Genomic DNA, 101,503 nt, shown 5'->3' with positions numbered 1-101,503 from the left:
CTCTTAGAAACTCTTAAACAACTTCCCAAAACCCCTCTAAAAGCTCATAAAACAATCACATAAAGCATGCAAAGGAAAAACTAGGCAGGACACCTTCGGCGGCACCTTCGGCGGCCGAATGTGCATGACAGATCCGAAAGTCCATTCTTTCGGAGGCAACCTTAGGCAGCCGAAACTACCTTCACAAGGGGTTCGGCGGCCGAATCCTCCCTTCGGCGGCCGAACCTGAGTTCATCCAGAACTCAGCTTCGTGCACAACCATCTCCTGCCAAGCACCAACACCACGCCAACATGCATAACTCCTTTGACCTTGCATATACTCTGGTATATGCTCCAAGGGGTCCAAAACTACCTAGTAACCCCAACAAAACAGCAACTATAACACATAATCCTGCTTACACCATGAAAGCATCAAAACTAAGCTTTAAAACCTAAACATGCAACTCTACCCTTAACCATTTGAAAAGCTGTTAAAACTCAGTAAAACAAACTTAAAGACTTCCCTTACCTTTTGAAAAACAGAAGAGGAACAGCCAACACAGCAACTCCTCCTCCAAAGCTTCAAACCTTCACAACTTTGCTTTTCTCTCAAAAACGTTCAAAACCAACTAAACACAACCAAGCTCCTGCATAAGCTAATAAAAACTTGCAGATGAGTCAAGGGAGACGTGGCTAACTTCTGGACATGATCTGGTGATCACACCTGTCCAAAATGCTGACTAAGGGATGCTCAATAGCTGGCCGAGCAACTCAGCTTCGGCTGCCGAATCGCATGCAAAACCATGCAACGTTCGGGGGCCGAACATAACCTTCGGGGGCCGAACATTGAGCACTTTCGGCGGCCGAACTTAACATTCGGGGGCCGAACATTGACAGCAACTCCTTTGGCCAATTCTCCACAAAACTCAACTCTTTTCTAAACCAACACTTACCCACTTAAAAGCATTTTAGAAAACCTTCACTCTTACCCTTCTAGAACCTCTGACATCCCTGAATTCCACCGGACGGTAGGAATTCCGATGTTGGATTTAGCCGGGTATTACATTCTTCCCCCCTTATAAAACATTCGTCCTCGAATGTTAAAAACAAACAACAAGAACAAACAACATCTAAACTCCACAGCTTTCGCTGCGCTATTCTGCTCCTTATTCCTCTTTTCTCTTTATCTTTTCCTAACTCGCAAAAAGGATACTCCAAACTCTGATTACACTAAAACCAGCATCACTCTTATCAGAACAGCTAAAAGATCATCAATTCTAACTAAGGATAACTTGGTACTTGCTTACCAGCTTCAACTCACTGGTTTACTGTTCTATCAGATTAAAACCTTAAGGATTCATCTTTCGTTTCCCACATCAACAGGGCATAAACCAGGGTGAAGTACTAAGTCAGATAAAACCTTTACCTACCAAGCCTCTTTTCACTATTCTGATAACTCTTAGCTCGCTTTCTGCAGGTGCCATTCTGTAGAGGAAAGAAAGGAAACAATGGTTCTGCGTCCAGATACCATTCTCATTCCAACTCTACCTCCCTGACAAATGGTAAACCTGACAGCCTATCTGGGAAACATCGAGAACTTACTAGAAAAGGCACTGAGGCTGATTCCCTGTCCTGACAAACTCGCTCACAAGAGCTAAAACAACCCTCTGATAACCTTTCCTGAAAAACTATGAGCCTGCAGGGCTGACATCAACTTCTAGGCAGCTATACTCTGTCCCCCTAAAAGGACTACTCTGATCCATCTTCTACTATAAACTCTCCTACCTTGTCTCTGCGGACACAGGTAGTACCAGGAGTAATGCATCAATCCGCCCTAGAATGACATCACACAGTCAAATCTAGAACCATAAGGTCAGCTGGATCGCATCTACTCACCACTAACTCTGTACTGAACTAACTGACTCTGCATCAGATGGATCACACTCTCAGGTCCACTGACCCAAGGAAAACACTCTAAGCCCAGAAGTCATCAAACCCAATCCTATCAACAGCTCACAACAACAAGGAAAGCGAAACACTGGGTTTCAAAACAACTAACTTACACATCTGAGCACTTCTAGTGAACGTATCTGACGTCACTGTGCTTAATGTGTGAGGCTATACTCTGTCAGGGTGAAGATCCAAGCTAAAGCAAATGGAACTTCCTTCGGGAATCTACGGAAAAAGCTAACTTTTTTTTCTCTGCCTCAACTACCATCCATTCCCCAGACAACTCTAACCTTTTCTTTTTGACTTTACTTTTCTTACTCTGACCTATTCCTTGCCCTTAGTTTTCTATCTCTTATTCTGTTTTCTGCTTTCCCTTACTCTTTTTACTCTTTCGTAAGAAAACCATTCTCACTATACCTGGGTTTAGAGAAACCTGAAACATTATGCTCTCAGAACAATTCTCTCTTTTTAACTCTTTTCTGAAATTCTATCTCTTTAACTTTGTATTCTGAACATGTAACTCTATTACATTCTGTTACGTTCAATCCTACTAGGATCCACAAAACAAGACAGATATCAAAACTCTCAAAAAGAGCATACCTGGCATCACTGGATCTAATGGGGCTATTCCCTGCTGAGCCTTTCTACCTGAAAAAGACCGCTGGGACCGAACCATCCAAGGCATCATACGACACTCACGAATCACATGCCCCTCCTGTCCACACCTATAACAAACTGTGGTTCCTGCCAGACAAACTCCCTTATGCAATCTACCACACCGCAAACACTGTGGCTTGCCTATACCAGAACTTGGACCAGCACCACTAGTTCCTACCTCTCGCTTTGTTGACCCTTTTACGCCCCTAACCTTTTTCTTTGTAGCTTTCCCCCACTTTGCTCCTTTCCAGGTAGCTGTACTCCAGGTGGAGGGTTCATTCTCTCCTATCCTAGAATCCTTGGTCTGATCACCTGTTACAGACTCATCCATATTTACTTGTACACCTACCTCCTTTCTTTGCACATCTACTTCTATCTCTCTCTTGTTTTCTGATTCTAGCTGTATTCCTACTCTATTATCAGCAAAAGATCCCTCAGATGGATCTGATTCCACAGGTTGACCACCACTCATCATCTTAACACTCAGCTAGCTCTCCTGAGAAACAGCACAGAAGAACAAACATTAGCAAACATAGAGTTCATATGAAACACATGAACTTACAATATATACATGCATACATACATAACATCAATACACATGTTTATATACATGGGCATTTCACATCAGCATGCAAAACAACTTAACATTGTAACCTAGTGGACATGATTTAACTTATTGTGCTTTGCCTGACTATGACTCTAAACCAACCTCTTTCCGATGTGGGATCTCTAATCCGTGAACAAACATGCTCAGCACACCGTACTCAGGAGGCCCTATGCTCTGATACCATCTGTAACGACCCGGAAACCGGTACCCTCTTTGTAACGGTCCGAACCGCTCGGCACTAGGATCCAGATCGGCTTAAGGCCGCCTAGACCCGTAGTAAGCCTGCTCTGAACTCTGTGTACCTGTTAAAATCCCATACATGATCCGACTGGACTATTACCTGTTAAAACTTTACTATAAAACTACCAGACTTAACCTTTAAAACACTCTCTGTAGGTCCAATCATATGAACCAAAATGCTCAGATATACAAATCTGAACTAGCCCTCGGGCTATCTGTAATACACCAGTGATGCTCTACCAAGTAACCTCTATGCCCTATGCGCTGTGTCATAGAACCCACTCTGTAAGGGTCAGCACATCATAAGTTAACTTGGCTACCATAGAGTCACAGGAATCAAACCTGGTCTTCTCTATTGGCCTCTCTATGGATCACAGGAATCAAACCTGGTCTTTCCTATGCACTGGTCTTGGGTCAAAGGAATTAATCCCTGTCTTCCCTCACAGTTATAATTCACTGGGTTTTCGAAACACAACATATATTAAGCCTGGTCTGACTCATTTCTCATCAAGAAACTGTAAAACAGGATACATGCATACACTAGGGATTCACATACACTAGACAATAGGCAAAAGCACATTCTAACTCATTTATACATTAACTGACTAACTATTACATCACTTTTACATATATCTCGTTAGATACATCATGTCCACACTGTACTATTACACATGCAATCCTTTAGCATAACTCTGTTGCTTCTGCCCTTCCCAGCTACTCTGAACCTGCAAAACTGGGGATAAAGGGAAAGGGATGAGCTTCTAAAGCCCAGTGAGTAGAAACACTGAAAACAGTTCATTCATACGCACTATATATGAAAATGCATCACCAAACAACATCTCAATATATCTTGGATTAGACATGACCCCAAAACTCCCTCGACGGGCTATTGAAGTCGCCTTGGTCCAATCTCCACTAAGGTAGACATGACCCCAAAAATACCCTCTGTCAATACTGGCCCCCCAAAGGAGCTACACAGGGCATACCAACATGTACTTGCCCAACTGACCTGACACAATGACAGGAGCCGAAGCTTAGGCTATTGGAGTCGCCTGGGTCCACCTAACCTCTGATCACATAATCAACAATCATATGCAATGCTTCACATTCGTGATTCTAATGCAATCACCCTAATACATATCATAGCATTCATGATGCATGAACTATGCTCATTCCATTCCATTTTCTCAATATCAAAGATTAAGTTTAGTTCTACTCACCTCTGCTCCTCAAGCAGAAACCTGACTGACTCTGCAACTGCTAAACCTGACGACCTCCCTGACCTGTCGGGTCCGATCCTACACAAAAGGACTCGATTGAGGTGTCAAACATACTCTTAGAAACTCTTAAACAACTTCCCAAAACCCCTCTAAAAGCTCATAAAACAATCACATAAAGCATGCAAAGGAAAAACTAGGCAGGACACCTTCGGCGGCACCTTCGGCGGCCGAATGTGCATGACAGATCCGAAAGTCCATTCTTTCGGAGGCAACCTTAGGCAGCCGAAACTACCTTCACAAGGGGTTCGGCGGCCGAATCCTCCCTTCGGCGGCCGAACCTGAGTTCATCCAGAACTCAGCTTCGTGCACAACCATCTCCTGCCAAGCACCAACACCACGCCAACATGCATAACTCCTTTGACCTTGCATATACTCTGGTATATGCTCCAAGGGGTCCAAAACTACCTAGTAACCCCAACAAAACAGCAACTATAACACATAATCCTGCTTACACCATGAAAGCATCAAAACTAAGCTTTAAAACCTAAACATGCAACTCTACCCTTAACCATTTGAAAAGCTGTTAAAACTCAGTAAAACAAACTTAAAGACTTCCCTTACCTTTTGAAAAACAGAAGAGGAACAGCCAACACAGCAACTCCTCCTCCAAAGCTTCAAACCTTCACAACTTTGCTTTTCTCTCAAAAACGTTCAAAACCAACTAAACACAACCAAGCTCCTGCATAAGCTAATAAAAACTTGCAGATGAGTCAAGGGAGACGTGGCTAACTTCTGGACATGATCTGGTGATCACACCTGTCCAAAATGCTGACTAAGGGATGCTCAATAGCTGGCCGAGCAACTCAGCTTCGGCTGCCGAATCGCATGCAAAACCATGCAACGTTCGGGGGCCGAACATAACCTTCGGGGGCCGAACATTGAGCACTTTCGGCGGCCGAACTTAACATTCGGGGGCCGAACATTGACAGCAACTCCTTTGGCCAATTCTCCACAAAACTCAACTCTTTTCTAAACCAACACTTACCCACTTAAAAGCATTTTAGAAAACCTTCACTCTTACCCTTCTAGAACCTCTGACATCCCTGAATTCCACCGGACGGTAGGAATTCCGATGTTGGATTTAGCCGGGTATTACAGAGGTGGTGGGCCGAATGGAGTCCAAGAGAGAAGGGAGAAGAGGCGTGCGGCGTGCGGCACTTGAAGCTTTTATAGGCTGAAAGTGTTGCCCTAAGTTTCCTTGTGAGGTGGAGCCTTCTTTTGAATTTCAAATTTTGAATGTCCTCTTTTGAATTTTGAATGCTTGAGAGGTAAGTGCATCTTCTTGAGATTTGGCTTCTTGAATAAGCTGAATTTTGAATTTTGAATTTTGAATGCTCTTGAAGATTTGAAATTTGAATTTCAAATTACTTGGCTGAATGTGCTTTCCTTATTTATCTCCTCTTCAGTTGCAACTTGGCATGCTTGTTCTCCTTTGTTCCATTTTAGACAGTTTTAAGAGCATTTTTACGAAATTACCTCTTTACACCATTTTCTGCAAAATAAGATCAAAACCACAAAATTAGGCAGAAAAAGTGTAAATTAACATTAATAATATCATAATAAAATGGTCTAAATTTGGACTGATCAGTAATGTACCCACAGTGGTTAGCTAACCATGTGTTAGTGAAAAAAGCCAATGAGAAGTATAGAATGTGTATAGACTTCACTGATCTAAACTGGGCCTGTCCAAAAGATTATTATCCCCTCCCAGGTATTAACAAAATGGTCAATTCCACGGCCGACTTTGATTACTTTTCATCTTTAGATGCTATGTCAGGGTACCATCAAATCCCTATGGACAGGTCGGATGAAGAAAAAACCTTCTTTGTAACTGAAGATGGAACATATTATTATAAGGCTATGCCTTTTGGGTTGAAAAACATCGGGGCAACGTACCAGCGGTTGATGAATAAAATCTTCAAATATCAGATAGGGAGAAATATGGAGGTGTACGTCAATGACATGGTAGTTAAAAGCCAGACTTTCCAGCAACATCTGACTGACTTGGTAGAAGTCTTTTAGATATTGCAGGGATATAGAATGAGGTTAAATCCCATGAAATGCGCTTTCTTCATCAGAGGAGAAAGATTTTTGGGCTACATGGTCAGCGAAAAATGCATAGAGCCGAACCCAAAAAAAGTAGAAGCCATATTGAGTATGCCTGAGCCCACTTGTATAAGGGATGTACAAGGGCCCGCAGGAAGGGTAGTAGCGCTTAACAGATTCATGTCTAAGTCAGCAAAGAGATGCCTACCTTTCTTCAAGAAGCTAAGGAAAGTCCCGAACTTTAAATGGATGGAAGATTGCCAAGAGGCCTTCAAAAGCCTCAAAGAATATCTCATCTCCCCGCAAGTGCTCAGTAGTTCCCTGGCCGAAGAAGAGCTGTTGATCTACTTGGCTACGTCAGAACAGGAGGTGGGCACAGTGCTAGTAAGAGAAGAGGCGGAGATCCAAAAACCCGTCTTCTACATCAGTAAGGTACTTAAAGACATCGAGGTCAGGTATATGAATATAGAAAAATTGGCATTTGCTTTGTTGTTGACAGTGAGGAAGTTCAGGATGTATTTGGAAGACCACCAGGGATTAGTAATGACGGATCAACCTTTGAAAAAGATCTTACATAGGCCTGAAACTTCAGGATAGATGCTAGCATGGTCGGTAAAAATCAATCCGTATTGCCTAATTTATCGACCTTAGACAGAAATTGTAATACCCGGCTAGACTCCGGTATCGGAATTCCTACCGTCCGGTGGAATCTCGGACGTCGGAAGCCTCTAGTAGGGTAAAACCATGTTTTTATGAAATGTTTTAATGTGTTTTATGTTTTAAGCATGAAAGAAAATGAGTTTTTGCATGAAAATAGCATTGGAGGAAAACTCAGGTTCGGCCGCCGAACCTCAAGTTCGGCCGCCGAACCTCAAGTTCGGCCGCCGAACATGCATGCGTTGCGGGTGTGCTTTAGGCCCCCGAAAGCATAAGTGAGGGAAGTCCAGGTTCGGCCGCCGAACATGGCATGCATGCGGAGGCACATTCGGCCCCCGAACGTGGTCTGGCCAGCTACTATAAAAGGGTCCCTTAGCCGAAAACGGGCGAGCTTTTTCCCCATTTTCGGCCAAGGTGAGCTCTTCGCCGTCCCTAACCCATCTTTGATGTTTTTCCTCTAAATCTTTCAAGATTTTCATTTGTTTTAACTTTTTTTTGAAGATTAAAGTTTTTGAGCAAAGTTTTGGAGCTTGGAGGTTCAAGAATCCAATCTCTCCCAACTTCGAGTTTAGGTCGTCTCTCTCTCGATCTTCAAGAGGTAAGAGCCGATCTTAAGCTCATTGCATGTTTTAAGTAAGTTTTAAGTGGATCTATGGGATAGAATGCATGTTTAGGTTATGGTTATATTTTTGGAGTTTATGGGTATAAATGTATGTTCATGAACAATGTGAGTTTCTTGATGTGTTGTAGATGGGGTTTATGTTGGTTTGAGGCCCCTAGGAACATGTATGCTTGTGTTTGTGTGTTGTAGAATAGGTTTGATGCATGTTTGATAAGTTTGGAGGCGAAATGTGCAAAGGGAGCCAAGTTTCTGCCCTTTGGCAGAAACTAGGTTCGGCAGCCGAAGGATTTTCGGCCGCCGAACATGGCTGGGGAGGCAGCCTTTCGGCTGCTGAAGCTTGCCCCCGAAAGGGAGACTTTTGTCTCTGTCTGGCAGTTTCGGCCGCCGAAAGTGCCGCCGAACATGCATGAGTTTCGTCTCTGTCTGGGAGTTTCGGCCGCCGAAGGTGCCGCCGAACCTGCCTGACTTTCGGCTCTGGAGGGACTTTCGGCCGCCGAACCTGCCGCCGAAAGTGCCCTGTCCAGGCCTCCCTTGCATGATTTTGTATGGTTGTTTCATGATGTTTTAGGGGGTTTTTAGGGAGTAGTTTATAGTTATGTTCAGGTATGTTTGGTCCCTCATTTGAGTCCACCTGTGTAGGTTCGGACCCGAGGAACCGAGGACCCCAGCAGTGAGTTCAGCTGCTTCGGTGTTGTCAGAGTCAGCCAGAGGTGAGTGGAACTAAACTTAATCTTTTAAATTAAATGTTTTATCATGTTTCATGCATCATGATTATGCAATAGGATGATTGCATTAGTTTCACGAATATGCCGCATTGCATCGAATTGTTGTTGATGTGGGTGAATGTTGGATGACCCAATTAGTCCATGACAGGAAGACCAGGACCCCATTCTATGGCCTGGCACAGAGTAAGGAAAGACTAGGACCCCATTCTACAGCCTGGCACGGTAATGGGACTCGAAGACCAGGAGCCCAGAGGAGGCCCTGGGATAATGGTAAGTAATGTATGTATGACAGGAAGACCAGGACCCCATGCTACGGCCTGGCACAGAGTTAGCTTGGACTAATTGGTGACAAGTTCACCCAACCCTTATGTGAATTGTCTGTGTTATGATGCATCTCATTGGAGCATAGTGTTATTATGTTTTATAGTTCAACTCACTGGGCTTTTAGCTCACCCCTCTCCCTTTTACCCCCAGGCTTGCAGGTACAGGATAGAAGAGGAGGTCGGTTAGAGTAAAGCTTGTTGTGTAATAGATAGAATGTGGACATGACAAATCGTCGTACGATGTAATGTAAAAGTACAGTATAGTTATGTAATAATGTTTATGGATATTAGAGGTGTGCTTGACCATAGAATGTTGTTATCCCTTTTAATACATGATCTTAGAGATTTTATGATGTTTATGTAAACCAACTCGACATATGTTATGTCACCCATTTGGGGGCACTGATGAGATCCCACAGAGGGATCAATGTTTATGAGTTATGTTATATACAGTGCATGCACAGGTTGAGTATGGTTGATGTATATGGAAAGAAAAGTTTTAATTTTTATGTATGTTGTTGATCATGTATGGGATTATACAGGTTTACAGGTTAGATGTCAGGCTTGCTACGGGTCCCGGCGGCCTTAAGTCGATCTGGATCCTAGCGCCGGTAGCGGTCCGATTTTCGGGTCGTTACAGAAATCAAAGCTCAGGCCTTAGCTGACTTCATAGTTAAATGCTCTTTTAGCTCGGGTAAGAAAGAGCATAAGGATGCATTCTCGAGTTCAGTGGAAGAAGGGGTGGGGAGTCAATACGAACATGAATTCATATGGAATCTGTTTGTAGACGGGGCATCGAGCTCCATAAGCAGTGGGGTAGGAATTCTTCTGAAAGGGCCTGATGAGTTCAAATTATGTTATGTCCTGCGCTTTGAGTTTTCGGCATCTAAGAACATGGCAGAATACAAAGCTCTTTTGAACGAAATGTAGATAGCCTTAGGAGCGGAGGCAACCAACATCAGAATAATAAACAACGACTCACAACTAGTAGTAAACCAAATAACTGGAGTATACTAAGCAAAGGATCCTATCATACAAAGGTACTTTGCTAAAATACAAGCTTTAGAAGCTGAGCTCAGTGAGCAAGGAATCATTGTCAAGTACCAAAAAATACCTCGAGAAGAGAATGAAGAGGCAGGCTTGCTCAACAAATTATCTGTGGAAGAGCTAGAGCAGCTCCCGGATGAAGTGTATGTGCAACAAATTGACTTCCCTACCTTCGAAAAGTCAGCCTCCATCATGCAAGTTGATGAATAACGAAATTGGATGACCCCATACTTAGAATATCTTAAGACCGAAAAATTGCCCGAAGACAAAGTAAAAGCTTGAAAAATTGCAGCTAAGGCTGCCAATTATCAACCGGTAAGAGGAACCCTATATCGGAGAGGGAAGTCCAGCCCATGGTTGAGATGTGTAGGACCGGAAGAGGCATCCAAGGTAATCCAGGAGATACACCAGGGGGTCTTTGGAGTTCATGAGGGAGCAACTATATTGGTGAATAAGATTTTTCGACAGGGATATTACTAGACTATAGTGAAGAAAGAAGCCGAGGAATTTGTGAAGTGATGTGACGTTTGCCAAAGGTTCATTAATGCCATCAACAGTCCGGCTACACTATAGTCAAGTATATCAACCCCGTGGCCATTCTCATAGTGGGGGATAGACATTCTGGAGCCATTGCCTAAAACAGTGGGGCAAAAGATATTTGTAATCGTAGCTGTAGAGTACTTCTCTAAGTGGCCCGAGGTAGAGGCTGTACCCACCATCACAGCCCAGAAGGTGATAGATTTTGTATGGGGCAACATCATTTGCCGGTTCTGGATACTCAGGACGCTCATATCAGATAACTAAAAGCAATTCGACTGCAACTCTTTTCGAGATTTCATAAGGAATATGGGTATATGGCACAAGTTTTTCTCAGTAGCTCATCCACAGACAAATCGCCAACATGAGGTGATAAATCGTGCTATCCTCTAAGGGCTGAAAAAATGGTTAGATGGTGCTAAAAAGAATTGGGTAGCCAAATTGCATAGCATCTTATAGGCATTCCGAACCACACCTCAAACACCAACAGAGGAGACACCGTTTGCGCTAGTGTTTGGGATAGAAGCTATAGTCCCCATAGAGCTACAGATTCTTACTCACCGTGTAATACCCGGCTAGACTCCGGTATCGGAATTCCTACCGTCCGGTGGAATCTCGGATGTCGGAAACCTCTAGAAGGGTAAAAGTATGTTTTTATGATATGTTTTCATGTTTTTAATAATTTTAAGAATGTTTTTACATGAGTTTTGTATGAAAAGTCTTTGGAGGAAAACCCAGGTTCGACCGCCGAAACTCAAGTTCGGCCGCCGAACATGCATGCGTTTTGGAGGCACGTTAGGCCCCCGAAAGCATGAGTGAGGGAAGTCCAGGTTCGGCCGCCGAAACTCAAGTTCGGCCGCCGAACATGGCATGCATGCGGAAGCACTTTCGGCCCCCGAACGTGGCCTGGCCAGCCACCTATAAATGGGTCACTTAGCCGAAATGGGGGAACTTTCTCCCATTTTCGGCCACAGCTAGCTTCCGACCTCCCTCTCCCCAAATCTTGTGTTCTTTCTTCAAATCTCCTCCATTTTTCTTGAGTTTTAACCTCACATTGCAAGTTTTGAGCATTTTAAACAAGTTTGGAGCTTTGGAAACTCAGGAGCTCATTTGCTTGGATCTCCGAGTTTTGGTCGTCTATTTCTCGATCTTCAAGAGGTAAGAGCCGATCTTAAGCTCAATGTATATTTTAAACAAGTTTCATGAAGTTTTATGGGGTAGAAAAGCATGTTTAAGTTAGTTGAGCTATGTTAGGTTTTATGTGATTTATGGACAATGTATGTTGTTGATGTGTGTTTGAAGTGTTGTAGTTGGGGTATATGCTAGTTTGAGACCCCTAAGTGTAATGTATGATATATATGCATGTTTTAGAACAAGTTTATGCATGATTTGAGGCTTGGGGAGGCAAGAGGCTCGTTTGAGCCAAGTTTCTGTCCATTTGGGAGAAACTAGGTTCGGCAGCCGAAGGAACTTTCGGCCGCCGAACCCCCCTTTGTGGAGGCAGCATTCGGCTGCCGAAGCTTGCCCCCGAAAGAGGACTTTCGGATCTGTCTGGGACTTTCGGCCGCCGAAGGTGCCGCCGAAAGTGCCCTGTCCAGCCTTTCTTTGCATGTTTTGTATGGATGTTTTGAGATGTTTAAGGGGTTTTTGGGGGATGTTTTTAGAGTTATGTTCTAGTATGGTTGGTCCCTCATTTGAGTCCACCTGTGTAGGTTCGGACCCGAGGAACCGAGGACCCCAGCAGTGAGTCTGCTGCCCCAGTGTTTGGTCAGAGCTACCCAGAGGTGAGTGGAATAACTCTTATGCTTTTAAATAAATAAATCAGTTTTAGCATGATTCACGCATCATGAATGCCATGAGATATAATAGGGTGCTTGCATTAGAATTCACGAATATGTTGCATTGCATATTATGTTGATGATGCGGATGAATGTTGAATGATCCTTTAGTCCTCCTATGTTATGATATGATGATGATACGGTACGGAAGACCAGTGAGGCCCATTCTACGCCCCTGGCACTATGTAAGAGAAAGACCAGTGAGGCCCATTCTACGCCCCTGGCACTATGGAATGTTATGTTATGTTATGTATGTAAGAGAAAGACCAGTGAGGCCCATTCTACGCCCCTGGCACTATTGGAATGTGTAGAGGACTATTGGTGACAAGTTCATCCTTGATGTGATTAGCTGTGATGTGATGCATTTCATGTTATCATATGTTTTAAATGATTTACTATTCTGCTCACTGGGCTTTGTAGCTCACCCCTCTCCCCTAACCCCAGATGTGCAGGTACAGGGTAGACCAGAAGGTTAGCCAAAGCTTGAAGTACATGTTTATGTAATAGTTAGAATGTGGACATAATAGATTGTATAATGATGTATAGATATGTAATGTAAGAGATTATAGTATGTTATGTAATGAGGTATATTGAGGTTATAGTTGTGCTTGACCCTATGAGTATTGTAATCCCTTGTCGATACATGATCTTAATGTCTATTGATGTTTATGTTTAACCAACTCAACTTATGATGTATCGCCCACTTAGGCAAGGATGAGATCCCACTGAGGGATTAATGTTTAAGTTATGTTATGTTTAGTGCATGCACAGGTTGAGTATGGTGTATGATGTATAGGAAAGTTTTAATTTTTATGTATGGTTGTTGATCATGTATGGGATTAAACAGGTTCACAGGTTTCATGTTAGGCTTGCTACGGGTCCCGGCGGCCTTAAGTCGACCCGGATCCTAGCGCCGGTAGCGGTCCGATTTTCGGGTCGTTACACACCGGATCTAATTCAATGATGAAAGCACCAATAGTGAGAAATTGAGAAGCAACTCGGATGCCCTAGAAGAGATCAGAGATGAAGCACAGATACAAACAACCGCTTGTCAGCAGAAGGCAACTCAGTATTACAATCAGAAAGTCTGTGAGAGGAACTTAAAGGTTAGGGATCTAGCCTTGAGAAGATTAGAAGCCATGGGAAAGAGAGCTACTGATAGGCGGTTGTCGAAGCCGTAAAAAATAAACCTATTAAACAATCAACAATAAACTTGTAGATAGTGGCAATAGGGTCGAACCACAGGGAATTGACACCAATGATTTTCCTAATAATGACTAGGTCAAGTAAATAACAAGTAATTAAAAGAGGGGGGTTTTGATTTGATGATTAAAATTAAATAGCAAAAGAAAGCAATAATTTAAATAGATGAGAATTTCAATGAGAAAGAGATTCTAGCTGAAGTGTGAGTCTAATTCAGTTTGTTCAGAATTGATCATTGATTATTAAAGACTCCTATTTGATTTCAATAAATCAGTTTTGGTTGTGGAAGACGCTTCTCACAATCCAAATTCTTCCTTAGTTCTAGTTTGATTAGGAAACGTTCGCTAATCAAACACTAATCAACAAGTTGCCAAGGAACGTCCTTGGGGCATTGTAGCATCGAACAACTGTTGACTGCATTAAGACTTAGAAAAACCCAATTCTATCCTTGCCAACCGCGTGGTCAAGTTTAGATTATGCAACTTGATTAAATGTGTATTTGAACAACCTAAGCAATTACGGATCTAAATCATTCAAACAATATTACTTAAGCAATTTAAAAGCAATGGGCCCTTATTGATTCTAAAAGCAAAGTAATAATTATGGAAAAGATCAGTTTGCATAAATATTGAAACAAACAAGAGTTCAACAATGGAGTATTAAACCTCCCAATTCATCACAAATCTGAATATTCTCAACTTTAACTAGAAAAGGAGGAGTTTAGCCACTCATGGTGGACTAAATACACAAAAAGATGAAAAGAAAAGAAAAAGCAAGATGCTGGAGAGTTTCTGGCAAGTTGAGTTGCTGATCAGAAGATGATTTTGCTGGTTTGGAGGCTCTCCTTTTATAGCTGCAGAATTTCTCTCCATCTAGGGTTTTGAAATCCCTCTTTGATTTGGTGTTTGACTCCTCTTTTGATGTTGATTTTAATTGCAATTGGAATTCCTTGGATGAGAGACTCTTTCGTGGCTCTTGGTTTTGTGTTGGAAGTGATTGGATTGGATTTGGACTTCTGAAAATTCGGATTTCTGTTTTCTGCCCATTTTCCCGCTCTGCTGTAAGTTTCTGCTGTCAAAGTGATTTGCCCGGTGATTTGAGTATTTTGGGCAAATCACTGCCCCAATCACTTCTCTGTGAGTCAGTCCTCCATGTCTCTGCGAGTGATTTGGCCAGTGATCTTCGAGTGTCTTGGACAAATCACTTGCCATATCACTACTGCCTGTTGCCTCCGGGTTTCTGCTTCAGCTTGATCTGGGCAGTGATTGGAGCAGATTATCTGGTGATCTTGGGCAAATCACTGGGCAAATCATCCTTTTGTAAATTTTCTGCACTTTTTCTCCCATTTTCCAATTTCTTCCTTTTCTGTAAAAACAAGATAAAAACCATAAATTAAACTGAAAAATGTGTAAATAAGCAATAATAATTATGATAAAAATGTGGCTAAATTATGCTTGATCAGCTACTATTGGAAAATTAGCACCAACTTGGGAAGGACCAACGGGAGTATACAGAATCGAAGACCTGTAGAGAAACCCAGAACCTCACACTTGGAACATCCAGTACTTAAAAAGGTATTTTCCATAAAGATGTACAATGTAACTGCTATATCGAAAATATAAATAAAATTATTTATTCTACTCCCAGAACACTTTTGAGCAAACGATGAAGACCTCAATGAGGTAGGAAACCATTCTCATAAATAAGATTACTGGCACTACAAAATCAGTTGAGAAGACGAAGCCCTCAATGAGGAAGGTGATTGGTCTCGAAAATAAGACTGTTGATACCACAAAACTGGTTGAAAAGACGAAGCTCTCGGTGAGGTAGGTGACTGCTCTCAGATATAAGACCATCGACACCACAAAACCGGTTGAGAAGAGGAAGCTCTCAATGAGGTGGGTGACCGATCTCAAAAATAAGACCGTCGGCACTATAAAACTGGTTAAGAAGATGAAGTCTTCTGTAATACCCGGCTAGACTCCGGCATCGAAATTTCCACTTTCCGGCGGAATCTCGGATGTCAGAACCCTCTAGAAGGGTAAATTATGGTTTTCTAAAGTGTTTTCATGTGTTTTTATGGTTTTAATAAAGAAAGAAAATGAGTTTTGAAAGAAAAGACCAAGGAAGAAAACCCAGGTTCGGCCGCCGAATATGGGGAGTTTGCGGAAGCACCTTTGGCCCCCGAAGGTGGTCTGGCCAGCCACCTATAAAAGGCTCCTTGTCCGAAAATGGGCGAGTTTTCTCTCTCTATTTTCGAGCATAGGTGAGATTTCGCCCTTCCATGGTCGATTTGTTGTTTTTCTTCAATCCCTTCATATTTTTTATGAGTTTTTACGTTGTTTTGAAGATTTTTGAGCTAAGATTAAAGTTTTGAGACTTGGAGACCCCCGGAGCTCTATTTCTCCCAATCTCTAAGTTTGGATCACCTCTCTTCTCGATCTTCAAGAGGTAAGTGTAGATCCTATCTTCTTTTATGTTTTTAAGTAAATTTTATGAAGGGTTAAGGGGTTTTAATGCATGTTTAGGCTAGTTGTTTAATGTTAGGGTTTATGTACCCTTTATGTTAAATGTATGCTTAATGTGATGTTTGTTGGGGTTTAGGCTAGTTTTATACCCCTATATGCTTGAATAAGTGGTTATGCATGTTTTAGAATGGTTAAATGCATGTTGTGAAGTTTTGGGTGGCTGAATGCATGAGGCGGAATCGGGTTCTGCCATTTTGGAGAACCCAGGTTCGGCTGCCGAAGCCATGTCGGCCACCAAACCTGCCTATGGAGGCAGTTTGGCCGCCTAAACTCGCCCCCGAAAGTTTGGACTTTCGGCTCTGGAGGGGAGTTTTGGCCGCCAAACCCTGCCCCCGAAAGTGCTTGACTTTCGGCTTTGGAGGGACTTTCGGCCGCCGAACCTGCCGCCAAAAGTGCCCTGTTCAGCCTTCCTTTGCATGTTTTCTTTGAATGTTTTATGATGTTTTAGGGGGTTTTTGGGGAGATGTTTAGAGTTTGTTTGGTCTCTCATTTGAGTCCACCTGTGTAGGATCGGGCCCGAGGAACCAAGGAGGCCAGCAGTGTTAGCTGCTTTAGAGTTAGTCCAGAGTCAGCCAGAGGTGAGTAGAACAGAACTTCTTTTATTTTCAACGCAATGAAATCTTTTTAGCATGATCCATGCATCGCGAATGCCATGATATGTATTAGGTTGTTTTGCATTAGAATTTACGAATATGATGCATTGCATAATATGATGTTGATGTGGATGGATATTGGATGACCCACTAGCCCTCGATATGGCATGTTATGATACGGTATGGAAGTCCAGTGAGGCCTATTCTACGCCCCTGGCACATTGGATATGTTATGTTATGTGATGTTAAGAGAAAAACCAGTGAGGCCCATTCTACGCCCCTGGCACAATTGGACTATGTCGAGGGTTATTGGTGACAAATCCATCCGTGATGTGAATTGTTTGTGATGTGATGCATTTCATGATGGCATATGTTTATAAACTGTTTTTATTGTTCTGCTCACTGGGCTCTTGTAGCTCACCCCTTTTCCCTAACCCCTAAGTTTGCAGGTTCAGGATAGACCGAGAAGTCGTCAAGGGTAAAAGTTATGGTTATGTAATAGATTAGTAGTGGACATGATATGTAAATTAATGTAATGTAATGTAAGGTATTGTTCAGTGTTGTATTGAGGATTAGTATTGTGCTTGGCCCTAATGTATGACTGATCCCTTTTGTACATGATCTTATGAAATGTTTTAATGATGAGTTATGTTGAACCAGGCTTAACATATATTATGTTGACCCAACTAGAGCATTTAATGAGGGCTCTAGTGTGGGGTTTTATGTTTTCAGTCATAGTGCATGCGCAGGTCAAGCTTGGTGTATGAAAAAGTTTAAGTTTTTATGAAAATGTTGATCATGTATGGGATTTATCAGTTGTACAGGATGTATGTAGGCTTGCTACGGGTCCCGGCGACCTTAAGTCAATCTGGATCCTAGCGCCGGTAGCGGTCCGGTTTCTGGGTCGTTACATCTTCAATGAGGTAGGTGACTGATCTCGGAAATAAAACCGTCGGCACCATAAAACCTATTGAGGAAACAAAATTCTCAATGAGGTGGGTGACTGGTCTCGAAAATAAGATTGCCGGCACCACAAAACCGATTGAGGAAACGAAGACCTCAATGAGGTAGGTGATCGATCTCGAAAATAAGGCCACTAGCACCACAAAATCGGTTGAGTAGACGAAGACCATGTTAAAGGCCCATGTTGGCAAAACTACAAGCTAAAAGAAATGAGTTAGGGGGCGCGATGTTGACCTCGAAAAAGGACCTCGACATCCGCAAAGTCTAAAGAAAAAGGAAAATGAAACTAAGGTTTGATACCGACGTCACCAAAAAGCTCGGCTCACAGAAAAATAAAGCCAAGGTCTGATGCCGACTTCACCAAAGAACTCGGCTCATAGAAAAATAAAGCCAAAGTTCGATGCCGACCTCACCAAAGAGCTCTACTCACAGAAAGATAAAGCCAAAGTTTGGTGCTGACTTCACCAAAGAACTCAACCCACATAAAAATAAAGCTAAGGCTTGATGCCGACCTCAAAAAAGAGCTTAATACTCCTAAAATCTAAAGGGAAATAAATTTAAGGCATAGTCCCATCCTCGAAAAAAGGGGGCTTGGCACCCCTAAAGTTGGAAGAAAGTCAGAACCACAGCAAAGAATTGTATAAAAACCAGAGATAATAACAAACAAAAGTCTAGCCAGCTAAAGGCTCCAGGGAAACACTAAGGCATTTGATATACAAAGTACAAAATATAATAAGTTATACGCTTTACAAGTAAAACATCAAACGATTAACCAACCCAGCATAGCTCACGGGCAACATACATAAAAACAGTCTAAGTATGAGAATACAAATAAAATTTAAATATACTAGAAAAATGAAAGCGAGCAGATAGAAAATAATAGAAAAACTTAAAATTTTATTAATGCAATTAGCCATTAGAATGGGTTACAAAAGCAACAAGGAAAGGGGAGCAGAACTGATTAGGTCGTTTACAGGATTATTATTTATAGAATTTCTCTGTGCAGTCAGAGGGAAAAGGAGGAGGGTTCTTGGATAAGGGGTTGTTGTTCGCTCTGTACTAGACCTCATCACCATCAGAATCGAGTTTAGGGGCTCACAGATCAACCAACGGAGCGAATGGTGCATCCCAAGTTGCTTTAAGGCTCTGATTGAAGTCTGAAGCAAACATGCAGAAGGCCTCTTTGTATATCCTTTCCTTTAGCTCTGCCAAGGCTTTATATTCCTCCAGTCGCGCTTCACAGGCCTGCTGGATTTTCTCCTTCAACTCTGCAGAGTCCCGATACTTCTGAAATCGCTCCTCACAGGCCTGCTAGACCCTATCCTCTGTAGCCTGGGCATCTCTTAGCAACAAAGTATACCTCTCTTCCAGGGTAGAGACTTATTAGCGGAGTTGTTGCTACTGAATTTGGGACTACTCCACCGCCAAAGTTATGCCCCTAAGCTCCTCAATACATTTGTTGAGCTTTTGCTAGAGGACAGCAGCACGAGCCAAAGCCTCGTCGCACTTAGCCCCAGCCTCATCGCGCTAACGATGGGTCTCCTCCAAATGGACAGTTGTGCAAAAGCTTCATCTTGCTGAGACTCCACCACAGAAGCTCGTTGGGAAGCCCTGGTGACCTCCTCCCTCATCTCCCCCAACTGTTTGGTGAGGTCCTTGATTTGGCCATGGAACTCAATAATGTGCCCAGGGGCCTCACCAGTGGCAACTATATTCTCATCCTAGCGTTCTTTACAAATTCTAGAAGGAACGATTTCGGGCGTCAATTTCCATGAACACGCTAAAAGCATGCCAGAGAAAAGCAAAAGCGAGGCTAAGAAAGCTAAAAGATTAAAAATATTCTAAAGGGGCAGATAACTTACCATGAGGAACATCTCCCTCAAACTGCCCCCAAGGTCCTCCAGAGAGCGTGAGTTGAAGACTGCCTATTGCTTGGTGGAGCAGACCAGTTGGCTGACGAGGGCCAGGAAGCGGGGATCAGAAGCATCCAGGACCCCTCCGAACATCCTCTCGTATAGCATCTTGGCCACAGAGGCTGGCGTGGACTCAGCAGTCACCTCGGCGACATTCAATAACTCATTGTCTGGGGTAGATGATAGGTGCTCCACTGCCTTTTTTCCTTTATCAATAGGGGGAGAAAGGGTTGCCCCGACAGGTTTTGAGATCGGGGCACTCTTAGTATCCCTGCCCTCGGTCGCAGGTTCTAAAGTCCGGGCACTCTTGGCAGCCCTGCCTCCAATCTGTTGCTTGGTGGAGCAGGCCAGATGGCTGATGAGGGCTAGGAAGCTGGAATCAGAAGCATCCAGGACCCCCTCGAACATCCTCTCACATAGCATCTTAGCCGCAGAGGCTGGCGTGGACTTAGCAGTCACCTCGGCGGCATTCAATAACTCATTGTCTAGGGTAGATGACAAGTGCTCTACTACCTTTTTCCTTTTAACAATAGGGGGTGAAGGGGTTGCCTTTGCAAGTTTTGAGGTCCGAGCGCGTTTAGCAACCCTGCCCTCAGTCGTAGGTTCTAATGCCCGGGCACGCTTGGCAGCCTCGCCTCCAATCACGACAGCTCCCACAGCCTGGACAGGCCAAACATCTAAAAGGAGCAATCCCAGTGCCCTCTTCTGAGCTGCTCTCAGTCGACTCACTGAGCATGATGGGCTTCTTAGGAGTTTCCTTAGGAGCAGGAGGAGTCTTGGCAGGAGCCGGCGCTTTAGCGAGAACCGACGTCCTAAATGCTATGGAGCAAGAGCCCCCTGTCGCAAGCACCAAAGCCAAGGAAGGCACAAGTGCAGTGGCAGAGCGACGAGCTGCAGATATAGGATCCACAGCCTGGAAAAGCTTCTGGATCACATCAACTACGGATTTGTTGGCCTTGAAAGCGGCTAGAGTCGCTTTCATACTCTCCCGGGATAAGATAAAATTCTTGGGAAGCTTGATGGTGCCCATTGATGCAACAAATGCTGAAAAGAAAATACCAATCTAGTTAGAGCTCGAAACAATGAAAGGAAAACGTAAAAAGAAAGAAAACCAAAAAAGAATACCATCTTTCCGGAAGTCCCGCAGGTCAAACATAAACATGCACTTCTCTATGTCATATTTCTTCTTTACAGAAGTCAGTCGGAGAAGGCAAATTTGGTCCACTAGGCTTAATCTAAGGAGGTCGTTACAGCCCTGAGGGACCTCTCCCTAGGAGAGTTTGATATCCCAATTAATCTCTAAGCTCTCTTTTAGCTCGACAACTACAAAATTCTTTGCCCAACCTTTTATTGAATCCTTATGCCCAACAAATATGGATAGCCCAGTCGAGGGACCAAAATAATAGAACTCGTGGGTAGACCTAACAAGGTGAAAGAAGGTGCAAAACAACTCAATAGAAGGGGCAAAACCCCATCAGAGGCAAATGGACTCAAAACAGCACATGAACAAGATAGAATTGGAGGACAACATTCGAAGAGACACCCTAAAATGACAAAAGACCTCAATAAAGAAAGTGGTAAAAGGGAAAGTCAATCCGAAATTGCGCTGCTTGACGAAAAAGACCAAGTTACACCCTTATTAGGCGTCTATCAGACCCGCTGTGGTGGGCAGGGGAGAACGATCCACTCGTTAGGTAAAAGAGCCCTATTTCTGTAGATGGTAGTGTCAGAATAGTCACTAGAAAAGTAGTGAGAAAAGGAGGGAGAGATGATAGAGGACACCATACCCACTATATCGGGAATCCTAATAGAAGCCATAAAAAGAGTAAGACGTACCTCGGATTGGAAAGGTAGGAATTACAAAGAAGAGAAAGGGAAAGATAACAGAAGCAACACAAGAGGCAGAGTAGCAAGTGAAAGTAAGAGTGTAAGTTTGAAATGGATAAAGACGAAGATGAGATGTTTTGATAAGAACTCTCATGGAGCCGCGCAGTAATAATTGGAGTTTTGGGATTTACCCCTCATTAATCATGAAATAATTAATGAGCAGGTAAAGGAGCATTTAATGATAACTGGGTCCTGGACACCCCAGTCCTGGTTGAGTCCGTACTAGAAAGGTCAGGCTTCAATTCTACTAAGGCCCAATACATAAGTGTGCTTCACATGCAAGCCCGAGCTTTACTTTGATGAGCCAAACCGGGCTCGAACGATGTGCATGTTTATCCCTCTGGTCCTCTGAGATAACAAATCTCATGATGCTCAGGATCATATTCACATGGTGCTAAATGGAATTAAATGGCCGCTTAACGATGGGAAACGATACAGTACGTACGGCCAGTATGACTATGACATGAGAGTATAAATGCAGGACGACGATTGCACGTCACTAAAAAATTAAAAGGAAAAGAAAATAAAAAGTAGGGGAGACAAACTAGACGACACTTACTAAAATACACCTTAAATCTACCTTTTACTGAATCTCATAACATCATCAACTATAAAAAATTGGCGGATAGGAGATAATCACCCTCCGAGAGCAAATTTGAGCAAGAGATAATCAATAATGATACAAAACAGAGGAGGAAGATTTCTTAAAGGAAAATTTCTTAAATAAAAAGACAAAAAAAAAAAAAAAGAAGTTTCTCACTGATTATCTAGAGGGAAACCCTTTATTAAATTAACAGTGATTTTTTATCTTTAAAAAGAAAATTTACGGTGATTTAGACTGGAGGTTTAAGTTGCTCACTCTCCAATCAACTCTATTTAGTAATTTGGTAATTATATAATATTAGTCAGACTTAAATTAGAAAAATAATAAGTTAATTTCCTTCTTATATGATTGGGTTTTAATTATTTTGACTAAATATTGTTAATATTTATATACTCATTTTAGTTTTTTTTTTTCGAAAAAGTAAAGTTCATTATTACCATTATAAAAATATATAGTTTTAATTAAGTGTATTATAAAATGTGATTAAAAATAAAAAATAGTTTATATCTAGAGCATATTTAGAAAATAATATGTATATAATTGAGGACAGAAAGGGTAATTCACAGAGGCCGGATGGGGGGCTTGTAATTGTGATGGAAAGAGGAAATCAAAAGCAAGGGAAAGCAGCAAGGGATCGCGGCTTCCTCCACTCCTTACTCCTTAGCTCAGCGTATCGGAAAAGGAACGCAGCGGAAACAATCGGCGGAGAAAGATCCGGACTCCCTATATATGTATTTATGTCCGCCTCTGCTTAGGGCGATTCCAACACCACAAGGAAGAGATGGAGAAAGAAAATCACAGACCAAGCCCTTAAGTTCTTTGCGATTTGCCATTGATTTTGAAGGTTTTTTTTTTCTCTTTTTTGGACTGCGACTCTTCTATTTCAGTTTTCTTCTCTGATTTTGGACTGCAACTTTTGGAGGATTGAGAGAGAAGGAGATCTGGGTATCGGCAAATTGATTTAGTTTATTTTCTTGTTAATAGATCGGTTCGGTTTTCAACAAACAGGTGATCGAAAGCCCTAGTTCTTGATTCTTTTGATTTTTTTGCTTTTAAACTTTAGACCGTAGCCATCTGGGTTTTGAATACTCTGCGCATCTTCGCTTCGTCAATGGCAATGATCTGTTGCGTTGTGACTTTAGGAGGAACGGAAGTGTTTTGTTGAGTTAGTTATGGTTGAAGATTTCAAGTGATTATGATTTTCCTTCTCTGCTGATGGACGATACCGGCTGTTTTGGTGAAACTGGTGGAGTTATTGCTTGTTATGGACTGCATTTTAATTTGTAGCCATATAGATCGTTCTTTTTCAAGCCATATTTGATAAGATTTATATGATTCATGTCCTATTATCCCCTGTTTGTCTTCAGCCTTCTGGCAATTCGTGATCTAAATTCATGAAGGTGCTCATACCTTGTTTCTGAAGTAGCTATCATCCCCCTTATGGCTTTAAATGCTAGGCTTGGCCATTTATGATGTCAAATATCGATTCATTGCTTGTGCGTTGGGGGTTACATTCTACTATTTCTGTTCCAAAGGCAATTACACCTATTTCCAGTGGCATTAGTGTTGATCTGATGTTAAATGTCTCACAGTTTAGGTAGTGTGAGCACCTACTGTTTTATGGAGCTTCTGGAATTTTTTAAAACTCCACATATAACTTGCCACAAATATATCTCTCAATTATTGGTGGGCAAAGGTGGAAGTAGGCTTAAATTGAAAGGATATTAAGTTTTCTGTTTGTATACATGTATGATACTGCTACTATAGTACATTTTCATAAATTGCATTGAGATACTGATGAAAAATGCTTGTTATAACCATGTCAGGGATGCTGGGTTTTGCAATTACTTTTAGGATTTTGTTCACTAGTAATTCGCTTCTTCTCTTGCATTGCAGGGTGAGCCTCTACCATTGGAATAATTGGAAATCTAGAGCAATGGCTTCCTGCAAAACTTATGGTCAGAAGCCTTTGGTTAATGATAGAGGATTATCATTGGGTAGTATGCATGGTGTTGTAGGTTTGAAATTCTCTAGCCTTATCAACTCTGATTTGACTTGGAAGAAGGCTGCAAAAGGCAACAGGACTTCGTCAAGGCGAGCTAGGAACTCGGTTTCTAGAAGCTGGAATTCTGGTGAGGATCTGATAAAAATGGATTCCAACACTGTGGACATGTCATTTTCAGAATCTGAGAAGGTTATTATACATGCTTGTTTCTCAATCTTTTGCTTTATTATATGGTAATTTTATCTGCAAACAAGTGATATCAAAGGAAAATTGTGCAATATGTGACATGATACTATCTTCCCCTGTTTTATCTGGCAGCTTGGAGTAAGTGTTCTTGGGTGCCGCTTCAGTGAGAATGCAGACCATGTGCCTATAAAGAAAAGGAAATTAAAGTTCAAATCACCTTCTCTGTCATTTATAGCCCCATCTCAGCATCTGGAGGAAAATGAAAGGCTTCTAAGAAGTCAACCTGGAGTAGTTGATTATGCTGCTTCTGCAAGTGATTTGGGCCAAACTGTTGATATTGAGCTTGATGACAAGGAGAAGAACTTAGAGAAGGAAAATAAGCAACTGAATGAAATGGAAGACTTCTCAGGCATCTTCATACTTGCAGCTGCTGCTTGCCGTGATAGTTTTGGAGAAGTTAATGAGGAGGGTTCTGAAGTTGAAGTATCTTATGTGCGTGAAGGTTCCTTGATGAAAAATCAACTGCATCCTCTGCCAGAGAGGAATTTTAAAGATGACCTTAGTTCTGCCAAAGTTTCAAGTCAAGAAACTGGTTTCTCTATTTCTATGGTACATTCAGAAAAGTTACCTTCCTCATTAAGAATGTACGAAGCTTCTACAGATGATATCTTGCAGGCAAATAATGTTCAAAATAAGTCTATGGGGGACTGTTCTATGGCAGTAGTAAAGGATCACTTAACCAAGAACTTTGAGGAGACAGATGGTGTGTGTGGGTTTTCTTCACAAGATGATCGTTCATTTTGGGATTTGAATACTTCAATGGATGCATGGTCATGCCCTGTTGATGATCAATGTGCAGAATCTAATAGTTTAGATGGCATCATTGAAGATGTGAAGGGTGATAACTGTAGTAACATCATCGGGAGCTCAGAAAGTGGGAGCATGACAAGGGGAATTGGAGGTATTAGATGTCATACTGAGATGGAATTGCCACCAGCTGATCCTGGAGGGATGGTTCATGAGGAAAAGTTTGTTGATGGGATTAGTTGCTGTGGAGAGAAATTGTCCTCTTCTGTTTCAGTTGATAGTGTTACTGTATCTGTTGACAGGAATAAAAGTGCTTCAGCCCAATGTTTAACGTTCAGCCCTACTAGTAACAGCAAATGCTTATCTGCACATCAAATTGCAGAGTTGAATTCAAGTGAACATAACCCCCAACCCTCTAAGACCATCCCATCTCTGAGCACTTCTATTTCCAAGGCAATTTGTGATGCAGGTTCCTCTGATGGTACTTCTGTAAAGAATGAAGGTGGTTGTGGGTCTATTGCATGTGAAACTGTTTCCTCTGGTTTGCAGGTTGAGGAGGTGGACCTTGCTCCTTCTGTTACTTCTTCTGTTAATACCATCTGCAAGACTGATGTTTTAAATGAAGATTCTAAGTGTGCCAAAGAGAATTCTCTTTCTCAATTCAATGATGTTGAATTTCTCCCATCTTCTTGTATAGATGTTGAGATCCAGACCTTAAATGGCAATGTTTTTGAACATGATGAAACTGATAAGATAGAGTATAAGGAAGTTGAGGAACTTGTTACAAAGTCTTCAGAAATGTCTACAGCATTGTCACACATTCCCTCTGATGCATATCAAAAAAGCTCAAAGGATATTGTAAATAGTTTTGATAATATGGCTGTAGAAGAACCTTCCGACAATGGTTATAATTCTGAGTCTTCTCATGACGCTCATGCTTGCATGAAAGCAAGTAGGTGTGAGGTGGACTATGATTCTCAGTATGAAGATGGAGAAGTGAGGGAATCTATGGAGCATACTTGGCAAGAACATAATGGTGAGCATATAGAAGCCACACAACCAGATTATAGTTCTGACAATGAGAATTCGGGTTCTGCTGCTGAAAAAATCATGACAAATACACATCGAATGGATTTCAAATCTTGTTTGAGTAAGTTGAGAGGAAAAGATGTGATCAATGTGGTTAAAACGGGTTGTAACAATTACAGCAAATTTAGTATTGGTGACAAGGAGATTACAGATGACAGGACTTATACCAGGAAGGAGGATAGCAGGATTCGGGCTAGAAATGATAATGTCTGGAAAAATGATCACACTGATGGTGCAGTTGGACCAGATGCTGTTGATCAGACTAGGGTGGCAGAGTCAAGAAAATTCAGAAGGGAGTTTTGTTCTCACATAGAGGAGCGAGCATTCAGTGACATACACTTTAGAAGGGACAGGTACTGCCTTTGTTTATTTATGTATATATATATATATATATTTTATTCTTCTGTCTCACTCTGCGCTTGCTCCTCTTTCTACTTTTTGGTGGAGCTGGAGCTTTGGTTGGTGAATAGGTAGGAGAGCAACTATCCTAAGTTCATTTTATCGACTTTATTTCTCTTCCCTTCACTTTTGAGTTAGGTTTAGTGCTCTGTAGGTGGACAATCGGTCATCCAGTTCTCTGTAACTTTAAGTAAATTCCTTGTTATGTTCTTGGATACAGTGATGCTGTTGATCCAAATACAGATCTGAATGGGAGTCTCGATGTGTTGAATCCTTTTGTAGGGGTAGATATGGTCAGGATCCTCATGCGAGAAGTCGAGGAGATGATCGTTCGACTGATCCTCGAGCCAGCAGTAGGGGCTTAAAGCACCACCGTTCAACTGAGTACCGCGTTCCTGCCTCTTTCCATCACCGTGGGCGAACAAAAGGCTTGCATCATCGTGTCACAAGAAGCAGGTCACCAGATGCTAGAGATGAGGTTCTTGGTAGGCATCAGCATATTAGATCGTCTAGGAACCTTAGTCCTGGTTGGCATGTAACTCTTGGAAAGGGCACGTCTATGAGATATGGTCTGCAAGTTGAAGCCAGAGGCCCCAGGCGTAGGTACCATCGTTCTGAAGTTGATGAGTGCTGCCATTCTTCCATTGCACATAGACATCCTTTTGCCAAGAGAGAGAGAAGTTTTTCTCCAGTTAAAAGAAGGGATCCTCAAGTACCTCAATCTCACTCAAAATCTTCTTCAAGATCTAGAAGTCAATCTTCGAGCTCCATGAATCCATGCATTAGATCCAGAAGTAAATCCCCCAATTTTGGATCTGCTGTCAGAATGCAAAGGGTGAGATCATCTGATCGGAGGCCTGGTCTGTCAGTTGATCATATGAGAGGATTTAGAACAGCAAGAAGAGATCATTGTTCCCCACATCGGAATACCAGATGGGCTGTTGATGGGAAGGATAGTGTTTTTCATTTTAGGGAGCAGAGTTATAATACACATTCTTCATTAGGCCGGAGATCAATGGGAAAATTTGCCCAACAGGATGACAGGTTTGTTTTTGCTGACTCGTCACGAAGCTTCAGGTCTGTGCACCCAAGAAGATTCATGGAGATGAGTGGACCTGGTGGAAGAAGTTTAAGGTATGAAGAGAGTGATGATGATAGGGGCAAGCGTCGTTATAGATCTGGGCTAGCTCATTCTGCAAAGCAAAATGACATGGAGGGACCAGTGAAGCGCTTCCGTTATAATGTCGCAGACAGTTATGTCTCTCGTTATAGGAACGCTCCAGATTTCTTTGGCAAAGATACTCCCAAGTGCCATGGCAGGATCATCGATAGCCAAATTGGTGATATACCAGGGAAGTTCAAGGAAGATAGAGTGCCATTTACATATCAAAGAGAAGCGAAGTATGATGTTGATTCCAAGTCATCTGGGGTGCAAGAAGGTGAGGATGAGATGGCTTGAAGGTGATGATCTTCGTGACCTGTGCCTCCACTTCTTTCGTAGTGAGCTTGGTCTACTGTGGGCAAACCAGTAGGTAGATGGGGTATACATTAAATGAAGTAACCTTTTGCATTTTCAGTGAAAAATTATTTAGATCCTTACATCTCTCATCGCGAGCTTTCTTTTTTCTATACAAGTTCTAAATTATTTTCCTTTTACGAATTTTTCTAAGGGCTTATTATTTTTCCCTTTTTATTTATTAATTCTCTTGTAGCCGATTTTGGGTGACAGGCCAATGAGTTTTGTCAAATCAATGAAATGTCAATATATTTTTACCACTGCTTTGTTCAAGGTGAATTTCATGCTATTTATGTGGGGCAATTCCTTCAGTACAATGCAGCAAAGTCCATTAAGTGATGACCTTATTTATTTACAATTGTGGAAGCCCTTAACAGATATGTTCGGTATGTGCCGGTATACAATGGAGCAGCAAAGAACAAAATCAAATGTTTGATTTGGGGGTGGGGGGGTGGGGGTAAGAAACTAACAAGCTAGGCACACTGAATTTGCTATGCCTTTTGTGTTGCAGGTGATATTTATAGAACATTTTCTGAATTCCGACCAGTGGTCCAGCCGGTTTTGCCTTTAGATTACTGCATACAACATCTTCAGACCATTGGCTTTCTTTCAACAAACTGCATTCCTCGGCCAGTTAGACTAGTCCGCATTTGGTTAATTGATGAGTAATCCATCTTTTCCTTCAAGTTTTGCAGCCCTCATCATCAAAGTGGGTGAAGAAAGAACTCATAGTAGGACAATCATAGTTTAGTTCACCTGGTCTTGCAATTTTTTGCCTTGATAAAAAAAACCCAACCACCACCCATGTTAGTAAAAGAATGGTGAAGGAACTCAGTATCTGCATTTTATTTGGAAATCCAAAATGTAAAGATGATGATTTTAGCTTTTTACCATTCTTGATCATTCAACATATCATCTGTCAATCCAAACCCTCTTAGCTCTTCTTCTGTGTGATGCATTAATAAGCTGTACCTGTGAAATATTAGGTGGTGTATAGAACAGACTCGGAGAATATTCCGTAGGATTAAATTTTTTTTCCTGGATAATTGCCGTTGACATGAACAAGGAGACTACATCACACAGACTGTTTAAGTAGCTGATTATTTGAGTCCGAAATGCTTACCTTCCACCATAACCTTTTTCCATGACAATCATTCCTCCATTTTCAAAGTTGTGGAGTGCCTCGTATTGTTTGACAGTCCATTTGTACCACCTCATTAGGAACACACGCAATGCGAGGCCATGAGAAACTATCACTATGTTGATATTTGGGCTTCGTTCGCCAGGTGGCTGAAAACGTCCGATATCGATGTCTGCTTTGAGTGTTTCTCTGAATCCTGTTTCATTAATGTTCCACAGCATAAAAAAACTATCAAAGAATCACAAATTTTCTGTTTATAATGATTACATGGGAGAGATACCTGTGATTCTATCATATACGTCAGCTGCAGACTCTCCGTTGGGAAACCGGTAAAAGAAACGCCCGTAGAGCTTTCGAAGAGCTTTCTCAACTCGCATCTTCTCTCTGTCCTGAAAATTCCCTTTTCGCAAAGGGGAGAAAGAAGAAATGCCTCAATAAATCAATTTAGAAAGAACTTATTGATCTGCAGAGGAAAGGATAGATTACCAAAATCTTGCTCTCGTAGACGAGGCTCCTCTCTCATGCCAGCAATCCTTGTGCGCTCAAAGGATTGAGCTAAATTCTGTAACGTTTCGAGGGTCCTTCTATATGGTGACACATAGAAGTAGACCTTCCAATCAGTTGCACCATCTTTCCCAATCATCTGTCGAATTCTTTTCCCACATTCTTGAGCTTGTACCTTGCCTTTCTCTGTGAGTCGAATCTTTGGATCAGCAATTCTTGTGTATGTACTCTCATCAACATTTCCTTCGCTTTCTCCATGTCGAACCAGTATTATCCTGCGAGGCCTTGGAGGTGGGATTTTAGTTGGTTGCAATATTAGGGGATTCTTTTCAGGAAAAGGGAGCTGCCCATTTGAAGAAAGTTTAGCTGTTTCCTCTGGGTTCTTACGGCATTGGATGGAATTGAAACTAAACAGTTGCGGGGAGCAGGTTAGAGAAAGTGAGGCCATTGCTTGAGAAGAAGTAAGGATAAAACCAAGAGAACAAGGAGATGGAAAAAAATATAGAGTTGAGTAGTCATGTTTGAAGTGTTGATCTAACCACAGAATGCGAACGTACGAAGCATAATCTTGGTTGCTCATGTGGGGTTTTGGCAACTTGGCACATTTTAATTCATTTTGCAGAAACGACAACTAAAACGATAGGGTTAATCCAAAAAACTGGTGGCCATAATCACCATGGACTTCCTTTGCTTGGTAGAGTTGTTAATGTTCTGCTTTGCCCATCATTTTCAATAGTATGCTATTGACATGTGGTAGTGTTCTACTTCTATTTGATGGCTATTGATTTGTGGACCCTTGGTCTTATTTTGTTATGTGGTAGATTCATGACCCAATTCTAAGCCCACTACTTAGATGCCTAAAGCAATACATCAAACATGTTTGATGTAAGTGGTGGGCTTTTAGAAAATAAATCCTGGGCTGCCCTGCCAATGGACCATTTTCATTAATTTAAGTTTGAACTTGCGTTTGATGTTAAAAACATTTTCAAAGTCTCGTAGAATTTCCCATTAATAGACATAACACTATTGTTTCTATCTAGACCAAGGAAACTAAAAATTGAATAATAACCTGTCAGGAAGGTTGTGCAGAAAGTCTCAAGTCTTATATGAAAATTGCATTAATACCATCAATCATATAAATAAATGAATTGAAAAGAAATGTGGTGAGCACTTAACCATACCATTAATGATCCATGCAAGAATGTTAAAATAGAGACTAACAGAGGCCTCGCCTAGGATATTGTCTGACAAAAATAAGTACCCCTACTCACAGGAAATTGTATACTTTTGGCAATAACTCCATTTGCCTACCCTTCTTGCTCTTGTTTTTTTCACTTATGATATACCCATTTCCAAGATTATGTAATGTATTAAGGAGTTAACAAATTAGTTAAGGCTTATGTCCCTGGAATAATGACTCATTAGATTTCTTATAAAATGAAATATCATAATAATAATGTGTAAAGTTATAAAATTTTGAGTTCAAATCACAATTAGATTATTCATGCATGGATATTATTTAAATTAATTAATAATGAAATCAACTTTAATTTATTTAACTCAATACTTCTTATTGGATCGAGAGATTTTACATATGGATATTATTTAAATTAATTATATGCACTACCTTTTCCATTCAATTTACAATTTGGTAGAAATTTAAGACACAAAAGGGTTGCTTTCAATAATTTTGTCTCTTACAGAAAATAGGTTTTCTTAATGATCCAATGGAAATGCTGGCAAGACCCTTAAGAAACTTATTATTATTATTTAAACCCACAAAACATAAGTAATTAATTAAAGGTTTATTATATTACACATACGTGCAAGATTAATTAACTTTATTATTATTTTTCAAGAAATCAGCCCCCAGAGTGTTTACACTATATTAGAGAAAAATGAAGAAAGAAACCCATCATTACCAAACAAATTTCCATGCAACACACAGATCCTATTTCATGCAAGAAGCCAAAATAATTCTTTATTTTTTATTTTAGGGTTTTTTTTTTTTCTATCATTTGCATTGACTTTAGTTCTGTCGGTGACTTCTTTTACGTGCGAGGTAAGGCGATCAACACTCATATTTAAAATTAAAATATGAGATATCATCTAAGTCTCAATTCATAACTTAAATTACTCAGCAAAGCACTGATAAATTCTTATAAGTTTGTATTTATGGATAAGAATGAAAAAAATGTAAAAAAATTGGGGGGAAAATGTAAAAAATGAAAAGGAATTAAATAAATAAAAGGAGAATCCTTTTGTACCATGTAGATAGATGTGGGCTTGATTTCGACAAGTGAGGGTTTGCACTAAACAATATAAGAGAAAATAAGAAGAAATTGATAGAGAAATACAAATAGAAAATGAGTGAAAAGCATGAAATGCAAGTCTAGACTTTTTTTTTTTTGTTCCTTTTAATTAAAAATGCTTATTATTATTTGTGGTGGTGAGCTTAATGTGATTCTGGTCCATCAGCATTTATATTGAGTTGAGTGTAATATTGGACCCAGCTCACTGCTGCTTGCTTTGATCATTGAAGGAAACCATGCATGATCAAGAACACCTCTTTTGCAAGTCCCCACACGCAGACAATGTTAGAAATATTGGAGTTGAAAATTATTCAAAGAGAAAACTTAATCATCTAAATTAATAATCCTGTGTACAACATGAGACTGTGAGTGGTTCATAACAGGTTGAGATAGAGTGGACCACATTGGCTCTTTAATTGCCTGTGAAGTGTGGAATGGAAGGGTGAGAGGTCTGTGTCTTATTTTAGGTTTATCACCAAAAATGTCATCTTCCCCACACAATTTTCTTAAAGAATCTTTTGGGCACGCGTTATTTAAAGTATCTAAGTCAAAATAACTTAAAAGGATTAAGTTGATTTTTGTCTAAATCAAAAAACCTGTCCTAAAATTACCACCCATTAACCGTAGCATCCAACACGAGACAAATCAGTTGAAGTCTTAAATAATTTGAGGATATGTATGAGCCAACGATGTCATTAGCTAGGAGTCAATAAATAACATAACTTGATGCATTAAACATAAATAAGATAACAAGAAACATCCATCCATGTTTCAGAAGAAAGTGACGATGGACCAACATGCTCTTAATATACGTCTATCCATTTATTAACATTAAATATTTACTCATCCAAAACTACTTTTGGCATTATACCCTAATTCAGAAGCAACCAAGCATCCCAACAGAATAAACGGTCATAAAAAACTACTTACGATAATACTCTTTTTTGTCTCTTAACTGCCTTTCAAGGATGACTTAATTCTGAGAATGCATCATATCAAACCATTTAAGAGCAAAAATGGCTACTCTTTTTAAAAAAAAAAAAGAAGAAGAAATTGCCCTTTGTTTAACTCTTTATTTGGAGTTACATGAGAGTTGCAATATGGTGGCCTACCAAGAACAATGTTCTCTAATGTGGGCCGTCTTTGGTGTGTATTATTAGGCACAGTAGTGCCAATTTGCATTATCTCATCCCACAAAAGTTGGAATATATAAAAAGAAACCAATAAAGATAAAGTCACTAATGAAAGCTGCCTAGTTTCAAACCTCCTTCAATTCTCACTATTTCTATTACATATGTCAATCTAATCTAATAAACCAATTTTTCAATATATAATTTTTTAAAACGTTTTTTATATGTAAATTAACTGTAACCTTTCTTCCCAGATTGTAATTCTTTTAATTTATTTTCTATATTAATAATTTATGTGTGAAAAATCCAATATATAGCCGCCATTGACAAGCTGGGAATTTATTATTATTTTGTAGTCATCACAGACATTGAAACTACAAGGATTGCAGATTGACTAGTAGAATCATAGAGTGAATATATTTATAATGGACTAATTCTAGCTAAGTAGCTCCAATGTTGGACCAGATAAATAACCAGTCATATTCTGCTACAGCAAATACATATGACTTAGTTTTTGTCAATGTGAAAGAATATTTCTGCATGTGGTAGATATTAATTCGTCAAGAAAAAGATGCCCATTTTTTTATTTTTTGAAAATGAAAGAAATGCAAATAAACATACAAAACTTTGAAGTTTGCATACAGGTCCCTCTCTATTAAATCTACTGTCGTATGAGGCACTTGGACATGCTGATACCTTCACCAAGATATAAACTATATATTGGATTGGACATGTACCATTACAAAAATAGTGCAAAAAGATTGAGCTTTCTTTCTTGTCCGTCACAAATTCTTCAAGATTACTGGGTTGTCAACAAAACTTATCCTTGAAAAACCTAAGAGTTAAAAGTGACAAAATCCTTTTTACTGCTCTGCACCTGCGAAGTGCAAACATTAAAACCCTTTTCTGTAGCTACTGAGCAAGCACATTTAGATAGACGCTAACCCAAATAATTAATTAAGAATATGCATAATTTACAGGGTATTTGTTTTTCGAAGAATCAGCAGAAAAACCTGATCAATATCCAGTAAGGCTGCACTATATAGTATGTAGCTTTTTAGGTTGGATAGAGATATGATATGCTACTCTTGGCCTTGACAATATATACGAGTTATGGACCACTCTATCTCTAGCTAACTATTCAAACTCATAGTTACAAGTTTCAAAACCTTCTCTAAATCGTATTCTGCTCCTACTCACAACTCAGAATGCACAGTTTCTTTTAACCCCCCGAGTTTCGTGGGTGCTATTGACCTCCTTCTCCAGAAATTTTTTTTTCTTTTCTTTTCTTTTCTTTTTGTTTCAAGACAAGAAAACATATAGGAAACCTTTTTTGGAGTCAGTTAAAAACAGAGTCCATTAACATATAAAATCTAATGAAAGTTACGTAAGTGAAGGGAAGAAAGAGAGAAAGGACGAAGAAGCACTGGCCATATTGAGAAGGGTTCAACAAATGCTACGCCTACAGGTCTGATGTTGCGACGAGTTATGGAGTGGCTGCTTTCTTATTTCTTCTTTCAAGCGAAATGGGTGTGATAAAGTGCAAGTGTTCACCATTAACCTCAGCCGGAAGTCGAGCTTCGCCAAACCATCTATTTTGTTAATGGCACCAGGACTCCATGGATGCATAAGATGCGCAGGGTGCGCAGGATAAAAATATTTGATTCATCTAGAAGGGAAGAAAGGCAAGTGAAATTTTGGCAAGCGGCGGATACAGTTTTCCTTATAGGACCACCTGCTTTTAACGGACAACATTTAAAGCTATTTCAACATTTTTCTCTCCACTCTCGTCTTTGGCGCGTGCTTTTCTACAATTTTTTTTAAAACATTTTTAATTGAATAATATTTTCATAGCTATTATCCTTTAAATTAAAACTAAAGGAATAAAGAAAAATCAAATAAGATTAAAAACACTTATTATTTTTTATTAATAACTATCATTTTATTTAATTATTTTATTTTTTAGTATGTGCTCATCATGTTACAGTGAGCGTAAAATGGAAAAGTAAAAATTTTTTTTTACAAAAAAAAAAAGGAAAAGAAAAGAAGATGGTCCCTCCCCTCAATCCTATGCCCATGAAATAGAAATAGAAATAGAAATAGAGAGAAGGTGGAGTAGGCTTTAATAGAGCAATTAATAAGAAATAGAATTAGATGGGAAAAGCACACAGGACCACTTCATCTCAGAGTCCCTTGTTTTAGTAACCCCATTTCTTAAACCACCAATGACATCTATGCTTTTCTTTTCGACACTTTTTTTTTTTATCTAACACCCGGTAGTACTAATGTGCCTACTCCTACTTCTGCTGCTACAAAAATTTTGGTGTAGGCCCACCACAAAAGACCACTCCCCTCTGAAAAAGCCTCAACATAACTCCTACTTAGGAATGATTTCTTGGGATTCCTGTCAAATATAAAATAATCCCATTTTCTTTTTCTTTTTTTTTTAATGCTTATATCTACTGTTGTAGGATTTTGATTGCGAGCTAGGCAGGCTATGGAGTGTGGTGGTGAACTTCTGTTGGGGAGGTTTTTGTGCAGAGGTGATGATGATGATGAGCTTATTTATTAATAAAGGTATAGACTAAGAAGGTTAGAATAGCATAGAACAGGCCTTGTGGCGGCTTGTAGTTTGTGTAGCAGGCAAAGGACGATCATTACTTTCTGTTCGTTCTGTGTCGTCTTCTTTGTGAAGCAGATGAGTTATGCTTTTCTTATTTCTTTTAATAAAAAACAAATGGAAATTATTTAATTATTTTATTCACTTTTAAATAATTTGATTTTTTTTATTGATTATGGTCATTTTTAATTGGTAGGTGTGAAATGATTGAGGGGTTTATATGGTTTTCTGACTAGTAAGTCTATTTGGATGTATATATAACTTGCTGCATTGACCCACTTGGGCTAGAGAGATAACAAGAGAGAAAGAGAGAGAGAGAGAGAGAGTTAGAGAAGGAAAGAAAAGGAAAGAGAATAAGAGAGGCAAATATCAAATGATGATCATGGCTATATGGTCATCAATCATTATCATCTCTGTCTGATCTTCTATTTCTGAGAAGATATATCTGATCTTTTCTTTCTGGGTTAGTTTTCATTCCATGGGATGCTATGTTGCCTTACAAAAAGAAGCCTAAGAGGCCTGCATCACTTTGGCTTCTCCACTTCATCTTCTTCACCAATTCTCTCCACCACGACTATCACCACTGAGCACAAAAACCCTCCACTTCTGTTGAATCTTTGGCACAAGTTCCACTCTATCCTTCTGCAATTGGTAAAGCCTCTAATCCTTCATCTTATGTGGTATCCCTCGTAATTTACCAACCGAATTTGTGGTTTCTCTTCTACTTATTCTCCTTATTCTTTTTTGGTTTATTTCTTCAGAAGGGTCATTCATAAGCTGTACAAATTAGTTTTCTTGATCCATCTTTCTTTATGATAATTAACTATGCTGTAATGGTGTGGTTTTGTGGATTGAATGGATGCTAATGAGTTTTGTAGTTGCAGAATCAACATCACCTTTAACAAAAGCTAGGCAGTCAAGAGAGGCCAATATAGACCTCAAAGAAACAATAATATCTATTTTGGGGTTTCATGGCTCGAAAACTGTGTGAAGATAAATCAAGCAACATGGCATCATCATCATCAGCAGGCTTCTGTTACACAGATGTTTCATCAAGTAACCCAACAATCCAAACCCACCTTGGGAATCAGATCCAAGGCTTTGAATCCAATCCAGAGATCTTCAACCTGACCACAGGCGTGGAGATGATAGGGTTTTCGAGGAATCTGCAACAGCAACAAAGTGACAGTAATACAACTGTTATGTGGAAAGGTTTCCTGAGCAAGCCAGGAAATAACAACACTGGTGGTGGTGGTGGTGGTCCTTCTTCCTCCAAGACGATCATTGAATCCACTAGTGATTTTTATCAACATGAGTTCAACAAGCAGGACTTCACAACTGGGATTTCGGAGACAAGTAATGGGAATCTAATAGTTGGGCCTGACTCATCAGCTCCATGGCAGGAACATAGGTTACTTGTTGATGACTCTTCTCTAAGGTGTGTGTTCCCTTGTGAAGGAAATGAGAGGCCAAGTCAAGGTCTTTCGCTCTCTCTTTCTTCAACCAATCCTTCTAGTATTGGGTTACAGTCTTTTGAACTCAGGCACGCAAGTAGTCATCAAAATCATGATAATCCACAAGAAGAAATGAGGTTTATGAATTCAAGTTCCAGAGATGGCTTCTTTGGAAAATCTGCCGCTAATATCCAACAACAGCAGATGATGCAAGAAGGGTTCTTGACAAAAGCTGCAACTTTGCATCATCAAGGACAGTTCCAGCTTAGGAACTCAAGGTTCCTGGGTCCTGCACAGGAGCTTTTGAATGAGTTCTGCTGCCTTGGGACAAAGCAAACTGATCAACTAAGGCCAAAAACCAGTAAGCCTAAACAGTGGGACGATGAAAATGGAAGTACTAGTGGTAGTTCTTCAAGAAAGCAATCTCTATGCTCCCTTGAATTCATGGAATTGCAGAAGAGGAAAACAAAGCTACTTTCAATGCTGGAAGAGGTATATATGTTTCATCAATTTCCCTTTTTTTTTCTTGTTTTATTCCATAAAGGTCCTTCCTTTTTTTCCCCTTCTTTTCAACACAGAAAAAGGGAGCCGGACGACAGCATATCTCTTGATCTTAATTAGTGAAAAGAAAGATAAAGCTTTTACTTGGTAGTTGATTTGTAGAGTTCTCCGAAGTCCAAACTTAGTTCTTGAGCTAATTTAGCGACTTGGGGCCTCTCCTCCATTAATGCCCACATCGTGACAATTCCGGCTTTTCGTTTACTTTGAGAAACCTCTATTCATTTGTTATTTTTCGTAACATCTTCGTTTTCATCTTACAATACTCTATCTATACCTTGCTGTAATTCTCATTTTTCAGCGGCTAAGAAACCATTTTGTTTTGATAAAGAGAATTTACCATTATTATCCAGGAAAAACTTACAGCAAGAGACCCCCAACCTAAGCGCAGTGGGTGAGAAACTTCAACTCTCTCTTCACTCATACCTCTATAATCTTCTTCTTTTTTTTCTGTGTTTTTCAGGTAGAGAGAAGATACAGGTACTATTGCGATCAAATGAAGAATGTGGTCTCATCCTTTGAAGCTGTAGCTGGTGCTGGGGCAGCTACGGTCTATTCAGCTTTAGCATCGAAGGCCATGTCAAGGCACTTCAGGTGTTTGAGAGATGGGATTGTGGCTCAAATTCATGCCACCAAGAAAGCTATGGGAGAAAAAGATCCGGCTGCACCAGGAACGACAAGAGGAGAAACTCCAAGGCTAAGGGTTCTTGATCAAGCTCTAAGGCAGCAAAGGGCTATTCAGCAAATGACCATGATGGAAAGCCACCCATGGAGGCCCCAAAGAGGCCTACCGGAAAGATCTGTGTCTGTTCTTCGAGCTTGGTTATTTGAGCATTTTCTCCACCCGTAAATCTCTCACCTCTCTATCAAAATTCTACATATAACTGTGCTACGAAGTAGACTGAGAGAGAAAATCAATGTTCTCTCCAAATTAAACAAAAGAGTAAACAATGCAAATATCTTGCTAGCTGTTGTGTTCTTGAACTGTAACTTCACACACACGTATTGCTTAGTCTCAATCAGTTCTGCTCGCAAAAACAAATGCAATTTGTCTTGTTAGTTTCTACCCACCTCCATTCAGATTCCATATTTCTTGTTTTTCATATCATTTTTCCAATTATTTACTTACCTTTCCATATGCATGCAAACTCGTCTTTCTTTCTATATCCTTTTCTTGTGGATTTGATTCCATTGCACAGGGCCCACCTCTCCACCCTCTCTCTGCGGGTACTTCTCTACTACTAGCTCAGTGTTTCTCATGGAAGCCTTTTTGCAGGTACCCAAGTGATGTTGATAAACATATCTTAGCTCGCCAAACTGGCCTCTCAAGAAGCCAGGTACGTCCAAATCAGCCCATAGCATATTCTAATCCTACATGAATTTATTTATGTTATCAATGTGGCATATCTTCTTAGGATCCATAAGTTTAATATAAGTTTATTTCTATAATTAAATAATAATCGTACCATATTAATTAAATATTCATGGTACTTTTTGTTTTTACATGTGATTCAACAGGTATCCAATTGGTTCATCAATGCACGAGTTAGGCTATGGAAACCCATGGTGGAAGAAATGTACTTAGAAGAAACAAAAGAGCAAGACAACAACGTCATGGCCTCCTCTGATGGGGTTGCTGATCTTGAAGATAATAATGACCGGCCTCATACAAATCCTTCCTCAACAGATCAAAAACCCTCACTAGACCAACTCATTCGAATTGATTCCGAATGCCTCTCCTCCATTATCTCTAACCCAGATAAAAATAATGACACTTCAAAAGGCACCAAGACTTTCCAAAACCAGCATTTGCATCTCCAACAGCAGAATTTTGGAGCCTTTGGTGCTGTGGAATTGGACTTTTCATCTTATAATCATCACACCGCTAGTGGGGTTTCATTTGCTAATAACGATCACGGTGCTAATCAGAACTTCAATGGTGGTGGAGTTTCATTGACATTAGGGTTGCAACAACACGGAGGGGGTGGTGTAAGCTTAGCATTCTCTCCTGCCTCTCAAAGCTCTCTATTTTACCCTAGAGACCACATTGATGATTGCCCACCAGTTCAATACTCACTTTTAGATGGTGAAGCACAGAATTTGCCCTACCGGAATTTGATGGGTGCTCAATTGCTGCATGACTTGGCTGGATGAAAGGAAGATGCTTGTTGGACCACCGGAAGGTAGGTGGGTTTCACCGGAGTTCTTGCCGAAAGATGGTGATGTTTGATAAGTAGTTTAGGCATAGATAAATACTCCATACATATATATATATTTATGTAAACATAAAGCTACAGTTGGTTAGAGATACTATGGACATTAGTTCCATAGCTAGAATAGTTTTGCGTCTCTCAATTTTTCATTGGGAAAAAAAAAATCAATCTTTATTTAGGCTATTTTGGAATTGGGCAGTGATTGATGCAAGATTACACAGATATTTTCTTTCCACCAGAAGGTAGAATCTGTTTGGCAAGAAATTATCCAGTTTTATTAGTTATTAGCAGTTAGGTATGTCTCTCATCTTCTCTTTGTGATTGCCTAAGATGAGTGATTGAACTGTTTGTGGCTATTGTTTAAATTGATGCTCTCTTATATCTCAAAGGAGACGTGATATTTTTATTTATTTATTTATTTATTTTTGTTTATAAAGACAAATTATAAGTTGGCAACACAATTTGGTTTTGGAGATTAAGACAATTCCTAAATAGAAATAACAAAATATCATATTCATCTTGAGAGTTGTGGTCCCTAATCCACCTTCTTGAGGTTGATTTTATCATTTCATGATGTCCATTTGTCAACTTTGGCTTGGTTTATGCTACTGCTTTTGCTGATGGAAAGGTCACTTTAATAACTGCCTTTTTTTGATGCAGGGTGTGGTAGCATTAATTTTTCTCTATAATAAATAAGATCTAAACACTTCAAAGTTAAAGTTGCATCCAGCTTTCCTCTTTTTTTCTTCAAGTCTCCCATGGTTGGATGTGCACTTAGCGGTGTATATTTAGCACAAGTAGCTTTCTTGATCACTAGTGGATGAACTTGAGACCACAATAAGAATGTGCTAGAATTAGAAATGATTGGAAAATATGTTAATATTGGGCATCAAAGTTTACAGCAGCTTCATAATTTGCAACAAAGCATATGCTTTTTACACAAACAAAAAGAGGAATCTAGGAGACAACCTAGCAATAAAGTTTGGAATTGATTAACAGTCTCAAAATTAATATTGAAGCAGCATAATATACCAAATTTCTTTTCTTTTCAATTTCCTACAAGTTTTTTTTAGAAAAAAATGTGATGTATATATATAGAGAGAGAGAGAGGGAGAGCATAAAGAAAGGCATTTTCTTTAATCAAGTAAACAACAGAATATATGTTCTGAATATATATAGCATCTGGTTATGCTTGCTTCTCCATTTATAACCACAGTAGCCCATGCTGTGGAATATGAAAGCTTTCAAGCAGCAAAGACTGATGATCATGATCTTGTCTTGACTAACCCTGTTGTAATTAAGTTTAATTTCAAACTAAAAAAAATACGCAAGTAATTAAAAAGAGGATATTTCAGAAACTGAAATTATAACTGTCAGTAGAAAGAAACGAATCTAAATTTATTTAGGCCGTTAATGGAAGCCATGATGATCACGTAAGAGAAACCCACATAACCGTTGAGAAGGAGCCCTAAATACTACGATTGTGGGAAGGCGTCTGCCAAGTTTAATATGGGCTTGGCCCACAACGTTCCCTTTAGTACTTTGATTTTCTAGGTTTCTCTGTCCATCTCAAAAGACATTGGGCCTTATTGCAGTGTAAACTTCGGCCCAGTGCATGTATGTCTGAAAAATGGTAAACGCTCAAAACTAAACCTGATAAATTCGGTTCGATTTTTATCTTTTAAATTAGGAAGTCAACAAATCAGCTCCATAATTTTTTTTTCCAATAATATATATATAATGCTTGCGATTTAATAATTGATGTACATTAATTAAAATTTGGCAGTAAATATTTATTATTCTATTTGTTCTATAATTTTTATTTTTTTATTATTTTAAAATTATTATTTATTTTTTTATATAATAATAATATACAAATTAATTATTATAATTTTATTTTTAAAATATTTTTTAGTATTTTTAAAATGAATATAATTAGAAAAAATAATTTAAAAAAAGGACAGAAAGTAACAACAAAAAAGGGGTCTTTTTCAATTACCTAACGCTCATTGGTATAAACAGAAAACGACACATCTTTAGATATTCCTTCACCACACAACACCGACACCGTTCGTATTTTTTTACTATTACCATATGATAGAAAGAAGAGTCAATATGGAATATGATTTTTATTTTTCTGTAAGAAAAATAAAATCAGTATACTTCACTCATCACTTTTTTAAAATTTTAAAATATTAAATTTACAAGGTTTTTAAAAGAAAATTACATTAAGCTGAAGACAGTAAAATAACTGACAATGTTTTGAAAATTTTAATATACTAGAAGGGTAGAGAGCTGATTGGTGTGAGGGAATATGGGCCAATGAATATTAAGGCACCGGACCCACCCACCCCCCCAATAATTTTATTTTATTTTATTTGATGCTTTAATTAAAATTGAGGTTAATAAAATAGCATTAAATTCAATCAAAATCAATTAACCTACATAACTACTTTGCCCATCCTCCATCACAAACTCCCTCTAATTTCGTTCAATTTTAATTTGAATGTAATTTGGGCCACCGACACAATGTTATCCTGTTACTGCAACTTGTTGACATGCCTTGAACAAAATGCAGAGTTTTCTTCTATTTCAGAAAATAAATTCCACAAGACAAGGGGTTAGTACTTTAAGCCATTAAACAATTTCAAACACAATCCAACACTATTAATTTATTCATTCCCTATAAAAGAACAATTCTAAAAGGCAATGCCTTTTGAAAAGGCTCCCTTTGGAAGCAGCATCCAACACTAAACAACTATAACAGGATTGACTAGTCTCTCTGGATTCTCATTTTGATTGGGACACCTCACCTTTATTTTAATTTCCCCATTCAACCACTCATATTTTATATGTAAAACATTATCTCAAAACAAGCTAAGAAGAATTAGTTAGACCCAATAATTTCAGAGAGACATGAACTCGTACAAAGTTCAGAAACTGTCTAAATCCAGCAGCCAGCATTCCATTCTACTCCAAGCCAATTAATGGGCTTTTATCAGAGCTCAGACCCACCACATCCACTGGTGTTTTCCGTTTGTATGCCCAACTTTTTAACCTTTTTTTCTCGTTGAGATTAAAATTGGAGTTGGGATTTAGGAGTGATCATGTCAGTTAAAAGAGATTCATGCTATGGGACTGAACTTTGTGAGACACCTTTTAGACTTTAGTAGAGTAGCAGTTGGGGCCATGATGCTTTGCTGTACTAATATTGGCCACCACCATGAACAGAACAAGAAACAATCAGGACCTGATTCCATGGAGTTAGATGATTTTTATATCACTGCGATTTTGTGTTTTTTATCCATATAGACCTGTCCAGACAAGTTTTTCCCTTATTTATAGTGAAAGTTCAGTGATAATGATACAGTAAATCTAAGCAAGTTCTCCTTCCATATCAGAATTGAGAGAATTAAGGCTTAGCATATGCACGTGGCCTCTTTGTCCAACACATGGATTCACTCTATAGATCCTATTAAAGATCAAACAAGGATTAACTATAAGCTAATGCAGAACTGCAACTAAGGCTTTTATACATTAATATATTTACTTCCTAATAATTTTTTAGTCAGTCTCCACTGTGGAATACACTTGCAAAATTGGCAATAAGATAAATAAATTAAAGAACTAAGATTATAAGAGAGTAAAGAAGAAGAAGCAGAAGCTACCGTCCTAAAACTGTTCCAATTATCAGCGTATTTCGCTGACCTCACCTTCCCTACACACACCAACATCAATCGTAATGCTTCCTTTCTTCTTTGAGTTCATCACTCTGCAACAATTTCTTCTTGGAGACTGCCAATTTCCATACATAAACAAAGCAAAACAAGCCCACATTACTTGTTATGAAGTTCAAAGCTACCAAACAACACCAGGAAATTAACCAAGTTGTGACAAATGAAAGAATGAGTAGTTCATGAGGCACTTACTCTCTCCCACAGATGAGGGTCAGGCTTCTTATGAACCACAATCACATCAAGATTAGTGGGATCAGCCATCTTCCACTTGCACGCAGGGTGAGGGACACGATGCCGGGCATACTCACTCACTGTTAAATTCAGTGAAGGATCAAATCTTGCCTTTGACATGTAAAACACAAAGGGTTTTTGGCAAGGGTTTCGGCTAACTGGTCGAGTGTTAAATGCATACGCTTTGTAATCTGCTCTTTTATACCAATTCAAAAATGTTCTTGATGGCATTTCCATTTCTCGAGGTGAAAAGACTCCGCGAAAAACTTGAACTGCAAAGCCCCATGAAACAGAAATGGTCCAGCTCTTAGATTTATCATAGCAGATGGATTGTTGCATTAGTCCTGCTGAGTCCAGCTTCATAGGCGCCGTTAGCCGCTGAAGTGCTTGAACTCGAGTGACATTAGGGAAAATGGGCTCAACCACATCAAGGTGATGCAATGAGACCAAGGGTGTAACAGGGTGCGCAGCAAGTAATCCAAACAGGTTCCCATACACATCATACTGATTAGAAAAGAAAAAGGGCGAGAGAGAAGTTAGAGTCAATAACTATCTCCAGTCATATGTAAAACTAGAAAAATTAGGAACCTCATCAAGATTGGCTGTAGAAAATTTGGGCTTCATCAGTTTACTGCGATGAAATAAATAACTTGGAATGCATGATTATGAAGTAACCAATTGCTTGTACACGACTAAAATGTTAAAAATGTTTCCTGGCAAACTAAGCATGTTCAAGAATTTCTCATATCCTAGCCAACACAGAGGAGATAAGATTGTCAGGCAGAAGTTTAGACCCTTCTGCATATCACAAGAATGTGAAATCCAATCCAGATGGATTCAATTCAGCTAATAGACTGGACTGCCAAAAAGGGAAAAATCATTCAATACAATTGTTGTACACGTAATGATTTTAGTTTAGCCATTTGATCATATGGTAGGACATGATCAATGAATAATATGTAACCATCCTCCATAAACTGGTTACATTGAATAATTTCCCCCAAAAAGGATTCATCACCAGTCTTTTTCTTTCCTAATCAGATTAGGAAAGGATACTGCCATATGTGATAACACGCATCAAGTATGCTTGTGGGTATTTGCATTGGCAAGGTGTTGACGGTACAAGGTCCAAACGCGTAGGTACTGGTGGGTCCCAACCCGACGCCCAAACAATTGAAAGTTGTATACTGACGACAATGAGCTAATCACCCGCTGTTACCATAAGCCTAGAATGAGTTTACGGTCCAATGTTACCGTCTACAGCAAAGGGCGGCGATTCGAACGGCTAAACCAATGCCAATCCACGTCTCGCCTGAAATTTCCCCAAAAGCCCAAAATCTTCATATCGGGAAATATTATTGAAAAAGGTAATTAGTTTAATCCAGTTCATTAACTGCACAACAGAATGCATTAATTACCCGTTGGAACTCCCAATTCCAGCAAATTAAAGCAACAAGAAATAAAGCTAGATATCGGCCTAAATATCGAAAACTGGACTAGAAAGATGGAAAGAGGAGGAATCTAGGATAGCAACCATGGCAAAGCAACATCCCAGATGAGAGACCATAGCCCATTAAAAAGAAAAAAAGGAGAAAGAGAAAATGAACCTGGTGAAACCCGGTTTCCTTTGTGAGTGGTACACCGAGTTCAGCCATACAAGCATGCATTCTATCATCGGATCCGTACAGCCCAGGATACCTCTGTATACACCTGTCTTGCATTTTATCGAGCGCTTTAGCTAAAGGATAGCTTATGGCAAATCCACCGCCGCCGTAAGCCATCCCGTAAGAGAAATATATGTTTTGCAAATGGGACTCCGATAAACTTCCGATATAATAAAACTGGTTATGATCATACTTCCTCAACACTCTAACCAGATTCTCCGTGATAAAAACAGTGTCATCGTCCCCCATCACGAACCACCGCACATTTTCGAGACCCAGACGCAGAGTTTCGGACACAATCCTCGAGATCCGTATCGCCGACCGATGGCCCTGGCGATTCTTGTAAGCGAAACGGGAAGTATCGCCGGAGATTTTAACCGGAGGTAACCCGTCCCTTCCACGGGTCTTGACGGCATCATCTAACCACACAATGCCTCGCATTTCCTGAGGTTTAAACCAAATCCTTATATAATTCTTCCTCTGTTCCCATAGCTTAGCCGAGGCACCGATGCCAAAAACTATGTGTTGAATCTCCGTCGGTTGATGGGTTTCTTGGTTGCCTCTCCGGTGAATGTCTGAGGACGTGTGGTTGTGAATCAAGGGCTGAGAATGATTAGAGATTAAAGAGAGATGATAATGGGTAGAGAAAGGCTCGTGATTGCAGGCTCGTGAAGTTGCAACCAGCTTGAGAGTGTAAACAACATAGGTGAGGGAAACGAATAGGATCAGCCATACCAAGAGCTTAGGCAGGGATCGATTCTGCGAACCAGGTCCGGAAATGGAGTTCCCAGATGGGCTTCTCATATGATCCCAAATTATCTTGTCCGAGTCTTTCTGGATGGTTAGTTTCATGATTCTCTAATTCAACTAGTCGCTTCTTATTTCCCCAATTTGGCTCCTTATAGCAATCGCTACAAAAATGTGTGTCAAAGGACGTAGGATTAAACTAGATGGATATTACCGGATTTGGGAGCTAGCAATAGCAAATGGGGCATGGATAAATTAGAATGCGAAAACACGTAAAGAGAAGAGGAGTAAAAGTAAAGGAAAGTGAGGGAAAATTACTTGTGGATGGTGGGGGATGCGGAGTCGGAAGGAAGGAGTTGCAGATAGCTAAAAATAATAGCTGCCAGATTCCGCACCCTCCAGACTCCCCCAGTACTGTGCCACAGAGATATGTTTGTGCGCGTGTTTTATGTATATTAATAAAATTTAATTTTACATAGAAAAAGGAAAACAAAATTTATAATTAAACTAAATGACTATAAATATATGAGAGATGTTTTTTAAAATTTTAGTTTTTGTTACTTTCAATCTTTTCAAATTGGGCATTGGGTGAAATAAAAATGGAGGCATCTGAGTTAATGGAGTAATTTGGGAAATTGTAGCCAATAGGGAAAAGAGCATCAATTGGTTGGCTAACCAAACCTGTATTGGGTAATTGGTTAAAACATAAAAGGAAAACTTAAAACTATATCACTTGTCTTTTACTTTTCTTCATTAGATGGTGGAGTTATCTTTTATGGTTCTCATAATTTTACCCCGGATAAATTTCATATTTAAAGGATAAAAAACTTAGTTTGACTGATTTTATTATTTTAATTCAATTTTATTCTTATTAAATATTGAATTATAATTATCAAACTTTTGTCAAATAATATATATATATATATATATAAACTTATAGAATCTTTATGTGCTATTTTTTCTAGTACTTTTATTTTATAATTTTATTTATTATTTTAAAATTATTATTTATTTTTTAAAATTATAATAATATATAAATTAACTATTATAATCTATTTTATTTTATTTTATTCACAAAATAACCACACATTAATTATTATTTTTTTAAATAAATATTTAAAATATCTTTTAATATTTAATAAATTTTAATATATTTAATATGAATATAATTAAAAAATATTTATTTAATATGGATGAAAAAAGCAAATGGATAAAATGACGGATGATATATAAATGTTACTGAGATTAGATTGATGATGTGGCTGAAATGAAAATGTACTGTGATTTGTTAGAATCTGTAAAAGAATAAACGTAAGGCGCTGATGGTACCACATCAGTTATTTCGACGCTCAAGTGAGTATATTAAAAAATAGAGAAAATGTAATAGATAAATTAGAGTTTGCATAATATTAGAGATAGCATTTTTTTCTGTGATCATTTTTTTATACCGTACGAAAATGAAGATAAATATGGTGTTTCTTGAAAATCTGACGATGATGTGACCGGTTGTTTGATAATGGATATCACCAGTTAACAGGTTGGTAATTCTGCAATCACAGGCAAAATAGAGATGTGCTCGTCTGTGCCTAATAACGGTAACTATGTGCCAAAACTCAATATATTGCGCCAGCTAAATTTTAAAAAGGGCAAAGTTGAATTAGCCTCGTATTGAAAAATTGACATTTGTAGTACTCATATCGGCAATAAAGTTATAGCTATACTTCAAGTCACGCAGTATAGAAGTCATAACCCATTACTCTCTGTGAAAAATTTTGCATAGGCCAAAGTTATTGCGAAGCGTTAATTTTGTCAGCCTATGATATTAGATATGTTCCAAAAGGGCAATGAAAGTTCAAGTGCTAATCGACTTTATCGCATAAATAACTCTATTGTTGAAACATTTTGAGTCATCTGAGGCAACTATAAAATAATGAAAGGTCTGGGCTAATGGAGCTTTTTCCAGTCTCATCGGTATAAAATTTCGATATGCGGCAACTCTATTGACTTGAGTGACTGTTGTGGATATTACCATCACCCCACGTTATTTTCTTTGTACGTTCTATCAAGTTACAATTTAGTTTCATTCTGACTATGTTATCAATCTAATATATGTCATATCAAGAATATAAATATAAACAAAAAGAATGATTTTTAGTTATTAATAACTCAAACCTCCACTAGAAAACGATATGGGACACTTGGTTGATTAAAGAATTTGGTAATAAAAGTTTGAAGGCAGGCTTAGTAAATGAGATAGTAGAGATTGGAGTAATAGTTTTGAATTTTAAATATTTGAAAATTTTTAAAGTTGAAGAGTTATTGGAAAGTGAAATAGATTGGAGAATACACAATGAAATCTCCATTTTTAATGAAGGCAAGGTATTCATATACTTGTTCATACAAAGCACAAGCAAGCTTGTCATATGTTCCTTTAGAGTAAGTTATTGTCTATTTGACAAAAAAATTTTAGTTGACTTTTTATCAATGAACATTTGATTTATTTAACATTAATGGATTTAAATTATATATTTTTTATATATATTAAATTTTTATATATATTAAATTAAAATATTTAAGATAAACATATTTAAAATTTTATAAGATATAAAAAAACTAGAAAATATGATGATGGAGAGTATGAATTAGTTTTAACGATCTCCATATCCTATCGAATGAAAACTTAGGACTACAGACTCTCTTTTGTAAAATTAATTTAAAAAAATAAAAATTAAGAATCAGAATAATAGAATATGAGATTTTTCATATTTATTCAGATGCATTTACCATTAATTTAAACTTGTGAATCATTGTAAAATTAACTCTTATAACATAAAGTTAATTTAATTTTAATATTTAATTTACTTTGTATTAATAATCAAACTAATAAAATGATAATTCTTAAATATGAAGTTTTTTTTAGTAATTGAAATAAAATTTTATATTTTAAAAAAGTAAATCAGGGCTGTTGAGTTTATTTATTTATTTTTCAAAAGGCTTTTGGGTTCGCTCCTACAGGCTGTGCACTTGTTCCGTCCACAAACATATAACTAAGCGCATCAATCATATCCTTTAGAAGATCTTTTAACATGAAATTATTTTTTATACATTACGATAAATTTAATAAATATATATATATAATTTAATTGTCATGTGATTTATCATAATAAATCAACCTATCTCGTGAATACAAAATTTAGATGTGGTGGAAAATAATTTAAATATGTGAATCAATAAATTTGATTTAAACAATTTTGGAGTGATCAAAATTGATATTTAGTCTGTACGAGTAAGGCAAGTGACAGGTGTAAAGACGTCTACTCTCTAAACCCATTAGTCAATAGACTTGGACTTTAGCGTCCAATGAAATTTTGTTTTATATTTTATTTTTTGGTATTATAATAAAAAATTAATGGGAAAATTATTTTGTTTAATAGCAGATTCAACAATATTGTCTAATTCATCACCACTCCACAAATTACAATACACCTACTCATAATTATTATGATTTGATTTGGTGATTTGATTTGAAAAGTGAGTGAAGGACTGGATAATAAAACGTATAAGAAACTGCCGCGTGGATATCGTCTCAGTTTATGAAGTGAGGCGGTTGACTGACTTCTTTTTATTTTTTTTTTTCCTAACAAATAAAATTGACTTTTTTAAAAAACAAAAAAATCAAACCATATGAGCTGTATACGACCGGAGTTGAACTGTGTCGGTTATACTTGTGAGGTTTTAAATTACTTGTGTCGGCTATTCACATGTTTATTTTAATTGTTTTCTTTTTATAATTTAATTTTATTCATTAAAAATTTAAAAAGAAAATTCATAGCTAATAAAAATTTCCATTAATATTAAAACTTAAAATGTTAATCCTTTAATTTATTTTCATTAAAATAAAAAATCCATCCATCTATTTGAAATAAAATTTTTATTAGTTAGAATTTAATGTTATGAGATCTAGAGACAGTGGTTATATAATTTAGGTGGATAGAAAGATATTTTTTTCATTTTATTATTTTTTATTTTATCTGCTAATAATGTCTAACGGCCTTCCTGCTACAGTACTATCTATATCTGTTGAACAGGTCCGTACATACGAATCGCGTCAGACGTTCTTTTAATGTCAGACGGCCATTTAATTTTCTCTGACGTGCATGCAGATAGGACTGTCAGGTGACTGAGCCAACTGTCCTTTCTCATGTCACGTCATTGGGCTGAGCTTGTAGTTAGCATATCTGGATTTATGAGTAACCCGATCTGCTCTCTGAAACTATGTTCAGACCGAAATAGTCGAACCGGTCCAACAGGAAAACTTCATAAATTTTGGGCTGAAATAGTTTTCGCGGGTCTGACCTTCTAACTGGACGCGTGAACTTTGACGCTCATCAAAGTTCATTTTTACAATTTAGTGAGAGATACAAATTCTTAATGTCTACATTAACTGCGAATTAATCCACATACAATCACTCTAAGCCTTATCTTCCTTTATTGCTGGTCATCACCACCCTTTACCAATCAATAGATCTAAAATGTTCAAAAGTCTTTTTCCTCACGCTCAGCTAAGTGGAAGTGTAAATATTTCTTTTTATTTTTATTAAGTTGGGTTTCTGCTGTTTATTTTTTCTTTTATTTTTATTTTAGGAATAAATTGCTTAATTTTAATATTCTAAGTTTCTATATTTTTTTATCTGAAAAATAATGATTGGTGAGAGTGCATGTAGCTATTTATTGGAGTTGATAATAAATATTTTTATCATTATTGATGATTTTCAATCACTAATAAGTGAGGAAAGTTTTGGTCACCATCCTTATTAATGGCAGTTAAGTTTTCCTCTTTCATTGGCTGAAATCCTTGTTTTTAGAAGAAAGTTACTCCTTTTTATTTTCTCTGCCTTAGTTGTGATTATAGTGAGATCCGATGGATTATAGAATTGTGTCACTTGACTTTGGTAGCTCGATTCAAAGGGAATTAATGAATCAGATTTGGTTCCAAAAATAGTAAATGAGAGTAGTGAATTAAAGTAAATGAAAATGGGTGATATATTTGGAGAGAGAGCATTTGTCACCTGTCTCATATGAAAGGACATTCTTTTTTTTGTCAGATTTATTAGGCGGCTTATTAATGGCGAGCGATTAACTCATTAATGTTTAGTTAGTTGGGACCATACCTCTCATAACATGTACTTTTCGCATATTGGAATGGATGATACACAAATTTTAAACTGATAGTGGGTTGAATTGAAGATTAAATAAATATCTCCATCGGGTGCGATATCAACCTACTCGAACCAATAGATTTTGGATCTCTTTAGTTATTAACCTAGTTAATATATAAATCTAACTGGTACTAATATTTTATATGTTATCAAATTGAAATAATAAGAGTTGTGAGATGTATCTTCATGTACAGTTTTATATTCGTCGTTGTGTTTGTTTGTGAGGTTCCCCTTCTGTAGTGACTCCTAGATTTTGTGTCTTGATCAAGGTTTTTTGAACTTGCATGTGCTTCCTTGAGGTTGAGCCTCGGGAATAAAGGTAATCGGTGCTTAGTATTTGGCTGCTGAATAGGTGTTTGGGTTTCCATCAATAGCTATTGATGCGGCGTGAAGTACCAGATCCTTATCCTAGGGTTAGGTTTCTATGAGTTTTTATTTATAGGCTTAGGCTTTTGTTAGTTTAGACTTTAGTGTGGTGTATTATTTTTGTTTTTATCCTCCTTCCTTTTGTATTGGGTTTTAATATAAGGTTTGGTAAATCTTTTTCTCTTTCTACTCCACGATAGATCTGACTTTTTTCTTGGTCCATCAAATAGGTCTATCAATGTTCTATTTGATAAAAGGACCTACAAAATAAAAAAAAACGGTCAAGGGTCTACCGGGATGCCTCGGTGGAGACCCTCCGACGTTAAGTCAGATTTTATGAATTAGAGTAATATATTTAGGCAAAAATTATAGAGAGAAAATAAAAAAAATGGAGTCCAGAAAGGAGGAGGAAGAAGAAAAGAGCCTGAAGAAGAGAGAGCCCCCTTCAAAGAGAAGACCTCCCAGTCTATATTGCTACCTGTCCATGTCACTCAGACCCGTATGTACGGACATGTCAGACCCCTTCTCCACGCTAGGCGGCCATTTAATTCTCCCTGTCACGCATGCGAACAGGGTTGGTGAGTGACTGGGCCTGCTTCTCTATTGGGTCTGTGCTCGTATCTGATCCGAATTGCCCTGGGTTGCTGGTTCCGGGCTTATAAAATCGGGCCGTCTTTCGAGCGTATAACGGATTTGGCCTTCTTTTGGATCCGTCCTTATTCCTGGATTAGGAAAGCCGGTTATCAAGGTTTATAATGAAATATCCTATCTTTGAATAAAACAAATCCTTATAATGTTAGGTCTACTATCATTTCTTCCTTTGCCATCCATGCAATCAGCAGTTTTGATCTTTCAATCCAAGTCGTTAACTACCTAGAAAATATGGATCTTTCTTCAGAAATTAAAATAAAATTTATAAGAAATGAAATGAGTTTTTAAATGATATATTTATTTTTTATATATGTAAATTATTAATTAATAAATAAAATTAAGAAAAATATGTGTTAATATCAATGTCGAAAATATTAATTAATTTTAATGAATCTCAACCCTTACTATCAAGGACTCATGAAGATGATTGTTGAACTCAGTGCGGAGGCGAAGCTAAAATGGATGATTAGCTAATTAAATTTGACAATCCTTGAGATTTTTCCAACTATAATTGCAAGGTATACTGTAATTATTAGATTAATTGGGTAATTATTGATATTATTATTGATTATATTTTTGTTTCAATCCACTAGATTTAGTATTGTTATTTTTAAAGAGGTAATCGCTGGACTGAATTATTAGAAGTTGACAGTTGTGCAATTTCGTTATACACATATATTTTCTAAAAATAGTATTGTTGATGTATTCATTTAATTTAGTCACAATTCAATTTTAAGTTATAATTCAATATCTTAAATTGGATTATTAGAATTTGATTATTTTTTAAAAAAATTTTAGTTGAAGAAGTGTTAATATTTAATTTTAAGGGTTGTTTGTTTTTCAGTTTAATTTTAGATTGAGATAACTTAATAATTAAAATATACTTTTAAAATTTCAGAAGGTTACTAAGCAATGCTGAAATCAACGGTCGACCGCTTCATGGTCAAGGAAGAGACCGAGCCCGGTCCTCCCCTGTACCAATTTCAAGTTGGGCTAAAAATTATAGACGGACATGAATTTAATCGGTCTGATACACTACAGTACACGTCCCGTGTTTCGACCCGGATCCTAGCCAGGCCGGTTGTCCGTACCCGCATGTGATTAAATAAGAAACACGGAACGGAAATAAAATTCAGTTTTCAAACGCAACTCCTCTTTTCCCTATTGATTTCGCGCGCTATCCATTACTGGATGGGTGGTTTAAAGCTCAGCGGCGGAACAGAACCTCGACGGACAAATCCATTCAATCCCATGCATGTATGAAGAGACTAAGACTTGCCAACACTCATTTCTCTCGAATCAAAACTCTCATCTTCCAAAACTCTTATCCGCAAGCTCTCAAATCCTCACTCACTCTCTCTTCTTCCTCTCATCTCCTTACTGATCAAATCTACGCGCTCTTCATCAAATCTGGCAACATTCTGGACTCATACCTTTCTACCGCTCTCATTTCTCATTTCTCTAAACTTAATGACCTCTCTCGAGCTTTCACTTTCCTTTTAGACACCTATAACCCAGATATCATCACCTATAACACCCTCATTTCTGGGTTTGCCCGGTGTAGCCAGCCTGGGCCTGTTTTTGAGCTTTTTAATGATTTGAGGCATCTGGGTTTGGTTCCTGATGAGTTTACTTTTAGTTCGTTGATCAAAGGGTGTTGCAGTTTGGGAGAGAATTGGGTTGCACATGGGGTTTGTTTGAGGCTGGGATTTGAGTCTAGGGCGTTTATTGTTAGTGGGTTGATCGAGAATTATACGAAAAACGGGGATGTGGGGTCTGCTGAGAGGTGTTTTAAGGAGTGTTTTTGTGTGGATAATGTGGTTTACACGGCCATGGTTTGTGGTTATGTGTGGAACGGAGAGTTTGAAAAGGGAAAAGAGGTTTTTGTTGAAATGAGGGGTTTAGGATTTGAGTTGAATGAGTTTAGCATAACTGGGGTAATTGGTGCTGTATTTGATATTAAAGAAGGGGAACAGATTCATGGGTTTGCTATCAAAATGGGACTTTTGTATGGTTGTTCATTGCATTTGAATAATGCTGTTATGAGTATGTACTCCAGGTGTGGAAGTAAAGCCGATGCTATTAAGATGTTTGATGAAATTCCTGAGCCAGATGTTGTTTCTTGGACTGAGAGGATAGGAGCTGCTTGCGATGGTGAGAAATCTTTGGAATATTTTAGAGTTTTGCATTCTATGGGTTCAGATATTAATGAATACACTTTGATCAATGTCATTTCTGCCATTGGAAGAGTGAAGTTCTTGAAAGCAGCTAAGCAAATTCAAGCACTTTGTCATAAGACAGGATATTTGCAGGTGGTTTCTGTTGGCAATGCATTGGTGTCCATGTTCGGCAAGTCTGGGCATTTGCATGACGCTAGGCTTATTTTTTACAATATGAGTCATCGAGATTCTGTTTCTTGGAATTCTATGATATCTGCGTGTTCTGAGAATGGATTTGTTAACGAGGCTCTGGAGGTGTTCTCACATATGTGTGATATTGCACTACAACCCACCATCTACACTCTCATTAGCATTCTTGAAGCAGTTTCCAACTTGAAATGTACAAAGCGGGCAATGCAAATCCATTCACATGCAATTAAATGTGGATTCATGGTAGACGATTCCTTGGCATCTAGCTTGATAATAACATATGGGCGATGCAACAATATGGATGAATCGAAAAAGGTGTTCAGTGAGATTAATGAGGTAAACTTGGTACATATAAAAGCAATGATGACAATTTTGGTAAACAGTGGGCGTTATGCTGATGCTTTGAATTTCTTCTTGACCTTATGGAGATCATGCCTTGAAGTAGATGGCAAAACTTTTGGTATTGTCTTTAAAGCTTGTGGTGCTATGACAGATATAGAACAGGGGAGAACAATTCATTCCCTATCACTAAAATATGGATTTGATCAGGATAGCTTTGTTGAAAGTGCTCTTATTGACCTCTACTGTAAGTGTGGAAACATAGGAGATGCAGAGAAAATATTCAAGAGTATGTCTACAGACAATTTAGCTGGCTGGAATGCCATGGTAATGGGTTATGCTCAACACGGTTGTTGTCGAAAAGCTTTCAAGATTTTTTACGAGATGTCTGAATTTGGAGTTGAGCCTGATGAAATAACTTATCTCGGTGTTCTTACTTCATGCTGCCATGCAGGGCTAGTGAAGGAAGCTCGTTATTACTTCAAATCTATGTTTGAACTTCACAGAATTGTCCCATCTTTAGAACATTATGCATGCATGGTTGATCTGCTTGGTCGAGTAGGACTTTTGGAAGATGCAAAGGAGATCATAGATCATATGCCTATTCAACCTGATGTTCATTTATGGCAAATTCTTCTATCAGCCTGCAACATGCACAGACATGTTGAGCTGGGCAGAGTTGCAGCTAGTAAACTTCTCGAGCTGCAACCTGAAAATGGATCTACTTATATTCTTCTTTCAAACCTGTATGCTTCTGTGGGCATGTGGGATGCTGTTGGAAAATTGAGAAAAGAGATGAAGGAAAAAGTATTACACAAAGAACCTGGTTCTAGTTGGATTCAAGTGGGAGGAACAATCCATAACTTTTTGGTCGATGACATCTCACATCCTCAAAAAAAAGAAGTTTACATGGAGTTGATGAGGCTGTATGAGCAAATGTTAACTTTGCCAGAGTTGGAACAAGATAGTCTTTTCCAATGAATCTATGCTTTGTGAAGCTCAGAACTTTTCTTAATTTCTATAAAATCCAACAGATGTCCGTCATTTTGCTTTTTACAACAGATGTCTATCAGTTTGTCTTATCAAGTTGTTTATTGCCTGTATTTCAAACGAGAATTTAATGACTAGATTCAATGAAAAAGTTAGAGATTCCTCCATAAACCTTCTGGTTGAAACCATCTGTAATCTATGCAGAATGCATTTGTAATTAAATGAATGAAACTGTGTTACACTTGCTGTGGATGCACGTGGGAGTTAACTGCAGGAAAATGTCAACCACATTTGCTTTTAATTGTAGATAATGCATATTATGATCTTTATCAAGGGAAATTTTGTATTAAAAATGAAAAAGGGAAAAAAAAAGATGAGAAACAAAACACTAAATACATTAAGAAAATTTAATGATGATACAATGTCTAATAATGCCTTAACATTATTATCTTTCCCTCAAGTAGGGTTTCCTATGGGAATGATGGCGATGTGCAGAGGCTCTGGATAGAACGGAAACAATGGAGTGAAAAGCATTTGCTGCTATCTTTGATTTTATCTGCCCTCGCCTTGGAAGTGGCCTTGTGCCCCTCACGTTCTTGCGGAATGGGGCTGCAGGAGTGTCACTGACTTTGTTGTTCATGATGTCAATCAACTTTTTCTTTCTGGTACCTTCTGGTTTGATAATTGTGGATATGTGATTGGAAGTTTATATAGTGAAGGAACAACTAATTGCATACAGGGGGCTGGGGATGATTAATCCGGTGGTCTGAATAAAGCCTTTTTCAGAAGTGAGGAGTTGGGGAGCATGCCAGCGGATTTGTCCGGCTGTCCAAGATTCTTTTTAGCTCAACTTGAGACAAGTTTAATTCATGGTATGATTTGGCAACTGATTGACTGATAAATGATCCATTGTTTAATAAGCATAATGACAATTTTGAGCCTATGTGACCATGCACACGTGCGCCTTCAAGAGGTATCCAGGAGCTCTCTTTCGGATCTTGGGTTGGGTTTTAAAATATTTTAGTGCATGAGGATGACACAGCTTGCTCTCTTAGAAGTATAATATGCAGGTGGGAAATCACAATTATTATAAAAGCCTCAATAGTCAATGGTACACACTATTCTGAATTGGATTCAGTAAATGGGTAATGATTCCTAATGCCTGATGTTCTACCGCCCGGAAACATCGTCCTATAGGCAAAATCAACTAGCTGTCATGCCTCCTAACTTCCATTCCTTTGCTGTGCAGTCTATTCCTGCTGCTGAACACATCCCATTAGAATAATACCTGTGTCTTTAGTGCTAAATTTACTTATTATTGTTGCCTTGGCTCCAGATCAAAATATTGTTATGACCCTTTAAATGTTCAAATGAAGAAAAGTTCAATTGCATGATATTTCTTTCTTTTGAATGGAATATCTTAAATGGAAAAAAGAAGTTTTGAATGTAAATGGAGCTCCTTAATATGCATTGATTATGGTGAGTTCTGTATAAATTTCAGCATAATTAATTGTTAATATTTAATCTTTATACTTGCAACCTTCTTTATTTTCAAGGTATCGATATACGATAGTAGAAGAATTCTGAAAACAACTGTCGGCTCGAAATCTACTGCTAAAACCAAAGCAGCCACAAATTATGCGCCAAGTCAACTGTTGAATTCCTTCATTTACTCCAACTACTAAAACACCGAGAAGAAAATTGAGATGGCGAATTTGTAGTCTACGAAGTATAAATAAATTTGATGCAGAGGATTTGTAGTTTAGACGGATACATAAAATTAGCTTTTCCTATTTGAGAAACTTTTGTTCCCGTAACCAAATCCGACGGCGACCATCTTTTCCTGAAGAGAGCATAACAAAAAGAATGTATTGCTACATGATATTATGCATTCTATCAACGGCTAACTACAGGCATGGACCAGAATGTAAAGTTCAGCATTGAATAAGTTTATGAATATGATGAATTTACAGAAGTAATTGGCAAATGGGTATATCCATCCACATTTCTTTCGCAGGAATTTGCATTTCCTTTCAATAATGAATAATGAGAACCTCCGGAAAATGATGAACCTTTCTACTGTGTCAGAATGGAAAAAGAGACGAGTATCTTCCTCCAAGGGAACTTTTACAAATGCTCACAAGAAGGGGATAGACCAGTCATAAAGTATGTATCAAAACTGGTACAAAGTTTTTTGACCTGCAAAATCCATTAGGAAACAGCAGCTTTTTTGCTGCAGGAAGGCTCTGGTCGTAATCTAATCACCCATCAAACCAGGAAGCACGGTACTGGCGAGGATTCATTTGGGTTCCTTCATCGAGGATTCAGACATTGTTAAAGAAAATGTGACTGCAATATTCGATGATTTCCCAAAGTTTGAAGAATGTACGCTAACATTCACAAACACTTAACCAAACAGCATTTAGTACAAAAGCCATAGTACGATGACAATACTATTCCTTTCTGCATGCTTCCTAAAGAGTCTTCATGTCAGATTACATATCTGGACGAAGATTTAGTCTAGACTCTTGGCACCTATTGTTACTCCACTTATGACAGGCTACATCAAAGAAATACTTCAGTATGAAACACTACAAAGATCCGTATGTACATGAAAGTGTTATGCATATGGTTTTGCATTATCAATCAGTCATCACCACTGTCATGGCTTGACCACATTTCGAACAATGAGAGAGCCATCAGCGGTCCAAGAACCGGTGGCAGTGGCGGTGGTCTGCTGAAGGCAACAATAGGATCCGTCTTTTCATTTAAAACTCGCCTCCCTCCTCCAGAATCATTGATTTCTTGTTTCTTCGGAGTGGAAGTAGCAACAGTACCTGGTTATAAGAGCATATCATTGTCAGGAATACAAAAAGAAATTGAAAAGTTAAATTTATATACTTAGAACAATAACAAAACCAGAGTGTAAGATATACTAGTACCCCATGATCCTGCCACAGGGTAGACTTGTTTGAATTTGTATTTAGCAGGTAGTGATAGTGCAGCTATCCCACGCATGTAACCTCCGGTTATCGTGTTCCTCTTTCAAAAACTATGGTTAATATTTGAGCAAAAACAACACTGCAGAGCAGAGAATAAGCATACAGACATGTTAAGGAAATAATGCTAGAGATAATCCCCTATATTCCTTGCTTAAATGAGAGAGGATGAAAGGAAATAGTGCTAATATCATAGTTAATTACTGATATTTTGAGACTAATATCACAGTGCGCAATTGATTCAAGATTGAACTGGAACTCAAAGCTAGAACCTTTGCAAAGAAAAACCCCACAAAAATCACAATTGCCTAAATATTCCATTAGTAAAATAAAATAAAAATAAGAGGAAACTCGATACAGACTACTTGTGTCCTTACCTGCAGTGATTGTGCTCGTTCTCTCCAGCAGCGAACAGAAATACTTCCCGATGATGAGGAGAGACCGAGATGGGGAGAGAGAGAGAAAAAGAGATGGTTCGGGAAAATTCAGGTCTTTGAACGAAGTTTGAGTGGCTCCCACACTTTTCACGGTTTTAGAGCGTCAGATTGGAAAGGAAAGGAACACGTGCTCACCTCAGGTTTCATTCGTCGGGATTAAAGTTGTACTCGGCCCATTGTACTATTGGATTCAGAGGCCCATATCATGAGGCCTCAGCGAGTGCAACCATTTCTTTTTCCTTCGCGCAGGTAATGATTTTTTTTTTAAATGGCATTGAGGTCTCTTGTTATATAATTGATTTTAATTAATTTGAGTTTAAATAAAAAAAATATTTTAATATATTTAACAAAAAGTTTTCATCATTAATATTTCTTAAAAAGAGCAAAATGCAACAATAATTTGAATCATAACATTAATAAAATTTTAAGACGACAGATATTTGGTAGGCAGGGCAACGCCATGTGGCTGAGCTTGAAAGCTAAGGCAGAGAGGTCCCTGTTTTTATTGCCTTCCAAATCCACGCCAAGCGCATAGTCTCATAGTTAATTGTCGGTTTGTGTCGAACTCTCAAAGTCTTAGAAGGGAAAGACTGGTGAATGCTTATTTTAAGCATTAGCAAACACTTGCTTGCACGTTTATGTTACCAATTTCTTTCTCCAATCCTTTAAACTAATATTCAAATTTCAATCTCCAATTCAACAAATACTTGTATTTTTTTTTTTAAAAAAAAAAAGTTAATGCGCTATTTACATAGCTTGATCCTTCTTTGAAGCTCCCTATCCAATGCTTCCATGCCTCCTTCTGTGCCTTCTAGTTCCTGCACCAATACATAACATAGCTTAATTAGCTTTTATTCCCTGTAATGTTATAAAGAAATAATAATACCTTGGGTCCCAAAAACAATCCGTAAGGAACTCCTTTGAATTTATCTGAGTGATGAAGCTGTTAAAAAAAAAAGCACAATTAATTAATAGGATATTCGTGATTGTGTTGGAAAAGTAAACGAGGATAGAAAAAAACCTGATGAGCGGCAGCAACTCTTTGGAGGTAGGGGAAATAGGCAATAGGTCCGACTGGGAAACGACGGTGGATTAGACCGTCATGAACAAACATGTAAGCCATCCCAAACACTGTTATTCCAAGCCCAGCGCCGAAACACAGACCCCCACTTAAACCTTTGTTCCAAAACCCATACCATAACAGACCAATTGCTGGAGCTGCATTTGTCACTGCAAATACGTCGTTCAGCTCTAACGAACCCTCCCTTGCTCTGTGGTGAGACTGCGTTTCCCAGTAACATTTTATTACTTGTAAATTAAATACCATATGAGTTGAATTGAATAACAAACAAACCTCGTGTATTTGCCATAACGAAGCATGCCATAAAGCTTTGTGAGCCCACTTTGCCCAAAACTCCATCCCTACCTGAAATTTAAACCCACCCTTTAGGGATTATTATATTCTATATATTCATTATTTTAATTAAGCTGTTAAATTATAGTAGTAGCGAAAAACTTTTACTTACGGCAGCCCCTACGGAGAGAACGAAAGTACCAAGCATTTCCAATGCAGGAAACTCTCCACCCTATAAATGAGGAAATAAATTTATTAGGAATTGTTAATAATAAAAAAAGCTAAACAAATCACCTAATTAAGTACCTGTATTTGCCATGAGAATCTGTAATAAACAGCCATGGCAGCCATTGAAGTGATGCCAGCACTTGACAAGATCGCGGCTGCAAGGTAAGTATACCTCTCCAACATCTTTCTTGCTCGTTTCACCTCTACACTTGAAACCGATGGATGTTTCTTCACATCTTCAAAGCTTTCTACGATCATGTCTTTTTCATCCTCGTCAAGAACGTGGTTTGGTTTCTCCTCCATGACCATGCATGCTTTGAAGCTCTGTTTTTCCCTCAAAGCAAAACCCTTTCTAAGGAAGATACTTGGAATGGTTAAGGAGTTATTGGGCTTTGGGGTTAAGAGAAAACCTCGGCAAAAGTTGTGCCTTAGAGAGATTGAAGTTGCAGATACTGAAACTGCCATATGAAGAGTACTCTTGGGTTGAAGGTATCTACTTCCAAGGATCTTAGAAGTTCAATCATCATTTCCTAGATATTATATAAACTTGTTTAATTTATATATTTATTAAAAATCAATTTATGTTTTAATTAATTCTATTACGTATATAAAATTAAAAGTTTATTATATTAGAATCGAATAGAATTAAGCTGAAAAAAACTCGTGGACGTCTCTTCTTGCTATATTGATCGTCTTGGAAAAGTATATAAAAAAGGATAAAGCTACTTGTGTATGTAGACACTCGTGGGGTCCAAGGTGGTGGATAATCTACTGGGACATCGGTTTTGGCTGCTTCAGTGCTGCTAAACCTCAACCTTGCATTTGCAATTAAGTATTGTAATATTTGTGTCTTTGAAATTGTGTGCAGCTCAGTTTTGATTTTATTTATAATATAAGAAAATGGGAAGCAGTAATCGTGCTAAACGTTATTCATTAGCACAAGCTAGCCAAGTGGGCAAGCAAAGAGCAAACTTTCTAATTAGTAAACGGTCATCTATTCACTCAATTTAGGGCATATGCCCATATGTCTCTGCCGTCCTATGTCAGCATTGGAACTCTTAACATTTACGTGGTGGCAACTGGCAATGGCATGTATAGGAAGGTGTACTTCATTGTCAAGACATTTTTAGGCTTGGAATCGGAGGTATCCCTGGCCCCAAGTAAAAGGATGGTGATGGGCTCAGGGTCCAAGCGACTCAACTGGCTCAGTTCAGCTATTATGGGCTACACTTTCTAGTACACTTAGCACTCGACAGTCCAGGCCTCTTTTCAAAGCGTAGTTTTGTAGCCCAATTCCTCTCTTTTGCCTACCATTTTAAATTTTTAAATCAAAATTCTAGTAATAATATATTTTACAATCTTGGTGCAAGACCATAAACAAAGTTCTCATCTTAAAATTTTTTTAATATATATATTGATGATTTTTTTTATAAAACAATTATTTCATATTATCTAAACAATACAATTAACAAATTTTCAGTATTATTTATGAATATAATAAAATTGTACAATGATTATATTGTCTAAATAATAACATATGAATGTTTGGATGGAGGGATTCAAGAGAATATATAATAATAATGCTTTGTTAGATTAACATGTTTCTGTCTTGATTTTTCAAGAGAAGTTTATAAAGCAATGGCCAAAATGGGGTTGGCTGGTTGGTATCGGTCTCCTGCTGAGCAGTACACACAAACTGAAATGAAGGTGGATATTTTTATGTAATCATAAGCACTGTTCTCATCTTCATTCAATGGCTCAAAAGCTTCTTTTGCCCTCCTCTACTTTTTGTTTTCATCTTTTTCCCAAATTATGCATTTGGAACTTGCCCTTTATGCTTCATTTTTCTACCAACTCCATTATCTTCTTTGATGTGATTCGCATCTATCCTCCAAATGTAATTAGAAAAACACAATCTTGTTTTGAGATTTTGTACTTGAATTCTTCTTAAGTTTTCTGGGTTTCTATATATAGAAGCATCAATCATCATAAACTAAAAATTAAAGTTTGAAGACTACCTATACCTAGCTAGCTGATCAAAATCAAATATGCAAGTGAAGTACAGAATAAGGTGACTTTCTAGGCGGAGTGTGGCCACTTCTGTGCTGAGGTTTCCGACCACATAATAATCTTTGGAGGGCCATGCACATCCACTACGTACAGCGTAAAGGCTTCAATACACATAAGAGGCTGACTAGACCTTACCTCAGACATGTTTGTGAGGCTACCCCCTTGCTCCATCACTGCCATCTTTTCCCGGGTCCTAAGTTTTTTAAGATTTTGATTTGAACCACACGTAAGCCCCTTTTGATCTCTATTTTATTTTGGTATATTGGCTAAGTTTTAAAAGGAAAGAGGTCTAATTATTTTTGTCCGAACTAAAGAGTGATGTAGGTGGCATTGCAGATTCGACAATTTGTTTGAAAGGATTGCCCTTGGCCTACAGGTTCCCTTCCAACCGAACTATTTTAGGAGTCCAAGTCATTATGGGTCCATTTGTGAGCAAAGTATTATTTGCCTTTAATTTCCCTGTTAAAATCACCCATTATCTTGGTTTAATTAAGCTTGACTCCAAATTGAATACTGTAATTTAGGGCGAGCCAGTGGTAAAACTTTTATTTTATTTTATTTTATTACTATTGACAGATGACACTTAAACACATAGAGCACAGTGAAATCCACATGAAATATTTATATTGTACTTTTCATAGTGAGGTTTCATCACCTTTTTGTACGATTAATTCAAATTGGTTGATTGGATTGCATGATTGATAATCAAGTTATGTATACGGCTACTTACAAATTCTTGCAGCCAAATGGGCCCTATCTTAACCATGTATCAAGGAAGACAGCCGTGTGCTAAGTGTCATTAAGATAAAATCAAATACCACTAATCTCAAAATTATGGTTGACAAATTGCCCTAATAGCAGATCGAGCCCACCAAAACTTGACAATTGACCAACTTGATTAATCCCTCTACTTTGCTAAGAAATAGTTACAAAGTCATTATTGCCACATAGGCGTGTATTGTTTTGCTATCATATGTACATTTAATATTTTTACAGTAATTTTTATAGAAAAAATAGCTATATCCGGTACATGTATGAGATTTTACAGATACACAGAGAGTATAGCAGACTTGCTATGGGTTCTGACGGCTTTAAGCCGATCTGAATCCTAGCGCAGGTGACGGTCCATTTTGGGGTCATTACAATGAGTCTCACTTATTTATATTTTAAATTTATATAAAAATTATATGAAAAAATTATCGAAAATTCACTAAATTGTTGGTTTAAAATGGCAATAGTATTTATAAATACTATATAAACTCAACATCTTCATTTTTGGAGAGGGTGTGGTGTGATGAATTCATATTTAAAATTAACTTTTAGCTGCTAATTCTTATTTTAGAGTTGTTTGGTTTAGTTTTTGAATAAGACTGATAGTTGATAATAGTTAATAATCAATTAATATAAGATTTATCAACTTCATTTTTTGAAGCTATTTCTCACTAGCTCATAGCTTTTTTTTTTTTTTTTTTTTTTTACTTTAATTCCTATTTAAACTATATTATCTTTTAAAATTTATTAGTTATAATATTTTAAATTAATTTTTTAAATCAATAAATTATTTAAAATTACAAGACAAAATCTTGAATTAAATATACTATAAATAATAATTAAGATAGTTACATTATTTATTAAAATATAATAAAAAATTTATATATATACATGATAAATAATTATAATTTAAAATATTTTAACCATTTAATTAATCACCATTTCCAATTAATTCAATATAGTTAATTTCATTGAAAGTAGATTTATTGTTTATCCCGACTCAGTGGATAAAGTCCTTTCACTCACTTGGACGATCTATGTTAGAAAGTAGATTTATTTTTCATTTTAGTTTTAATTTTAAAATTTGATCATAAGGGATTTTTTTAAAAAAATTTATTATGTACCATTTAGTTTTAATGTAAATAAAATCTGCAATTCATCAAATTAATGTAAATTTAATACAATACGAAAAAGAATAATTCTTAATATCACTAATAACATTTTTTTTTTTAAAAAAAAGAAGAGTTATCAGAAATTGTATTCTGGATAGATAATGGTAAAAATTTTCCCAAATTGTACGTAGTCCACCAATTCCTTTTACTTTTAAGAGGTGCTAAGATTCTCGTACGCACCTTGGGTTGCAAGACCAACGGTGGTTAGCCACTGTAACCGCTCTGAATGAGGTTTATGTAGAATGTGGATGCACATGCATCATCCTAAGATATATCATACCATCCATCCATACATATAAATTTTTAAGCAGGAGGGATGATGATGCCCAAAAAGTAAGCTAAAATTCGCCAGCCTCCGTTGTCGTTGGTTAGGTCTTGATGTGGCAATAGTGAACATTGATGACCAAGTAGGTGTATCATGATCATCATATATCATGCATCATTATCATTAGCTAGTTCTATATCACATACATACTGCAAACTCAGACTCATTACTATATATTAGGGTTAATCATCTTCCTTTCTTTCCCTTCTTTGTAGTTTCCATCATTGACAGATCTTGATTTCAGCTAGGCAGCCATGAGTAGAGGTGGAAGTTACGGCGGCGGGCAGAGTTCCTTAGGCTACCTTTTTGGTTCTGATGACCAACCAAATGCACCACCCCCTTCCCGGATTGTTAACCTACCGCCTTATGGAGTTGATACCATCTCGGAGAAGCCCTCAGACAATTCTTCTTCCGAGAAGCAGAAGGTCTCAAACAACTATCACCGAGCTCAAGGCCAGAATTCTGGGAACTTCATTACGGTGAGTTGAGCTACACTTCTTAAATTATATAACTATATATTTATGTATAATTGTAATTAACCTAGCTAGGATATGATTTTCCAGGATCGTCCGTCTACAAAAGTAAAATCAGTGCCTGGAGGAGATTCATCGCTTGGGTACCTCTTTGGAGATAAGTAATGTTTCTGAATTTCTCCAGCTTAGCTTTTAATAAGGGATTAAGCCTAAATAGTATATGGGTTGATGAATAAGGGATTATGAGCACAAAGATCCCATCATTGTTGATGAATTTGAAAGTGTTTGTCTGCAAATTCTAGCTATGCAAATTACTTAGCCTATGTATTATGTGTGGTTTGTCGTCTATATATAATAATAAGAGAGAAGGTAGCTCTTTCTGTTCTTTCTTTTTGAACCCAAGAAAATGAACAATCATGTCCCACTCGCAGTCGCAGGCTTATTAGCCAGCTGGTAGTAATTTTGCAGGCAGGGCAGTGCTGCTGAAGAATCTCCAGCTGTTTATGGGGATTCTCAAATAGAATAGTTTTCATGGCCTAATTTGGAAACCAAAAGGTGAGAACTTTCGTTTTGGTTTCTCTAAAGATTCAAACCAAACCATCTTCATTTTTTTCAGACCAAAACATTTTTATTGGAACTTGCCTATCGTATTCCTTTCTCCGTATAAACATTGGAGTTTCATTAATCCCTCAGTATATATAGGAACATCCTCTCTAAATAAAATTCTCATATATATATATATGTATGCTTAATTTTCTTAATATTTTTCTATGAAAAACATGGTTGTATTTAAAAGGCAAAATTTTCAATGACATTGTCATGCATAGGCATAAAATAAATTAAATTGCTATAAGGTCTGAAGAGGTTCACCAGTCACTAACTAATTAATTTGAGACTGACAAGTCAGATTATTGTATATACTTCCACCTGAATCATGTTGTTATTGTCAGTGTCAACATATATTAAAATTAATATTTTACTTACAAAAATGAACAATCTTTGAAGACCAGATGATAAACCCACGCAAAAGTTATACATTGGAATTCAACCTACCTAGCTAACATTACTGAATTGTTAAGTTTAATTAAAGGAAATAGAGAAGATTTTCACTTATACATGATTGAGGTAGCTTCCAAGTAACATCTTGGAATAATGAATTTATGTTGAAAATTTTCCATCCCTTTTAAGTTCAAACTTGATATATATGCATGCGTGATGATGAAAACTATATGCTACGTAATATATGGAAGTTGGCAATGGTAATCTTTTGAGGAAGTTATCTCTACTTTTGCATTGCATGTGTTACTCTATGATGATAATATCTGTTCTACAAGCTTTGATCTAGTTCTTCAAATAGCTAGAAAAATGTCTAAACTGCTTTACTAGCTATCGGATCGTACAAGAAGAACTCTGTTATATATATATTAATTAGTTTCACAGATATAATATCTGTTCCTAGATGCTTATCTGAACTGCACATGCAGCTCATATTAAGTTTAAGCCCATGATGATTGAAAATGGACTGGCCCAAAATACGCGATTGTCCCTAATATTGGCTACCATTTCTAGGCTTCGTAGCCTGCTTTTTGTTTACTAGAGATATTGGTGTTTATTAATATAGCAGGGTAGAGAGAGTGAGAAAATTTGAGGAAATGAGTGATTCAGAGTACAAGTAAGATTAAGACATAGCAACCCAAAATGGAGGAGCGCACAAAACACGCGATGGCTGTCTGAAAACTTTTGTTTAGTCATACAGAATTCATGATCTTAAAAGCATATTATCAAGTGATGATCAAGTGGAGGAGGAGGGTGATGTGGAAACCCACCTAATTCTTCACCATCACCAGCTCCACTATCTTGTAACCCATTATTGGAATGTGACTAATAATAATAATGTACTATTTGTTCCTTTGTCAGCTATTTTTATCTTTTTTCTGAGATCCGTATCTTCTCTTATTCACTAAAACTTAGCATTTAACGTGGATGTCATACAAATAAAGAAAAGTTTTCATAAACAAAGGCAGCGCAGGAAGTGATTGGGCCAAAATTTGAGGCAGAAGCTAAGGTCCGTGGCATGCGCTCCCATATACAAAACTATTTTTATATAAAACAAAAACTTATTAAACAGGTTTATTTTTATAAATGCCAATATAAATTTTGTAACTTTTAATTTCACTTTTAAAACATATCATTCCCTAATTACTTGGAAAACGTATAACCTATTAAATTCAGCCGCTCCTCAACTATTAATCGTGGAAAATGATTAAAAAAAAAACATTGGATCCAAGAGGATGATGAATTCATGTCAAGCTCTCATGGTGTTTAAATAAAAAAGTCTACTTGTTTTAACTAACTTAGGTTAGTTATTGACTGAGGAGTGTGGACCCTCTTTCTCAGGAAAATATCCACAACAATAAAACTAACACATGCTTTAGCTTTAGTAGTTAAAATTAGGAATTTGTCATTCAACTCAATGCCAACCCCTATCAAAAATGAGGCCAGGTGCCCTTCATGCCCATATTTGCCGCAGGACTTGCCGGCCGTCCGTCTCTATTCAATCTTCATGCATTACTTTCAAAGTTAAGAAACATATTTCTTTTCTAACGGAATTAATTAAATTAAATTTTTATAAAAATTTTGATTTTAAATTAAAGGATAAAGTCAAGAATTTGAATTTTAAAGTTGTTATTATGGAGAGAGATTTACTTGAGTATAGTTGGAATATACGTATTTTATTGTTGCAGAAAAATATCCTAATTAGTTTTAGAAAAATAAATTAAATGTAAAAGATAAGATGAACAGATTAAATAATTTGATAGATATAATTATTAAGATTTACAATTTTTTTTATATATTCCATTATTAAGATTTTTAATTATTTTTATTCACACATATAAAATTTTTTTATTAATTTTTCAATTATATTCATTTTAAATAAAAAAGTTTTTTAGAGATTAAAAAAATTAAATAGAATTATAATAATTAATTTCTATATTATTATAATTAAAAAAATAAACAATAATTTGGAAAGTCGTAATAAAAAAAACAGATTTTTTTTTTCTTTCAATTCTCATATCTGTAGTGGCTCTTCTCTGCACTCCAAGTTCAACCAATCTAACAAAGGTTTAATCGGTAATTCTATCAGCAGCTCTAGCATTGTGATTAAAAAAATAATAAAAAGTAGAAAATTGCTATTTTAGAAACTAGAGTGGTGAATTGACAGCATTTGGAAAAGAAAAAAAAAATTGTATATATATATCTGCCCCTCCAACAAAACCAAAGCAATACGCTGTGTTCTATGCAATGGATTTGAGGAGAATTCCCAGAAGATTTCAGGTAAAATATTTCTTTCATTTTGGTTTCTCTCTTGGTACTCTGTTTCACCCCTTTAAGAACACTGTTTCCAAGAACAAAAAGAACTAAGCTTTCTAGCTGCTATATTATTCAGGAACCCATTTTTTCCCCCTGAGATTTCAGTTATTTTCTTGCTTGCCTTTCTTGATGTGGCCCGCATATACTTCTTTGTATCGGACAGGTGATTTTGATGGATGCTTGCTTCGTAATTGGCCTTTTGCTGTTTCTTTGTACAAATGGAGTTGATAGCAGAAAACATCCCAAATTGGAGTGCTATGAGTATCCCTCTATAAGTTGCAGATCTCATGAGGCATCATTGGCAGATTTTGGAGGAGTTGGTGATGGAGAAACTTCAAACACTAAAGTTTTTCAAGCTGCAATTGATCATCTGAGCCAGTTCTCATCAAATGGTGGATCCCAACTTTATGTTCCTCCAGGAAGATGGCTGACTGGAAGTTTCAATCTAACTAGCCATTTCACTCTCTATCTTGACGAGGATGCTGTTCTGCTTGCCTCTCAGGTCAGAATATTGCCTTCAGAACATGAACAAATAAGCATCTCTTTTTCTCATTAATTTTTTCCAAGATTGTGACTAGATCTAACGAATTTGTCATTATGAAAAATCTGAAAAATACTAGCATCGTTGATTCTTAACCACCCAATGCAAGAGAACATAGCCCAGTAACCTTATGTGAGGGAGAATTAGGTTCTATCTGTCATATGGGGCTAACCTCGAAGTCTAGTGTGGGACAGAATACTCCAGCCATAAATGTTATGGACCACCTGTAATGAAAAGTGCAGCTTGGAAAGGTCTAATGAACAGAAAATAGGATCAGCTTTCACGAGCTAAACAGTTGAAATGACAAGGACTCTTCTCTTGAATCAAGTAGAAATCTCATTTGAAAAGGACCCAAAAGATAAAGAAAAGGTCTTATTAATTGACATTCTGCTATTATCAAAGGGCGAAAACTAATCTGGTTATTAACTAATGATAAGATTGATATCCAATTTTGTGATTAACACGTCCTGCATTTTGGAAATTTGATTAGGATGAAAGTGAATGGCCTGTGATTGAACCATTACCCTCCTATGGTAGAGGAAGGGATGCAGAAGGTGGAAGGTATAGCAGTCTCATTTTCGGAACCAACCTTACTGATGTTGTGATAACAGGTATAATCTCCTAGTAAATTTAATGATGCTGTCAAAAAAAAAAACAAAGAAATGCATTACATATTTACAGGGGATATTATGGCTTTTAGGTGCCAATGCCACAATTGATGGTCAAGGTGATCTCTGGTGGAAAAAATTCCACAATGGAGAATTGAACTACACCAGGCCTTACCTGATAGAAATCATGTATTCCAGTAATATTCAAATATCCAACCTTACATTGATGAACTCTCCTTCATGGAATGTACATCCTGTTTATAGCAGGTATCTTTAATGTTCCTACTGTGTTGAGCTTGATTCTTTTCGATTCATTTTGATTCGAAAGTAACATTTGATGCAGCAATGTTATTGCACAAGGTTTAACAATTCTTGCACCAGTGACATCTCCAAACACTGATGGGATTAACCCAGGTGAACATTTGGAAATTGAACTTGTGATTTTTTTTTAAACTTGCACTTAATGTGTTGATTATGGATGCTGCAACTTTTGCAGACTCGTGCACAAACACCAGAATTGAGGACTGTTATATCGTCTCTGGAGACGATTGTGTAGCTGTTAAGAGTGGCTGGGATGAGTATGGTATTGCGTTTGGGATGCCTACCAAGCAACTTATGATCAGAAGGCTCACTTGCATTTCTCCGTTCAGTGCAGCAATTGCATTGGGGAGTGAGATGTCCGGTGGCATCCAAGATGTCAGGGCAGAAGATATCACAGCTATTGATACAGAATCAGGTGTTAGGATCAAAACTTCTGTGGGAAGAGGAGGTTTCGTAAAGGACATATATGTAAGAAGGATGACAATGAAAACAATGAAATGGGTATTTTGGATGACAGGAAATTATGGTTCTCATCCTGACAATAATTACGATCCAAACGCAATTCCTGAGATTAAAAATATCAATTATCGTGACATGGTTGCTGAAAATGTAACGATGGCAGCTAGACTGGAGGGCATTGCTGGTGATCCATTCACTGGAATTTGCATATCTAATGTGACCATTGGGCTCACAAAAAAGCCGAAGAAGCTTCAATGGAATTGCACTGAAATTGCAGGGATTTCGAGTGATGTGACCCCAAAACCTTGTGATCTACTCCCAAATCAGGGGCAAGGGGAGATTGCATCGTGCAATTTTCCTGAAGACAGCCTGCCAATTGAGAATATTGAGGTAAAGATGTGTTCTTCTAGCAGGAAGAATTGGTGACTCGGAACAATGTTTCTGTACAGGGCAACTATTGTCTGCTTGTACTATTTAACAATTTAGAATGAACTTAATCCACAATATGTGAGGCCATTACAATGACCTCATGATGTGCCCACAAATCCCCCATTGTAATAGAGATGGTTGCAAAGCTGAATCTCAAAACATCAAATACATGGAAACTACAACCAAGCACTCACCACAGAAAATTTTACGGGGAACATCATCGTTGCATACACAGGCGATTCTTGTTGAGTTCCCCAACTTCTTAAAAGCCAAATTGGCCAAGAAACCTGCCGCGCATCTCCATATATACAAAACCCAATAAAGTAAACAGCTAAAAAGACAGAAAAACGAAGATACACTGATCATAAAAATAGACAAATTGCCTTTCATATTAATATCTTGATTTTATTTGAAAAGTATGGAAAATAGGAATCAGATCCATTAGCAGCACAAGATGTCGATCTTTGATTTACTCCTATCCCTAAAACACCCAACTACTAGTACTTACAGAAGATTCGCATTAATTTTTTAGTTTTTTTTACAATGCACTTCATGCATTAACATAAAACATAAGCACCCAAATCCCTTGAAAGAAGTTATACATCAGTGCCTGGAACATTGGGTGACTTTATATTTCAGATTCTAGGAATGCAAAGTCCATGAACTCTCAGGAAATGTCGGTGGACAATAATGTATCAAGGGAATGAAATTATCCCAATTACCTATTTCTAAGTATTCATTTTCTCCCAATGTGCTGGAGGATCTGGATTGAACTTCACTGATTCCCGCCAGATGAGCTCCTTGATGTGCTCTTCAGTACATGATGGGTGCTCAAAATCAAAATGAAAAGGCCTGGGACAGACTGGCTCATCATTAATATCATGAAGAGACGACAAGTATGGGTGACAAAGTGCCTCATCAACTGCAAACAGATGCAGAGATATTACATCCCAATGGCGGAGAAGAAACAAAAAGAGAATTAAAACTCCATGTTAAAGAAGTGTTGCACTTAAAAATTGAAATATTTCCTGTAACCTGTAATGCGTTTATTGGGATCAAAAACAAGCATTTTTTCCAGCAGATCAGCAGCCCCAGAAGACATATTAGGAAACCTAACTGAGAAATTCTGCTTTCTGTATTGTGGAAGCTGTCGAACATATCTTCGGGCATTATTACTTCGGAGGAAACCAAGGCTAGCGTCATCAGGTGAACCTATTAACTTTTAGACAAAAAGAACAAAAAATGCATGGGTGACTTTACAATTAACAACTTGATGAAAAGAAAAAGAAAATTTCCCTCATTAAACAATAGAAGCCACAAAAGAGATTATATTTTCTTCTATGAAACAAACTGTTAGCTTTACCAAATAGTCTAATGTTTTGCTTAACAACTATTGCAAATTTAATAAATCAATCATTCACACTGCTTTCCACAAATTTACAGGTTCAAAGGAAACTTTGGAACTGGGAACCTGCCCAACGGATAACATTGTTCTTCTTATTCCAAATTGACATGCTCGTAAAAAAACATTGGTTAAATAAAAGAGTAAAACACCGAGTGACCAGACAGTGTTCTGTTATAGTTGCTTGAGGTTTCTTACCATTCTGCTGAATGCAAATGGAGGAGAATCGATTGGCAAAGCAGGATTCACATAATGGAATGAATGAGAATAACAGAGCAATAAGTTTATTTTCTAGGGGAATTGGGGGGGGGGGAGGGGGTTAAAACAGGTCGGGCTTGATAAAATACTACCTCCAAAACTCATACCTCTATAATAAGCCTCAGCTGGTGAACATAATCTTTCCCAGGAAACAAAGGTTCTCTGGTCATAATTTCACCAAGGATGCAACCAACAGACCAAATATCAATTGCAGCAGTGTACTCGGAGCAATTAAGGAGTAACTCCGGTGCTCGATACCAACGAGTGACGACATACTCAGTCATGAAATCTGTTTCAGATGTTGTCCTTGCCAAGCCAAAATCCCCAATTTTGAGATCACAATTTGCATTGAGAAGCAAATTGCTGGGTTTAAGATCACGATGCAGGACGTTGGCAGAATGCACATATTTCAGCCCTCGTAACAACTGATACAAGAAGTACTGCAAAGATTTCATTGAGAATATATCAATTTCAAACTCAAATAGACATTGTTTCAGGCTGCAATTATCACAAATATTTGCTTATTCCCTTTAATATATCAGCTTTGCTTTATATAATCTTGTGTCTATTAGAGAAAGACTAAGGATCCAAGGTATATTATAAAGTATGGATACTATGTGATCGGAGAGTTCATATCTCAGCAAGAAAGCACCTGATAATCTATATGGTTTTCAGCTAAACTAATTACAAGGCAAAAGAAAACCAAAAAGTTATTTTGGGTGCCAAACCTGACAGTGATCATCAGTCAGCTGCTGATCGGAACGAATAATGTGATGAAGATCAGTGTCCATCAATTCATAAACAATGTACACATCATTGAAAGCCTCCTTGTTTGGTGGCCGTATGATGTCCCTGATAGCAATAACCTGAGCAAGCAAAAGAAGTGCAAAACTAAGCAAAATAAGGAGCAGAAATAGTAGAGTGATGATGCAGAACCACCCCCAAACACAGTTAAACCAACAAATCTACAGGTAAGAGCAGAAGTGATGTATAAAAAAGGATTCCAGTTCAATTGCAAGGTTGCCGACGTAAAACTCAATTATTGATAGGCACAAAGTATTGCAATTCAAAACATGGACTGCAAAATGGTGTAGACACACGTCCATTTAACTGAATCTACACTGTTAACAGATGCTTAAAACAAATAAATGCTTAAAAGCCTTGTCATGCCATGTAAGCATTTAGTACATAAATACAGCCAGTGTACCTATATTACTATGGTATATTGGGAATACAGCAGGAAAGACCACAACTCCATTTGTGCATCTTTGAAATTTGGGATAATACAGAAATTGCCAGGGCAACAAGCAGGAAAAATAGAAAGCATGTAGGCAGTAATAAAATTTGGAAATTCAAGGTTGCTGAAAATTACATTTTCATGGTCCATGTGGCGAAGAAGCTTAATCTCTCTCAGCGTTCTTTTGGCATCTATTCTGTTGTCAAAAGCATTACCAATCTTCTTAATGGCAACTTCCTCACGTGTCTCTGAATTCACAGCAGCACTGAAAAGAAAGCATTTATGCATTACCACTCATTCACCACACAGTTTTGGTCTAACAAATGGGCAACGATACGTTTTTCATGGAATTCTAATGGGAAAAGAGCAGATTTAGGCAATTCCTCAAAATTATCAATCCTTTCAATGTAAATAATAAGCGGGAAAAGGTAGTCAAAGCTATATTTACCGAATTTCTACAGAGAGAAAATGTTCGTATATAAAATATTTGTAGTTATCAGCATAACTTAATGAGAACGATCAATAAGAACAAATATATTTGGCAAATGCAACATGAATATGCAAGTTATCAATTTGTCTTATCCAGAAACAAACCATAGACACTGGTTACATTCTTTTTCCACACCCTATATGCATCAAAAATTCTTTTTGGCCGTTAATGCCTCCCTATCCTAGATAAAATGTATAAATCCTGCTGATAGAATATTCGTTATACTATTCAAGAAATCAGACAACATGGTTAACAAAGGAAGGTCGATTAAAATAACAGTAACAGCTGAGAAAGATATATAGATAGTACCAGACATAATTGATACTAACCATTAGGCAAATTTATTGAAGTTCTGAGGGCATAACGCTTGCAGTTCCCAACTTTTGCGACAAGCACAATTTCATTCTATCAAATCATGTTTTATTAAATTATACGGATCAAAGATAATGAATAAACAAAAGCTCCTTTTTTTTTCCGTAGATTTTCAAAAACCCACTTCCCATTTAAGCCAAACACATCAAAACCAGAAAACAAAAACTATTGAAGATTAAAAAGAAAAGGAAAGATTACCAAACAATGCCATAAGCGCCACGGCCGATGGGGCGAATGGGAGGCACGTACTTGCTCGATACCTCAAACAAGTTACCATAAACATTGTATTGAACATAGCGACCCCCATGTGTTGGCACTCCTTTAACTTTAGTAACATGAGCAGCATCTGCAGTTGAAGCAGAGCTCGAGTCTTTATTATTTGTGGCCATGACTATCAATCTGCAAGTACCCTCTCCTCTTCCTCCCTTCCTTAATGCAAAGGGAGGTTTTTGTCGCCTTGGTAGTAGAACAGAGCAATGGCGTTTGTTCGAGAAGAGAGTGTGAAAACCGTGAAGCCAAAGGCAACTGGCTTTCTTGGCGTCTCTCGATTAAAGGCCTACTGAGCTTTTGAATACATAATATCCGTGAAAGGAAGCAGACTTTTTCTTCCCCTTCCTAAATTATATTTTTATTATTATATTTAAAAAAGGCGCTTTTGATTTCCTACAGCTAACTTCTTCATGCTGCTCATTTCCTTCCAATCACAGCCAGCCACGTACACCTTCATGCATCTATTATTTTTGTTTTTTCAATTTAAAAATAATTCTAACTAAACTCTAAATTATTTAGTTTTCAACATAATTTCTTTTTTAATATATTAACTAATAAAAAAATTAAATTTAAATCCAATGGAGGAGTAAATAATGTACTATGGAAATTAATTCATATATTTTTTAAAAAACATAAGAGCTAAATAATCAGTTTATTAAAATAAAAGGACTAACAGTCCACTTGTGTGTGATAATAATTTATATAAAAAATATTAAATTTTTAAAAAGAACATTTTTCATAAAAAAATAACTTATTCGATGAAACAAACGAAATATTTTCTTCTAATATTATTTATTCTGATCAAACTCGACTAATATGTGTTTTAGAAGGAAAAAAAAAAAAAAAAAAAAAACCATGACACTGGACGACTTTGTCATTTGACTAAATAAAACTTTGCCAAGTGCATATTCGTTATTATTCACCTACTTGTTCTTTGTTTTCTTTTAATATGCTCTGCTGAATATTGCAACCATCATTGACAGCTTCCTTGTCATCTCATTCAAATAATATTTATTTCATTTAGATCTGAAGAAAAAAAAAATCCCTAAAATTAACTCAAGTATTGAAAATATCAATTCTTCAATTGCCTCTAATACATATGAATTTATCACCATAAAAATGATTTCAACAGTAATAACATCCTTTAAAGTATATCCATTCAAAAGCACCGAAATAGAACAAAAATTTAAGTATATAATTTATTCTTACAATATGAACTCTAGGTTGAGAGAAACAAGTCCACCATTCACCGCTTTAAGGATCCGGTGGTTGCACGCTCACGGGATATTTGCCAACAGCTTTCCAGAGCCTTCTCAATCTTGGTCTTCTTTTTATCCTGGTACGTGGCTTCACACCAGTCTGGTTTGAAGATTTAGGCGGATTAGTTGAAGCTCACTGATCTTCAAAGCATCATCTACTCGGAGAAGGGAAGACACATCTATGCTATCCAAGTTGCGAGTACCAGGTTGCTAGAAAACAAGACAATTGATAAAATGCCTTGTTCACCATTGCAAAACTGTTTCAGTGATTATTATGTGTTACAATTCATCCAATCGACAACCTAAATGAATTTTGCACAACCAAATGATATAAGTGGAGCATGATTAGTAATTATTGGAGAAAAAAATCCAATGAATGTACGGTACATGATTCTGATTACAAAACAGACTCAGCTGCAGTTTACAGAGGTCTGGTGCAGGCAACTAAATTCCTAGCCAAACTTTCAGCCTCTCCTACATGCAATTGCAAGACTTACTCCCTTTCCCTCTATGGAGAAATTTCGACTGCCTTCTAGCTGCAGCCACAACAGAAATCAGAAATTGTTACAACAGCATCCGCAAGGCAAGATATATGGGGGGAGGGGGGGTTAAAATTTCGGTGAATCTTCTGTTTTGGAAAGAAAATTCATCCACACTTTATAATATGTAGCCCAGATTAGAGAAGAAATGGTTTAGCGGAAGGCAAGAAAGCAGTCATAAACTTAACAATTACGAGTTCCCTTGTGACAATCATTCACAGGTAACAGGGCATTAGATGAAAATGAAATCAATGGTAGCTGCCTAGCTGGACATGCTTACCTTTTGTTTCAAGTAAGTAAGAGCATCTTTCCTCGAATAGAAATTGGAAAAAATAGAAGGTGTATGCTCTTCAATAAGAACTTTCAGCTTTTTCAGCTTCAGTGACTCCTTGGTCAGAAATGCTGCAGGCTGGACGTGGTGTAGAAGTGGCACAGCTTCTTCAACTTCACTTTTTTTACATCATTGTTTTTCATTCCTGGAATGCTGTCACATTTTCGTTACCAGAAGTAGCAGAACTTGTTACAACTTTTTCTTCATCAACCTCATCATCATTGTTGCTAAAAGATGTCTTTTTTCCCTGAAAGAGGGCACCAGCTATTTTCTTTGGTCAATCCTTTATGCCAAGTCCTTGCTTTCCAGCTGTGGCTTTATCCTGGAAATCTGTTGAAACAGAAAAATCACATTAATAGTCTACAAATTCTGTATTGGCGTACTCCTCTATCTTACTACTCCTAACATGCCGTAGTCAAAATTTAACCTTTTCTTGAAGCATAGGCTGCTACAATTCAATTTGCTTCACTTAGGAAATTTAGTCAGCATGGTAAAAGAATCATAAATATATCAAACAATTAACATTGGAAGAGAAAATTTCAAAGAAGGAATTTCAAAGGACATAATTGGACAAGTTTGTAAAGGTTCTCTTGATCTTGAAGCTTCAAGGAACACATTCCTCTCATTACAATTTTGAGCATTTCCATTTCTGTTCAACTTCTTTTTAGTTTGAGTTCCAAGAAAACCTCCTGAGGCAAATCCAGATTTATAGCCTCACCATTCTTGAGAATCATCTTCAGCTTTGGATTCTGTGACAATATACTGAGGTCATTTATTAAACAATCGACTAAAAGATCTTTCCGGCCCACAATCAAACAATAAAAGTTGCTGAGAAAATAGGAAAGGACTTACAGGCACAGCACAGTGGAGATATATGTAGATAATTTGCAGTGTCGCAACAATCCTTTTACATAAAACATACATGAAGGATTGATTTGAATACTCAAAATGCCATCACCAATTAAAAGGAAGAACAATAAGAAAAAAAGGAAGAAGAAGAAGAAGAAGAGCGCTCACATATAAATATTTTTGCCTCCAGGATAGAAAATTCGGGCTCAGATGCTTCTGCAGGCTCCAGCTCATTTTCTACATTAGAATTTTTCTCGGATGATTCCTCAACCCTTTTGACCTGCAGGGAATTTAAAAAAAAAAAATAGAATCACCGTAAATCAGCAGGGTACAATGTTGTTAAACAATATCTGACTGTGCGGTTGTCGAAACCAGTCAAAAATAATCTTTTCAGTTATCAATAATTTTACAAAACTGCAGATAGTGTTACTTATCTTTCTTATCAAGACTAAAAAAACAAACTGAAAGTAAAATAAAAATAAACTGCAAGTAAAGTAAAAATGGGTGTTTGAGATTGATTCAATTAAAAAAGCAATAAAGTAAGTGAATAATAAAAATAAAGAGATTCAATTATGAGAAAAGCTCTAGTTGAAGAATTGGATCCATTTCAGTTGTTGGGATTGATCATTCGAAACTTAGGTTCCTTTGTTTGATTCAATAAATTAGTTATGGAGATGGAAAACGCTTCTCACCACCATATCTCTCCTTAAGCATAAATTAATTAGGGAACGTCCTCTAACCAATCACTAATCAACAAGTTGCTGATCGCATTAAGAAATAGAGAGACCTAATTCTAGCTACCCAAACGCATGGTGATATCGCTAGATTATGCAATTTCCTTAGTTTTTACACCAAGAGTTACTTGTATGCAATTACGGACTTAAAACTATCCAAACTAACAATTTATTACCTTGCAATCAAGAATTAATTGGCCATATTGATCAAAATAACAAAGCAATAATGGAATTAAGCATGAGATTGCATAAATATTGAAAAACAAAAGTTAAAAAAATGTTTGTTCAGATCTCCCAATCCATAAAACAACTAAAATATCAACTCATCTTCAACTAGAAAAAAGGTTTCAGCCACTCATAGCTGAAACAAAACAAAAAATAAAGAAAGAGATGAAGAAGAGATGTGGCCACTTGCAAGCCTGTACGTGTGTCCACGTGTGTCCAAAGGAGAGTAAAAAAAGCATGGGGAGGCTCCTTATAGTTGAAAGTATTGCCCTTGCAAGCCTGTACGTGTGTCCAAAGGAGAGTAAAAAAAGCATGGGGAGGCTCCTTATAGTTGAAAGTATTGCCCTGGGTCTCCTAGCTGTCCAAGTTGGTCCCTTGCTGCCCAAGTGTACATTAGTGAGGTGAAGCCTCTTTTTTGAATTTGGCTTCCTCAATAAGGAAAGGGATTCTTGAAGATTTGAAATTTGAATTTCAAATTGCTCTGCTGACTGCACTTTCCTTAATAAGCTAAATCTTGAATTTTGAATGCTCTTGGAGATTTGAAATTTGAATTTCAAGTTACTTTTCTTATTTATCTTCTCTTCAGTTGCAACTTAGCATGCTTGCTCTCTTTTATTCCATTTTAGGCAGTTTTAAGACCATTTTCTTCAAGTTACCTCTTTACACCATTTTCTGCAAAATAAGATCAAAATCACAAAATTAGACAGAAAAAATGTAAATTAACATCATTACCATCATGATAAAATGGTCTAAATTTGAACTCATCAATGACCTCAGAACCTTGTGTTTAAACAATTGAGAGACACAATCAAGTAGTAGTCTCTAGTGATCAAACTATTTGATGGTCGTTGGAAAATCCATATTTTAAATGAGATAGTAACAACCTTTAGCATTTTAGTCACAAGAAACCTAACATATAACACTCTGGGACTATTAAGTACAATAGAAATAATGCTTTAATTATTTAACAAATGGAACTACCGAGTACAATAGAGTTCCCGCTATAACTATTTAACAAGTGAGCATTCACTGCAATGTAGAACTTGCTAGAATTTCCTCAAGATCCTTCGAAGAATAAGCATGGACAAGCTTCCCCCTCTCTCTTTTCATATATCTGATGAGCATTAAAGAAAAATAGATATAGGAAACGTATAGCTGACAAGTCACAAGTGATACACAGATGCAATTAACACCACCAAACCTTCATCCATAATTAGTTACCATGACTACATCCCAAACTAATATGCAGAATTACAGACACAAAAGTCAGACATAACTGCACCAACCTTCCCTGTCGTCGAGTAGCTTTGGCAACTGGTTCTTGATTGATCACTAGATACACCAGTCTCTGTTTTTTCTTCTGTATGCTTCTTCACAACAACTGTTACAGACGAAGACTACGGTTCTCAGGAAACAAGTATTTCTTAAATAAGTAACTACTACGGTATCAAAAATTAAAATGCATCGTACCTTCATCAGTTGCATGTGCAGCTTGCTGTTGATTGAACAAAATATAAGCAGGCTTGAATAAATTGCACATATGACATATCACAGAAATCATAGTTGTCTAATTAACGTGCAGCATACAGTGTACCACTTCCAATCTCTTGCGAATACTGTCAAATTGAGCAGTATCATGCCCAATTGTTTGGCTTCTCTACACCAACACCTGCTTCCCACCCCTACATATCAATAACAATACGCCCATCAACCATTAATCTATAGCTGGCATGCATATAAACATACAATCACAGTATCATTTGTTTCATGAGGCGAAAAACAGGGGATGCTCTTGCTACACCGAAATAGCACAAAGGGGCTTCAGCGTTTGTTTCTTCTTCGTTTCTCCGAAAAAAACGTTTTGCAGGATTCGGATAAGCCAAAACCTAGAGGGGGACCTGGAAAAATTCTAAGGTGGTTTTGCAGGGTTTTGCGTTCGGTGGAGATGCATCCTTTGGCGGTTAGGATTTGATCGGCGGTGTATTATATTGGGGAACTGCGGGTCCCAACAATCAATCGTCTAGTTTCGCTTTCGACTTTCGTCTTTGTATATATGAGCATTACATTTTCGCAACGACGTCGTTGCTCCCTATGCTGGGTGATATATATACTCTTGTTTAAAGCTCCGTTTGTTTGCCAAAAAAAATATTTCACTTAGAAAAAATATTTAATAAAAAATTATTTTTAATTAAAAAAAATTATTTTTCATATCTTAAAATATTTATTAAAAATTTATATATAAATTATTAATAAATATTATTTTTAAATTAAAATTAAATAATAAAAAATAAATTATCTCATTAAAAAATATTTAGTAAAAAAATATAAAAATATTTTTTAAATACAATTTATTTTTTATAAATAAACGATATTTAAATCTAAATTGAAATTTTATTTAAAAATTTTTGTTACCACTAAATTAGCCATAAATTAAATAAATATTATTGTAGCATGAATTTAAAATAATAATAATAATAATAATATATAAATTCACAAGCTTAATAGGTGGTAATTGCATTAAAACTCAACTTCATAATTTAAAACTCTCAATTTCCTTACTTTCTAACTAAAAAAGATTATTATTATTACTATTTTGTCTATTTATTTTTTAAAAAATAATTTTTTAGAATTTTTATTTATGGCTAAGTTTAATAAATATTTGCCGAAGTTTATTTATTTTATTTCTATTAATCCAAATTTACTTATTGTTATTATTACCTTTAAGGTTTATATTTATCCACCAAATTTATCATGCAAACCTGGTAAAGACTGGTTCTAGAATCGGACGGCTCATTCCCGATTCCATCTCTATCGCTCTGCCTCTTCTGATATCTTTGTGTGTAGATTTGGCCACCGAACCCCGCATTCCATGGGGTCTATGCTCGGTGACTGGCCTTCCTTTGACCCTCATAACTTTAGCCAACTTAGACCTACTGATCCTTCCAATCCCTCGGTATGTATGCTCCCTATCTATCCTTTTAACTCCTCAAATCATTTTAAGTTGTATATATATGTTTTTTTTGTTTAATGATCCGTCTAGTTTATCTTAATTCTTTGCTGAGTTTTGTGCCTCCTAGTGGTTCAGATAAGGTTTTGGCTTGAGTTTAACAGCTATCAAATAAAATTTAGATTTTGGCGATTCTTTCTAATCCCATTTTTAGATTGCTTTCTGGGTTTACTTAGCTGAGCTATGTTAATGGGGCCTGATTAGGAAAAATTGGTCCTATTATTATAGACACGTTAAATTTCTGGATTTATGTAGTTTTCTTTTTCATTATTAGATTGGGTTTTCCTGCGGGAGATGCAAGTTGAAAAGATTTTTGGCTGTTCAAAATGTAGTATTCCTATTCAACTTTTTTGTTAATTTTGGTTAGATTGGCATTTGCAGCACACGGATTATGAGACATGTAGATTGTGAATTCATGAGATGGGACAATGTCTTTTGTGGTAAAGCTAATAATGTTACGGCTTTGAAAATCAGATCTTAGATTGTGGGAAATTACCTCGTTGTTAGGTCCAAGCAGCTGTAATGAGGACTTATCTAAATTCAACTGCAATTTGAAATTGTGAGTGTATCTAATGGCAATTTGAACATTAATGATATGAATATCAAATGTTGCATGTGAGCATAAGCTGCATTTTATTCAAAATAATGTACCAGATCCAGCGAGATTGAGATGCTTTTATTTGTGAATGTGTTGGTTTCAAAAAGCTGGTGTCGCTAAGACTAAGCTACCAACTCCTTAAAGCAAGAAACATCTTCTGCATTCTGTATGCTCACCTGCATGAGTAGACTTTTACATTCCAATTATTCATTAGCTAAATACATTAGTTGTTTGAGTGTGAGTTAATTTTTTTTTCTGATGTTATTATTTATTGTCAAATGAATTATGCATGCCTCATTTTTTCTTAGATTCAACCTCGCATTGATTATGGCCCATAGCCAACTAGATTTGCTTGATAAATTTGGCACCATTATATCTTTAAAGGTAAGTATGTAAATGAAGTGGAATAGAAAGGTCTTCGCCCTACTATTTCTTTGCTTCCCTGATCCTTCACCTTCTTACTGCGTCTGCTGTTCAGTTGTATACATTCCCAAAACAATTTCTTTGCTTTATTCTCTCAAGTGAAATAGAAACACTTCTGGCCAATATATGAAGCATTAGCTCTTTTACCATGCAAACTGATGGTCCATCAACTATGAAGTTCGAAAATTTGACATGTCCCATAGTTAATGAATTTTGTAGATTATTTGTGTAGATAATCGGGTAAATCCTTTTGGAATGTGAATTCTCATACATATTGTTGATTTTGGGAAACAAGCTAGGGCTCATTTTGCAGCTTCTCCAGCTGAGGCAAAATATTTGGTTTGATACTGTAATAGCAACTATATTAAGTTTTGAAATAACCAGAAAAAAAAAAAAAAAGAAAAGCAACAAATAGAGGAGTCAAGCCTGCGTATATAAGAGGAACAGGACGAATATCACAGTACTCTATTTACCTGTTGATATACCTATGCTAAGATGAAATTCTTTTTTTAAACCATCTAAGCATATAGGCGCTTGTATAAACGTTTGCTTGTTTGTTATTAACTTTGTGATATTGTTCTCTGTGCGCTTTGATGGTTACACTTGTGATATTGTTCTCCGTGCGCTTTGATGGTTACACTTCTGGATTGGTGCCTGCCATTAGAATTGGTCTTATTAATTCGGAAATCTCTAAAGCAAGTGATTGTGTCCTATATGATATCCTCTAGTGCTTACAAGTTCTGGGATGAGGCTGCTGTGCTATGGCAGTTTGACTGTTAAAATTTCCATTTCAAGATATAAAGAAAATATGGTTTGTGAAACATGTGTGCTGGTTAGTGATGAACCTTAAATATACGACTCAATACATTGTCCCATCTTTCCAGATTGATAATGTTTCATTGTTTGTCAACTTTAGGTCTACTTGAAATGCTTCTCATCACATTTTCAATGATTCTTATTCTGAGAATGGAATGAACTTCTATTCTTATTTAGAGTTATAATTATCTTTTATGCTTTTCTGTAGAAAATGACACCTGCTACTTATCATCCTACTCACAGCCGGACTCTTCCGCCCCCTGATCAAGGTAATAAACAAGACTTTCCAATTTTCATCTTCAGGAACTTGTTTTCCATAAATATAAGGAAAATTTGTTTGCCATGTAATGCCATTTGAATATTTTTGCAAGATATTTTTTTTTTCGGGTAGTGATATTGCATGAGTTTGTATTTCTGTTGTATCTCTTTCACTGTATGAAAATACGTTATAATATATTAAATGCCAACGATTGCAACGCCATGTATGATCTATCTATTAAATTCTTTGCATCAAGTCATATTTACAAATTTATGCAGATGTCGCAGTCTCTTTTGTTTGAAAACATTGTGAAGCTACTGTAGCATTAAGCTTGTTCTTGGTATCCAGAAATACTTCTCTTGATTTTCTTAGAAATGAGTGGAATAGAAACACTTCCTTGAGCTAAGAATGCGTGCTAAAATGGAAAATCTAGCAAATATAAGCATAAAATCACACAGGGTGAGTAGGAAGATTGAACTAGATTCCCATGCGCGAGGGAAAAAATGTTGTGATGAGATTACTATATTGAAAGAATTATTTTTCTTAGTTGGTTAGCATTTTAAGTGACTTGAGCCTACTTGAAAAATCAAGAAACCAACATTGATTAATCTTTTTAGTTCAATGATAAAGGTTGAGTTGAGCTCAAGCTCGACTTGGATTTAAACAGCCAAACTTGAACATTGTGATGCTTGACCCAAGACCCAGGAGTTGTGACCAGTTCACAAGCTACGTGATATGTGTGAAGCAACCTTGGATGTTATATAACCACTTAAATGAACAGATGTTTTCATTTAATGCTCGGGAGATATTTTAAGGTAAATGTGGGATTCAGATCCATTACTGGACGGACCAGTTTGGCTCCCTGTAATCTGCATGCCTTTTCCCTCTATGAGTTGCTTATCAATGTTAATTGCAATCTGGACACTATAAAGACCTTTGTTGGCTTTTGTCACTGTGCATATTGTAAGGTCATACTCAAAAGCTTGAGCTACAGAGGTTGTGTTTAGATTTCAAAAACTTGAGCAAGTTTGGTGGTTGCACTTTTGATTTTGTAATGCAGTTTTCTCGTATATGGTGACGATTTCCTCATTTGTCTGAAATCATCTTGCCAGTGATAACTACTGAAGCCAAAAATATTCTTCTGAGGAACTTCTATGAGCGGGCGGAAGAGAAGGTAGGTAAATAATCACTGATGCCACATATTTAATGTTTCGCACTGCCTGTAGCTTCTCACTGGCATTCTCTTTACAGTTGAGACCAAAGAGAGCTGCCTCTGAAAATCTAATACCAGAGCATGGTTGCAAGCAGCCTAGGGCCTCTACTTCATGCTAAGCTTTGTTTACTGCTGGAAGTCCAACATGCCGGCTGTCAATGTACATACAAGTAATGTCATGTCATACCAAATATGACATTTTGTGGACTGTTAAGGGATTTGCTTGCTCGTTGCTCTGAACTTTAGAGCCATACATGTAGATTTGTGTGTAGAAATCAGATTTACAGCTGAGTAAACGAATAACAAAGTTGGAGATGAATAGTCATGCTTGATTTTGTATTAAGTTCTGTATGTTTTATCATTCTGATTTCTTAATTGCAATGATGGTCAGAAAAGGTGGATGTTGTCTGAACTGTCAAGTCAGTTTTTCTTTGTTTGTTTATTTATTTATTTAATTATTGGTTATTTTCGATAAATGGTAAAGGAACTTGATTAAATTAACAGATAGTCTTTCATGGTTTATGAAGTCAAATGGATGGCTGCCAACCAAGGTTGATTGCTATTGAGAATAAGCTGAAGAATATTTCCAAAATTTTAGTAAGCACGCCAAGAGGATATACCCTCAAGGCCAGGACAAACTATTGAATCTTGCAGGAATAATAATTCGGCATAAGTGGAAATTAACTTGATATTTTAGAATAATTAAATGAAAAGAAGGGTATTTGTTTTATTTATTTATTTATTTTAGGGGGAAGAAATGGGAGATTACCCAAATGTTGGCATGTGTGAGAAGGCTATGTTTGTTATTGGTGTTTAAGTTTTAATTTTTTTATAAAAAATAAAAACATGTATAAAAAACACCTTCATATATTAGTGATAAAAATATTTTTATTTTAAAAAAATTAAAATTGTTCATCTCTTTTATAATTAAAAAATAAATTAATATAAAGTATGTTTTAAATTATATACATTTTAATATATTTTTATAATAATATAATATATTTGTTTAATACTATTAATAAATGTTTTTAAGTAATTAATTCAAATTTAATTACAAAATTTGCAATTCAATTTTAATGATAAAAAAGTTAATACGTTTATTTTAAAAAAAGGGTTGTGTTTTCCATCTAAAATGGTTAAAAATAATTTATTACATAAATAATTAAAAAACAACTTAATTTATTTTTAAATCTTATTAAAATTTTAGAAGATTATCTTTGTATAAAAACTGACATATATGTCAAAGATAATTCTTTTTTATTTTTTAATAAATTATTCTGGAAATTATCGCAATATCTCCCAAATGAATATATGCTTTTAAATAAGGCATCACAGCAATACATGATTTTATCAAATAAATTATCACCTCAAATAAAAATCTTTAATTTAAGAAAAAAAAAAAGGAAACCCATACATCTGACTCAACTAAATATATTATTCACTAAAATAATTTAAAATTAAAATTAATTTTAACACATGAAAACTTGTATATTTATTAATTTATTTATTTCAATGACTTATTATATTCAAGGGGAAATCAAGTACTGGTACAGATAAATATAAATAAGAGTAAGATATAGCTGCCTTTTGTTGAATTGGAGATTAGAGCAGTCAGCAGTCTCAGTCTGCACCGTCTGTTGTTGACCATCTATTATTACTACGGCGATCGGCAGGTTTAACGGGTCCATGAACTTGCACCATATGCTTAGCCAGCTTGTACCTTTTTTTTTTTTTTTTAATGCAGATAATCCCCATTTGAAGGCCAAGAACATCTCTGATAATTAATTAATTAAAAAAAAAATCAAGAACAAGACAAGAAAGCCATCTTCACTCAACTTATATACCACAATTTTAAGCATAAATAAGCACACACAGACAAGAGGAGTGTTTTACATAAAAAGAACAGAGCTTTCTCTGCACAACAACTCCATAGTTATGGCCACTCACTTGTACACCTCTTATTCTCCAATTGCCACTAGGACCATCTCCTCCAACACCAACAACAGCAACAAGGTTCTTTCTCTTCCTTTACAGCATAGGCATGCTAAATCAATTGCCTCATCATCTCTTTCTCTTAGACCAACCACCAGACTTTCCATATCAGCAGCTGTTGGAACCACTGCTGTGCAAGTCGATGGACCCACCACATCTAGTAAAGGACCAAAATCTTTGCCTTTTAGAGTGGGTCATGGCTTCGATCTCCATCGGTTAGAGCCTGGGTACCCTTTGATTATCGGTGGGATTAATATCCCGCATGAAAGAGGCTGTGAGGCTCACTCTGATGGTAATTTTGCTGATACTGTCGCCTTCTTTTTCTTGTTATCATTTCGTAATCAATTGAATATATCCCAATTCATATCGTGAAGATTCAATATTTGGGTTTCGATTATTTCTTTGTATAAGATTCGTCGGGAACCAAATAGCTCTAATTTGTTGAAGAGTTCTTCTTTAAAGATTTTCTCTGGTATTATTATTGATGTGTAGTTTTTGTTTGCAGGAGATGTGCTGTTGCACTGTGTTGTGGATGCAATATTGGGTGCATTGGGGCTGCCTGATATTGGGCAGATATTCCCAGATAATGATCCAAAGTGGAAGGGAGCTCCGTCGTCTGTTTTCATTAAAGAAGCTGTGAGTTCCCCCCCCCCCCCCCCCCTCTCTAATTTGTGTTTATGTCCTTAAGCATTCTTAATTTCAATGTCTGTCTTGATTTTCAATACTTGGTCGAGATTCAACTGTGTGCATTCGTTAGTAGCAAATTACTGTTGGCCTGATCTGCTTGCTAAGATTCTCTGAGGAATTGATTTATTCTGCTCTGGTATCCTCAAGTATTAGATTGTAAACCTTATTTACAAATTTCTTGGAGAATTCTAATAACATTTGTGAGTTTCTATCATCACATAAACAAAGAGAAATATATTGTTTGAGTTGAATTCTGCTTGGGTTGAATTAAGCAACCTAATTTTCAAGTGAAGGTAACCAACTGTTACATTTTTAGGCTGTGAATCCTTTTTCATCTGAATTTTTCTTTAGGTTATTGCTGAACGAAGCAAGTCAGAGTAATGGTGATGAATGAAATCGTACTAGGCTTTCTCTAGTTTGAATCAGGGATTGTAGGAGAAGGAATTAATGTGAGGATTTGTTATGGAAGAGTGGTTTATGGAGAACTACAGTTTGGTTTCATTAAAGAAGCTGTTAGTTCTTTTGATCAATGTGATTATGGTGATGTGAAAACTACATGGTCTCATTGGGAATTTTATTTGCATCCATGTTTCCTTTAGGTTGCATTTGAATAGAGGAACTTTGAGATGGAAAGTTAGGGACTTAGTTTTTCAGTTCAATAGTCAAAATGCATAAAATTTCTTTTATTGGTGAGCTCATGAATATTTATGAAAACTTGCTTGATGGATATAGGTGTAATTTCAAATATAATTAGTAACTTTTATTTTTGTACTAAGATACTTTACGGAATCAATTACCCCCACTTTCCTTTGACACTTGAAACTATAAGCCATACTTACAAACATGATTCTAAAGTCTTATAAAATAAACTGGTTTTGACTTTCTGTCTCATGGGAGGAATGAAGTTCAGTAAGTTTTACTTTCATGACCATCAATGCAACAATGGATTAATCTATGTCATGCTTTATGAAAAATATATCTTTTAAAATAGCAGAATTTCCTTGTTGATGAGGATGGAATGTCTCTTGTCCAAACCGTGGTATTTTGGGAACACTAATGTGTGCAAGGTTATACGTTATGAGAAAACACTTTGGGTAGTTTATCTGTCCTTCTAATGATAAACAGGCTGTGTATATAAATGCACATCACAAAGTAGTTCATTGCCATCTAATTCCAATAATTTTGGATGTTTACAATCTTCTCTGCTTAAGTTTTTTATCAATTCCAACATGTTGTTTGTGGGAAAGAAACAGACTTTTTAATCAGATTAAAGTTAATGTCTTTTTGAAGGTCTTAGCTTTGCATACATTGGGGATGAGGTATTCTCATGGCATGCAGGCCAGGTACATGCCAGTTGATGTCCTGGCTTGTAGAATCCTCTGACAAACTCTCCGTTTGGCATGATTCATTTTGTAAGAAAAGAATTCAAATGAATTCTAACAAAATCATGCATGATTTCATTTGCTTTAAAAATAAAAATTTTCTAAGTTAAAAAAGAATTGAATTCTTTTATTTCAAATAAGAAATTTGGTAGAAAAGAATTGAATTGAGTTGAATACTTGTGGAATCTTTGATTCCAATCAAGGGGACAAAATTCAGTGTATCAACCCCCTATTTGAGGAAATAGAACAATGCCTATCCTGTATGTCATTATTTTGAAAATTATATTTCGTTTGTGCTTTATCTTGTGTCTTTATCTTGTGTCTGTCTCTATGGTCTACTCATTGTCCCTTTAGTTTTGTGAGCAACACTATTTAAAGTATAAGATATACTCTATTTGATAGCGTAGCTGTAGTTGATTTTGTAGAAATATCTTTTCTAATGCTTTGACTAAGGCTATGTTTTGGACAGAGAATTTTTGCTGGATTTTTCCAAATCTAAGGGATTAGAAGCTTGAAAATGTGAAATCCAACAAATTGAAATTTTCCCATGTTTGATACATGGTTCAAATCCTTGGAGTTGAAGGGCAGTTTTGAAATTGAAAATATATAGAACCAGTGACCTCATTGAATGAGATGTCTGATAAAAAGATACCTAAAAAATTTCAGTAAATTGCAGATTAAACCTAGGAGGTCTTGGATGCTTCAACTTTCTTGCTCCAATCCCTTGTAACGACTAACAAGAGCAATTAAAGGTTGGTTTTAGGTACACCACATAACGGAATTACATATTCTACAAACTGATTATTGGTTTTTTAGTTCTTAGTTTCGTTTACTGTGGGGTGAGCTATCTCTACAGCGTGAAGCTAGGTTCCTACAAATTTGTATCATTGCATTTGGGATTCACCGACACAATAATGGGTTATACCTGTTTCCTGTGCATGGACTGGAAGTAGAGTCTCCTGTATTAATTTCTGTAAAAAATTATATTGCTTATGTGTGTCTTCTCATGCATATCTATGTAGCGTGGCCACTGTCCTCGGTGTTTTTAGAGAAGTACAAGTAGGGTCATCCTGTATATCTTCTTCCATATATTACATTCCTTATGTTGTTTTTATACATGCTTATCTCAATGGAGTATCCACTGTCCTGTGTGTTTTTAGAGCAGTACTGCTTCAAATATAATAGAACTGTTTGATTATGTACATAGACCATTTATCCACAGCAGTATGAATGGTATAGTGTAAAGGCGAGTGGCCAAATTTGAAGCTGCCTCAGAAATCCAACTTCTTAAAGTTATTTGTGAATGTAGTATTCTAAGATGTTAAGCAATATATCAACTTTTATTCATGGGATAACCGTTTATTGAGGTGAGGTCACTTGCAGATATTAGATTACTGAGTTGTATAAAGTGTTGGTTTGATGTATGCATGTCTAGTGTCTAGGTGACAGCATGGAATAAATGATATATGACAAAAGTATTTTCCATCTCTCTCTCTCTCTCTCTCTTTTCATATTCATCATATTTCAAACTCTCATTTCATGTGTCAGCATAAAGTTTCACATTATTCAGAATATTCTGGAACCTGGGAAACTATAAATGAAATCTTCTCTAAACAATTCATTTTATCTCCTTATCTCTCGTCAAGCTTATCGTAATAGAATCTGTTTGCTCTATTTCAGGTAAGACTCATGCATGAGGCTGGCTATGATATTGGAAACTTGGATGCCACCTTGATTCTTCAAAGACCAAAATTGAGCCCCCACAAGGAGGCGATCAGAGAGAATCTGTGTCAGCTGCTTGGAGCAGATCCTTCTGTTATAAATCTGAAAGCAAAAACTCATGAGAAGGTTGACAGCTTAGGTGAAAACAGAAGTATTGCAGCTCACACAGTGGTTCTTCTCATGAAGAAGTAAAGGAGACCTTAGAAACCCAAAACATTTCGAATGTACTCGTTGTACTCCATTAGCATTGTTGTCACTGTTTCAGAGATGAACATGGGTCTTTTGACAATCCATTTTACACTATAACAGTTAAAGTTAATTTCTTTCTACCATACTTCAAATGACAATATCTTGTTTGTTATAATGCTTGTATCTGTACACCATGCTAATCGGCTCCATGGCCAAGAACGAAGCATAGTTCTTGAAAAGATGATGTATTTGTATTTTGTTGGCTTATGTACTTGGGACATGCATACTTCAGGGTAATTATACTGGGGCCTCAACGGCCAAAATTTGGGATACACAAGGATATTGAAGCCAAAAAATATATATGTATTGGAGACAAACATGAAGCAATCTTGAGAGATGTCGACAAACGATTACTGGGTTGAATTGTCTAATTTTGGCTGGATGGTTAAAAGTCATGTAGATCGGAAGCAGAAATGGTTATGGTGACTACAGGCTAAGCTAGTTGGATTTTCTGAGAATGGGACGATCAATGGCAAATTCTGTCTCCTTCCTACTTCCTCTTGTCTTTTTCTTCTTCTTCTTCCTCATTTTGATGCCAAGCCTAGCGTCTAGTGCATCAATCCTTAATGATGCGTAATGTAGAAATTGATTAGCATCAGGAATGAAACGTGGTTTGCCAGAGTCGTATAGAGAATGAACACCATCTCTTTCCAGCTTCTCTGTGATTTTATAATAGTATTCATGTATTGAAGCACAATGAACATGTTTATCATGCCTTGAAACCAGGTATCAGCTGTGAAAATTTTATTGAAAAAGCTGAATTTTTCTCATCTAACATATCTAGCTCATTGTGAACATCTCTTTTTTTCTTCTTCTTTGAATTGGGTTATGTTACCTTTTGAATAGCACATAATTCTTGAAAATTACTTCTTAAGCTCAAATTGCACATTCTTTGTGTGATAGTTTCATTCATTCCTTAACTTTATTTTATTGTTTTTCTGACTAGAAATTTTGTTTAGTTTTACTTTATGGAGATGGCTTAATTAACACATAAAAATAATTGAAATTAAGTTTCCGTTTGCTTCAGAAATTATTTTTAAAATTTTTTCATGAAAAATATTTTTCTAAAAAAATAAAAAGTCATTTTAAGAAAATTAATTCATATTTATTTCAAGAGAGATATTATCGACTATGACGATCTCATTAAAATCTCTATATATAAATTTATTAATATATTTTATTTTTTAAATTAAAATTAAACAATAAAAAATAAATAAATAATATTTTTTATGAAAAATATAAATTGTCTATAAATAAATAGAGTTTAAATTATAAATTTAATATAATTTAATATTTTTTCAATGAATATAGGTGATATTAGGAAAAAAAAATTGTATAGAATGTTTACTTACTAATTAAACTAACCTTGGAATGAAAATTTGGAATTTGGAATTTGGAATTTTGAGTTTGAAGGTGAAAGATAAAATTATGGGCTGAATAACCTAGAAACTTGAACATATATTATTAAGTAAATAAAATTAGAGAGTAGAATAACAAGTTCTAGACCAGACATTTTTTACTTGGAACGGAAATAGTCAGTTTGCAGTTATGAAGAGACTGAATTAGTCTCAGCTGATTTAACTCAATTTGAATTAAGTTAGCTTCGGACCAGTAATTTTAAATACAATTTACTTGTGGTTCAGTTTGAATTTGTCAAAATGAACCGTTGCCATTAGCTCAAAGTGGAGAGCCAAAAAGGCTAAACTCAAAGTGGAATCTGAACAAACAGGGAGTCCAAATTGGTCTTCCTGAAGGCTTTCAACCATTCAAGCCCATCTTCAGGTAAGGACCGTGTGAATTCTAAGCCACCGTCGCCTAATCGCCTTCACAAGTTAAATTTATTTTTATTTTTATTTTTTTTTAATTATCTTCACCAACTAAAAATAGACCAACCCTCTGTAATTTCAAATCAAAGTGGCGTCGATTCCCTTCACCGACCGCATATAGCCTTCTCTCCTACTACGCTACTGTGTATTTATTTTATTTTAATATAAATTAACAAATAAATATTTTATCTAATCAAAATAATAGTCTTTTTCTACTATCTACACTCAATAATTTCTAACTTTTGACTTTTTTTAATAAAAAAAATTACTTTTTTATACTGATATAATTAATAAATTTATTTCTCTATTTTTAAAATTTAATATTTTAATTTTAAAATTTAATTTCATCAAAATTTAAAATTATTCTATAAAAAACACTGTTAATAAAGAAAAAACCAACCTACTCTTCTATCTTCTTTCTCTTTATTTTCAATAAATTCTCTTTTAATATTCATTTTTTCACAGTTAAAAAAAATAAAATAAAAGTTCATTCACAAATTAAAATAACAACTCAAATCTCAAATTCAATTTTCATAAATAAATAAAAATTTTAACATCATTCACAAATTAAAATAACAACTCAAATTTCAAATTCAATTTTCATAAATAAATAAAAATTTTAATAAATTTATGATTCAAACTAACGATGTAATAAAAAATAAAATAAATAAAATTTAAATTATTAAAAATAAAAAAATAGAAAAATCGCTATTTTCATCACCTACCTATCGTGTTACTCGTTGCTCACTATGGACCACTGTTTAATATCAGCCGTTGTTCCGATTGCTAGTTAATCTATTGCATGCACCTCATTGTTGCTCGCTGTTCTTTTTGCTGGTCGATTCAAGAATTTGTCACTCATATTGCTCCATCCTATCAATCCGTCGCCTGCCTATTCGTATTGCTCGCGTAGGTCATTGCTCCCATTGCTGGCTAATCCATTGCATGCACTCGCCATCGCTCTCTGTTCACTATCGACCACTGCTCGCTGTTCACTATCGACCACTGCTCGCGTCGCAGGTTACTTTCTTCGCTGGTCAATCCATCACGTATTGCTCATGTCGCTCCATCATTCGTGTCGCTTCTACCGATCAATCCATCGCTTGCTGCTCATGTCGTCTACCGCTCGCCGTTCGTCAACACTTCTATATCTCCTCCTTAATTATTACAGGGATTGAGATTCAAATTTTACGAGAGTATTTAATTAGAGTAAGAAATAATTTTTTTGATGAGAAGAAAATAAAGAAATTTAAAAATCAAAGTGTAGAAGTAATTTTTATTATTAATGAAGATATTTTTAAAATTATACTTTAATCTCTTCTTTTTATCAGATTTAAATTATTGATTTAATAAAATTATTAAATAGAAGAATTTTAAATTTTGAAGAATCAAACTTAAAAAAGAAAAGTATTAAATTTTAAAAATAAAGAAATAAATTCATTAATTATATTATAATAATTTTTTGTTAAATGAATAAAAGTGATATACATGAATTAAATAAGGTCTATAAGAAGTGAATGAAACAGGTCGGTGCTAATTAGACTTTAAATTTGTATCACATTTAACATCTATAATTAATGCAAGCTGGAGGAAAAATTGAACTGTATAACAATTAATAATGATTCAAGTATGAAGTCAAATATTCATAGTCTCCTGGCCATGGCCATGCCCATGCGTACTTGAGAGAGAATGGACCACTTCTGCAATTTCTGATAAAAAAGCTCTTATTTGCAATTAATATTATGGGTCCGATCGCCAATGGTTCAACATTCCTAGACGTGGACTGCCTGGGTTAGACTCCTCACCGCACAAGAAATTTTATTGGATGAATGATCTCAAAGCTCCACTTTTATGTTAGCAGTTTCTTCTCTAAACTCTACTCTTGCTAATTACTTTAAACGGTTAATTTAATAAATTCAAAGTTAAAATTATAATAATTTTAATAAAATTTATTGATAATATGTAAATTTATATATAATTAATGTGAAATTAATGAACAATGCCATTAGCTTAGCATCTTTCACCTGTGTTCTGGCGGTGGTGCGATTCCAAAACTTGACTGACCCTCATAAAGAACAAGCTAGAATGACGAAGTTTTTTAATAATTTTCAAACTCTTCCCTCGTAGATTAAATTATGAGAATCTCTCACTCGTCGAACTTTCTTCACACGTACTGTTTTCATTAAAAAGGAAAAGTGAGATGACGTCCTCCGTATAGGTGCATTGTATGTTTATTTTATGTATATTAAAAAAATCCATAAAGAATTTTTAATTATAATAAAACATAAATAGATTAGGATATATAAAAATCTATAATTTTATATTTATATAATTAATTATACTTTAATTAATATAATAATATCACTTAAATGTTATCATCACCGCTTAAACTCTGTTCAGATAATAATTAGTTAAATAATATAATAATTAATTTTTTATATTTATTTTCTCAATTTTTTTATATAAACATTTTATTAGTATTAAATTAATTTATTAAGAAATAAAATTTTTTAAACTTTAAAAAAATAATATTGAATTACTCATTTTAAAACTTACTAATATTCTCTTAAATTTTAAATATAATTAATATAATATTAAAAGACATTAAATAATATATTTAAAATATAATTTTATTTTAATTGCCACTACCACTTAATTATAACAAGTTATTTTTTGTATATTGCCGCCATACATTCCTTTATCTAGAAGGGGGCAAACATATTGTCCATGAAAATCATGAGGTTCAATTCACTTGTCTTTCAGTTTGTGTAGCCAGTTAAAGTGAAGAGAAAATGGTAGAACTCTTCCACTAATGGTAGAGCGGCTCATTAAATTCCATGTTTTTATTTGATAAATATTCCTTTTACATTAATGTAAGATCCATCAACAACTACGGCAAAAAAAGAGTGCATACCGAATAATTAGTTCATAGAAAACACTGCACACGTAAGCTTCCCTTCTCAGATACCTACAGAGAAAAAAAAAAATTCCAAATAAGGTTCATGGGATTTGTCATATAGCACGAGAAACAGGCAAAATGCTGGCAGATACGTGGGAGATGGGACCATTTTAAGAAATTGTGTTGAACCACCTTAGACAGACACCCATCTCCTTCAAAGCCAGCACTTAAACTACTACTAGTAGCAGCAACATCAACTTAATGCCACGCTCTATTCTACGCGGTAACGCGGCTTTTATTAATATTTGTGGGGTTCATTTCTCAATAATATATGTAAGAATTACGATAGATCGGATATTTTTAATTATTTAATCCAATCGAATTTTAATAAAATAGATTTAAATATACATAATCGAATTTGAGATAAATTTAAATTTAAAAAATAATATCCATTGAAATTTCGAATTGAAATGAAATTTTATATATAGAATATTCACTAGTTGAATCTGTTTATATAAATAATTAATTTAATATAAAAAATATATATTTTATAATAATATTTATAAATTTTTTTATATATTTTTATTTAAAAATTAAAATTTAAATATTTTTTAGAGATATTTAATTTTTTAAATAAAAATTATTAATGAAAAATAATTTTTATATAAATTATCAATTAAAATATATAAAACTAAAAGAATTTGCATTTTATTCAGAAAATAATAATTAGATTAGAGACGAATTCAAATAATTTAAATTAATTTTTAATCAGATTCGAAATGGATCTGACATTTTTAATCAGATTTGAAATAGGTTCGGACAGTTTAATTTTCACCGATATTCTATTCGTTTACTCTAAATATATATTATTATCTTTTTCATTAACATATACATTATCCAAAAATAAATATTTTTCTAATATATTTGATTTAGAACGGTCTTAAATCTTTATACTGAGTATTAAACATTCCTACAAAATTTTATACGAAACATATAATAACCTTGGAAAAAAATTGTTCATAAAGAAATGAAAAGCCTATCAAATCTCAACAATTTGTCAAAGAATATCAGTTGATCCTTCACGGAACTTTCTTTTTAGACTTCCAATTCCCCAGTAACCAAACAAGGAAACAGCCATACACCTCACACCATATTTTGGCTTGTTGGGATCTATAAATATTTATGAAGTATGAGGACCTTACACGTATAACTTTGTTGTTCAACATCTTCAAGGCCATATAGCGCAAGCTCTTACGCCTGCTTCAAGAGACACTCTCTAGATTTCGCTACATACAAATACTTTATATCTCTTTGCGAATTTCAAGGTCACCTTCTTCAGCAGACAAAAACATGGCGTTCAAGTTGAACAATCAGTTGTTGTCAAAGATAGCAACCGGTAAAGGTCACGGTGAAGACTCACCATATTTTGATGGATGGAAGGCTTATGACAAAGATCCATATCATGCCACCGAGAATCCAAATGGAGTTATTCAGATGGGTCTTGCAGAGAATCAGGTAATAAAACTAACTCGCCGTAGTGGCTGGTTGTTGAAGATGATTTATTAAGTTAGTATGTTCTTGTTGATCATGCTAATTAATTTCTTTTTTATTTTCTGGTTTTGGTGACTTGCAGCTTTGCTTCGATTTGATTCAAGAATGGGTGAAGAACAATCCGAAAGCTTCCATTTGCACTCCTGAAGGAGCAGAGGAGTTCAGGGAGATAGCTATCTTTCAAGATTACCATGGCTTGTCAGAGTTTAGAAATGTAAACCTTCATTCACTTACATATACTAAAACTAAAGTAGTTTATATTTTATTATTTATAATATGACTGAAATCAAATTACTATTGACCTACAGGCTGTTGCAAAGTTCATGGCCAAGGTTAGAGGAGATAGAGTAACGTTTGACCCTGACCGCATTGTTATGAGCGGAGGAGCCACCGGAGCTCATGAAATGATCGCCTTCTGCTTGGCTGATCCCGGCGACGCTTTTTTGGTGCCTACTCCTTATTATCCAGGGTACGTATCCATATCTAATTTATTTAAAAACATCAGTTTATATAACTATAATACATTTTATCTACAACTGATATAAAATCTGAAAAAATAATTCATAAGTAGTTTACTTACCCATCACCCCCGTGAGAGAGAGATTGAGTAGTAATCAAAATAGGTCAATAAGTCAAATAATTTAAATGTCAACATCCCAACTGATCTCTTAATAGCTAATATGTCACAATCTTAGTAGCTATTAGAGCAACCTGTATTATTGGTATGAGATGAATAGAAAGAAGATGCGATTTCCAAAAGGGTCCTCGAGTGTCAGGATTTTCCATGAAGACTAAAGAAAATGGAGAGGTCTATCTTCCTCGGCGGCTTTGATTTGGGGTCTAACAAAAGTTTTTTATGAGAAAAAGAAATGTATGTTTAAAAATATTAAAAATAATTTTCATGAAAACAAATGGTACAAAAAAATCAAAAACAACCTTTGAAATGGACAAAGGGAGTAGTGATAAGGAACAATCTCATCAGCTAAAGTTTATCTTATGTATATCTCAAATCTTGTTGTTGTTATCATTATCTTATTTTTCTTTATATAAAGCCATAATATCTCTGTCTTGTACATAAAGTCATGCACTAATATACATACCTAATAATCTATATTCATTAATATGTTCATGAACACTAAAATTAGGAATTTTTGCCATGTCGTTTGTCCTTATGCTCAGGATTGATTGCTTGGAACATAATTCATGCATCATCAGTACAATAGACTGTAATTATTAATTATTTATTCACTAGATTCTCCCTTTCGATAAAATTACATCCACATGAACGACTTTTATATTCTGATTTACTCTGAATTCTTAGCTCTCCTATTGCAGATTTGATCGAGACTTGAGATGGAGAACAGGAGTTCAACTTATCCCAGTTGACTGTGAAAGCTCTAACCACTTCAAGGTAACAAGAGAAGCCTTGGAATACGCTTATGAGACGGCACAATCAGATAACATCACAGTAAAGGGCTTGCTCATAACCAATCCATCAAATCCTTTAGGTACAATCTTAGACAGGGAAACTTTAAAAAGTATTGTGAGCTTCATCAATGAGAAGAACATCCATTTAGTCTGCGATGAGATTTACGCAGCCACAGTTTTCAGCCAGCCTGATTTTGTTAGCATTTCAGAGATAATAGAAGAAGAGGAGTGCAATATTGATCTCATCCACATAGTTTACAGCCTCTCCAAGGACATGGGGTTCCCTGGATTTAGAATAGGCATTGTTTACTCTTACAATGATGCAGTTGTGAGCTGTGCTCGCAAAATGTCGAGCTTCGGATTAGTATCATCGCAGACTCAATACATGATTGCTTCAATGTTATCGGATGATGGATTTGTGGAAGACTTCATCACGCAAAGCAAGAAGCGATTAGCTACAAGGTATAGTAACTTCACCAATGGACTAGCTCAAGTAGGGATCAAGTGTTTGAAGACGAGCAATGCAGGCCTGTTCGTATGGATGGATTTGCGTAAGCTTCTCAAGGAGCACACAGTAGAAGGAGAGACAGCACTGTGGCGGGTGATAATCAACGAGGTTAAGTTGAATGTTTCGCCAGGTTCTTCTTTCCATTGCACTGAACCAGGGTGGTTTAGAGTTTGCTATGCAAACATGGATGACCAGAGCATGGAAGTTGCTTTGTCAAGAATTAGCAGATTTGTGCTGAAGCACAAGGAAGCCGTGAAGCCAGCGAAGAAACTATGCTGGCAAGGCAGCCTCAAACTCAGCTTTTCCTCTCGAATATACGACGATCTCATCATGTCTCCCCGCTCTCCTATATCCCAATCGCCTCTCGTTCGAGCGAGAACTTGAGCACGTTCATGGATCCTGACAAGGTAAAATGGAGTGAAAATGCAATAGAACAAGATGGAAAAGTATTCTATTTCATTACACTCCATATTGCACTTGCATCAATAAAATAACTTTAACACTTTCTACGCACTTGAAGATCGACAGAAGCCATACATACAATATTAGTGTTTTGATTTTATATTGTGCTTATTCTTTGTCTGTGTATAGTGGGAGAAAGTAGCATGTGTGGTTTGATGTAATAATAACCAGTACAGATCATAAACCCTGTGGTAAACAAAGTGTACCAGATGGGATTTTCTGTTGGTTAACATTATATATTTACAAATCTCCCCTACATGTTTCTTTCTTTTTTTTTTTTTTTTTTTTTAATTTTCTCATGCAAAATGTTAGTTGACTGTTTGCAACCAAGCTTCAATTGTTCATGCACCTTAGTACCACTCGTGATCTTTTTAAGAAGATTTGCTTGGCCAAATTCACTTGATCTTTAAAGGTGGTATTCTCTCTTTTTTAAAAGTTACCTTATGTTTAATAAAAAAAGCTAAATTAAATTATAAAAAAATAAATAAACAAATCTCTTTTTTATGATAT

The 101,503-nt window shown here is 36.5% G+C and overlaps 14 protein-coding genes across 36 annotated transcripts; 8 read left to right on the top strand and 6 right to left on the bottom strand.

Annotated features, from left to right (window-relative positions):
* Positions 1-22,762: 22,762 nt before the first annotated feature.
* Positions 22,763-28,461, top strand: LOC110609462. Of its 3 annotated transcripts, none has more exons than XM_043953886.1 (4): positions 22,763-23,043; positions 24,096-24,393; positions 24,523-26,639; positions 26,968-28,461. In XM_043953886.1, exons 2-4 carry the CDS (start codon positions 24,136-24,138, stop codon positions 28,142-28,144), a joined length of 3,552 nt encoding a protein of 1,183 aa, XP_043809821.1. In that variant the 5' UTR covers positions 22,763-23,043; positions 24,096-24,135; the 3' UTR covers positions 28,145-28,461. The 3 variants fall into 3 exon arrangements, with proteins under 3 accessions (XP_043809821.1, XP_043809822.1, XP_043809820.1); XM_043953887.1 differs by having other exon boundaries at positions 22,763-23,207; XM_043953885.1 differs by having other exon boundaries at positions 22,763-24,393.
* A 47-nt stretch (positions 28,462-28,508) lies between these two features.
* Positions 28,509-30,420, bottom strand: LOC110609463 (phosphoglycerate mutase-like protein AT74). Of its 2 annotated transcripts, XM_021749042.2 has the most exons (5): positions 29,829-30,419; positions 29,623-29,742; positions 29,325-29,538; positions 29,093-29,173; positions 28,509-28,977 (listed from the first exon to the last, which is right to left on the bottom strand). In XM_021749042.2, the coding sequence occupies exons 1-5, from the start codon at positions 30,292-30,294 to the stop codon at positions 28,884-28,886; spliced, it is 975 nt and encodes a 324-aa protein (XP_021604734.2). In that variant the 5' UTR covers positions 30,295-30,419; the 3' UTR covers positions 28,509-28,883. The 2 variants fall into 2 exon arrangements, with proteins under 2 accessions (XP_021604734.2, XP_021604736.2); XM_021749044.2 differs by lacking the exon at positions 28,509-28,977 and having other exon boundaries at positions 29,089-29,173; positions 29,829-30,420.
* Positions 30,421-35,970: 5,550 nt separating this feature from the next.
* On the top strand, positions 35,971-40,521 carry LOC110609147 (homeobox protein BEL1 homolog). Of its 2 annotated transcripts, none has more exons than XM_021748510.2 (5): positions 35,971-36,559; positions 36,787-37,854; positions 38,384-38,766; positions 39,197-39,257; positions 39,439-40,521. In XM_021748510.2, the coding sequence occupies exons 2-5, from the start codon at positions 36,880-36,882 to the stop codon at positions 40,072-40,074; spliced, it is 2,055 nt and encodes a 684-aa protein (XP_021604202.2). In that variant the 5' UTR covers positions 35,971-36,559; positions 36,787-36,879; the 3' UTR covers positions 40,075-40,521. The 2 variants fall into 2 exon arrangements, with proteins under 2 accessions (XP_021604202.2, XP_021604201.2); XM_021748509.2 differs by having other exon boundaries at positions 35,973-36,559; positions 36,793-37,854.
* Positions 40,522-43,626: 3,105 nt separating this feature from the next.
* Positions 43,627-46,948, bottom strand: LOC110608653. 2 transcript variants are annotated; one of them, XM_021747928.2, is made up of 3 exons: positions 45,709-46,944; positions 44,063-44,605; positions 43,627-43,928 (listed from the first exon to the last, which is right to left on the bottom strand). In XM_021747928.2, exons 1-3 carry the CDS (start codon positions 46,615-46,617, stop codon positions 43,824-43,826), a joined length of 1,557 nt encoding a protein of 518 aa, XP_021603620.2. In that variant the 5' UTR covers positions 46,618-46,944; the 3' UTR covers positions 43,627-43,823. The 2 variants fall into 2 exon arrangements, with proteins under 2 accessions (XP_021603620.2, XP_043810306.1); XM_043954371.1 differs by lacking the exons at positions 43,627-43,928; positions 44,063-44,605 and adding an exon at positions 44,962-45,413 and having other exon boundaries at positions 45,709-46,948.
* A 6,932-nt stretch (positions 46,949-53,880) lies between these two features.
* LOC110608648 (pentatricopeptide repeat-containing protein At2g13600) lies at positions 53,881-57,099 on the top strand. The gene has a single exon (XM_021747924.2). The coding sequence runs from the start codon at positions 54,008-54,010 to the stop codon at positions 56,435-56,437; it is 2,430 nt and encodes an 809-aa protein (XP_021603616.2). The 5' UTR covers positions 53,881-54,007; the 3' UTR covers positions 56,438-57,099.
* Positions 57,100-58,780: 1,681 nt separating this feature from the next.
* On the bottom strand, positions 58,781-59,981 carry LOC110608657. Its single transcript, XM_021747934.2, has 3 exons — positions 59,823-59,981; positions 59,389-59,527; positions 58,781-59,283 (listed from the first exon to the last, which is right to left on the bottom strand). Exons 2-3 carry the CDS (start codon positions 59,462-59,464, stop codon positions 59,093-59,095), a joined length of 267 nt encoding a protein of 88 aa, XP_021603626.1. The 5' UTR covers positions 59,465-59,527; positions 59,823-59,981; the 3' UTR covers positions 58,781-59,092.
* A 628-nt stretch (positions 59,982-60,609) lies between these two features.
* Positions 60,610-61,979, bottom strand: LOC110608652 (beta-carotene 3-hydroxylase 2, chloroplastic). Its single transcript, XM_021747927.2, has 6 exons — positions 61,543-61,979; positions 61,409-61,468; positions 61,237-61,308; positions 60,904-61,164; positions 60,769-60,825; positions 60,610-60,700 (listed from the first exon to the last, which is right to left on the bottom strand). The coding sequence occupies exons 1-6, from the start codon at positions 61,927-61,929 to the stop codon at positions 60,626-60,628; spliced, it is 912 nt and encodes a 303-aa protein (XP_021603619.2). The 5' UTR covers positions 61,930-61,979; the 3' UTR covers positions 60,610-60,625.
* A 3,785-nt stretch (positions 61,980-65,764) lies between these two features.
* On the top strand, positions 65,765-66,660 carry LOC110608655 (protein SPIRAL1-like 5). 2 transcript variants are annotated; one of them, XM_021747933.2, is made up of 3 exons: positions 65,765-65,884; positions 66,047-66,281; positions 66,366-66,660. In XM_021747933.2, exons 2-3 carry the CDS (start codon positions 66,057-66,059, stop codon positions 66,438-66,440), a joined length of 300 nt encoding a protein of 99 aa, XP_021603625.1. In that variant the 5' UTR covers positions 65,765-65,884; positions 66,047-66,056; the 3' UTR covers positions 66,441-66,660. The 2 variants fall into 2 exon arrangements, with proteins under 2 accessions (XP_021603625.1, XP_021603624.1); XM_021747932.2 differs by having other exon boundaries at positions 65,866-65,884; positions 66,018-66,281.
* A 2,719-nt stretch (positions 66,661-69,379) lies between these two features.
* Positions 69,380-72,191, top strand: LOC110608650 (probable polygalacturonase). The gene is made up of 6 exons (XM_021747925.2): positions 69,380-69,611; positions 69,811-70,149; positions 70,679-70,799; positions 70,889-71,063; positions 71,140-71,210; positions 71,293-72,191. Exons 1-6 carry the CDS (start codon positions 69,579-69,581, stop codon positions 72,000-72,002), a joined length of 1,449 nt encoding a protein of 482 aa, XP_021603617.1. The 5' UTR covers positions 69,380-69,578; the 3' UTR covers positions 72,003-72,191.
* A 173-nt stretch (positions 72,192-72,364) lies between these two features.
* Positions 72,365-76,368, bottom strand: LOC110608651 (mitogen-activated protein kinase homolog MMK2). Its single transcript, XM_021747926.2, has 6 exons — positions 75,963-76,368; positions 75,038-75,167; positions 74,394-74,531; positions 73,773-74,105; positions 73,041-73,224; positions 72,365-72,927 (listed from the first exon to the last, which is right to left on the bottom strand). The coding sequence occupies exons 1-6, from the start codon at positions 76,151-76,153 to the stop codon at positions 72,734-72,736; spliced, it is 1,170 nt and encodes a 389-aa protein (XP_021603618.1). The 5' UTR covers positions 76,154-76,368; the 3' UTR covers positions 72,365-72,733.
* A 1,251-nt stretch (positions 76,369-77,619) lies between these two features.
* On the bottom strand, positions 77,620-81,998 carry LOC110608654. Of its 14 annotated transcripts, none has more exons than XR_006349938.1 (8): positions 81,442-81,996; positions 81,258-81,352; positions 80,257-80,643; positions 79,181-79,292; positions 79,016-79,067; positions 78,882-78,925; positions 78,113-78,493; positions 77,620-77,829 (listed from the first exon to the last, which is right to left on the bottom strand). XR_006349938.1 is itself a non-coding variant. In XM_043953884.1 (5 exons), exons 1-4 carry the CDS (start codon positions 81,530-81,532, stop codon positions 78,441-78,443), a joined length of 351 nt encoding a protein of 116 aa, XP_043809819.1. In that variant the 5' UTR covers positions 81,533-81,994; the 3' UTR covers positions 77,620-77,829; positions 78,113-78,440. The 14 variants fall into 14 exon arrangements, 2 of the variants coding, with proteins under 2 accessions (XP_043809819.1, XP_043809818.1); XR_006349937.1 differs by having other exon boundaries at positions 78,882-78,912; XR_006349939.1 differs by lacking the exon at positions 78,882-78,925.
* Positions 81,999-82,707: 709 nt separating this feature from the next.
* Positions 82,708-86,706, top strand: LOC110610034 (DET1- and DDB1-associated protein 1). 4 transcript variants are annotated; one of them, XM_043951879.1, is made up of 5 exons: positions 82,728-82,924; positions 83,453-83,537; positions 85,024-85,084; positions 86,187-86,248; positions 86,326-86,706. In XM_043951879.1, the coding sequence occupies exons 3-5, from the start codon at positions 85,027-85,029 to the stop codon at positions 86,404-86,406; spliced, it is 201 nt and encodes a 66-aa protein (XP_043807814.1). In that variant the 5' UTR covers positions 82,728-82,924; positions 83,453-83,537; positions 85,024-85,026; the 3' UTR covers positions 86,407-86,706. The 4 variants fall into 4 exon arrangements, with proteins under 4 accessions (XP_043807811.1, XP_021605596.2, XP_043807814.1 ...); XM_043951880.1 differs by having other exon boundaries at positions 83,360-83,537; XM_043951876.1 differs by lacking the exon at positions 83,453-83,537 and having other exon boundaries at positions 82,708-82,924; positions 86,187-86,252.
* Positions 86,707-88,084: 1,378 nt separating this feature from the next.
* LOC110605265 (2-C-methyl-D-erythritol 2,4-cyclodiphosphate synthase, chloroplastic-like) lies at positions 88,085-92,397 on the top strand (the record flags this gene model as incomplete). Its single annotated transcript, XM_043954412.1, has 3 exons — positions 88,085-88,571; positions 88,785-88,915; positions 92,029-92,397. Coding segments are annotated over 3 exons (852 nt in total), but the record flags the coding sequence as incomplete, so codon positions are not given.
* Positions 92,398-98,269: 5,872 nt separating this feature from the next.
* On the top strand, positions 98,270-101,050 carry LOC110609805 (1-aminocyclopropane-1-carboxylate synthase). The gene is made up of 4 exons (XM_021749625.2): positions 98,270-98,559; positions 98,678-98,809; positions 98,904-99,064; positions 99,931-101,050. Exons 1-4 carry the CDS (start codon positions 98,395-98,397, stop codon positions 100,913-100,915), a joined length of 1,443 nt encoding a protein of 480 aa, XP_021605317.2. The 5' UTR covers positions 98,270-98,394; the 3' UTR covers positions 100,916-101,050.
* The last annotated feature ends 453 nt before the right edge of the window (positions 101,051-101,503 follow it).

The sequence above is a fragment of the Manihot esculenta genome, chromosome 2, assembly GCF_001659605.2.
Source record: "Manihot esculenta cultivar AM560-2 chromosome 2, M.esculenta_v8, whole genome shotgun sequence".
NCBI lineage: Eukaryota > Viridiplantae > Streptophyta > Magnoliopsida > Malpighiales > Euphorbiaceae > Manihot > Manihot esculenta.
This window is presented reverse-complemented; position numbering and strand designations above follow the sequence as displayed.

What these genes read in the sequence shown, in the direction of transcription:
- LOC110609462 (XM_043953885.1), top strand. Translation starts at nt 24,004, where the DNA reads ATGCTTGTTATAACCATGTCAGGGATGCTGGGTTTTGCAATTACTTTT. An exon ending in CATTTTCAGAATCTGAGAAG is followed by an intron (nt 24,394 to 24,522) that starts GTTATTATACAT and finishes TTTATCTGGCAG; the next exon opens with CTTGGAGTAAGTGTTCTTGG. An exon ending in ATACACTTTAGAAGGGACAG is followed by an intron (nt 26,640 to 26,967) that starts GTACTGCCTTTG and finishes ATCCTTTTGTAG; the next exon opens with GGGTAGATATGGTCAGGATC.
- LOC110610034 (XM_021749904.2), top strand. Translation starts at nt 82,841, where the DNA reads ATGGGGTCTATGCTCGGTGACTGGCCTTCCTTTGACCCTCATAACTTT. An exon ending in TCTTCCGCCCCCTGATCAAG is followed by an intron (nt 85,085 to 86,186) that starts GTAATAAACAAG and finishes TCATCTTGCCAG; the next exon opens with TGATAACTACTGAAGCCAAA. An exon ending in ATGAGCGGGCGGAAGAGAAG is followed by an intron (nt 86,249 to 86,325) that starts GTAGGTAAATAA and finishes TTCTCTTTACAG; the next exon opens with TTGAGACCAAAGAGAGCTGC.
- LOC110608657 (XM_021747934.2), bottom strand. Translation starts at nt 59,464, where the DNA reads ATGCGTGGGATAGCTGCACTATCACTACCTGCTAAATACAAATTCAAA. An exon ending in CCCTGTGGCAGGATCATGGG is followed by an intron (nt 59,284 to 59,388) that starts GTACTAGTATAT and finishes TCTTATAACCAG; the next exon opens with GTACTGTTGCTACTTCCACT.
- LOC110609805 (XM_021749625.2), top strand. Translation starts at nt 98,395, where the DNA reads ATGGCGTTCAAGTTGAACAATCAGTTGTTGTCAAAGATAGCAACCGGT. An exon ending in GCTTGTCAGAGTTTAGAAAT is followed by an intron (nt 98,810 to 98,903) that starts GTAAACCTTCAT and finishes ATTGACCTACAG; the next exon opens with GCTGTTGCAAAGTTCATGGC. An exon ending in CCTACTCCTTATTATCCAGG is followed by an intron (nt 99,065 to 99,930) that starts GTACGTATCCAT and finishes CTCCTATTGCAG; the next exon opens with ATTTGATCGAGACTTGAGAT.
- LOC110608654 (XM_043953883.1), bottom strand. Translation starts at nt 81,532, where the DNA reads ATGATTTCTGTGATATGTCATATGTGCAATTTATTCAAGCCTGCTTAT. An exon ending in TGCACATGCAACTGATGAAG is followed by an intron (nt 81,353 to 81,441) that starts GTACGATGCATT and finishes CGTCTGTAACAG; the next exon opens with TTGTTGTGAAGAAGCATACA. An exon ending in GCTACTCGACGACAGGGAAG is followed by an intron (nt 79,293 to 81,257) that starts GTTGGTGCAGTT and finishes AATTCCCTGCAG; the next exon opens with GTCAAAAGGGTTGAGGAATC.
- LOC110608653 (XM_021747928.2), bottom strand. Translation starts at nt 46,617, where the DNA reads ATGAAACTAACCATCCAGAAAGACTCGGACAAGATAATTTGGGATCAT. An exon ending in AGGAAACCGGGTTTCACCAG is followed by an intron (nt 44,606 to 45,708) that starts GTTCATTTTCTC and finishes TTTTCTAATCAG; the next exon opens with TATGATGTGTATGGGAACCT. An exon ending in ACCCTCATCTGTGGGAGAGA is followed by an intron (nt 43,929 to 44,062) that starts GTAAGTGCCTCA and finishes GGAAATTGGCAG; the next exon opens with TCTCCAAGAAGAAATTGTTG.
- LOC110608650 (XM_021747925.2), top strand. Translation starts at nt 69,579, where the DNA reads ATGGATTTGAGGAGAATTCCCAGAAGATTTCAG. An exon ending in GAATTCCCAGAAGATTTCAG is followed by an intron (nt 69,612 to 69,810) that starts GTAAAATATTTC and finishes TGTATCGGACAG; the next exon opens with GTGATTTTGATGGATGCTTG. An exon ending in CACTGATGGGATTAACCCAG is followed by an intron (nt 71,211 to 71,292) that starts GTGAACATTTGG and finishes CAACTTTTGCAG; the next exon opens with ACTCGTGCACAAACACCAGA.
- LOC110608655 (XM_021747933.2), top strand. Translation starts at nt 66,057, where the DNA reads ATGAGTAGAGGTGGAAGTTACGGCGGCGGGCAGAGTTCCTTAGGCTAC. An exon ending in ATTCTGGGAACTTCATTACG is followed by an intron (nt 66,282 to 66,365) that starts GTGAGTTGAGCT and finishes ATGATTTTCCAG; the next exon opens with GATCGTCCGTCTACAAAAGT.
- LOC110609147 (XM_021748510.2), top strand. Translation starts at nt 36,880, where the DNA reads ATGGCTCGAAAACTGTGTGAAGATAAATCAAGCAACATGGCATCATCA. An exon ending in TACTTTCAATGCTGGAAGAG is followed by an intron (nt 37,855 to 38,383) that starts GTATATATGTTT and finishes TGTGTTTTTCAG; the next exon opens with GTAGAGAGAAGATACAGGTA. An exon ending in CTGGCCTCTCAAGAAGCCAG is followed by an intron (nt 39,258 to 39,438) that starts GTACGTCCAAAT and finishes GTGATTCAACAG; the next exon opens with GTATCCAATTGGTTCATCAA.
- LOC110609463 (XM_021749042.2), bottom strand. Translation starts at nt 30,294, where the DNA reads ATGGCCTCACTTTCTCTAACCTGCTCCCCGCAACTGTTTAGTTTCAAT. An exon ending in TCTACGAGAGCAAGATTTTG is followed by an intron (nt 29,743 to 29,828) that starts GTAATCTATCCT and finishes CTTTGCGAAAAG; the next exon opens with GGAATTTTCAGGACAGAGAG. An exon ending in GAAAAAGGTTATGGTGGAAG is followed by an intron (nt 29,174 to 29,324) that starts GTAAGCATTTCG and finishes AATATTTCACAG; the next exon opens with GTACAGCTTATTAATGCATC.
- LOC110608651 (XM_021747926.2), bottom strand. Translation starts at nt 76,153, where the DNA reads ATGGCCACAAATAATAAAGACTCGAGCTCTGCTTCAACTGCAGATGCT. An exon ending in AGCTGAGGCTTATTATAGAG is followed by an intron (nt 73,225 to 73,772) that starts GTATGAGTTTTG and finishes TTTGTCTAAAAG; the next exon opens with TTAATAGGTTCACCTGATGA. An exon ending in TCCCAATAAACGCATTACAG is followed by an intron (nt 72,928 to 73,040) that starts GTTACAGGAAAT and finishes ATCTGTTTGCAG; the next exon opens with TTGATGAGGCACTTTGTCAC.
- LOC110608648 (XM_021747924.2), top strand. Translation starts at nt 54,008, where the DNA reads ATGAAGAGACTAAGACTTGCCAACACTCATTTCTCTCGAATCAAAACT.
- LOC110608652 (XM_021747927.2), bottom strand. Translation starts at nt 61,929, where the DNA reads ATGGCAGTTTCAGTATCTGCAACTTCAATCTCTCTAAGGCACAACTTT. An exon ending in GATTCTCATGGCAAATACAG is followed by an intron (nt 61,469 to 61,542) that starts GTACTTAATTAG and finishes CCTCATTTATAG; the next exon opens with GGTGGAGAGTTTCCTGCATT. An exon ending in CGTTATGGCAAATACACGAG is followed by an intron (nt 61,165 to 61,236) that starts GTTTGTTTGTTA and finishes TGGGAAACGCAG; the next exon opens with TCTCACCACAGAGCAAGGGA.